General features: G+C 41.1%; 14 protein-coding genes, 2 long non-coding RNA genes and 1 other non-coding gene across 36 annotated transcripts in view; 8 read left to right on the top strand and 9 right to left on the bottom strand.

Moving 5' to 3' along the window:
- The window catches only part of LOC135493379 (dolichyl-phosphate beta-glucosyltransferase-like), a 4,323-nt gene extending 1,014 nt beyond the window's left edge, over positions 1 to 3,309 (bottom strand). The window contains exons 1-7 of the mRNA XM_064780696.1: positions 3,213 to 3,309; positions 2,778 to 2,952; positions 2,424 to 2,539; positions 2,131 to 2,223; positions 751 to 864; positions 424 to 483; positions 1 to 211 (exon numbers count right to left, since the gene is read on the bottom strand). The exon at positions 1 to 211 is cut by the window's left edge and continues 27 nt beyond it. Coding sequence (XP_064636766.1) covers positions 1 to 211; positions 424 to 483; positions 751 to 864; positions 2,131 to 2,223; positions 2,424 to 2,539; positions 2,778 to 2,952; positions 3,213 to 3,272 — 829 coding nt within the window. The 5' untranslated portion in view covers positions 3,273 to 3,309. The remainder of the gene's footprint in view (positions 212 to 423; positions 484 to 750; positions 865 to 2,130; positions 2,224 to 2,423; positions 2,540 to 2,777; positions 2,953 to 3,212) is intronic.
- A 109-nt stretch (positions 3,310 to 3,418) lies between these two features.
- LOC135493496 (exosome complex component RRP43-like) lies at positions 3,419 to 6,897 on the top strand. Its single transcript, XM_064780869.1, has 10 exons — positions 3,419 to 3,458; positions 3,832 to 3,868; positions 4,153 to 4,216; positions 4,439 to 4,512; positions 4,849 to 4,894; positions 5,246 to 5,351; positions 5,527 to 5,572; positions 5,755 to 5,972; positions 6,150 to 6,256; positions 6,436 to 6,897. The coding sequence occupies exons 1-10, from the start codon at positions 3,442 to 3,444 to the stop codon at positions 6,546 to 6,548; spliced, it is 828 nt and encodes a 275-aa protein (XP_064636939.1). The 5' UTR covers positions 3,419 to 3,441; the 3' UTR covers positions 6,549 to 6,897.
- A 149-nt stretch (positions 6,898 to 7,046) lies between these two features.
- On the bottom strand, positions 7,047 to 7,884 carry LOC135493855 (uncharacterized). The gene is made up of 2 exons (XR_010448305.1): positions 7,747 to 7,884; positions 7,047 to 7,463 (listed from the first exon to the last, which is right to left on the bottom strand). It is a non-coding gene; the product is annotated as an uncharacterized LOC135493855 (long non-coding RNA).
- Positions 7,885 to 8,190: 306 nt separating this feature from the next.
- Positions 8,191 to 20,813, bottom strand: LOC135494150 (apoptotic protease-activating factor 1-like). 2 transcript variants are annotated; one of them, XM_064781970.1, is made up of 16 exons: positions 20,737 to 20,813; positions 16,809 to 16,950; positions 15,408 to 16,442; positions 14,930 to 15,103; positions 14,379 to 14,627; positions 13,844 to 14,025; positions 13,527 to 13,653; positions 12,592 to 13,209; positions 12,212 to 12,340; positions 11,822 to 11,947; positions 11,521 to 11,640; positions 11,197 to 11,322; positions 10,821 to 10,952; positions 10,554 to 10,673; positions 10,115 to 10,243; positions 8,191 to 9,908 (listed from the first exon to the last, which is right to left on the bottom strand). In XM_064781970.1, the coding sequence occupies exons 2-16, from the start codon at positions 16,944 to 16,946 to the stop codon at positions 9,519 to 9,521; spliced, it is 3,795 nt and encodes a 1,264-aa protein (XP_064638040.1). In that variant the 5' UTR covers positions 16,947 to 16,950; positions 20,737 to 20,813; the 3' UTR covers positions 8,191 to 9,518. The 2 variants fall into 2 exon arrangements, with proteins under 2 accessions (XP_064638040.1, XP_064638039.1); XM_064781969.1 differs by lacking the exon at positions 20,737 to 20,813 and adding an exon at positions 18,347 to 18,452.
- LOC135494151 (transmembrane protein 272-like) lies at positions 18,687 to 25,853 on the top strand. Of its 2 annotated transcripts, XM_064781972.1 has the most exons (6): positions 18,687 to 18,703; positions 19,438 to 19,561; positions 21,521 to 21,631; positions 21,986 to 22,045; positions 22,869 to 23,072; positions 23,705 to 25,853. In XM_064781972.1, exons 1-6 carry the CDS (start codon positions 18,689 to 18,691, stop codon positions 23,887 to 23,889), a joined length of 699 nt encoding a protein of 232 aa, XP_064638042.1. In that variant the 5' UTR covers positions 18,687 to 18,688; the 3' UTR covers positions 23,890 to 25,853. The 2 variants fall into 2 exon arrangements, with proteins under 2 accessions (XP_064638042.1, XP_064638043.1); XM_064781973.1 differs by lacking the exons at positions 18,687 to 18,703; positions 19,438 to 19,561 and adding an exon at positions 20,909 to 21,286.
- A 1,631-nt stretch (positions 25,854 to 27,484) lies between these two features.
- Positions 27,485 to 38,422, bottom strand: LOC135493730 (glycine receptor subunit alpha-2-like). 2 transcript variants are annotated; one of them, XM_064781266.1, is made up of 10 exons: positions 38,147 to 38,422; positions 35,685 to 35,835; positions 34,182 to 34,249; positions 32,961 to 33,028; positions 32,427 to 32,653; positions 32,083 to 32,165; positions 30,327 to 30,461; positions 29,213 to 29,427; positions 28,711 to 28,875; positions 27,485 to 28,210 (listed from the first exon to the last, which is right to left on the bottom strand). In XM_064781266.1, the coding sequence occupies exons 2-10, from the start codon at positions 35,807 to 35,809 to the stop codon at positions 28,043 to 28,045; spliced, it is 1,254 nt and encodes a 417-aa protein (XP_064637336.1). In that variant the 5' UTR covers positions 35,810 to 35,835; positions 38,147 to 38,422; the 3' UTR covers positions 27,485 to 28,042. The 2 variants fall into 2 exon arrangements, with proteins under 2 accessions (XP_064637336.1, XP_064637334.1); XM_064781264.1 differs by lacking the exon at positions 27,485 to 28,210 and adding an exon at positions 28,234 to 28,530.
- Positions 38,423 to 40,379: 1,957 nt separating this feature from the next.
- LOC135493857 (uncharacterized) lies at positions 40,380 to 46,045 on the top strand. The gene is made up of 8 exons (XM_064781478.1): positions 40,380 to 40,444; positions 41,292 to 41,456; positions 41,691 to 41,925; positions 42,282 to 42,778; positions 43,074 to 43,211; positions 43,458 to 43,613; positions 44,020 to 44,097; positions 44,298 to 46,045. Exons 2-8 carry the CDS (start codon positions 41,295 to 41,297, stop codon positions 45,306 to 45,308), a joined length of 2,277 nt encoding a protein of 758 aa, XP_064637548.1. The 5' UTR covers positions 40,380 to 40,444; positions 41,292 to 41,294; the 3' UTR covers positions 45,309 to 46,045.
- Positions 46,046 to 47,376: 1,331 nt separating this feature from the next.
- LOC135493962 (uncharacterized) lies at positions 47,377 to 54,256 on the top strand. Of its 2 annotated transcripts, none has more exons than XM_064781658.1 (13): positions 47,377 to 47,466; positions 47,817 to 48,883; positions 49,116 to 49,222; positions 49,500 to 49,754; positions 49,900 to 50,049; positions 50,523 to 50,698; positions 50,824 to 50,918; positions 51,117 to 51,238; positions 51,443 to 51,753; positions 51,860 to 52,052; positions 52,193 to 52,312; positions 52,540 to 53,226; positions 53,400 to 54,256. In XM_064781658.1, the coding sequence occupies exons 2-13, from the start codon at positions 47,818 to 47,820 to the stop codon at positions 53,529 to 53,531; spliced, it is 3,414 nt and encodes a 1,137-aa protein (XP_064637728.1). In that variant the 5' UTR covers positions 47,377 to 47,466; position 47,817; the 3' UTR covers positions 53,532 to 54,256. The 2 variants fall into 2 exon arrangements, with proteins under 2 accessions (XP_064637728.1, XP_064637727.1); XM_064781657.1 differs by having other exon boundaries at positions 47,807 to 48,883.
- Positions 54,257 to 55,512: 1,256 nt separating this feature from the next.
- LOC135493361 (F-BAR and double SH3 domains protein 2-like) lies at positions 55,513 to 72,064 on the bottom strand. Of its 5 annotated transcripts, none has more exons than XM_064780667.1 (20): positions 71,995 to 72,064; positions 71,800 to 71,897; positions 71,306 to 71,351; positions 67,567 to 67,655; positions 66,762 to 67,061; positions 64,741 to 64,885; positions 64,337 to 64,473; positions 64,058 to 64,121; positions 63,716 to 63,844; positions 63,296 to 63,514; positions 63,009 to 63,155; positions 62,632 to 62,791; positions 62,322 to 62,446; positions 61,850 to 62,092; positions 61,315 to 61,660; positions 60,978 to 61,180; positions 60,523 to 60,685; positions 59,238 to 59,431; positions 58,642 to 58,781; positions 57,978 to 58,063 (listed from the first exon to the last, which is right to left on the bottom strand). In XM_064780667.1, the coding sequence occupies exons 1-19, from the start codon at positions 72,013 to 72,015 to the stop codon at positions 58,659 to 58,661; spliced, it is 2,952 nt and encodes a 983-aa protein (XP_064636737.1). In that variant the 5' UTR covers positions 72,016 to 72,064; the 3' UTR covers positions 57,978 to 58,063; positions 58,642 to 58,658. The 5 variants fall into 5 exon arrangements, with proteins under 5 accessions (XP_064636738.1, XP_064636737.1, XP_064636740.1 ...); XM_064780670.1 differs by lacking the exon at positions 66,762 to 67,061 and adding an exon at positions 66,203 to 66,214; XM_064780668.1 differs by lacking the exon at positions 58,642 to 58,781 and having other exon boundaries at positions 55,513 to 58,063.
- Positions 72,065 to 72,150: 86 nt separating this feature from the next.
- LOC135493397 (uncharacterized) lies at positions 72,151 to 85,692 on the top strand. 3 transcript variants are annotated; one of them, XR_010448226.1, is made up of 8 exons: positions 72,151 to 72,367; positions 78,581 to 78,635; positions 78,861 to 78,920; positions 79,645 to 80,331; positions 80,897 to 80,997; positions 81,412 to 81,536; positions 81,822 to 82,194; positions 83,787 to 85,692. It is a non-coding gene; the product is annotated as an uncharacterized LOC135493397 (long non-coding RNA). The 3 variants fall into 3 exon arrangements; XR_010448228.1 differs by lacking the exon at positions 72,151 to 72,367 and adding an exon at positions 73,249 to 73,403; XR_010448227.1 differs by lacking the exon at positions 72,151 to 72,367 and adding an exon at positions 78,033 to 78,342.
- Positions 85,693 to 89,890: 4,198 nt separating this feature from the next.
- Positions 89,891 to 92,204, bottom strand: LOC135493564 (steroid receptor RNA activator 1-like). The gene is made up of 5 exons (XM_064780972.1): positions 92,177 to 92,204; positions 91,883 to 92,029; positions 91,421 to 91,662; positions 91,170 to 91,278; positions 89,891 to 90,754 (listed from the first exon to the last, which is right to left on the bottom strand). Exons 1-5 carry the CDS (start codon positions 92,193 to 92,195, stop codon positions 90,273 to 90,275), a joined length of 999 nt encoding a protein of 332 aa, XP_064637042.1. The 5' UTR covers positions 92,196 to 92,204; the 3' UTR covers positions 89,891 to 90,272.
- A 219-nt stretch (positions 92,205 to 92,423) lies between these two features.
- LOC135493132 (stromal interaction molecule 1-like) lies at positions 92,424 to 113,423 on the top strand. Of its 7 annotated transcripts, none has more exons than XM_064780087.1 (15): positions 92,424 to 92,771; positions 94,501 to 94,625; positions 96,433 to 96,544; positions 96,779 to 96,890; positions 99,181 to 99,296; positions 99,727 to 99,901; positions 100,271 to 100,361; positions 100,488 to 100,574; positions 100,905 to 101,069; positions 103,073 to 103,173; positions 103,871 to 104,049; positions 107,342 to 107,467; positions 108,733 to 108,906; positions 110,011 to 110,197; positions 110,435 to 113,423. In XM_064780087.1, the coding sequence occupies exons 1-15, from the start codon at positions 92,609 to 92,611 to the stop codon at positions 110,829 to 110,831; spliced, it is 2,310 nt and encodes a 769-aa protein (XP_064636157.1). In that variant the 5' UTR covers positions 92,424 to 92,608; the 3' UTR covers positions 110,832 to 113,423. The 7 variants fall into 7 exon arrangements, with proteins under 7 accessions (XP_064636157.1, XP_064636156.1, XP_064636158.1 ...); XM_064780086.1 differs by lacking the exon at positions 103,073 to 103,173 and adding an exon at positions 101,820 to 101,920; XM_064780088.1 differs by lacking the exons at positions 103,073 to 103,173; positions 108,733 to 108,906 and adding exons at positions 101,820 to 101,920; positions 107,695 to 107,784.
- A 2,059-nt stretch (positions 113,424 to 115,482) lies between these two features.
- LOC135493264 (uncharacterized) lies at positions 115,483 to 118,778 on the bottom strand. Its single transcript, XM_064780405.1, has 4 exons — positions 118,568 to 118,778; positions 117,985 to 118,086; positions 117,753 to 117,865; positions 115,483 to 116,357 (listed from the first exon to the last, which is right to left on the bottom strand). Exons 1-4 carry the CDS (start codon positions 118,754 to 118,756, stop codon positions 116,231 to 116,233), a joined length of 531 nt encoding a protein of 176 aa, XP_064636475.1. The 5' UTR covers positions 118,757 to 118,778; the 3' UTR covers positions 115,483 to 116,230.
- A 110-nt stretch (positions 118,779 to 118,888) lies between these two features.
- Positions 118,889 to 118,960, top strand: Trnah-gug (transfer RNA histidin (anticodon GUG)). The gene has a single exon. It is a non-coding gene; the product is annotated as a tRNA-His (tRNA).
- Positions 118,961 to 119,443: 483 nt separating this feature from the next.
- On the bottom strand, positions 119,444 to 126,455 carry LOC135493878 (phosphatidylinositol 3,4,5-trisphosphate 3-phosphatase TPTE2-like). 3 transcript variants are annotated; one of them, XM_064781518.1, is made up of 13 exons: positions 126,414 to 126,455; positions 125,839 to 126,019; positions 124,821 to 125,035; positions 124,301 to 124,510; positions 123,967 to 124,080; positions 123,507 to 123,735; positions 123,170 to 123,230; positions 122,890 to 122,971; positions 122,526 to 122,676; positions 122,177 to 122,363; positions 121,745 to 121,938; positions 121,477 to 121,550; positions 119,444 to 121,070 (listed from the first exon to the last, which is right to left on the bottom strand). In XM_064781518.1, the coding sequence occupies exons 2-13, from the start codon at positions 125,977 to 125,979 to the stop codon at positions 120,947 to 120,949; spliced, it is 1,782 nt and encodes a 593-aa protein (XP_064637588.1). In that variant the 5' UTR covers positions 125,980 to 126,019; positions 126,414 to 126,455; the 3' UTR covers positions 119,444 to 120,946. The 3 variants fall into 3 exon arrangements, with proteins under 3 accessions (XP_064637588.1, XP_064637587.1, XP_064637589.1); XM_064781517.1 differs by having other exon boundaries at positions 126,297 to 126,450; XM_064781519.1 differs by lacking the exons at positions 125,839 to 126,019; positions 126,414 to 126,455 and adding an exon at positions 125,186 to 125,283.
- A 149-nt stretch (positions 126,456 to 126,604) lies between these two features.
- Positions 126,605 to 132,906, top strand: LOC135493882 (ankyrin repeat and LEM domain-containing protein 2-like). 2 transcript variants are annotated; one of them, XM_064781525.1, is made up of 9 exons: positions 126,605 to 127,115; positions 127,477 to 127,652; positions 127,912 to 128,091; positions 128,213 to 128,401; positions 129,774 to 130,208; positions 130,434 to 130,552; positions 130,775 to 131,908; positions 132,098 to 132,229; positions 132,446 to 132,906. In XM_064781525.1, exons 1-9 carry the CDS (start codon positions 126,716 to 126,718, stop codon positions 132,576 to 132,578), a joined length of 2,898 nt encoding a protein of 965 aa, XP_064637595.1. In that variant the 5' UTR covers positions 126,605 to 126,715; the 3' UTR covers positions 132,579 to 132,906. The 2 variants fall into 2 exon arrangements, with proteins under 2 accessions (XP_064637595.1, XP_064637594.1); XM_064781524.1 differs by having other exon boundaries at positions 127,906 to 128,091.
- An 836-nt stretch (positions 132,907 to 133,742) lies between these two features.
- LOC135493609 (replication factor C subunit 3-like) lies at positions 133,743 to 136,512 on the bottom strand. The gene is made up of 6 exons (XM_064781080.1): positions 136,348 to 136,512; positions 135,682 to 135,985; positions 135,406 to 135,587; positions 134,809 to 134,945; positions 134,303 to 134,471; positions 133,743 to 134,129 (listed from the first exon to the last, which is right to left on the bottom strand). Exons 1-6 carry the CDS (start codon positions 136,432 to 136,434, stop codon positions 133,941 to 133,943), a joined length of 1,068 nt encoding a protein of 355 aa, XP_064637150.1. The 5' UTR covers positions 136,435 to 136,512; the 3' UTR covers positions 133,743 to 133,940.
- Positions 136,513 to 137,809: the final 1,297 nt, after the last annotated feature.

Raw genomic sequence — 137,809 nt, 5'->3', positions numbered from 1 at the left:
CCTCACTGATTGGAATGTTGAAAGTCTGAGCGACATAGAGCAGATCGACATCAAACGCCCAGCGATTCACATGGAGATTGGTGAATAATAATCTTGCTGCCTCTCGTGTAAACATCTTGAATCCACACTGCGTATCTCGGATGCCTTTTACACAGAGGAACCAGACTAGGAAATGGAAGCCATGCATCATGAAGGTCCTAAATAAAGATCGCTGCAAAATAACATTGAACAGAGATGTAGAAATCAACAGGAATAATGCTAAACTATGACCTGTGAAGTATCTTGCCCATCAATTATCATGCCATCCTCCCAAAGTAAGTCACCATCTCATTGTTTGGTTATCCTCCAGTTTGGTATCTGTTCACTTAAACAACATGTTTTGAGAAGCACCAAACATAGTAGACAGCTTAACAATAAAATTACCTCAGCTATAGACTCTTGTTCTAGATGTGATCTTGATCCACAGACTACTGCCATACCATGCTGAAGACGAGACAAAATACTACATGTATTCATTATTATTTGTTAAAGTTGACAAACCTGCAAGTAGGAAAACATGACGCTCTAACTATTAGGCCACTGGTCTCCCTTATTCAACCATCAAGGCGGCGATTTTTCAATGATGATGTCATACGCACAATAGAAGACATGACATATACCATGTACATGAGTGACCTGACCAGTAGGTTGGTATAGAAACATGTTCAAAGCAGCCTGAGAATATTGGGTAATGTCCCTTATCTCACATACCTTTTGCGTGTTAATCTTTTCCAGATCTTTTTCTAGTTTGACCATATCACTGAATTTTGATGCACCGTCTGCGTCGGCGAATAACAGCTGATCACCACGAGCACTTAGCATTCCCTGCAAATTTATACAAAATCATGATCTCTTGGACATCAGCAGTTGTAATAGATTGATCTTTATACAAGTAATATCATTGCTCTGAACTAACTTTCAACAAAGAATTAATTCTTTTTGCTGATGATTCCAAAATGTGTAGGGAGATAGAGTCTGTAACCGACTGTCTGCTACTTCAGACCGACCTTGATAAATTGTACGCTTGGAGTAAACGGTGGGGCATGACATTTAGCCCAAGCAAATGCATGGTCATGAGTGTTACTAGGAAGTTAAATCCGACACACTTCTTTTACAATATCAATGGTTTTGCATTGTGTCGGGTTGATAAATTCAAGGATCTTGGTATTGTCTTTTCTTCGGACCTGTCATGGTCATCTCATGTCAATGGTATTGCAAGCAGTGCAAGTAGAATGTGGGGTATGATCAGGCGTGTATGCGGGCGTACTGCAGACGTTAATTTGAATATCATGTTGTATAAATCACTTGTGCGTAGTCGCCTTGAATATGGTACGGTGGTATTCGACACACATGTGCGACGTGATCTTGAAACTTTAGAGCGTGTCCAGCGGAGGGTGACTCGTCACATTTTAGGCCCTGATATGCCATATGTGGAGCGTCTGCGAGCGTTGTCTCTGCTGCCCCTGTCGTACCGTCGGGAAATCAAGGATCTAGTTTTTATGCACGATTCTTATTATAATGTCCTGGATTTTAATGCACGTTTTTATATAACCCCGGCTGTAAGGGGCGACGGTTTACGACTGGCGCAGCCGAGATTCCACTCGGAGACGTTCGGTGCCTCATACTGGGTGAGGACACCGAAGCTGTGGAACAGCCTCCCGGTCCAATTACATAATTTGAAAAAAATGCATTTTAAATCGTCCCTTAATGTTTATTATTTTGACAGGTTGGATCGTTTGGATGTCGACGACATGTGCACTTTCGTCACTTTCTGCCGTTGTGCAAACTGTCGGCCCACTTAGTGCGCATGTCGCCGGCACCCCGACGACACAACCCATATTATCTGGTGCCATATAATAGGTCTCGACCTACATGGTTACCAGTGTAATGCATGTACGTTTTATTTTGTTCATAATCCAATGTCTTGTCATGTTATATCAAATATTGTACATGTATTTTACACGAATAAATAAATTAAATTAAAAATTAAAGAAATATCATTGCCCACCCAGCGGAGATTTAGGGCTGGAACTGTGTTGCAAGAGAGGCACTAAAATTTAGAGACTTTTGCCAAGGTGAAAACGAACTCACCAATCTAACAGCCCCTCCCTTTCCTCGGTTCTTCACAAACGTAAGTACACGCACTTTATCAGACCCATATTTCTCAGAATATCCCAAGGCAACCTGGAAAGAGGAAAACGAAGAAGATTGTCACTTTTGTTTAGGATAAAACCTAAATAAAAATGATCCAAATGGAGGACAAGCTTTCCTACTGTATTTCAGAATGATCAAGACATTGGCCTTGTGGTACTTTCATTTTGCACTCATAGTTCAGGATCTGTCAGCGTCATTGACATCATGTTTTCACATCGCAAATAACTTACTCGTGATGTGTTATCTTTGCTACCATCATCGACCACTATTATTTCATATGTAAATGATGACTCTGATTTTTGGCGTCCCTCTAAGTATGCTAATGTTTCATCCATCATCACCGGTACTAAAAACATGGAAAAGACAATTATTGAAATCAATACAGCAACACTCAAGAAACATTATCCATCATCATCATTAATGGGAAATCACAATAACTACATCAAATATGCATCAGAATATTCCAAGTGTTCAGCAAACTCACATTAGTACATGTACTGTGGAGTCAGTCAAGCTCCCATCATCTCAAGCATTGACTGATCAAAACAATATTGACTTCAGCTGCAACTGGTTTCAATACTTACATCGCATTTCCTCATTATAGGACGGAACAATCACAGACAGCTGTACAGATGCGTCATCAAACAAACTTGCAAACTTTGATTGCTTTTTTGCCTTGGGGTCCTGGAAGTATTTCTCACTCTCATGTCGACTCAGATCTGGGTAAGCCTCGGATGTGACGTAAATGATGATGAGTGCCTGCAGTGAAAAGGGATTGTGACAATGTCGTTACTTTAATCTTGGTGTGACCTATCGCAGTTGCAACATCCCCAGTGGTGCAGGTCAGGTGCAACATTTTTCATACTTTTTACCTGACGCGTTACTACTTGTCAACCAGAGGCATGTCACACGTACTTTCTCCCCGCTGCCCGGTTCAAAGTAATCAAACACTCACGCCACACCCTTCCCAACAAAGCATTTCCCTGCTTCACTGACTAAGAGCAATAACCTAAACTCACCAAAATTATCAAAATGACAACAATTGCAACCAAAAACTGGAAAAGGGTGAGGAAATCCATCCTGGAGTCCTGCAACCCAGAAACCGGAAATATGTGGCGAAGGAGGCAATGCACATGTGCGTAGGACCGTTAATGTAAGACTCGGTCTCATTGGACAAAGATTACGCAATCGATCCTAAGCAACCAATGCTATCCCTTGTAACAACGTTGCCTAGGAGAAAGCGTCAAAATGGCGGCCGAATTCAAGTAGGTGACCATGTGCAATTACAAAATCACTGTTCACACAAAAAGTTAGAAAGATAATTACTTGGAATTCGCACACGTCATAGATCTATACTTAGTGCTTTCGTATGCGAAGTTTGGAGTAAATTGATCGAGGAATTAATATCTTATGTCCATATAGAGTCTTCACCATGACCATTGTTGTAAGATTGTTCACTTCACTTGGGAACTCACTTTTTTACGTGTAGGCCAGGCCTATGACGATAGGCTAAATCCAAGAAGATGTGGGTTCAGAGATTCTAGCCAGCTCGTCTTCCTACCAACATGCTCTTTCTGTTCGGCATGACATGAGTGTCCTTCTGACTCTGTGTAATTGGGTCCAATTTAAAATTTTCAGAGTTGCACAACCTCTTGAATACTACAGGAAGTTTTTAGTAAGTATGACTCAGCAGTGCTGTAGCAGCAATACTACAGTTACTTTTTAATCCTCGTGGGACATCAGACCACAATGTCAGATGACATGAATTGTGAAAATTTACCAACAAAGGCTTATTCATTTTCGGCATAATCATCCTCTATCAAACATTATGTATCCCCAACTCTTTAAACAGAGGATGAATTAATGGGGAAACCTAATTCAAAATTGCCAATGTCAGTGAAAACTGTTTTACAGCAAGTCCTCTACAACTGTTTGGTCACATGTTTTTCTATGTTTCAGGAACAGGATATACGACCTGATGGGAGGGATCTTGGAGAAATCCGACCCACCTTGCTGAATCTTGGTAGGTTTTCCATAATTTGAAAAAAAAAATCCATTTGAGGACAAGTATCCAAGCTCTTTCAAAAGTTACCTCTTGAATCTGCATCAGCGTTTCCATAAAATTTAACTACACAAATTACATGAAGTTTGTAACACAAGTAGTCGAGATGGACTCTGATGCTTTCGGATGGTTATTCTCTATGTGGAGACCATTTAGATCTCTGAGACATCTTAATTTTTCCAGGGTCTATCACTACAGCAAATGGTTCAGCACTGGTGAAACTCGGAAATACAAGTGTTGTATGTGGAATCAAAGCAGTAAGTAAGAGCATGACTTTATATGTTAAAAAGTATTTTGCAGGAGTAAGGTCAGGAATGCACTGGACCATGCTTTCAGACTATCAAAATTGCAATAACTTACAATGGTTTTGTCACTTGACAATATCGCACACATCCAGGGGGGTTGCCGTCTGCAGTATTTCAGAAAAATCTAACCATGAAATTTTGAATAAATCTTTGAAATTGACCAGGATTATGAATCACAGGAGGTTCCTCTGTATCTCTAGAAGTGCCCTTGTGCTGTTATTAACAAATTAATAAGAGATAACAAAAGTCGTTTTTCTTCAAGGTTCTAACTGAACTCATTAATTGTAGGAACTCGCATCACCAAAGCCTGAAGAACCTAACAAAGGGTTTATTGGTAAGGTTTTTATCCCCAGTAGATGTTATCTGTACTACCTACATCTTTCGCTTTGGACACTTTCCCAGACTCAAAACCTGCAATTCTGCTGGAAAATACCAAGCAGGCTGTTCAGCTAAAAAAAATATCAAGAATGTAGCTGTGTATTTGGCCTTAGCTCGTTGTGATTTGTCCAGTACTGTATCCTAAGCTGCAGTCCGCCAGTCAACTCAACTCAGATAATTTGTGCTAACACATTGCTGCCTTCTTGATAGTGCTTTTACCCAGCACAAAGTTTGCCCACTTGATGTCTTAGTGTTAGAAATCAATGATCTTTGTTCATCAAAATAACTTGAAGTTGTTGTATTTCAGTGCCAAATGTGGACCTTTCTCCATTGTGTTCATCAAGATTTCGACCGGGACCACCGAGTGAACAGGCTCAAGTTTGTAGTCAATTTGTCATGGATCTCATTGAAAAGTAAGTTGAAATGAAAATTAAACATTGGATAATGTCCTCCAGGTCTGAGAAAAAAACAGTTGCGAACCTGAAATGAACTGAAATTCACAGACTTCCTTCTTTTTCTTCTACGACTACGACTAATGATTGTTCTAAACTATCCTGATTACCAATTAAATGCTTTCCTTGCTTTCAGTTCAAAATGTTTATGTGCCGAGGACCTGTGCATACTTAAAGGAAAGGTAGGTGGATATGGTTTACTTTTCTTCACTCAGGAGCAGGGTTGGCATCTTGTAAGACATCTCATGCTTTGTTCTTTTGTCCTTTCTGTAGTATGACAAATTAAAAGGATCATTGTGCCACAGCATGTGTTGAAGACCATATGTTGGATGCCATCTCGAAATGTATCCTGTTTCAATTTCAGCTAGTCTGGGTGCTATACTGCGACCTGTTATGCTTGAACTATGATGGGAACATTTTGGATGCGTGTTTGATAGCACTGATGGCAGCGCTGAAAACGACAACACTTCCAGAGACAACAGTGGATGAAGAAACAGAAAAAGTACAAACATTTCCTGGGAAACGAAAACAGTTGTTGATCCACCATCATCCTATCTCTACAAGCTTTGCAGTATTTGATGAGTAAGTGTTTAATTTGTTGATTGTTATGTTCATCCAAAGATTCACACCACAAGTGTTAGCTGTAATGTATAAAACACAGTACCGGTAATGGAAATTACATGTGATTATTAGGTCGTAACATTGTTGTTCTTGTAGAAGAATACAAAATTCACAAATAATGTAATCCTTTTCTTTCAGTGAAATTATTTTCACTGACCCAACCGATGAAGAAGAATGCCTTGCAACTGGTGTAGTTACCATAGCAACAGTTGAAAATGGTGATGTCTGTGCTGTTCACAAACCAGGTATATTCAGTTCTATTGATTGGTTTTAACTTGCATGTAAAAAGACCTGCTGACTAGCTCTATCATACATTTGACATCAGAGCTGACATTGTCATTCGAGACATAGACTATCAAAGCTTTATCGAAGGTCCGCTTTCTGATTACATGATTCTCCACTCTCTCTCTGTGTTCTGTTCCAGGAGGTAGCATGATGAATGATGGAAAACTAAGCGATTGCATCGACCGGGCAAAGTTGCGCGGAAAGGAAGTGAGGAGGCTCATCGATGAGACAATTCATAGTGTGGAAAGATAGCTACTACATTGGGACCCATTCAGCCGCTTAAATAACTGTGTAAAGCGTTGCACAGAGACAATGTTCTGAGGACACTTACTTTCAAAATCTTTTTCAAGAACCACTACATTGTGTTCATCGTGGGAAAGTGTCAGACTCAAAGCGTACAGATAGTATGCAGGTACAGATAGTTGAGAGAAGTATTGGCGAATTTGTGTGTCTTAATCATCTGACCTACCTTGCTTCCGACTGCAGGCTCAGGAAAGCTACATGTGGGTTGCTTTCTGTTTAACAAAATCAGGAACATTATGCAAGGCAAATGTAGTTCTATGAAATGAATAAAAACAAATGTCATGACATTAAACAGGAATCCACATTGTCATCCACTTTTTTCTCTTCTCAATTCTTTTCCCTCTCACTGTTGGGATTTCATCAAATCAGGCCAAATCAAGCCTTTCACGATTTCAGGTCACCACAAGTACACAATTAATGCACAGAAGGACAATTTTAAGTCATCAGTAGTGTTTTTAAAAAGCACCTTTATTTACAACGCACTTCACACACAATTCAATCAAAAATATTCCAACCCATAGACCGACATTTTAAAGTTAGTCAATGTCAACAAAACTGTATTGTACTTCAGGACACATTTGATGGACACAAGTCCTGTCTCCTTAAGCGGAGTACATGTAAATCATTCTTCCTCAGTTCTTGGTCAGTTCCATTACATCATGATCACGGCAAGAAAACAGAAAACTTCAGCACCACCAACAGCAGATAACCGACGATCAAGATGAATTTGCCTTTTCTAACTGTTTCCTCTTTATCTCAATGTTTGCATCCAGTTTTACTTTGTCCATGACTTCTTGCGTCTTACGACTTTTCTCCCAGTTTTTCTGGCGAAGTTTTTCGATATCTTCACGGAAGTATGAATGCCTGGAAAAGAAATGTGTGTTTCTTTAAATTAACATAGTCATAAGGGTCCCTCTGGAAGATGGGTAGCCAGGACATGCATTGGATGCAACTTCATGACTTCTTGGTCTTAAAATAGAAACCCGGGACACAAACAAGGGCAAAGACAGGCAGATAGGGACAACCTCACAGTCACAGACTCAGTCAGTCAATACTTCATTCAGACTTTCACTTTCAGTTCATGACACTTATTCAGTTGTTGACAATTGTCGACTTGAGTCGACAGAACACAAAAAAAGTAGTCTACCTATTTCTGAACATAGCCACAAAGCTGGTCAATAAACCACCAAAAAGGATAGGCCATCTAACAAGCTGCCAAGTCGTATAACGCCTAGTTTGCAACATTTTATGGTGTGAACACTTCTCAGCTTCTCTACATCCGGGCTTTGAGATCAGACCAACACCGAAACTTTTAGAGACAGCAAAATCTATTGGTAGAGTTTTGAAGTGACGTCATTTGTGTAAACAAGTGCACGTGGTCCGATGTGCATGATGTAAACAAACCAGATAACCAGAAAACGAAGTAATCCAACCGGGGAATCGATAACCAACTGGAAGAGGGCGCATGATAACTGATTATTTTGAAGGAACACCCTATTAATCACACAGTGGTCTCCCTTGATGGCAATATATGTCTCTTGATCCTTTTTTCTCACCCAAGACAAAAAGAAGAAGAAGTCATAAGTTGTAAACAAAGAGTTTATTTCTTATCTGCCAGTTACAAAGAATTAAGGGATCATCTCAAAAACATGCTGAAGCCCAGTTTTATTTTGCTTTCACTTCCGAGTAGGGGGAGGAGACAGTAATGAATGACAGTTCAATTGTTGCCATCAAGGTATCTTTGAGATGCTCCCTTATCATGCTTTAAAACAGAATGGATTACCTCTCCTAGGCTGTATTATTGACTAAAAATCATGATTATCAACACTGTGAGAAAATACATTTTGCTAGCACTATAAAATACCCAAAAGGGTTAAATTTATCACAGCAAAAGCAATTTTCAAGAAGGCAAGGTGGTCGTATCTTGGAATAGCAGGGGTTCTGATGGAAGGAGGAACACTTGTTGAACCCAACCCACCGCTGAAACGAATGTACATGTAGCATTAGAATTCCACAAGCTTGCCTTATGATCAGTTTCTGATAACATAGAAAATCAGGCACATAGATTTATAGGTAATTTGAAATCAAAGAGGCATTCTGGATCTCCACAGGACTCCATTCACCACATACAGTGGTACCTCTCTCGATTAACAAAACATGTCATGGATAAATATCTTTAATATTTCCGATTAGAGCAGTCAGATTGGATGGAGTAGACCATTTGTGACCTGAATCAGTCTCCTTAAAAGAGAGTGCTTCCAGTTAAAGAGGTGTTCGCTGAGGAGCTAGGTTACACTGTAAACACTCATCATTTCTGAATTAGTCTTTAGTTACACCAACAACAACAATTTACAGCAATTGTTGCACTTATAAAGGAATGGACCTTTAAACTCAAACAGAGCCTCTTACTGAACTGGGATACCATAAAAAATACTCCAACACATGAAAACATTAAAAGTAATACATTATTAGCCAAATTAACCAGCAGGATTATTACATAACAGTCGTTACAACATGTATTTAATACTTCTACTCAAGAAATGATATCACCCTGAGGCTTCATTTATCTTTAACAATATTTTATCAGCATTTGTGTGCTGCCTCTAGAGACAGAGGTAGGGAATCTATTATCGCCCCCTGCATAGAACCTTAAGAGACATCTCATGTCTTCATATTTTCCATTGCTTGGTGGCATATCATCAAATGTCAGTGCCTTAGTTGGGCAGCGTATGATATAAACTCAGCTCCTTTGAGCCTTTACAATACTGTTTTCATTGACCACGACATTTCTGGAATTTAGACCTCAAACAGAATATGCCAGGTAAACATTAACATCAAGATACATGTACAGAATCAAATGATGTAGCTATTTGATGGAATGAGCTGAGGGTCATCCTATCCATCTCTGTGGTATTCTCCTTATATTTCCCTCATGATATACAAAGTACCAGCACTGTCGATTGTCACAAATGTCTTAAAGTCATCGGCCGCCCAAATCCTCTTCAGGAAACTTCCACGGATGTGCAGGGTCTGGAGGACACACCCCTCACAGTTCCACCATTTCACATTGTCGGACACCGACACTAACGTCTTGCTATCATCAGACCATTTGATGTCAGTCACCCATGCACTGTGCTTTACGAGTGTGCGCAATTTCTTCTCGCCTTCGCGGTCAGGATCCCAGATACGGATGTATCCCTCATCATCTCCAGATGCCAGGAGACCATTTTTAGCAAATCGGCAGCTGCGGATACAATCCCTGTGACCTTTCAGTGCATAGAGATGGGCACCTGTTTTCGCATCGAAGACCTGAAATATGGAGTAACACATAGTAAGTGCAGCGGAGCCCGGGGAGATAACTTGCATTCAATGCGGATGTAAGTTGCATTCTGGGGTGTAATCATTGGACTTGAGGGTCTGTGCCTATATTACGCCATCTTTTCAACAAGAGACAGACGAGAGCAACAGCACAGCTAATGTTATTTTGTATAATCATGAAATTCTCATATATTTACCTGAAGTGTCCTATCAACAGAGCATGACACGAACTTCGTCATGTCATAGGACACATCGCAAGACAGAGCCCAGTCTTCACCATGACCTTTACATGTCATCAGACAGTCGGCAGTTTTCACATCCCAAACCTGCGAAGGCAACAAATCCTTCAGTAGTACTGTGTGCATGTTGTTGTCAATATGTAGGTTTTATGATAGAAGCATAAGACCTTTGAGCTTAGTATCAGTGAGACAAAGACTTGTGTGTACACCCTACACTTTCGCAACAACAACAAAATCTTAGATGTTTGGATTAGAGGACTGTCTTGAAAAAAACAAGAAACACTCAACCTAGAAATTGATTCAAAACATTTCTAGAGTAGTTTGATCAGTTACAATAATACTCATGAAAAAACACCAAATGCTGTTCATGTAAATGAAAGTGAAATAAGGCACCTACCTTCATACTGCCATCATAGGACGATGAGAGAACTTTGGTATCTTGGTCAAAGAAAATGCACTTCTTCACCTCTTCTGTGTGCCCTTCACACACCTTACACTCACCATCATTGGACCAGAGCTGGAGAAAAAACAGTATAGAAGCCGATGAATTTCAAATTTAGGAAGTTTTTTTACTTGACGTGAAGTTGCTTTGTAGTTATTCTTTCACTTTCCTCATAAAAAAGGCAAGATATCTCCCCCCCCCCAAGAAAGTATTGACACTAACCCTGAGTGTTTTGTCGTCCGAGGCAGTCACCAAAACGTTATCGGTTTTGTTATATCGGCAGTAGCGTACAGCACCTGTGTGTCCAACTAGAGTCTTCACGGAGACCACTTCATCTCCATCAAGCTGGAGCACCTGCAGAACAAAGTGTACTATACGGAATAAGTCAAGAGGCTTCTACGACCATGGCTTGGCACTAATTCAGGATACTGATCACCTGAAATCATGTTTGGCCGGGGAGAATTGGGTCCACAAGCTTTTACGTTTCATTCCCATTCACGTTCCACTGGACAAGGTTTCTCTTGCCATTCCTAATTCAAAACCATCCTACTTGCATCTAGTACTATAGGAGAGTTTATAGGGTTCCTATCAAACATACCTTCAATGTTGAATCCTCACATCCATAGCAAACCTTAGTCCAATCATGTGATATGGCAACACCACGAATCCTACTCTTCTCCGGTTCTGATTGGTAGATGATATCAGCCTCCCGATTGCGTATGATCTGCAAGATAGAACAATGTCTTACTATATATTTCTCCTGAAATGACAAACCTATTTTGTGGGCATTCTGTCGCATTTGTTTTAAAAAGGGAGACTGCATGCCAAGGCAGAAGCCAGGTGCATCACTACAAGCCAGCCCACTATAAGAAACTGAACCCTTAACTAAGGTTTATAATAACAACTCTAGTCATTTCCTCACCCAAAATCTGTTGTGCAAATCAGGCGCAGCAATAATCAGAGAGTGCTCACTGAACAAGACATCGAAATCTCTCCTCAAGCCAATGTTGTTTTCTTTCTTGATGGTTTCAACATCCCAGATCTGCAATCAAAGAAGTACAGTACATCACAGTTACAAGGACACCCTCTTTAAAAAAGACTGATTTTGCTCACAAAATTTATCTAGAACTCCCTTGTGGTCGCAAGAGTTTCCAAGCCATAGACCAATCTCTTATGTGTCTTGCTCAAACTCAGGTAGTTTTGGTATCAGACAAAGGACTTACTGTGATTGTCTCATCATCAGCACTGGACACCAATTTTTTACTGTCTGGAGAAAATGAAACATGATGAATCCATCCAGTGTGGCCTCTCAGTTCACCAACGAGTTTCTCAGTGTGAGTGTCCCATACCTGGAAAAGGATGGAATCCATAAACTGTTGGTCGGAGGTACAGTGAACTGACACTTAGAGAGAAATAAAACAAGTGAAATGAGTACTTTGATACCAGTAGTGCTTTATACTGTTCAAATGTACAGTCTCAAAGAGCTTTACATTTCCCAGCCAGATCCAGACACTTTTCAGTTGAAACGAAGAAACGCCCATTCCACATTACTCTTGGACTTTTTCGGCCACATGCAGTTACCAAGAATTGATTTTTGATTATATTATGCTTACCATGACAGAATATGCTGAATCGCCAGCTGCCAAGAAATTACCATCAGGTGAATAGGCAATGTAGAGAATCATTGTACCCGGCTTCACAGTGAACTTCTTCTGGCAGGAACCACTCTTAAAGTCACAATACTGAAACAAACATATGACAAATGAAGGGCTGAGAAAACACAGGACACAAGCACAATTTTGAAAAATGAGTTGCTGCCAGTACCACATTCGTTAAATCGAAAACACCTTGAGCTAATCATCTATTGTCTTATCCCTCTACAACGGCGCAGTGCAGCAGCATTTCTTCATGAAATGAATGATTTTCTGAACTGAAGATGAACCTGAACTCCACCCCTATTGCTATTGGAAAGACTATTTTGCCTCAGACTTACGTGAATCTCATTGTCAACGCAGTAAGCCAATCGATGAGTCCCAGGCTGGAAGCAGCATGATAGCACCATCTCATGTTTTGTTGTAAGGTGGAGCTGGGAGCCTTCAAGCACATCCCAGACTATCACAGACTGATCTTGGGAACCTGTAGCCAAATACAAATCATCATCTGTAAAGGCACAGTCCGATATCCCCAGCTCATGCCCTTGAAAGTGATGCAACAATGGACGATCTTTGGCCGTCAGGTCCCAAATATAGGCAGACCCATCCAGGCACCCAGCTGCAACGAATCTACCACTGCGTGAGAACTGGCAAACCAAGACCTCAGCATCTGTTACAAACGTCTGTACGATGAGTGTTTCACGTATTTGTTCTGCATCTAGCGGTTTGTCGGCAAAAGCTGGATGCCATGTTGGTTTTCTGATGGATGGCGAGGGATTCCCTGGACTGCTCACTCCCTCTGTCGTCTGTAAGTTTTCCGGGACTGTCCACAGCTTGACGGTTTTATCAATACTGGAAGTGATCATGTATTTCGAGTCTTGGGATTGGTGAACATGGTTTATTCTCTCTTCATGTGCGTCTAGGCTCAGCAGTTCTTGTCCAGAAACGCTATCAAATATCTGCAAAAGACATGAAAATTTCAGGAGTGAATGATTTAGTGAATAATGTCATGACATGGCAACCAATTCACCCATGTCAGAAGCAAATAGGCAACACAGCCTTCAGATTAGCTCAGTTATAATAAGCATGCTAGGAATGCAGAATTCAGCACCATTGATTAGACGTTTCACAAGCATCAACACCACTTTTTTGCTTTTGGACATCTAAGGTGACAAGATCCTTGTGGAAGCACATGGAAACTGACTTCATATTCCCCCGTGATTTACATATTCTAGGTGAACAGCTGATAACAGTATTTCATTTGACAGGTCTTTACCTTGACAGTGGTATCATCGCTGCATGACAAAATCTTTTGCCCATCGGCAGAAAATTCGGCGCAGTAGACTGGACCTTGATGCAGCTTTGTCGTCAGGAATGTCACTGGTACAGAAGTGTCACGGTTGCTGAAGAAAAAGGATCCACGTGAGCAACATGACTGGGAAGCTGGTGACAAAATCTGCCTAAACTGCCAAAGACAGTGTCACTGGCACTTGGTCATCCCCAAATAGGCATTCAAAGGTAGGTATGCAACTAATATTAAAATAACAAAGCAAAGAGGAGAAGCCTTGAAGTGAAAATGCAAGACATACTCACCACCAATCAAAATACTTCACGTCTTTTCCTCGTCTCTTGAGCGCCATTTCCCGTGCCTGTTTGTAGATCTTCTTATCAGAAGGCTGACAGAGCGCCAGTTGGATGACATCCAAATTCTTTTCAGTGAACTTGTAAGCATTGCTGCTGAGGAAGTGCAGGAACATTTGGTGATCTCTCTCCCACTGTACATGAAACAAAGCAAAGTGATTTGAAATGAGATCAACGAAAGTAATCAGCTTATATCTTTGTGCAGATGACAGCATCACCGCAATGAGCTTCAATCAGTAAAGCCACTGAAGTGAACTAATACATAGCTATTGACATTGGCCCTATGTAAACTGCAGCTTGGATTATGATACTCTTTGATATGAAGACATTGGCAAGAAGAAGTGCAGAGGAGTGGTTAAACTTTAGGTGAAGTTTCTAAAAAAAGGGACATGACTAAATTCTCATTGAGAGCTTTTAGATTCTAAACTTTTCTGTTCCTTATATTGTTTTTAACTCAACCAGAGGTATCACAATTTCTAATACTAACCTCATCATTTTCCCCGATGATATTAGTCGAATATTTCACGAAATCCGTAATCAAATCAGCTGGTCCTGTGATCTTCAGCTTGCTCTCAATGAACGGTAGATCCAGGAAAACCTTTGCCATCATGTCGGTCATCCCGGCACGATGCATATGATAACCAATAAACCAGTGGATGTAGTTATCGTTTGGAAGCTTGGAGAAATCACCACCGCACTTGTCCTTGTAGCGCTCAATCAACTTTTCATGAAGTTTCTAAAAAAGAGCCATGATTTAGAACAAGAAACAAAATCAGGAAATACAGATTTGGGCTTTCCTTAGATGCCTCTCATGACCTTGTTATCAGCTCACATGGTCATCTTGGCCAAGCATTCTGCAGATAAAGCTAAAGTGGGCTCAATACTTTAATGCTTTTTCATGATCTTTAAGGTTACAAACATCTCAGGAGGGGTCCTGAGATGAATAAATAATATTTATGATACTTTCAAGAAAAAAACACTGGCAAGAAAATATTACATCAGTGTTGGTCAAGTAGTAAGTACCGGTACAACACATACCGGTAACTGATTTTTGCCACTTTCCTTGAGATAATCTAACTGCAGGTCATGAAGACTGTACATAAACGTCTTGTAAACGACGTTCCATTCCTTTTGAGCAAGTGATTTCTTGACCAACCGATCCATTGTGTCTTCAACAAACTCCTTGTCCTCATCCCACAGAACTTGTAACACCTGCAAATAATAACATTAACGCGGTCATATAATGTGATTATTGTAAACCCAGAAATATTTGCAGGCCTATATGTTTCCCATTTAGATAATCACGAAAATATACGGCTGCGAAAAGAATATTTAATTGAAATTACAGTTTGATGGTAGTCAAAATGCAATTTCACAAAACCTTTTCAATTGGTGGCATAATAGATATCATGATTGCTGCCGAAATTAAACTTTTTGGTATAATGACATAGATGACCAGTGGCATTACTCACTTAGCTCATTGCAGCTTCTGAGATTGCTACAGACAATGGCTTACCTCTGTAGGAACTTTGACATCGTCCACAAAGACAGCAAAGTCTTGGTAAAACTCTCTCAACTCTTCATCCAAGTTCTTGATACTGATGCTGACAGCCTCCGTTAGAGAGCTATATTCATAAGATGACGATTTCCTGAACCGGCTAACCTTTCGAGATTTCAACTTGTCCAAGTAGGATTCCCAACGGTCGGGATGCTCAGCTAACAAGGCACCAATCATGCTAATGGCTAACGGCGAGCCCTTGGTTTCATCATAAATCTTGACAGCCTGCTCAGGTAGTTCAACAACTGGGGTATCAGTCCATTTAGAGAAAACTTGAAGTGACTGCTCCTCGTTGAATCCCGAGCTCACCTCGACTTTGGTCACATGACCTGTCACTTTATCCATTACGGCTTGATCCCGCGTTGTGACTAAAACTCGACACTGGATATCGAACGCTTTTGTGACAAACGGAGTCCAAACGTCGTCCAGGATCAGTAATGCTCTTGGATGCTGATGAGAAAAAATCAAGCGCAATCTCGCCTTTGCTTCTTCGATATTTCTTGGGAGAGTGCTACTCTCAGAGTCCAACATCGTACACAAATTTTGCATCTTTATTAAAAGTTTCTGCGGATCTATTGCTCCAATAGATGTCCAGAAGACATTTCCTGGGAAACATTCTGATAAAACTTTTGCATCTCGGACAGATTCTGCTGCCAATACAGATTTCCCGCTTCCACCCATACCATGAATGCTGATCCATCCAGGCTCATCCTTTATCTTGTAAAAGGCCTCACGGATTTCTTCAATAAGTTTCGGACGGTCTTCGTAGACATTTGGACGTGGTGGTACAGCCCCATCGATCAAGATTGCACGGACTTCGTTTACACTAGGACGTCTTCGTCTCAGGCTGCGGTTATGCTTTGTCTTGCCAAGTTCTTCAACAAGGTGATCATATTGTGCTTCCCGGAGTGCATTGTGAAAAATGTCGAATGCATCAGAACCTTTGGTTGCAATGATGTCCAGAAGTTTGCCAGCTTGCTGCTGAGTTGATATCTGGAAAGAAGAAAGACCTTGAATTTTCCCTTTTTTTCTAAATCAATCTCTCATACACCACACTAGTACTTCTACACACTTTCAAACAAGATGTAAAAATGAGTGCAGCTACACTGGCTATTTTCAAAGAAGCAAATAATGAACATATGTCAGGGGTTGACACATGAAAGAACAAGAGACCCAAGGGCCTTATGCTCAGCTGTAGTCTTAGTAATTCAGCCAGATGGTGTCCTTCCAGGTATAAAATGTTGCACTTACACTGAATGGTGGGATAGTCATCACAGGCCCACTAGCAGTTGGCTATTTTTCAAACACAAGAAGCTAATACTGCAAACGCTCTAAATGCTGTGATTTTAAGTTACGAACCTCATGTTCAATGATCTGCTTTTCTTCATCTGATATGATGCCATCTCTAATCAGGTATTGAAATATGAACTTGACGTCCAAATCACTCATAATATTTGGCCGACATTGTTTTAACGCCGATCTAGCATTCTCATCCATTATACTGAAAAGAAAAGAAGTATCAAAGGTAACTTATCTGTAAGATCACTACCGGTATTCAGTTATATGAGTGTGTGGATCCCACTGGTTTGTAAAAGTTACATGACCATAAACATTGTGGTGTGTAGCACATGTATGCCTCAGAAATAGCATTTTGCCCCCCCCCCCCTCCAAGTCTTGTGGAAAAGTAGTGGAGCATGGATAAGTCATGTAAGTGGATAGAAATCATGTATTGCTTGTATGTTATCCCGACCCAAAGACAATATGTGGTTTATTGTTCCATGCAATTGCTATAACAAAACTACCTCAGTTACAGGCAGGGGTTGCCTGAAGTCAACACCTGACCTCACCTGTATACATACATTGTAGTACCAGAGTACAAAAACGTCTGACATGTCTGACCTAAATCTGAACTTGTGATACGAGGCCACAACTGCTTTGAAATGCATCTGACTGGACAAGCAAACAAAGACTTCTTCATGCATGATTTCCTATAAGCGATAAAAGTTTTAATTTGCTGTAATTGTTAATAGATAAAAATCTGACATGACCCTCATTTTGATGTAAGTTAAGTGTTGATGATTTAATGTAGAAATCTAGCACTGAAAACATGAAATTCTCTAAAGAAGAGGTCTTTTGTATGTCTTGGTCTGACCTAAATCTGAACTTTGATAAGAGGCAAACAAATTTTAGTTTCTTTTTGTAACAATTACAAGGATCAAGCACACAGGTCTTATGATACACATTATAACTTTATTGATAATTTGATTTCCCACAGAACAGGTCAACTTTATCGTGGTACAAAGTGCTATTTCCATGTCCTTATTATATTGCCAACTTCATATCATTATTGTGCGCATTATTGTCGTTATTCTCAATGAAATTTCAACATAATATGCATGACATCACGACACGGCAGAAAAAAGGGTGATATGTCTTCTGAAGTTACTATAGTATAATGTAAGAAGACATTAATTACGATTCTAGCCACATATCCTCACGATGATGATGATGGTATATTTTCTTGGTTATCACCTTCATTCTCGTTGACATTGGAAATACTGTCACAACCCAAATGGTGACGTCATGATAATATGCACAATGTCAACGTGGCAGTTTCGTTTTGACGTGTACTGTAGACTATAGGCCTACCGGTAGCAGCCACAGCCAGGCCTAATCCCAAGGCCACTACTCCCTGCCTCTAGCTATGTCTGCTCAAACTGCTGCTCTCTGCTATAGCCCGGGCCAGCCTGGGCTTATATCTCATCTGTCAAATTTTGTAAATTCACCACTTCGCTTCGGGATCGACTGGTGAAACCCGGCCATGCCGGACGAATATCTAGCACAAGCTCACAAAAGGTGGTCACTTCATCATAAATTTGATCATGCAAATAACTTACCTACACCTACAGACGGAAATATTTCAGAAAAAGTCAAGAGAGAAACAAAATTTCTGTGGCTTCCACTTCACTTCCTGGTTGGGGTTCCCGTTTTAAAATGACGTCAGGTTGGTGATACCCTATAAGATGCATGTAAAATTTCGACTTTAAAATGTTCCCGTTGAAACAAAATTTGTCCTTTCCAGCTACATTGTTCCTAAAATAGATAGCAAAAACGTCAATCTTACACATTTATTTTTCTCTAGTAAACAGTTTTAGAATAGGCTTTACTTGCAATGGTAGGAAATATAGAAATAAGTTCACCCACTAAATTTCGTTCCAACTTCTGAATTCCATAATAAAATGGCGTCGTATCGGGTATGAAAAATATTTGTTATTTTCTCAATTTTCCACGTTTAGAACAATATAATAGAAATGAAATATTTATTCAGTAAATTAACTCTGTTCCTTATTTAAATATTTATGAGTATGTTCCGTTGTCTTGGTCACATAATGCCAATTCAAGCTGTAAAAAACCAAGTTAGTTTCAATGTTTGCCACTGGCGACTCATCTGGCACTAGGCCTATACTACTACATACATGCATGCATGCTGTACATTTATTTAGGCCTAATGCATGCATGCATCATGTGATTGTGTAGGCCTACATCATCAGCAGGAGTTTAATGGTGGTATGCCTTGTGCCATGGACAGTTATGGTGCAGCACAGGACACTGAATCAAGGGTCAGTAAGACCCGTGCTTAAAATAATATTGTCTGTTGATGAAGTGTCAAAGTTGAGGTAGGCCTACCTAGGATTTAGAAGAATAGAAGGAGAAAGAATCCACACGCACCGTACGATGGTGGGGCAGTACTAACTACTATTTTATTGTCATGCGCAGTACAGATTCAATAATGGACAAACGAAGAAGTTTTTTAGGGGGCTAACCAATCATACGCATCCAAATTTCCCAAGCATTGGATTCGGACTGGAGGTTGAACTTCACTGTACCACCAAGCCTCAAAATCACGAAGCAAGACACGACTGGTGCCCCCATGCCCTCAAAGTCAAAGTGTCTTCCTTGACAAAGGCAAAATTCTTTTTCTTTTCAGACCGATGATCCAGAAAGGGGAGGACATACTGACAGCCCTCCACCGCCATATCATCCGGAGATTCCTAACTATGGTACCGATACAACAGTTCCTCCTTCTTATGAAAATATAGTTGATCCTACCGGTGAGTCACTAACTGGTCAGTTTGTAAAATATCAGTTCACTAATCACTTTATTAAATGGTGTTGCCCAGTGAAGAGAAGTTCATGAACAGCGAACCTTTATTGTGCAATTTGGTAGAGCAGTGGACCGGCAAGCCTAAGGTCATTGAGTCAAGGTAACTTTTTTAATGTTCTGTTCATGTGTCTTTCGCTCAGAAAATTACCTAGTTAAGTTATGGTTTTGAATTTGATAGGTGATGGTTCAAAATGAAGTTAGCATATTAAGGCAATATCTAGGCCTTTTGGCAAGAGAAGACACCAAAATGAAGGTGACAAATATTAGCCTGTGTAGCTATTTACTAAGAAAATTTCTGCAGGCAGTTGCTGGTCCTGTGGTAGAATTATGCATCTCAACATTAGGCCATAGGAATGATTAATCCTGTTTACCGTCCGAGTGATTTAAAAAGATGATGAGGCTTTTTTTCATTTTTCGTTATTCATTATCGGTTTACAGTCTGATTTACTGGTCAAAACACGCGATTCAGCAAGTTCCAGTAAATGGAAATCAGGTCGGTCATCAACATGAGGCATTGAAAAAATGTCATTATTATGATGAAGAGCCTACCCTGCCAAGTTTTTATTGTGTTTTTCAATCATTTAAGGTAAAGATGAACCACTGGAAAGATTATATAAATAAAAAAATGATGGCAACAATAAAATAAATAGATTTTTTAAAAAATAATGAAAATATTTCATGTTCGCACCCATGCGGGAGGTGGACGGTAAACAGGATTAATAATTCCCATGGCCTTAGTTACAACTTTTGTATTTACTCGTCAGCCTATTCTGCGCTTGATCTTTAGAAAATCTCGTTCATTTTACTGGTTTGTTTTTTATTTCATCAGCCTCCATTGTTTACGACTTAGGTGCAGTTTACCTTTAAAGACAGTGTTACAAACACCTGTGCATGATTGTTCACCTGCGATTTTGCGCTCAAATTTATACATCGGTTTACTGCCTCATGCCCGTGCCAGTAGACGTTAGAAACGTAGAATGTGGACTGTGCAATCATAAATTCCCAGTTTCACATCCATTATGGGAATAGTGCCGGCGGTTAATGAGTAGGGCATGAGTTTAGCTCTTGGAAGATCATGGCTGTTCTTCTTAGTGTTTTCTTTAGCAAAGCACTTAACCCTACCTGCTTCTTTCCACCCTGGACTGGCTGACAGGATATGATGGCAAAATTGAATGCAAGTCTTGAGGACATGTGATACTCCTCGGGGTGTTGACGTAGTTTTCTTTTGAAAACTCCAGGCACGTGATTGTCACTCTTAGTCTTAAATTTCCTTGTGACATATTTGGGTCAAGTGAGTCATCTTTATGGCTAAACATCTTGGTCATTATTTTGAGGAAATCTCATTTCGCTACATTTTGTAAATTCCTGGTATCAAGTGTGCATTATGAAATAAGTATTGTGAAACAAGGAATTCGTATGAATAGTCCTCCTGTTCTATCAAATTAAGTGTGATTACTGGAGGCAGCTGGTTGAATAGACAATAACCAGACAAGTTGTGGTAACTATTGGAAGCATTTTTAGGCGTTGGCATACCGTTGTTGAATAGTTGACTGAATCAGTTCCTGTGCCAAGTTGTTCTTCTAAGTTTTGGATTAAGTCGGTGATTGTGCAATGAATGGGGATCTTGAAGCGGCTCCTCCTACGGAGAGGACTCCTGTCACAGAGCAGCCAAGTAAGCCACATGTTGAATATTCTAAAGATTGTAACCCAGACTGTTTGGTTCTACCACATCTGACACTTGACTAATACACAGTACCAGTCATTCATAACTTCCTCTTGACAAATGCTCGCAGATTTCTGCCAAAGACATGAGAAATTGCAAGTGTCCGGTACTGTAGCATGAGCTAGGCAACCAAAGTTTTAGTTCTGAAATAATCGAAATGTTTTTCTCATCTTATCTCTTCAGATTCGCCGCCATCCTATGACTCCCTCTATGGCAAAGTCAAAGCAGCGAAGCGTGAATCAGGCGGGCATGTGGATTTCTTCAAGAAGTTTATGATAATTTTGTGTGGAACAAGTAAGTATCATGAATATATCAAACATTCGGGATGCAGCTTACAAAAATCACTATTGTCTTGGGTGACTTTGCATTATGTATGAATTGAATGAAAGGGTTTTTATCCCCCCCTCAACTAGATGAGTATATATGTGCTTTTTGGAAGGCTGTGAAAATGTACCAAACGACCATCTCTTTTAGTGATGGGTCTAGCTGTGCACATTGACCATTGTTTCAATGCATGGCATAACAAATCGTCCTTATCATTGCTGGGTTGCACTGGAAGAGATTCTGTCATGTGTCTTGTGAGGACAGAGTCACAACCAGAATGCATTCACTTTTAAAATTATTGATCATTCATTTTCTTCTCTTCAGTCGGCTGCACAGTATGTATTGGTCTGATAATGGCAATCCCTATATCTATGATAGCCATGGGTAAGTAACACAAAGATTAGTCTCCCGGGCCTGCACCTTGCATTCAAGTCAAGCATCAGCTTTTCCTTGGCCGATTAGCAAATCATCTCTTGATATCATGGTTGCTATTGCATTTTGATATCTTAGACTTAGAATGGAAAACTTGACGGCCTGTGCAATACGGTATATGTCACCAGTTTGCTTTCAAGCCCTATAATGCAATACAGCATATCACTTGCAGCAGGTGTTTTCTATGAAGTCTCTTAATCCACGAGTGTAGAATACAGTTTCAGCATTTGTCATTGATTGGTTTTATTCATGACAATTGATGTTGAGAAATCAAGAACATCATTTGATAAGGTACATTGTAGGCCTAGTTTGCTCGGCAGTGTCAGCTCAACACAAGTTTGCATTACAATATTGTTAATAGATTACTGAAGAACCTACAACTCTGCTTTGCATGTCCTATGAGCTAAACATAAATCATCATAGTATCAGCTTGAAGATAAATTGGCTCTGAAGCATTATTACCTGAGTACTTGCATTATATTGCTGAAGTGGCAAACTGGTGTGTCCACTGTACCATACATACGAGTTTGGCATATGCATCCTGGCACCAGTTTTTTTCAATATACTCTGCTCCCGATATTTCAGACGAGGTGAACAAGGTACAAGTAAAAAACCCTGTTCTCAGGATGGGCATTATGGTGGGAAGAGCATAATTTATTATAGCCATTACAGTATGAGAGTACAGTGCCAATGCCACTCTGTATTCTCATCTGGCCTGAATGGTGAAGTGAAGTACAGGATATGCACACCTTAGTTTCCACTTATCCTTTTCCAGGTTCTATTTATCTAAATGACTGCCGCATCGAGCGATTCATCCCAATCTACCTTATCGTCGGCGGCTGCTTCGGCATTCTTAAAAATATATCAAATATCGTTCAGAGGATTCGTAATCAGAAAGAAGAAAAAGAAGAGGAGAATGCCAAGACGAATCCATTTGATGGTATTGTCAGCTGTTTCTTATTAGCTTGGTTTATCGCTGGTGAGTAATGGTTTCAAACCCCTGAAGCAGGTTTTCGATTCCAAGGGTGATGATCAACTAGACATATCCACCTAATTAGGCCATATATTTGTTTTTTGATGTATTGGCTTTATTAATGTAAACTATAAGGGTTGGGTTAATTGTTAACCCGTGATCGGAACTTAGTCTTAAAGTCCAATTTTTTTCCAAGTGTTGTCAATAAGAAATCAAAGTCTGACATAGAACATTTTGAAGTTCAACTCACTTTTCTCTTAGCAATTCAAGCAGTGTTTAACACCTGCAGCGCCGAACCTACGTGGTCCAAATCCCCCCTCTTTGAGCTGGTTATCGGAGACTTCATGAAAGAACTACGCCATCGCCATCTTCAGGGCAAGGTAGTAACTTGCCTGAAGATCGCCATCTTCAGTTCCTCTCTTGCCCTGAAGATGGCGATGGCGTAGTTCTTTCATGAAGTCCATGAGACCTCGATAACCAGCTCAAAGAGGGGGGATTTGGGCCGCGAGGATCTACGTGGTTCGGCGCTGAAGGTGTTGAAATGTTTGTCGTTGTTGTGTTCATGAACCTACATACATGTACACATATATCGTTTTTAGTTTAGTCGCATCTAATCATCTGAATATGTTTATTTTCAGGTAACGTGTGGATCTACCGTGTTTATCACACAGTCAACTACAAAGACCCGTCGGACCCTAATTATTGCGATCCTGCACTCTACCTGTATGCATTCTGGATCACTACCGCCACCTATATTTTCCTTGCTGTAACATGTTGCTGCATTTGCTGTGCTGGTCTCATCACCATGTGCTTCGGAGACTAGATTTTTTAATCAGAAGTCTGTCGAGCTATGCATGCATCATGAATCTGGAGAATCAATTCCCCAGCTTGCCACGAATTAGGCTGGCCTTCCAACTTGCGATTCTGGGTAGGTTGGAGAACTGATTCTCTAGGGTGATTCTTCAAGAAGGTGGAGGGAGGCTGTCACTTATAATCCATTAAATGGAAGATGTATTGGTATGTGTGATAATAATTCAATGCGAGATATGAATAAAGACTAGTAAATACTTGTACAACTTCGTGTATGTTAACACCAGGCGGCTTTTATGTACAGAACTGAAGATTGAACTAGAAGCATTCACTAGTCGCAATTCATATCAACTCAGCTTCCCAGAACAATCGTGCCTTCATTTTAGTTTTTTGTTTGTCATTTTCAAGAACATGTATAATCACATCAGCAAACCAGTTCTTGTTACCGCCACTTCATTCAAATTTGCTTAAGGAAGATTTGAGCCAGTAGTGTGATCTTCAGCCTGTTCTGTCTTTTAAGCTCTCGGATCTTAGGACTGAAGGCGTTAAATGGGTTGTCTGTGTAGACTAAGTTATAGCTGCTGTTTGTATGAGCAGTGTACTTGGTTATGGTCTTTGTTTTGAAGGAAGGTTTCATCATTGTCAGTTCACAATGTACTTGTGTGTATTCTATCTACTGTGTTCTGGCACTCTTCATGTATACGCCACAAATTGAAAATATTCTAGTAAATAATGAAACTGCCACGCAGAGTGAGGTGCAACTTTTTGGAATTGTATAATGGTAATGGTTTGGTAAAACAGAAATATCAATCTATTCTATGAGTTCAGTATTTGAGGATTGTATGAAGTATATGTACATATAACCTGCTTTATCATAAAGCCACAGGTGCCTTAGGTATAATGGGTCGAGTTTGAACATTTTGGTTTGCACTGTGCGTAATGAATGTATTGTTAAAGGGAGACTATAGGCAGAAGTGAGGAGCCAGGTGTGCCTGATTCAGCTACACAAAGTCACCAAAAGGTGTCATCCATCTGATAGCACAACAAAACTATTCACAAATGTACAGGGAATACATTTAATGTCGAGTCAAACATGTTACCCCCGAACTGTGCATATTAGTCACTTGAGTATGACCAATTTGACACCCTTGCTACTGCCTGTAATCCCACTTTAAGAGGATAATAATGATGTGCTATTTATATTATTTAAGTCTAAGCTTTTCTGTGATTGCTTTAAGAGATATGAAAATGTACATTTTCCATTGATACAAGTTATGGGGACTCTTCTATTAGGACATAAATTGGCTTGAAGTGGTTCGGCTCACCACCACCAGGGGAGCCAGAATCTTACCCATTATACATCAAGCAAATGGCGTATATTACGTATTTTCGGAGCTTATAGTTATACATTACCTCTATGATAATGCCAAAAACATTCATGGTTAGTTGCTGGCATCACCTTCTGCCATTGGCCGCACCATCACCAGCCACCCTGATTTACAGACATAAAATTTCTTTAATTTATAAATCTTCTCTTGTGTGTAGACATATATTGGTGTCGTTTTCAAAACTTTATAATAGGTAAAGGTTGCTATGCGATATATTGGCATGTCCTCTCTGCCTGTTGCCAAGTTCAATGGGAGAACATGCACAGTACCTGCATTTTACTTGCACTAATAAGAAAGTCACTCACAAATGCAGAGGAATTAGACAAGAGTATGTTGCGGTCAATTATCAAGACTACAGTGTCAAGACTTGATACATACATTACTGTATACAACTTCCATCCTCTATATATGCATTGAGAGAGGACTAACCCTTGATGCCATCAGAATGCAAACCGCCCATGTAACTGATCCTCGCAATTGCTTGAGCATGATAACTGTATTAAGATTGTGTTAAATATACCTCATTCTACCATAGTATTCATATTTTATTGCATACATGTAATTATATTTTGAAAATTAAATGTAAATTATGAAATGTGAAATAAAGTAGTTCTTCTTTATGACCACCGTATGAATGGAATAAGGGTTCATCTAAAAATTGCTTGATGCCGATGCATCAAGCCATTTTGAGAAGACTCCTAAAAACTATGGACAGGTTGTGACTTTGTCCTTGGAGCATATTGCCAACTCTTCACCAAGGACAGCCCTTGCCAAGATTACTCTCTCCAACATGCCCCTATTGTGACGCGATGTCCCTTGAAGGTCACAAGGTCCTTTATATATCCTTGCCAGAATGTGCAGTCGACAAGTCCTCTGCCAACACTTCCTCCAACTTGATCTGATTGTGACTTTGTCCTTGTGATTATAATTGAGAGGGTCACACGTCCTGAATTCTGGCTTCACACAAGGCCTACCAGATCTCCCGTCTTCCTGTGGCAGTGGTCAAAAACATCGATTTTACCTCAAGCATAGATTTCGACCACTCCCAGTTTATTCCAGCCTTGTCAATGGTTGTGACTGTAGGGCTACTCCCATCTCATATATGACATGTGTCTTGATTAAACATCACCTTATACCATGTTGTGGCTGTACTCTTTCGCAGCTTGTTTTGAGTGCCGGCCTACTCCGTCTCAAATATGAGTGCGTCTTGGTTCCCCGTCTCTACAAGATTGATGTGTCATGTAATCTGTACAGGGTATACCTTGTCTCGACTAGATGTGACATGATCCAGGTTGTAAACAGCAAGACAATGTATTATAACAGTTAAAAATCACTTTATTACAAGGTTAAATTATAAACATCACGGGATGATACATACATTATTATGACTGTAAGTGTTATTCAAGTGTTATAACAGTACGGTTGCGACGGCGTTCCGCGCAAGAAAACGTAAAAGATAGTGAACATTGATTGAATTAGAAGAAAAAGCCAGCTCTTACGTTTATCTGATACACCTGATTCAAAATGACATTTATAAACATGAGAAAAAAGTGGTCGATTATAATATTCAAGGTCACTACATCATACATGTATATATGTTATGCGCTATCAGTGGATCTGCGCCATCGAGCGATCAGCGATGCGCTTTCCGCCCCTCGAGCACATCCCGCATGCAGACCCACGCATATGGTAGGCGGGAGGGGACATAAATCAGAATATATCGGCCGATTAATTACTTGCGCCGCAAAGGCATCCCGCGAATGATGCGCCGCAACAATGCCCCGCTAAAAACACGCCGCAAAAGAATGCGCCGTAAAAATCTCGCCGCGTGACCCAATTTAAACCAATCAGGAGCCAAGGACGGTTTGAATTTTGCGGCAGAGGTATTTTCGCGGGAAGAGTCTTCTGCACGATTTGCGGGGGACTTATGCAAATTTCGACACTTCAGCGGCGCACTTCTATAACCAATCAGAGACATCATAACTTCGTAAACCCGCCGCCAATAAGTTGGAAAGTAACGATGTCTCTGATTGGTTAAAGAAGTGCGCCGCTAAAGCGTCGAAATTTGCATAAGTCCCTCGCGCAAAATTCAAACCGTCCTTGGCTCCTGATTGGTTTAAATTGGGTCACGCGGCGAGATTTTTACGGCGCATTCTTTTGTGGCGTGTTTTTAGCGGGGCATTGTTGTGGCGCATCATTCGCGGGAGGCCTTTCCTCCCGCCTACCATACACGCACGGCCCTCATCACGCACTCCTGTCCAATCCCAGTATCCATCATACAATACAACCCATCGATAGATCGCGCTGAGCCATCGACCGATGCTTGCACAAACGACAGATCCATAGATGGCGCTGCGCGATCAATCGCTAGCGCAAATCGGTCGATAGCGCCTAACATATAGGCAGTTCGTCCAAACATCAGAAAATTGTTCATGAAAATCACCAATTATTATTGTGTAAATACATGTACGCACATTTACTAGGCATTTTAACAATGCCGTTTCATAATTGATATACCATTGCGAGCATGATAACAGCTGATAGGCCTATGTTCCTTGTAGATAGTTGAGGAAAGGGAGAAAGGGGCAAAAGCAAAACGTGGGAAATGGTGAACGCGCTCATTTCAAAGTGGCCAATTCACCACTCGGTACTTGAAACCACAACTGTAGAGCAGGTGGAGGCTGGCATGGGTTGGCGCAAGACAGCTTGGTGATATGTGTATTGGGCAAATGCCTGTTAATTTCCCGCATTATTCACTTAAATCAGAGTAGACTCCGCTTAGATCAAATCAAATACCAAAACTATCCAATACACGAGATTGAAAGCAATAAACATGCTGGGAAAACAATATCTAGCAACTTTGTCGACCATTCGGGCCATGTTGCGGCTATTTGGATCCAGATGGTTTGATGTTCCGTACGTATAGTCGTCCAAAAGTTTCTTAAACTGGAAGATAAAAGTATCAGAAATTTAAGAGCAGTAGTGCTTTCAATGCGTTTTTGATGGAAGTTATCCACATTTATTTTTTTAACGGCAGAGTAGATAGCGCAACGTAGGTCTAAACGTTAAGGTCAAGTCATCGGCCGGGGTCAAGGCCAATTCAGCAGCACTGTCAAATACAATGCAACGAATAGCCCAAATGTCACTGGGAAGATTTTTCGGCACATTTTGTCTAATCTGCGCGCGTGATTCCCAGACTGGTTTGTTTCCCCCTCTCCCTGGCCGTGTGTGGAGGTGTATGTGTATTCTTCCATCAATTTCTGGAACTAAACAAAAAAATGAAACGGCTCATGGCCAGAAGGATACATAGAGAAAATGCCCATTTATCATATTTGTGATTTTTTTTCGTGGTGTCTATTTGACATCAAATCGCGGGTCTGTGATCAACTAGTCTAAGATCAACTTTTAGTGGCATAAATTACCAAAAACACTTCAGAACTACTCACTGCGTCAGGAGGGAGGTCCCTGTTGGTTGTTTTTCGCATCTTGACACTCATCCTTCGTATCTCTACCCTTGCCATGGTATTCACAATAGCAAACTCGACCATTGCGCAGAAGACAAAAACCACGCAAATGGCCATCCAGGCATCTATGGCTTTAATGTAAGAAACCTAAAAACAAATTGCAAAGGAAAACAATTTACCTCGGAAAACAGAGCTCACCAGAAGTACAGCGCCATGTACAATTAGCACTGGTATATGACACAGGCAAAAGTGTACATCCAAGGGATCTCATATGACGCGGATGTATTACCGTTAATTATATTGTCATTTCTCAGCTTCCAGACAACGCGCGTCAATAGCGGAGGCTACGGATTACCGCTGGAAGTTCAGTATGGGACTTTAATCCTCAACGTTCCATCCATTTGCCATCCATGGATCTCAATCATGGCGGAGGACCGGTATCAATTTGTTTTTAATCTTCGACTTAGAAGTTTAAAACAATCACCTGAGGCAGAGTCATCCACAAACCGATGCTCTGTGTAGTCATGGTGAGGACTGTTAGCACACCCAAGGAGATTCTGGCCGGGACTGCATCAATGTTGATCCAGAACGACACCCACGAAACGCAGACGATGAGCAGACTGGGAAGATACGTCTGTACAACGTAGTATCCGTACTTTCTCTCGAGATAGAAGCTGGCTTTTAGGCACGTGAAGTTTCCTGCAACGAGACATTTCGAAATCAATTTAGACGGACATCCATCCTGTCGCATCGTCCAATCAGAAGCACCAAATTGTGAAGACTTCCTGCCGTTAGTCCAATCAAAAACGTTATATTCTGCATCACCGCTGCTAGAACGGGAACGAACCAATCACAAGGTGTTTTTCAGGGCGAATTATTGTTTGTAGATATTTTGTGCGATGTCACCGTGACCATGTTTGTTGAACGTGTGAACGGACTAATGAACTCCAACTTAGTAAGAAAACTACAAATGATTCTCGTCAGTAAATACGTAAACAGAACAATTTGTACTGATCATCATTCACTACAAGTAGCTTTTGTCAGCGGACAGTGTGAACAGCACTCCCAAAGATCTCAAGGGGTTTTACAGTAACAAATATCCTACACTCACATTTGTGAAGTTGTGACAGTTTTAGGAGCGAAGCATGCTTCTCTATTACTCCAATGGGATTAGGGTCAGCCTTCTGACAGATGGAAAAACGAACTGCATATTTGGCTATGACAGGAGACTGTGGGGACATTCATATACAGTGGTTGTTCAATAAATCAAAGGAACCTAGCTTGCAGTCATTGGGGTAGAAAAGCACTTATCTCTGAATTTTCACCAGTTATGTATTCTCCTTTTTATTGACAGTACTGTATCTTTCTTTCTTTCTCACGTGTAATATATTCTCATTTTTATTGACAGAACAGTATCTCTAACTTTCTCACCAGTGATGTCTTCTCCTTAACTTTTTATTGACAGAACAGTTTCTGTACCTTCCTACCAGTAATGGATTTTCCTTTTTATTGGCAGAACAGTATCTCTCTTATACCTTTCACACCAGTAATGTTTTCTCCTTTTTATTGGCAGAACTACATCTCTCTAACATTCTTACCAGTAATGTATTCGCCTTTACACTCGCTCTGTTTGTGGTCGACTAAAGTAAACTGAGGAAGTTCCATCCCAGTCTGCATCTGGAGTGGAGTGTCATTACGCCACCGGAAGATCATTTCGTCCGTCGTGTAACCATCTGGCAAGGGGTAAAAACAAAAATATGTCTGGTGTGCCTAAATACGGCATGCAACGATTTTTGAAAATCAATACATGTACATGTATATAATCTTAGAGTAAAGCTGGTTACTCTAAGATCTTATAATTCAGTGGCGACAGTGGTTTTTTGATATATATCTCCAGTACACTTGTCTAGTCTTCAACACACGCAAACCTCTCATCAACGAACATGAAAATGGATTATAAAGTGGTAGATAATCTTATATTTTTCTTCAATGAACGTATTAACTGATCCCCAGAGAGCCAATGATGGTTCAGTATACAAAATTGCTCATAAAACATATCGATTTTTTTCAAATTAGAACGACGCACACAAAAACTAAATTTATCTCTATGACAAGTAAGCAGAAACAGAACTGAGGCACACAAGGATGATACATGACAGTGTTAGCAATATCTGCCAGATTTCTTAACGGTTCTGAGTTCAACTTTTCTACAGGGTGGCTATCGAGCGTGATTACTCACGCCTGTTTTTCTGACGGGAACACAAAACAGTTCTCTGGCTTGACCACACACATCTGTCGGTCTAACGGGAACACGTGCAGTTCTCTGGCTTGACCACACACATCTGTCGGTCTAACGGGAACACGTGCAGCTCTCTGGCTTGACCACACACATCTGTCGGTCTAACGGGAACACGTGCAGCTCTCTGGCTTGACCACACACATCTGTCGGTCTAACGGGAACACATGCAGTTCTCTGGCTTGACCAATCATATCTGTCGGTCTAACGGGAACACGTGCAGTTCTCTGGCTTGACCAATCACATCTGTCGGTCTAACGGGAACACGTGCAGTTCTCTGGCTTGACCACACACATCTGTCGGTCTAACGGGAACACGTGCAGTTCTCTGGCTTGACCACACACATCTGTCGTTCTAACGGGAACACGTGCAGTTCTCTGGCTTGACCACACACATCTGTCGGTCTATCGGGAACACGTGCAGCTCTCTGGCTTGACCACACACATCTGTCGGTCTAACGGGAACACGTGCAGTTCTCTGGCTTGACCACACACATCTGTCGGTCTAACGGGAACACGTGCAGTTCTCTGGCTTGACCACACACATCTGTCGGTCTAACGGGAACACGTGCAGTTCTCTGGCTTGACCACACACATCTGTCGGTCTAACGGGAACACGTGCAGTTCTCTGGCTTGATCCCACACATCTGTCGGTCTATCGGGAACACGTGCAGTTCTCTGGCTTGATCCCACACATCTGTCGGTCAAACGGGAACACGTGCAGTTCTCTGGCTTGACCACACACATCTGTCGGTCTAACGGGATCACGTGCAGTTCTCTGGCTTGATCACACACATCTGTCGGTCTAACGGGATCACCTACAGTTCTCTAGCTTGACCACGCATATCTGTTTGTCTAACGAAAAAACCCAGCTCTCTAGCGTGCGTGACAGTACACAGGTGTCTAATGTGAACACCTACATCTCTCGCAACCTGACCACGCACACCTGTTTGTCTGAGAGGAACACTCACGGTTCGCTATATAGCTTGACCGTCTAACGAAAAAACCCAGCTCTCTGGCAGGCGTGACAGTACACAGGTGTCTAAAGTGAACACTTACAGCTTTCCAGCTTGACCGCGCACACCTGTTTGTCTAATGGGAACTTCTGCAGGTTCATTGGACATGTCAGTCGCAGTGAGATTCTGGAACGACGAAAAAGAGAAAACTACCATTCGTGTGTCTTTCTTGCGGCCGACACAATGACTTTATTTGCCAGTTGAAAATCGACGGAAAAATTAAAAAGGAAAACGTGTTATCAGCTTCCTTCATTCCTGGATTGCAGTACTGCTGTAAACACCTCTTACAAACTCCACCATGCGTTACCAAAAGTAGATATTTCTTGAACAGTTTTGCGTTTTCGAAGAAATTTCGTGAAAACAGTGCAGGATGGTGCCCTTTGTTACCTTTGGCTATATAGCACCGTACCATCACTGTGGATCCTCATTAACCTATTAGGAATGGTAAGGGAATGGAAGGATGCTGCTTTCTCGTTTTGGAAGAACAAATCTGGCACCCACATCCTCAGTATTAGACGACTGTCCAAGGTTATATAGCTCATGTTATACATGTGGTCAAATCGTAGTCTGGAGTCCTTCCAAGTCTGGCGAATATAGACCTGGATGGCGTAGTCCTGCATGGAATTAAAGGGAACACTGAGCCTGCTTCAAAACAGTAAAGGACGTTGTTTTCTCACAATTCACCCGGGCAACCATGCAGTCGCAAACTTCCAAAGCGGAAGTGACCGGAAGTCGCCCCAAAAACAGCCTTGTGATTACCTCAGTCATTTCTGAAGTGTGCAGATAGCAGTCTGACCGGAAATCTCCTAAAATTCTGCTTTTACAAAATCCTCGATACATGTACATGTACATCTTTTGTTTGGATTCTTCCATATAAATTTCAGGCTAAAGCAATCTATTTTTTGTCGAAACAAAGCTTACCATGCTTTCTACTATGACGGAGTCGAAGCTATTGATGAAAAGGTCGCATGTCACTACGGTAGGACTGTCTGGAAAAAAGCATTGTAAAGGACCTCAAATGTTGTTGTTCACCGTGTACAACTGAACGACGCTGCTATCTTTGAGCAACCAGCCTAACAATACCTAAAGAATAAACATGTATACACAGCGCATCTGCACTGGTGAGATTGTATGTTATTCCCACCAATATAAGAGATCTCCAAATGATGTTAATTAGTGCCAGTCACAGCAGCAGCGCATATCATCTCTATCACACTGTGTTCACTAAAGCCAGACCAATAAGTCATCTCGTGAGGGTTTCGAACCAGTTTTAGCCTAAAATAGGGACGTATGCCTATAACAATCGGATTTTTCAGCTTGCCGGCGAACATGTAGAAGTGGAAAATGTCACCATGTCTGACCCTACTGTAGCCTTATAGATTTATGGTGATGGTTAGAGGCAATGACTGTCAAGACATGTACACTGTACCTCTGAGATTAAAAGCGCATAAAAAATCCTCGGTTCCCCTGGTATTCTATCCTATAGGTCAATGACATTTGAAACTTCTACAGCTGTTTGGAAACATAAGCGCATGTCCGGGAATGAAGAGACCTTGGTCTTCGTTAATTTCAATAATCTTGATAATTCCTTTGGTTGTCGTTTATGTGACACACTAAAGAAAGCTTCGCAGAGTTTTGCCGCACGGGGATCTGTGGGTTTGAACTTCCATTACTTCAGAGGTGAGGTTTTTGTCCATTTGGTTGGGTGAAATAGTCATTGGGGGAAAAGAAGGAATATTAATGTACGCACTTTGCATTCGAACAAACTCTTTAAGTTAGTGATGACACACAGGAGACAACACAGACGGTAGAAGACAGGCCAGCATTGAATAATTAAGCAATCCTTGCCGCTCAGTTAATTGATGGGCTATTTGCTAACTCTGGTTAGCAAATTAAAGGAGTACGCCGTTTTTACTGGTGTTTCATGAAAATAGATATGCAGTACGCAATGGCGTAGTTGTTGTTATGCATGCACATTTGCTGGAACTCGGTATCAATCGAATTAATTTTGTCTATCTGTCTACATACTCCGGACGCAGTGGATCGGCCTCGTCCTGTCGCCCGGTACATAGAGGAAGTCTTCTAAATATTTGCTAGGTTTTCACCTCAGTTGTAACTCTTGTTTCGATGAAGTACACCCACCTTCACTGTCCATTGGTCTATGCGCTATTAGGGAGTCTCCGAGCTTGCCGAGCATGTGGTGATAAGACCTGTAAGGAGAACACGATTCGTTAAGTTATCAGTGTCGATCAGTATTGGCTAGCTTGACGAATTAGCCGGAGAGCGCTAGATTTTTGGCGATTTTCCAAGCCTTGCCATCCATCATGAGTGGCGCAATTATCACGGAATGTCTAAAATAAGAAAGCAGCAAATCTATTTCGACAATATGATTAAAAAATGTTGAAACCTGTAATGAAACCTTTCAGCATATAGAATTCATATCAGCTGCATGGTATAATAATTGCAATGCACACACGAATAACACTAAATTTTGATTTGCGATGAAAAATACTTTGCAATGTTTGTTACTGCAAATTGACGGTGTAATAAGTCTTTATTTAATAGCCATTATTCTGATAAAAAACTACATATTAATTATGAAACATTGCACATAAATGGGCCCAGTTATGCTATCAACGAACTAAGAAAGATTGATCATACAACAGTTTTTGACGAAACATTATGAATTCAAAAGAATAACTCCCGTCGAATTATCATGGATGTGGAGCAATAAAACCTATGGAGGTCGGAACGTGTGTTCTTCTGTTAGTGTTATAGCATCCCAAGGGAAGAATGATGTTAACACATAAATATTCGTAATTACTTGATTGCCAGTCGAAAAGAAACAAACAGGATTTTTCATCATCAGCAATCCGAAAATATGGGTATATGTCCAACTGTTTTCTGCGGAAATCCAAATATTGAGCGGAGGGCGGTCTTATTAGGGAAATTTCGCAAGTCCCCCGAAACGCTAACGCGAACGCCTATCTCATTGATTGACCACCTGATAACGAGGTCGAACAATGTGATAGGCGTTTACGTGGACGTTTCGGGGGCTTTGCGAAAACTCCCTATTATTGTAACCACGCGCATTACGCAGTTACCACGTGCCACATATACAAAAGCAACAAAAAGCGCTGTACCACATAAGAAGTTTCCTTCCCAATATCTTTGCTGCCAACTCAACGATTCTTTATAGCCATGATTCAGAACACGATTCATGTAACACTTGATAGAGACACATTGCTCCGACGGCACGTGACAGGTCCCCGCTATGCGATTTTCTTGATGACGGTCAATCTTACTTTGCTGCCATACAATACAGTGTTTTTTTGTAGCAGAAATTGCAAATCATCCACTCAAATTTCGTTATCATATTACTTACAGGGATGGCTCATGGTAACGGTTATAAAGTCCAAATATTTTTTTCACTAGTTTTTTTTCTGCTCAAAATGAAGAAACATAATCAGACCTAAAATTTTTTGGCTTTGAAAATTGTTCAGAATTTTGACACATTGCGAAAGCTATTCAAACGAACAACACCGACCTGTATGTTCGCGACATTTTAATTGTTAGCCTGTGGTTCTGATATATCGTGGTTAGATGAGAAATAATACAGACACTGTATAGACCAAACGCACTCACCTTCGGTCAGCCTCTGATTTGTATAGTTTCGGGGCATGGCTTGTAGCGAAAGGAACAAACCAAATGCATATGACAGCTAGCAGGAGCCATGGACAGAATGACGCACCAAGGTTGGTACAACCCATCTCGTTGTCTTCAGGTGCATTTAACCCTAGAAGACAGATAGAGATCAGGAGTGAATTAGCGGAACTGCGGGCATCTTATTCTTAACGGCTCAATATAGCATGCAGCACGCTATATATACGTATGGAGATGCAGTAGTGAACAATGGCAAGTTTTCCACACAAAATAAGAACCTTGTCGCGACATATATATCTGACATACAGCAGATGTATACATTCGCCCTCTAGCCCATGAAATTGGACTCCCGATGCAGTCTCTTTCGGATTGGAACTCCGAAGCACAGGACGAGGCCGTTGTGTAATTGAAATAGGCTCCGACCTCTCTTGTTGAGGGATGGGCTTTTTGATCGATCACTGAGTCCTCATACAAAAGGGAAATCAAGATGCGACCCTCAGAGAAGATCGCCAACATTGGCTCTATATATTGTGATGACTGATGAAGACAGTAGTTCTCAGGAGTGATGCCAAATATTGATTCAGAGTCACTGATGAATGTTACTCTAGAATCCAGATGGGGCGTTTTAAAATCCTGCGAGGAACAGACAGATTAGCCTGACAGATTAAACTCCGGTCGGGGGGTGGGGGGGGGGGGGGGGGGTACGAAAGAACCAGTTCGGAATTGCTGGTATCTCTGATGTGTGATCAGCGTTACATGTCTGCGGCTATACTATTAACTCGAATTAAGAACATCGGTAATAATCCACCGAAATCGGCTCCATCATGCAATAAACCGTTCGATATTGGATTCTTAACTCGTGTAATGGGATTTCCGGCTACACACGGTTATTTCCCACAAATCAAGAAGTTTATCGACGTCAAAGCAATCCAATACACGCTTAGCTATGAAGCTATAAGGTTACAATGACACTCTGTAATTCATGTTGATTTGTTTTGCAATCACTCTAGCGAATGCAACGCAATAATTTCCGAAGAATGAATAATGTTCTTCGTGAATAGAATGATTGGGGCAAAGTCGATAGAATCTGCGAATGTTCTTTTTATTCAGAAAACGTCAAAACAAATGATGTTGTATGGGAACAAATGAAGTTGCAGGAACAAATGAAGTTGCAGGAAAGCAGGAACAGAGGACGTTGTAGCGACAAACGAAGTCGCAGGCAAAAAGGAAATTGAACGAATGACGGTGTTTATATCGCAGACAAAGGTTGGAGAAATATCACTCACCGATTCACTACGAGAAAGATCTTATATCTTCCCAAAGAAATGTCGGTTTGTTTTATGTTCCGGCCTTCCGGAGAGCAATAGCGTGATAACGGGAATCACTATAATAGCCGTGGTAGATGAATATACATTTTATAGGATATCGTCTGCTTTGCTTGCAGGTTGCTTAATGACAACAGACATCAGCGCTATGGTGCCACCAGAGCAAATTCGCCATACGTTCAGACATTTGAAAATTGAACTCGAATATACGCACTGAATATAAATTTCAACAATGCCGTAAACTGTTGACAGATATATGATTACTTTCACCAAGTTCCAGCAAATTTGCATGCAAGATTACTGCCCTATATTGTGTACATGTAGTATTTTCCTTAGCCACCAGTAACACGAAAGGTGAAGATAGTATTAAGACATGCTATGGTGCTCAGCAACCCGAATTTTATTCTTCAAATTAATGAATCAAAGTTTTTCCACAAAAACCTTTGAAATCCTTATCCCACGGACCTGTGCATGAGGTCGTGATTACATTGCAAGTCGAAGGCCGCCGCTCCCGGCCTGATTATTTCCCCCAACATCACACTTCAAATTAAGATGTCCTAAAAGCATCTTCACAATATTCATGACGAAGCGTTCATGCACTTAGTTGATTGGGCGATGTCACTAACATGCCTTTTCGATCAATATTTTTCATACATTCAATTCCAACACTGATCGATGGTCCCACTTCGTACTGACATTCTGAGATTTGGGATGATCATGGTCCCTTCTATATCCCGCGGGGAGAACCCAGGATTGTATTTCTGGATGAACTGGCGGCGAACCGGCGTGGCTTTCAAGGAAATAAAATTCCTGGTTCTTCACCTCTTTTGGATGAGACTAAAAACCGAGGTTCCTTGTGTCTGGTGTATATGCCAAGCCAAAAACATGAGAAAAAAAACATGAGTAGTTTGCACTGGATTCTACATCTGGCCATTGACGGAGTCCCTGGACCAATAAACCCAATTGTCGTCGAACCGTATAGTTGCACTCAAAATTCTCATCACGCCATGGAGGAGGAATTATTAATCTCTTGACAATAACACCGCCAAGTGCAGAGCAAACGCTGAAGAAAAAGAAAAGGATTTGGTGGACCCTAAGTTAAATCTCCAACGGTCTTACCTCTTGATTTTGTTTCCTTAACTTCAATGAAACGTTATTCCCTATCGACGGACACAATCAGAATTTACAACTTTCTTATTCCCAATAGATTATAGCCATCAACGACAGAATCATCAATGCACAGAATGGGTGACAACAAACGGGTGCCGACTCTTAACCACTGCGATACGCAAAGAATCTCATGGATATAGCGCACCCGATCTTTAGCAACCTGTGAGTTTAGGGCTGCACATTATCGACTGAGGCGGGGTATATATTCGAAAACCCTGGATGGAGCAACACTGGATTGGTCATGGGTGTGACCCATTGTTCTCCACCGCCTGGATTATTCAACACTTTGCTACAAATAGTTATCACCTCATCCAATCAGTGCACCGACAGGCAAAATTTCTTCCCGGAATTTCTACAACAATGTTTGACAGCACCATGTCGATTTGAAGAGGAACTCAAGTTGATATCTTCCGAAAATCCATCCTTAGGAAATCAGGGGTCGAAATAGGCTATGAAATGTTTTCGCTTAAATTCAGCACCCCGCGGTTCCAAGAAGCACATTTCTACTTTCGAGGTTTCGAAATAGCAACCTGGGGTTCTAAGAACTACCATATAGCACCTCCCCAGAATCATTTCATAATCATCTGAAAGTGTATAAAGCGCAGCGTCAGTGCTTTGAGCACCTGGATTATAGGGGAATGCAATCACTAGTGCATAAACTTAGCACACTGTCAGTTTTTCCAGGGAATATTTGACAACAAATCACTCTCTGGTGTCACCCGAAGCAATTTTAGCCTCTGCTATTTCACCTTTATTTGCTTTCTTCTTTGCGTTCCTGCATGGTGGTCATGGAGATGATATGATGTGCAGTTGTACGGCGCCCCGCCAACGAGCAATTGTTGCTGGCCAGACCTGCGAGGAACCCGCTCGTTTGTGGGGGGTCATCGCTGGTGGCAGTGACCTGCTAGTAAAGAATTCCGGCCGTTTCAACCGCAGATGATCGCGGAGAGATTCTTTTGTCGCACATAGCAACGGCGGGACCCATGCAGGTAAAGCCGCGATTTAAATCGCCCGTTTGCACATCGCTTTATTATACGATCCACTGTTTTCCGTCTTGATAGTTATTGGTGAGAAAGAGCCGGGTATATCAGGAAGAGGAGAAAGGACGCCGGGCTGCCATCAAAAAGAGATGAAGGAAATGGATTACGGGTGGAACACTCCCAGGAGATTTGCTTTATTGAATTCTTAAATTAGCTGTGAAGTTTTACCTTTAAAAGTAACTTGAAAATGACTTTTAATTCCAAGCGCGGGTCTGTAGTAAAATTGGTTAAAGGTATGCTACCAGACGGAATGAAACGTTTGTTGATCACAACATTCATGAAAATGTTCGTGGCCTAAATTTCTGTTCAGCAAGCATTCTGCAAACATAGTTGCGTGTAGGTTAATAAACAAAAGGAAAGAAAAGTACAGTTTCCGCGTGTGAATATAATATTGGAAGCCTGGCGAAATGCCTCTATTGTCCAAACCATCCTGGTGAAACAGAGAGATGGTTTTATTGTTGGCCATTGTTTTCTTGCATGGAAACGTGGGATGACATACCATATCGCCATCATATAATATGAATTCTATAGGCAGTCTAAGCGCGGATGGATTTCCATAGCCGGCATTGCGGTACGTTAATCCTGAGTAAAACACGTTGTTTGCCTGTGGACATCGAATAGATTACATGGCTGTCATACAACCATATCGAAAATGTTTGACGTGGAAATCTATTCCTTGCATTCTGTTGAGAGATTTCATCATTATCATCCATGCGTGGTACATGTATGGCTGGCTTCCCATACTTTGTTGTGGATTTCCATATGGTACCTTTGGTATGGACTCCCTGTTAGTCATCAGATTATGTCGTTACTGAAATAAGAGTCTTCAATCTAGTACCAGAGTTACCAAATGTCCAAAAATAAACAATATAGGCCTACAGACAATGCAGTATTTTAATTACAAATTTATCATTGGAACTTTTAAAAAGAAAATGGCAAATAATGCGTCCTACAAATGTCATAACTGTCCAATAAGTACTTGAACACTTTCTTCGTTCCACTTCCTTGATCTGCATAGATGTCTTAGGTCAATCGTATTTCGATGTACGATATGTACTTTTTTACAAGTACATTGTATTGGTATTTCATGCTTCACTAATCATGAAATATGATGACCTGGATTATCAATATATTTTTATCTCCTGGTCGGTCACGTGTATAGGAAGCCATTTACAGTGATTCTTACTGCGTAGTTCTTCAAGGAAAGGTGAGTTAATTTCAGTAATTGTTTGTTTGTTTGTTTGTTGTTGTTTTTTTAATGTATTGTTTTATGATACAAAGCGATGGTGGATCTGGAGTAGGAATAGGCCTATCAACATTTACATAATTATTCGTAACTTCATACCTTGTATAAGAATCGAATAAGATGAAGAAGATGGAAATGGACATGTCGGTAGCCAGAAGCCTACACTTGCATCTTAGCTATCGAAGGTCCAATCATCGTATTGATGGACCGGACTTCACTGAAAAGTCAAGTCCGTTCCATCATTTGGAAATCTCATATATGCAGTGGAGGTCGTGTGGTAGTCCCGGAGTAACCTCTATCCGTATTTCCCATTTGTCAGTGCTCCCCTCACGGATAAGGCGACCACTAACCGAACAGCAACCATTGAGGCCTGATCTATTGTAAGGGGAAACACTCACACATTTAGAAGCACTCACGGATGGGAGTGTAACTGAGCTAAAGTAAGCAGGAACCCCTCATTTGAAAAGGATGGGCCAAACCCTTGATTGAGTAGGTAGTCAGTCAGATGTATCATGTGGTTGTTTTCAATATTTCAGAGTTTCAGTACAATAGAAAGCTAGCGAGACCATGGCTTTTCAGTAGGGGGAAACACAGAAAAACTTGTCAATCTCTCTTCAGCGTTCCTAAACAAAAGAGAAACACTAAAAAATGTTACACCGACAATTTTTGCAATCTGTTTGGCCTAAACTATGGTGCCTCAAACGCTATTCCATCCTGAGCTTCAGAGCCTTTAACTCGACACTTAATTACCTATAGCTCAGGAGCATTACAACTGGCCCTCGGTATTTGACGATCTATCTTGTTTTAGAGTATGGCGACTCGTAAACTACTGCCGCTTCCATTTGATGTAGTTTCTGATGGAACCGATGATTCTATCCCGTCAGAATGTATCATCATGACTAATTCGGCTGATTCGGGCATATGTCAAGACTATGAGCAGCCCGAGGACGAGGCAAACGCGTTATCAATTGTGGTAAGTTTGGGTGAACCTGTATCTGTCGAGTTGAAGAAAGGTCTCCCTGCATTCAAGGTTTAATCGATTTCATTGAAGGCCCGTAAGGACATGCAGTTAATGCCGGCGATGAAAATCATTATCTGCGAAATGTGAGATTGTTATACAGTAAAACCTGTCGTTTGATTTCCGCGTCGTCATAGGTCACAGTCTCCGTTGGACAGAATTATTATATTTGTTTGTCTTACCTTCCAGGAGACACAATGTCGTGGCAAAACAAACGGTAGAACGCTGTATGCGAACACTTCCGCAGATGAGCAGTCTGGTCGAATTGGGGGTGGGAAGTTTGTACTTGACAAGAAGGAGATGATGAAGATGGTGAACAAACTGGGTGATCTAATGGCGACTCAACAAAAGACCAAGTCGACAAGTCTCACAGCTAAAGTCTTCTGCAAAGCAAATTTTGCCATGGCCATTGTTGGAGAAGAAGGTAATGTAATGCTACATTCAATCGTCAGTAATGGCTCTTGAGCCTTCAGACTCCTACCCTCTATAGTTGTAGGGCAAGGGGTTACATCCGTAGCTTTCCTTCATCGAACTGAATATGTGGCAGAGCGTCTGCCATTTATGTTGCATTTTTATAATAATAAAATGTTACCGAGCCAGCCACCGCTGGAAATATACATGTAACAATTGGTATGATATCAGTTTGTCTGCTGTTTTCACAAAGAGTCGTGTAATTGACGAGGGTCTGTGGAGGGGGCAAGTGCCCCAACGGTCAGAAAAAAAGTGTTTCATGACTATAAAAGCCACATGCCTGATATGATGTTCCTTTTTTGATTACAGGCGGTCGTTTGTTTTTCTCCGATGGCTCACTGATGTTGGTTGTACCCCGAGGTGCCCTCGCGGAAGAAAAGGTCATCTACGTATACAAACCAATCAACTCGGAACAGCTTGGATTGACCGGCGATACCGGCAAGGTGATTTACTACGGTCCAACACTTCTTTGCGGAACAGAAGGCACAACTTTCCTACGCGACGTTAAGTTATCTTTTCAGCATTACGCGCAACGGGGTAGTGATCCTGTGTCCTTCAAGGTGCAGAAGAGCGACAATACCACATCACCTTGGAACGTCCTTGACGACAAGGATGTTACTATCCACAAGAGGACGGTTGATGTCATGCTGTCCAGTTTTAGCCTCCTTCAGTTTATCGTCGATGGTCAGATGGAGGCTCATGTTCCGATGAAGGCAATGGCATGTGTTTGCGGAGTTCGCCTGCTACCTGGGAGTGAGAAAGTTGCCCACGTGTACTTGGTGGAAAATGATTCTTGTGTAATTCAGGTCAGTTTTTACATAATAATAACATGATATACATACTGCCATTATCGGGGTCTCAGAAAAGGCGAGCGGGATATGGTCAATAGGCAACATAAATGGATCAGTTGGTGTCCCTTTCTGTTGGATAATTTCTTACATCCCTTGAAGATGTCTCATCCAAACACCATAGTTTAAAGGCCTGCTCCTAGAGTAACCAGACTAGCCTGCTATAGGAATCATTCTATCCCAAGGATCTTTGACTTCTTGAAGCATACGGATAGAAAACCCTGCGTCTATTTGGCACCATCTTCTGTTTAAGGCCACCAAGATTTACCTCAAGGACAAGGGATGCAAAGAGAAAGATATCGTTATTCTTCCTATTAAGATCGATCCACGGATTGATGTAACATTCACTGTTCTTACTTCAAACCTCCAACTGGATGGATGTTTGGAAAGGGTAAGACGGGGAAGAGATTTACTTTATGGCGTTTTTGCATCGTTTCTTGTGCATTAACAGGATTTGTACAAGACTCTTTAGAAAGTTTCGATACCCATGAATTAACCATCCTGAAAATGCATAAGCAGTATGTGTTGGATACCGTTATGGAAAAGAACTTAATTAAAATTATTCCATGATCTATCCTGATCATTGTTGATGACTTGTTCTTTCTTTTCCAAATTGTTTAATCCTTTTGACTTGCAGGCCACAGCCTCTATTAGGCCAAGCTCAAAACAGCTTGCAGACATCAGTCTTGACCTCAGTAGCAGTGCCACAACTCCAGCAAAGTGCATCAAAGTCTGCCAGGGGGCTGAGTCCATAGCATTCTATAACATACCAGATGAATCATTTGAGCACCATGTAAGTCATGATTCGAAAAGATCTGCATTACTGCCAAAGCCCCCCCCCCCTCATCACATGTACATGAGCTCCTATGTATGAGGGATAAAATATCAGGTCGACATCAATTTGGGTCAATTAAGGAAGCTGTGCCGTCCCGCTCCTGAACATTTTGTTGCTGTGTTAATTAAATCAATCCAATTAGAAGGATAAACTCTACAGTAAACAGCTTATACAGGACGGTGTATAGAGTCAATCATGTCCTTTTATGAAGCGTGTCGCGTCGTTGTAGTCTAAAGTGATGGTGAACCAACAAGTAGGATGAGGCCTCGGGGATATTAGTCATACTATTCTATAGATCCATTGACGCTCTGGTCACATTGGCAGATTTCCTGCCTGTAACTAATGCGTTCATGCTTCTTGACAGACAACATTGTTGACGACACCATACCAGGCTGATCAAGATTTCAGCTTTGAGATTCCACCACCGTTGTCGACTGAAGAGGTGAGGCACTCTGTTACAAGAAAGGGTGTATCATATATAATAATATGATAAAGAAGAACAAATGAAATATGAAATGACAAAAGTGAAGATTTATCTTCTTAATTGTTGGTCGAATGAAAATGACATTGGCTTCACAATTTTGATTGATTACGTACGGATTCTTTCTTCTGAAATAAAAAAACTTTGATAATCGGTTTCAGCTCCCCGAGGAAGCAAGAGGTCTGCGCAGCGGAGAATACTCGTTCGAGGTCTACGATGGCTCTCACAGAATGGATGAGGGTAATGACGGTACAGCTGGAGACGCTGGGGGAGAATCCAGACTCCAAGAAGCAACAACACCATCGCCTGGTTCTTGCCAAACTCAAAGAAGGGGTTCTGGGAGCACGGTGGGCAGCCCAGGTACACAAGAAGCAACGAGTTCTACACCGAGTCCAGTGGGCCCAGGCGGCCTATCACAAAGAAGGGGTTCTGGAAGCATGGTGGGCATCGAAGGCACCGAAGAGGTAAGAAGTCCTTCATCGCGTCCGCCAGATCAATTCCTTTTGCAAAGAAGGGGTTTAGGTAGCGTTATGGGCAACCCAGCAACCCAGAAAGCAACAAGTTATTTATGGAGTCCACTATTTGATAGGTTCTGGACTGGAACCAACGGGCCGAGCAGCTTAGAATTTAGAAGCATTAGCGAGTGCGAGGGCGCCGAAACCAAGCGAGCAGCTGGCCAACCCAGAATAGATGTGAAAGAACAGCCAATTAGTGAAATGTTGGGACGAAGTACCCGCAGAGCAAGAATTGCTGCCATACCTGAAACTTCTTCAATGCGCGGTACATTTATCGGCACTTGTGTTGAAAGACCCAGGAACAGCCGCAGGACATCCCTCCCCGAGGAACCCGCAAGAAACCTGCTCCCACCCATGAATGACCAGCCTCGAAAGGATTTGTCCGAAGAGGCCCGTGGTATAGACTTGTTCGGAGGCAGAGCAAGTACAAAGGCAGTTATTCCATCCATTCGTAGCGATGCGGTCGAGATAGGTTATACCCGTGGGCGTAGGGCATCCCTCCCAGTGTCTTTCCTACAATCAGTGAAAATTGACGGCGCCCAGGCCCTGCCACTGAGTAAGCCTACGCATCGAACCCGTAGAGCAAGTATAGATGTCGTTACCTCTTCAGTTCGTAATGAGATAATGGGAAAGGTACTGCTTAGTCCCCTGCACTAAAAGCATGAATTATATGAGAAGGTAAAACTACGTTTCCTGCACAAGAAAATATAATGAGGTGATGGGAATTGTTTGCTTGTACTACATGAGAATGTTAAAATTGTGAAATAGTTATATTTATTATGCTATGACACAATGGCAAGATATAATGTATATGGAATGGCCAAAGAATTGGAAGGTGGCAAAATTCCAAGCATCAGTACATGTCCAGAGTAATCGGGGCTAAAGACGGCATACATAAGTGTCCACCTCGCGTTCATCTTTGCAACTTGGGAGAGTGCAGGTTTTCGTTACATAAATTTGTTGTGCCATATTCGGAAAGAAAATATTGAATTTCTCAGAATAGTGTTATGTATTTATCAGGTGCATGATCACTCCGACAGTTTATAACCGTACCAGGGATATGTGCAATCTGACTCTAATGCGTTTGCGTCACCATTATCGAGCTCCACAAAGGGTGAGTGATTTAGCGATCCCAAAACATTGTGGGTCAAGATTGGATATGTGTAACGACTTAATTACTCTTTAGCATGCCGACTTATCGGCAGTGAATATCAGTCATAAAGCCACCTCCACCTCTGAAGGATGGATATACGCAGTGGCACAATGATGGTGGATCGGCATGACTCTTATCTCGTTTCCGAGTTCTTACTGTATGTGAACTAAATAGTCTATCGACTTGAATATACTGTATATGAGTAAACATATGTAAATTGTAAAGAATAAAAAGTGAAACGTTGAGAAATGTTTAAAAGTCTCATTTCAAATTTCTTGTCCCTGATTTTCAAGTTTGAAGACGAACAAATCCAGCTTGAAGTATTGCCCCTATGCAACGAACTAGAGTATAATGCCGGTGCTATAATCTTTTGATATGTTTTTCTACTTGGCTTGGTCTATTCAAACAGAAAATCAAATAGGTCATTATCACCATTGTCACCTATATATCGTGTAAAATGAGCCTAAATGTGAAACCCAGTAAAAAATTTAAGAAAATGACCCCATGAATAATCAAGGCGTTGAGTGTCATCTAGCCATTATACGGAGCATCTGCGCGTCTACTTTATTGCTACAGGTATAGGCTACTCTTGTCTAGATAACACCGCCAATTACAAATTGTTGATGTGAAAGTACCCTCGGGGGGAGAAGTACGTGGCTGTAATAGCTTTTCTACCAGAAAGGTGTGTTGGTCCTTTCCTCGGGGACAGAATTATATCATGGATCCATCATCCAACAAACAAAGGAAACTTATCTAAAGCTAACAATGAGTGGAATGTGATTATGAATATCATAAGATGTTGTTGTCATAACGAAAGGCTGGAAGGGTAAGTTACTCGATAGGCAGCGATAGATAGTAGGATTCTTTGTCTTCGAGCTCGGTGAATGTTGAAAGCATGGTTCGTAACAGAAACAGCAGGCGATGTTTCAAAATCCCAATTATCGGTGGATATTGCAGCAACACCAAACCAATGTATATCCCATGAAGAACTGAGAGTTGATATCCTATGTAGGCCTATAATAGTACGCTCTTAAAAGTGAGGGGTGTTCATCAGAGAAGTGGGTTTTTGAGCTTCGCTGAAATGCCTCCATAGTCCATATTAGTGTTGGCTAAACACTAAACGATTTTCAAAGCTCAAAAACTCTCATTTTTAAGGGTGCATACTAGTAAAGCAATTTTGTCATCACTGGGACGTACCGAACATTAACCCTTGATTTCCTCAGGATGGTGAAAGGAGGAGACTTCAGCAATAGGATTGACATAAGTAGACCTATATATTATAAGTCGCCATCTATTTTCATCACAACAGCAACTCTCAATTCATGATTGTGTTAACTAATTACTACATTCCGCACTGTTCAGAATTTGAGGTTTCAGACATGCAAATAAATGAGGTTTTGCCAATTGTCAGTGGAAATGGACTGCAGTTCATATTCAAAATTATTCCCGGGAAAATATTCCCGGGTCACCTGACTTACACGTGATTATTTCCCGCCACTAAGTGACGTCATGGTTAGCGTATACAAATAAGTAGAGTTCTCTATTTGTGTAGTTTTTCTGGAATGGTCCAAATCGCAATATTTTGATAAACATTTGAATATTTGTCATGAAAAATAATCGGAAACTCCACAATATCCAGATCACATAATCTTACAAAGAAAGGTAAATAAAACGTGGTAATCTGCTGTAGGTTTATGATAGGTTCGTTGTGATGACAACTGCATTTCGAAGACTCTTCTGGACTTAGCAAAGCTAGCAAGTCCGTTTTTCAGCTAATCAGGGTGTCTCAAAAACACAGGCATTTGACTTGTGAAGGAATATGAATCGAGGGACTATCTTTCCGTTTACGCCACCACCCGTCCCAGTATGGGTGGCGGTGTAAACAGAAAGAGAGTTCCTCGAATCATAGAGTCCTTCACAAGTCAAATGCCTGTGGTTGGCCTGGACCCTGGTGATATACTCATCGAGTCATAGACTATTTATTACTACTATCATTGCTCAGCCTTATTCAGAATGGAGCCCTCTGTCACTGTGGATAAGATTACTATGCAGCCAAGCAGCCGAAAGACAAAACCTGCACTGATGAGAAGAAGTTTAGCTGAAGAGTCCGCTCGTTCAGGTTCACGAGTCAAGACTGAGAGAGCTAGATCAGTGAGTGCAGATTCTGTGAAGACTCGTCCACTGACTGCAAATCAGCCCAGGTTGTCTGTTGGTGGTAGTAGCATTTATAGATCTCAGATGGCAGACATAATGGTGAATAAACCATTAGTAGGAACAGTGAAAGCTGAAAAAATCAAAGCGAGTTCAAAAGCAATTAGAGAGAGAGAGCAGGAAAATGGATCCAGAGTTCCAATGAAAGTTACAGTGACTAAAAAGACTGGGTCAGAACCAATGCAGAGGAAAGTGCAGAGAGAAAAACCTGTAAAACAGACATTTGTAGAAAATGCAGCATTAACTGATTTGGATCTAAATTTGGACTCATGTGCATCAGGATCGGAGTATAAATCTGACAATGCTGCCTACATGGTTGCAGGGCTCCAGTCCAAAAGACAAGGCTTGTCCAACTCCAACAGAAATGGCGCTGTTGGTCAGTGTGATCCTGATGTTGCAATATGGATCAATGGACTAAAATTTAAAAACCCAGAAAAGTATGTTAAGCTTTTTGGTGAGCAAGAAATCGACATGGAGTCTCTGAGATTGATCAGTGAAAAACATTTGAGGGCTATTGGCATCACTGCTGTTGGGCCTCTCAATAAACTTATGCAAGGTATTCGTGACTTGAGAGGAGACACATTTGAACGCTATCTTGAACAGTTTGACCTAAGCAGGGTGCAGCCATCGAAAGTGCAAGGTCATCGTCAAAATCAAAAGAAGGACATGGTTGATTCAAAGATCATGAATGGTAGAGCTGGTCAAGAAAAGGGTAATGCGCAGAGAGGTGATTTAAGGATTGTGTCGACTAGGAGCCAGTCTGGATCAGAAGAGAATGATGTATCGGTGAAGGGAGGGGGCTTAGACATGATTCCAGTCAAAGAACCAAAGAAAGCAAGAGTTGGGATGAAGACGAAGCAGTTTCAGCGTAAGTGTTTTTGAAATGCTGATTGTGCATTGAATGCTTCCGAGGACAACTGTGCCATAATAATTCTTTGTTAGTTTGTTAGTAGTGTTTGGAAGTATTTTAGTTTCAGTGACAATAAATAGCACCAGGGAAACCAGGAGGTGATCTCCTCCATGTTTATGGATATTCCAGGAAGTTGGGCTAGGACTAGGAGAACAGATGACCCATACTGAGCTACATCGCTTATTTCCAGCTAAAGAAACCATCAGTTCTGAACAGAAGAAGAAAGAAAAACTTCTGGAAGTGAGGAAAACCGCACGCGAGAGATTGGGGACTCATAAGAAAATTGAGCAAGAAAAGGTAGGTGTTGTTAAAGTGTTTGCTTCAGTAATTAGCGACTTATGGGCGCTTGATGATGGTATCATCCAGTATCATTTGAAAATACTAAGTGTTTACACCGACCTCTGAAAATTTATTGCATTCATTTACCATCAAGTTGTGAATAATCATGTAGTGTCTGATGCTGCAATTTTGGTGTTCTTTGCCATATAGTACCAAGGGTAGATTTGTATATCCCTGCTAGTACCAGTTCTACTGACATAGGGACATTATAATTAATTTATATTCTTCTTTGTAGCTTTTGAAGAAGAAAACCGGAGTTCCAATTCAAAATAGAGATTTCGAAGGCGACACCGCTGTTGGCCTATATGGACAAAATGTGTCATCAGCTGAGCCTACCCCCAGATTTGGAGATGAATCGAAAGCTGAATGTTCTACTGCCAATACTTTTAATGCATCCACTCCTGCAGAAAGTACCTCAAGAAACCCATGGGCCTCATCTGTTGGACTGCAGGCTGAGGAAGATGTACTTGTGAAGAGTACTGAAGCCCAGGTATGAAACTGGTCTTCTTTTTGTCTCTCCTTCTGAGGATGAGGATGATCATGATGGAATCCACTTCTTTAACTCCGTGTCTCAACTCCAGTCCTGGGGGCTTAACTATGAGTCTAAGGCTTACTCTATATATTTTGTGTTCCAGATGCGCGAGTTACAGCTTCAGGGTAGAGCCAATGAAGTTGTGACAAGAGACCTGATTGAGAAGCTGCAGGACCAGCTCAGGTCGATTCGTGTTCAGGTGGGAGATAAACCTGGTCGGGATGCTGGGGAATTGGTCAAGAGAGATTTCAAGGTATGAAACAGAATACCCTTGCCTTGTTCGTTTGCAACCCTGAGCAAGTAGCTTCACATCGATTGCACCGTCCTTCAAGTGGATATATAACTGATATCCTATACCGGGTAGACAGTAATTTGCAGTGGACTTAATAATCAGGTCGAATCCTGAGGCACTGCTAGGTTATGTTATACTAGTAACCCAGAAGTAGGAGGCAAAAACTTTCAATCTTTGGAGAAATCACCCCCAGGAGCAAAACGAATCTGTAGATGAGGTACCTCTGTAACCGCTACTTAACAATCCCAATAGACATAATGAGTGATCACAATGAAAATAGCTAGTTTTTGGACCTGTTTACATATGTCCAACGTGTAAAGGAATTGAAATCCTGGTGTACTCTCATGGAACTTGCCGTAAAAATGGGAGTTCGAGACTAATCCTACTCCTCCATTGCATAGTAACCTTACATCTGTCCTTCTAATATCCTTCAGGTTGTTGAGAAATCTAGAACTCCAGAGGACCCTCTAACTTCTGAAACTCCCCTGCCCTCTCTGTCAACCCGCACGTCACCCCCTCGGCCTAAATCCAGCCCCCTGAAGTCGATGACAAAACATGAACTGATCAGTGAAGTCAGGAAGCAGAAGCAAGAATACAACCAACAGATCAAGTAAGTTTATAAAGGGCGCTGTACCTAGTGTACTGTCATTGTCACTGACGATTTGGTGAGAGTTTGTGATGGCATTCTTGTACAAGGTACAACATTAACAGTGTTACATATTTCTCTTTGTTTAGAAACTTGGAATCAGAACTTGGACGGCTAATGAAAAGAGGCGATCCGGTGAAAAGTTGTGAATTACCAATCGCAGATGTGGTCTTCCGTGAAGAAGGTTAGTTGCTTCTAGTTCTCAGGTTGTGGTGGAATTGCCTCCTGTTTTGGTCTTTAATGCCTATGGCTAACTAAAGATCTCTCGAAGGGGGAGAATTACATTGAGTGTAAATGTCCAAGCTTGAACTATTGAAAGAGATTCTTCAAGATACAACTCCAAACATCATTATTTAGTCGAAAAGTCCTTGTATTCTTTCAGATTTGATTGGTGAGGGCGCATTTTCTAAAGTCTATCTCGGATCCTTCCAAGGAGTTGAGGTGGCGATAAAGAGATTGACGGTACCCCTTGATCGCCATGACAAGAACTACTTTGCTGCTGAGGTGAGCTTTGGTTGAGTTGACACTTTGTTTATCTTCCTGATGCTTTATAAATGATGCATTTTCATGCAGCAATTTGCACCATGTCACTGACTCCATTTCTGCAGGCATTTTAGGCTAATAATCATAGGAATGGTATCTTTGCTGAAGCAGAAATGCACGACAATACTTGCTGAAAGGCCTTTTCCATCTTGTTACTCCTTCTAGGTTAGCCTATTACGAGAGCTGCGTCACCCCCACGTCGTGCTACTGGTTGGAGTTTGTACCACCGCCACTCTCCCGCTGATGGTCCTTGAATACATGTCAGGAGGGAGCCTCTTCGCGGCCATCCATGATTCTGCTGCACCGCCCTTCGACCATGTTGCTTATCACAACATCGCCAAAGATATCGCCCTTGGGATGAACTACCTTCATCGCCATCGGCCTGCCATTCTACATCTTGATTTGAAATCGACGAATGTTCTGTTGAGTGTTCATCAGAGGGCGAAAATAGCGGATTTCGGATTCTCAAAATTGAGGTAACTTTCATAATTTTTATCACTCCAGTGACTGGTGGGCATCAAATTTGTTGAGTTTCTACTATTATGATAAATACGATACCTCATATCTGTTCTTCTTTCACAGACATGAAGCGGACATGGCAGCGAGTCGACAAGGGCGAGGCCAGACTATGCTGAGGGGCACACCAGCATGGATGGCCCCTGAGATGCTGTCCGGGGGTGAGGTCACCATCAAGGCAGATGTCTACAGTTTTGGGGTCATACTCTGGGAGATGTACACTCGGGAACATCCTTACCACGGTTGCTCAACTTTTCAGGTAAACATTTCAAAATTTCAGTAGATCTGTAAACTATACTTGGCAAGTGTAAGCATTGGCAGGTTGTTGACTGGTATTAAGACATGTTGCGTCCCCTCTATCCAAACTCTTCTTACTCTCATTCATGTCATTCATTTCAGGTGCTGGAATGCCTGCGCACCAACAAGCGTCCAGTTATTCCCTCCAATTGTCCTGCCACACTTTCAGCCTTGATATCAAGTTGTTGGAATCATAATCCGGCTAAACGACTACAGTTCAAGGTAAGTCAGAAGCTCTCTCAACAATTTCGGAGGGTTTGTGATGTAGTAAATTGTAATTCGTTAAACATATATGATATTCTCTTGAATTTCAAGTCTTTGCTATTCACTGTAGCTTTTGAGTTGTGGTCCTTATCCCATTGGAAGGAAACTTGACAGGAGGGTGGTCAGTTGTCATTCATGTATATCATCAAACTCATGACTTAACTGCGTTGTATATTTCTTTGTAGGACATCCTTGTCAAGTTAGAAGATCTTGCATTTCCACCAGAATGGAGAACCCTTTTTGATGCAGCCAACGTGCCTCAACTCGCTTTGGAGGACATTGACTCGGCCAGGGAAATTGTCGGATTCGTCAGCAAGACATTGGAGAGAGATTTAGAAAGTTGGCACTCAAGTCAAGATGGGAATGAAGTAGATTTTCCGGTGCCGCAGCTTGATTTGACGCTGATTGATTTGGAAGATGAGGAGGAAGATGAAACAACAGAGAGTGACCGTGTTTCATCAGAGCAGAGTCGAGTATCGCAGCGGGATAGGGTGTCGCTAGATTCTTGGGAATCTGAAGGTGTTACACCAAGGTCAGAACAGGATGAGAAGTCTGTGGATTCATGGGAGTCTGTGCCTGAGCCTCTCGAACCCTCGCAAGTTTCCAAGGGGGTGAATATTCCACTGCCACCACCCCTGCCAAGCTCCAGTCTTCCTGCTACATTGCCAAAAAGACCTGTGGAAAGCAAAAGTCCAAAAGTCACATTGAAGGGTCCACTCAAAGATGAAGTGCTGCCAAAAGTCCAGGCAGAGGATTTGATTGCCCAGCGGTGCCTGCTTCGATCAACGACCAACCAGCACCCAAGTCAGCTCAAGGATCTGAAGGATATACCAGCTGAAACACTCACTAGCATCGCAATGATTCTTAAACAGGTCAGTATTGTCAAATAAGCATCAATCTGGTTATTTTTTTAACATTTCAGAGAGCATGGTGGACAGTGTCACAACAGATACAGCCTATAGCAGATCTGCTGGCCGGTATAAGTGGTTTTGAGTGCCAAAGACCCTGGTTACTAATAAATTCTACTAATTTTGCTATCTTCCAGGCAGTGGAGAAACGTCGTCTAGCCTTGAAGGAAGGTAATGGTACTGATCGGTCGACTGAGGGCTTGGAGGGAGGTGCATGGTCCACTGCTGAGTCATCTCGCCCTGATACTTTCAGAATGGATGAAATATAGACTGGTTTTGAAAGAATTGTACCTCAGTGTTTTCAAATACATGAAACTTGAAGCTGAATGAATGGAACGATCCACTTGAAGATCACTTCATGAACTGGCACACAGGTACCAGTCCTGTGAACATGTTTTTAATGATAATCAAAATGATTAGTAATTGTTTTTTGTGCTGAGATTAATTCCAATGAGATTGGGAGGAGATTTCTGTTTGTAATTTATATATTTTTCATGTCAGTTTTATTGTTCTATACCTGTACATGTACTATTCTTGGTTCTTTGTATACCGATAGGGCTGCTTTAGGATAGATAGATTATACAGCAACCCTGCATATCAAAATTCATTCATGTTTTTAGAAGTACATGTGCCACCCTGTAAGTTACTACTGTACTGGTATTTCTACACATATTTATGTCACCTCACACAATAATTTACCAATGTAAGGAACAAATCCAGGGTCTTCGTTAAGGGATTATGTCAACTTGATTTCGAAGCTTAAAAGACAGACACTGTTTCTCTCTCCCTTGACCCCTCCCCTATGGAAAGACGAATAATGAAATCTTCTGGCATCAACATTTCATTTCGATTATACTTGGCTTATCAAGCTCCAAGTTTATATTCAAAAGCTCTTTCCGGGCATGCTGTATCTGTAGATGTACATGTAGGTACTTAGAGAAGGATCACATAATAAATCATACAAACCTGCAGGTCAGGTTATATATTTATCAAATATCGAGTTGTTGTTTACTTTGGGCACACCGGAACTGAGAATAATAGGCCTTATCAATTGAATACTGGCAAGGAGGCAAATATTTTTGGTGAGGGAGAGCCCAGTGCACAGTGAGATGGAAGCTTTGAACAAGGGAAAAGTGGTCCGACATCCTTTATTCTCGTCCTGAAGGATGGATATACACACACAACAACGATAGATCGGTATGTCCCGATATTGTCCTGTACTCTTGGTACATGAGCTGTCCCACTGATTAGGTGGGGCCTGTCTTAGTGCACAGTGGAAGCCATACCAAAGGCAGAAGAGTCCAAAGCTGTCCATTTGTGACAGACGGTAGCAGGTCATGAGTTGTCTTAATTGTCAGATTGGGCCTGTCTTTAAGAGCATATAGCAGGATAGAAGCTCTACAAAAGTCAGAAGGGTCCTGGCAATGCAGGGTTGGCGCGCCCGTTCGCATTTTCGCCACTTGCGAATGCTGCACGTGAGTGGCGAATGTAAAACAATGCCTGGCTAAAAATGTTGCGAATTCAATTTGAATTGCCATGATTTGGCGAGAGAGTGTTGTGCGAAAATTGGTCAAAGTCTATCAAAGATCCACTTCCACACCAAATGCGCCAAGGAACGATCGTTGGTCAGTAAAACCATGGAGGTATTATTAAGACTACCTCCATGGTAAAACTTTATCATATTTGCGGGCGGCCGCGCTAGGCCTATTACACGTGGTTGCTACCGTCTGCATTGTAGTTCTACCCGTTGCCGTAGTGATTTTGGTGACGCTGCTGGTCGCCTTACGCATACATTATCGGCTAGTTTCCCGCTCGCTTCGTTGCCATGGAGTCTCCGGTCACGGGTTCCTCGAATCGTTCGTTGATTTGCTAGTCTCAGTACTGGCGGGCTGCCATTCTCGCACATGTTACTGTGGGCTGGTTCGGCCCCAAGATGGACAAACGATCGGCAATGGCTAGAGCTGACTCAATATGGCTAAAAGTCGGGTGCATGGGCCTTTCTTCATGAAGTCACATCAAGTATCCAGTGTTTTTACTCTCTTCAAAATAGCATATGCAATAGGAATGTGCATTAAGGCAGCTCACAATGCCACTTCAACCTGGACATTGGTAGATTTCAATCACAGCAAACCTATAAGACCGGAAGCATCTTTTGGGAGTCACGACATTTGTAAGGGGTTTCCAAATGAAACCTTCCAGGAGAGGGTATTCTATCTTGTTGACAAAAGTAATACAAGTCTTGTATTCTTCATCTATTCGAGTTTTATTACACAATCATCTATTGCTCCACACAGCCTTACACTAGTGTACGTTATGATATCACACTCAATTCTCTTTGCTGTACAGGGTGCCTCAAAAACATGTCCTATTTATATATGATTCACAAAATTTACAATTAGAAAGTTCTCTTCCAGTCGAGACATACAAGAGGTAAATTTACCTTTCTCTGATCAGCATGACTAGCAGTAGTGATGCTAAACTTTGCTGAGTTATAAGGTTGGTCAATATATTTTACAAGGTTGATAGTTTTGGCCAAATGGGTCATCGAGTTATCCAGGGCATTGATGAGGCACCCTTTTTTATTTGACTAGAGAATATTCTGCCTATGATTATTAACGAACAACATCACCAGTGCAAAATTATAAATAACACTCATTACGGAGCCTGTACAGTGGACTCTAACTACACACAATTACTGTGTTGACAGGTTTAAGCCAGTCCTTTTACAGGTAAAATAGGCCTATTGTAGAGGCACTGCTCTACTGGCATGTGAAACCGTCAACACAGTATATACACAGGCATACACAAGAAATGCAATTTCTCTGGAATGGTTTCTCTGGAACTGGTTGAAATGTTATTACATGGAATTCTTGGAAATTGTTGTGGTTCAATGGTGTAGATTTGGTTTAGTCAAATACAGAATTTGTTATATGAGGAGTATCGAGGTGATGCTAGGCTGGCACTATTGATAGTTATGGAGACCCTCTTACAAGGTTGGTCCTTGCATGCCTCCCAAAATGTACACACAGCATCTACTTGACACATGCCTCCTATAACAAATCAGTGACAAATGTTCCATCCAACTATCATGATGAAGTACTAACTATATAATACAGACACAACTAGGCCCTATATGTACTTCTCACAAAACAACATTTAGGATAATATCGATATGACACTTAACGATATGCTGCATAGATCTATTTATAATTCACAAGTACATGTACAAGTGACTGACCATAGTTCAGTTCTGGAACTCCTATTCCGAAACAAAGGACTTATCTCTACCATCACACTGCTAAGGGATTCTGGCCTAAGTAATCAGGACATTTCTTGGTTATGCCAACTTTTACAGCCTGTTCTTATCAGGAGGGGATCTACAACTTGAAATGAAAAAAGAGGAGGCATCATTGATGCCAAGGAACTAGTAATGGGGGTGCCCACACTGAAGTCATTCAAAAACAGTGTAAAAACATACTTTTGCTGCAGAAAGAAGGGGCAGACGGTTGCAGGCTGTGCCCCACCTCAAGATCTGCCGTGCACTGCTTGTGGTACCCTTGCGCTCAGACAAGTTGTCATGTCCATCATCTGAGCTGTAACTAAGAAAGGCCATAATCCCTCGAATTCAAAGTAAAAATTTTCTGATGCAAAATTTCATGATTAACAAATAGTATAAATTGCACAAAACATTGTCTAATAAAACCCTAGACAAAGTCAATAAGTTTTATATTTGGCTATCACAAGTTTAAATCATTGAGCTATCCTCCTGATTCTTGTTACAGTGTGCAAGTAAAATATGGACTAGAAACATGGTGCGCCAAAATATGTAGACTACGTGAGGTGCCAACTTTACGGAAGTTCATGTTTTCTGAGTATAAGGTGAAATTGTTCAGGTGTTCTGCAAGATATTTACATTTTGGTATCAGCTGCTACATTTTAACAGCTTAGGACAAAGATTTGACAACAAGGGAACACGAAATTCAATTAATTCACAGTCACAGGCACCCTATTTATATTATTGCATAATCTGACAATGCTTAACAATATAATTTGCATATATGGAACATATTTTCTATGTTACATGATCATGGGACCATTTTACACAACGCTATGCGGCTCCTTAAATTCAATAATGTAGATTTGTCTACTTTTCCACCAAGAAACAACATGGTCACAATATACACCTGTTTAATCCCATACAGCCAATACTAAATACACCAGGCAGTGATACACTGCAAACTAGGGACAAGGTCATATGTATTAGACAACAGGCAATGTACACAGTGGTCAAATGCTACGTTCCAAACACTGAAAATCTACAGAGTCTTACAATTTTTGGGAAATGCAGTAGTTTCATCTACAGGGCATGTCCTCGAACGACAATTAACGACAATGATAATGGCAGCTGCCACTTCGCTGCACTCCCCAAACTTTGTCCAAATTCTTTCCACCAGAGTAAAAAGATTCACCATTCCTCCCATACTGCTCTTACATCAAGTGGTGAAATACACAACAGCACATGACAAAATGTAATGTACAACCAACATAACCTTCATCAGTCCTGGGAATTTTTATAAGTATACCCTGAGCAGTTTATGGCTGGATACATTAGATCACCAGGGTAATCCATCGAATTTGACCATGGGTCATGGTTTCTTGCATCCCTTGTTTCAAAATGGACTCGTCAATTAAGTCATTGTGTATGTTGACAGTGACTCTGTCATGTCTCCCACCAACTTTGCCAAAAGAAATCATCAGGCACATGAAGATTTTGTCCATATCCGCTGATCATCATGGCATACTGAAAGAGAGGACACTGATAAATGCTCATATGCGAGTGGCCCGGTATCATTTGAGATGTTTTAATAGAATTACCACACGTTTGACATGCATGACATGCTACTGATGAATTCAAATAGAATTACCAATTCATGATATTGCAATCTACACCAAAATAAAACTGTGAAACAAATAAATCTTTCAACTATACTGTCTATAGTCTACCAAGACCATGAACAACACATTTTATACTGAAATAAAAGCATCAATTACATGACACAATGACATGTCCACACAGCAGCAACAATGAGTTAGTAATCAACTACAACAACAGAAGTAAAACAAGTCCCCAACAGAATGATTCGGTAGTGCGTCCTGGTGGATTCAGTAGGCCACTTCTGCTCCTGAGATAAATAACTCTTATTTCGTCAACCAAAACAATGCCAAGGATCTTTTGGGGAAATAGGAGTGGCCAGGCATTCCGAAACAAGTCTACAAGACAAAGAAGTGAAAACTATTTTAACAGAGAAACGACACAAACACCTATAATCTACCACAAGACAACAGCATGAACCAACAGAAATATCACCTGCAACTTACCGGTGATAATAAACATGTTATGCTGTTGATTCATCACCACCAGGTGGCTCTGCGACCACAGGGGTAGTCTCACCTGATTTTTCTGCCCCCTCATCAACAGGGGGTGGTTCAGAGACCACCTCTTCCTCTGTACCAGGGGACTGGGAGGAAGCAAATCAAAAGGGCTTTTTTAAACATGTGATATTTTTTGAACAGTGAAGAGCATGAGCCCTTTTTTGGCTTTTGGACAGCTTATACCAGGGCGATTTGTGCTCTAGGAGGAAACCAGGTAACCCTGAGGTACTTCATGCTGTCAAAGAGAGTCGCCCTATCACATGAGAATACCAGGACTGAACGAGAATTGAATCTTGTGAACTCGGGAGGAAAGCCTTCATTTTCTCTCAGACACCCCCCTCTCAAATAGAGTATTGGCATCCCAATAGGCAGTGCTGACTTACACGAAGGTACGAAACTGACACTAATTGACAAATCATAAATTTCCCTCAGACAGTGCCAGAGATGGCGATGCTTGTCTGCCCTTAGAGGAGGGCACAAGACACATGTTGATATCTACAGTGGCATTTGAAAGAAATGATCTGGCCAAATTCAAAACTTACGGCTTTATTCCTATCTGGCATGGGACTACCAGGTGCAGCATCTGAAGCCGGCAGTGGATCCAAAACCCCTGCTTCATCACCTTGATTCATCAACAAATTATCAAGTGCATTCCCACCAGGTGGCTCCACCAAAGTGCCGTCTGCTGGATGGCCATTCTCGTTGGTCATGCCTGGTCCACCAACAGGGTCCAGATCTGGTCAGGGTTAGTAATTAGAGGAGAATTAGCGCTTGGGAATAGAGTTGGAGGCACCATCACCACATTAAATAGCAAAGTTGGGATACAGAGATGTGAAGAGGTGGGTAGGTGTCAAAATAGGAACCAGTGAGCGATGTTATCCCACTGTGCTTATGCAATAAATTATTCAAAAGTAATATTATAGTTGGATCGTGGCGCATGAACTCTTATTGAATAGTAAGGAGAGCTTCAACGATCAGACGAGCTACCACTATGCTGAGAAAAAAGCATGAAATGGATAGAAAGTTATGAATAACAGCTTTTAGAGCGCATCCGTCTGGTTTAGTGTGCATAAAGCGTGCTGAAAGCTGACGATTTACAGATCACACCCCTACAAAGCCTGAGTGAGGCCAGCCCACCAGATCAATTATTAAACTGATTCAACACAAATTCAGTTAACAAGTATGGGTGAAAGCTTGGCAGTACTTTGGTTCTCTAGATAAACTATACAAAAATAAACTTTCTACAAATATAAATATAGGACAGATCCATCAATATTTGAGAAGTATATACAAATTCAATGAACAAGTGTGGTTATGAGGTCATCATTCCCCAGGAGATTGTGAAAGGTTAGCAATGCAGGAGAGGACGGGCCGGGACCAAGCCAGCGTTTGTACAGAGTTACAGCAGGCAAGCTAGAGTTTACATGGTTATAGGAGCCAAGATACAGTTTATACAGGGTTATGGGAGCCAAGCTAGAGTTTATACAGGGATATGGGAGCCAAGCCAGGGTTTATACAGTGGTTTGTTTGTTCTGGGACCAGATTCGGAAGACAGGCTTGGACTGATTCAAACCTGAAAGTAGTAATGGCATTCTTTTATTTCATGATATTACCTGAAAATATCAAATCTGGCCAGGCTTGACATTTCGGGGAACCAATATTTGATCTACCACTAACAGGTTATGTGTCATCTGGGTTAGTTTGTTGATCCCACATTACGAAATCCCTGCAAACTGCTGTAAGATCTTCTGTGGGAACCCTTTACTTTCTTACAACTGGCTTCTAAATGTCAAAGTTTTTTGAGCAGACGCTGTTGGGAATACTTACCAACGAGAGTACCAGCACTGACATCTCTAGGCGGGGTTGGCAGTGTAACAGTCACTGGTGGAGGACTCACAGCCGAGGGTCCAGGAGGACCACCAGGGGCTTCAGACGCCACACTAGGGGGTGCAAAGCTGGGTGGACCAGGTCTAACTGGCGAGAGTGCATCCTGCAAGAAACAGACCATGGAGTAGGAAATTATATACAATAGGGTATCGGCATCCCAAGAGGTTAGGGCAAAGACATTTGTCAAATTATTGGGCAGATCTGCCAAGCTGTTTTTTTCAGGCACAGATCCTGTGTCACCATGGATCAAGCTGTGGTGGAGAGGATGACTGTGATATGGGTTAAATACACTGAAACAGCTTGATCGGTCTATGAATCGTCCATCGAGGATCCTAGCCTGACTGTACACATGGTCTAAACAGATGTTGCCAGCAGTACTCTGAACTTAAACTCACATTTGCCAGATCTTCCACAGTCATTTCTTCGACAACCATGGAAGGAAACACACCCTTCCTGCCACCAATTTCTCCTGCCCACCATCCATCATCCACTCCGTGTGGCTCACGATTGGTCACTTTAATCACCTGACCTTCTTGGAATGACAGCTCTTCTTCCATGTTTGCATCATAATCATAGAGAGCTTTTGCGTAAGTAGATTCTGAAAGTTCAAAATAGATGTTTTACTGTCTTGTATCCGATGGATACAAATGCTACAAATGAAAAAAAATTTAAATCCAAATATTTTTTTCACTTGTTTTTTTTTCTGCTCAAAATGAAAAAGTCTCTCCTTACCTTCGAAACTTTGAGGTCCCATAGTATTCTGTATTTCATAATCAGTCGATGAGTATGATGATGTTGCTTCAGCCTGCATCACAGAATGAGGTGGCGAGTTTGGCACTTGTTCTGCACTGTCTGAAAATCCCGACTGCTGGGAGGAATAACTTGTCTGACGATCTATACTGCCAGAGTTTCCCCAGGTTGCCGGAGCTGTCCCTGACGCCTGCGGTGTTGAGGAGACTAGTTGTGTAGCAGCACCATAGGCAGAGTAGTCCGGGTTGGGCGAAAATGACGTCTGGTCGTCTAGATAATTGATGTAGTTTTCCGGAATGAAACCCTCTTGACCGTTTCCATTTCGCCCCTGAAAAGTTGAAATAACATTTGCAGCAGAAATCTGAGAACATTTCATTTCTTTTTTGTCAAGACTTTGGCGAGCGACATACCAGTAAATCTCAGTATACAAGCTTGTGACAATGAAATATCATAATCAGGAAAATATTTTCAGAGCACATGGCACTTCCCATGAAATTCATGATTTGGGGGTGCTTACCTTAACCCATCCTTCACCATCTCCAATTCCAACGACCGATATCTCCTCATTCTGGGCCATAGTTAACTCATCACCGCTCGTGGCAGCAAAGTCATAGAGAGCCATTGCCTGGCATGGAAATCTCCTTGCACCAGTTAAAACCTGACCACTGGTGGCCGACTTTTCAAACGTATCATCGGTCATGTCATACTCCGCATCATTGTAACATGGTCCATTGTGGTAGCTGTTAGTGTCTTCACTGTGCTGAAAACCCCCAGAAAATGGCAAAATAAAGAGTCAGATTTTTGCCAGAGGAAGAGTTCATTGGGAACTACTCAAGTTTTTCATTTGGTGGGTTTAAAGAGCAAAGAGAAAACAGTGGTGATCCTCTCGGGAGGCGAACCCACAACCACCTTATTATCAGCCGGGTACTCTAACTTCGGTACCACTGATCTCCCTACCTTAATCTAGAGAGGGATGAGAAAGAACTTACCCCACCAGAACTTGATGTCCTCATAGAGAACTGGTCACTCGTACTCGTCCTGCTGACCTCATCATCCACGTCCACTGGTGACAGGGTGTCCATGTTGGCCTTGTTCAACCACTCCTCAGTATCAACTGAAAACACAAAAGCAAAACATTTACTTGAAATTGAAAACATCATGTTGAGGACTGAGCATCAACCAAGACAATATTAGCCTGCAGACAACACTGGGCGATTTGTAATGAAAGCGAGAGAAGAAATCACAAGCTGCAGCAGTCATATTAACTCTTGAGATCAAGGATCTTGCATTATTGCTTACTTCCAGCCTCTTTGAGTAAGTCCAGCCTAGCCTCAGCCTTCATTTTTGCTGTTTCCGATTTTCGAATATTCTCCCTACACTCTTCAATCCTGACTTCAGGGTCGACAGGTTTTTCTTTCGCATCTTTTTCACCGTCAGGGGATGAACTGTCCGAGGCACTCTGAATGGAAAATGTATCAAAAACGTAAGGGTAGACTTCAAAAGTTACAAGCTGTGCAAAACAGCGCTGACACCCCTGAAACAAAGGACCTCCTCACAGGACCAAGGTTCAAGAATCAATTTGGAGACACTGACCTATCGTCTCGTCGGTTTCCTGGCCAAAGACCAATGACTCTAGTACTCTAGTACTATTGCACAATTGCTTTTCAAGACATTACCTTTTTATCTCCATCTGTCAACAAAACCTTCAAGGTCTTTCCATATTCTCTGATGGCCTTGGTCTCTTTGGCTACTTTTGTGGCCCACTTCTTCGCCTCCTGTTCAAGTGAATTATCTCCCTTAGTATCAAAAGCGAGTTTGCGTACCTGCAAGGAAGTTTCAAGAAATGTTTTAAAAACTGTTAATGGGCTGAAGGTGACTTCTATTGCCAACTATGAGAAAAAAACGCTTCTTTCAATCAAGTTGCTGGCACGCTTTTGACATAAGACAGTATAACATGACTTACTGCATCATTTTCACAAGGTTCAAAGTGGTATTGCATCAATTCTGTAAAAGCGGGGTATTGCGTTAGGAAACACTGGAGGTTGTAATCTCGGCTGATTAAGCAGGAATCACAGAGAGCCTTGCTGAAACATTCCTGAGTTATCCCACAACATTCGAGTTCAGTTTTGCTGAGTTCTGTTAGGGACTGCTGGAGACGCTCAAACATTTCACCATCGAGGGCCTGGAAAATAGAAGCACCACAATGAAAATTGGATGCAAAAATCTCTACAGTTGGCTGGCAACCCTCTGCTTATTAACATGATACAAGGGCCTTATGAATATTTAAAAGAAAAGCGGAACAGGGTTCCTACTCAAAGGGCCGTAGCCTGAGGGCTGAAAAGGGCTGCCTATGCTTGACAAATGGAAAAAAGGAAAACATTACCTGCATGAGTTCGGGCATGTCGGTTTGGTAAAATCTGACCAGATGAGCATTGCAAGCTGCCAAAGACAATAGGTACTCGTTGCGGGAAATTGATGACTTTCCTTCGCAGGTGTCCTTCCTTGTATTCAGCTGAAGAGAGAGGAGAGTTATCAATTGTTGTGCTAAGGTGAGACTGAGGTACGTTTAACAATCACCATCATCATCATCATCCTGTTCAGCTCATAATACCCGTTCTAAATTTCATCGACTGTTTGTAAAACTGACTGTAAAACTGGCCAGTTTACATGCTGCCTTGAGCAATGTTTGGCAAGCCTATGGCGAACTCTGAACAGAAATCATTACCTTTGCACTTTTTTGCTGTAAACTTGCCAGTGATGAAAACAGTCCTGTGGATCTTCGCTTCACCCTAAAAAAGGAATGTTCAATAAAAATAGAAACATACAGCCAAATCCATCACCTACTCTCCCTACAACCAACAACCAACCAAATAAAAATAATAAGTAGGGGATCCCAATGTCCTGTTTTTAACAAGACCACCTCCCAAATCGCCCTAAGTTGCATCTGGTGTTCCAAAATCTGCATCTAACTAAGGATGTTCATTAATGACTCAAGTTTCCTTACTTCTCATCTGCATCGTCAGCTTTTTTTCTTGCATCATGAGCCAGTTTTTCCTCATCATTGTATATTTTCTGAAGTTTTGTCATCTCGCGTACCGATTGGTCAATCTCCTTCTGGATGGTGGCAAACTGCTCCAGGATCTACGGATGAGGAGAAAATAGGAGATAGAAATAAGGCCATTAGAAGATCTTACGTACCCACATCCATTGATGAAATCATATTGAGGCCTTTTGTGAAAGCGTTAACTAGACTAACTTGACTCAAACCCTGCTACTCCACAACAAGATATTTCCACTTCCTTCTGTCCTTGATCATGCTCTCAACTTGGGTCAAGAGGGTTAGCATGCGTGACTGCAAACAATCAGTCGGGTTGGGGGGGAGGAGGTTCCAAACCAACAAACATGTACCTTTTTCGAGTTTTGTTGTTTCTGTGTCTTGAGAACTTTAATGGGCTCTGACACCTGTTGCATATAAGTCTCCGCTGCCTGGAGGCGTGTCTGCGCGATGCGCTCTGTCACATCTAGAACGGTCCGCCATACTGATGTCGCAGTTCTGAAGAAGACAAGCATCAGTAGATTAGTATCTCAATCCTACTCTGATTGAAAACAGCCTGAATGGAGTAAAACATTTTTGATGTCTTTTTGAATCAAAAGTGTTTACCACCATGCACAGACTCCAAGAACCATGCATGGACTCTATATAAATGGTCAATAGCCCCATACTTCTCACAAAATATCAATGAGAATCCTGCCTCTGCTCTCAAAGCAAAAGCCTTTGCCAACATCCACTGAATCCAAGGACCTGTCATCATTGACCCTAGTTTCATCTCTCAACACCCCCATACCTTTTTACAGCATCCCTTAATGAGATGGTGCTTTTTCATCAAGCAGTGACATGACATCTCATAAGATCAAAGGAGGTTTTCAGCTTTGTGGCCGATCGCAAGGCTTCTAATGAGATATGATGGTAGGTTTCATATCCGTCTTTTATGATCAGGACACAGATACCAACAGTGCAAATTAACCCCTGCAGAATCATTTGGTTCCTTTTAATCTATCTGCGGTCACACAGAAAATAGTCGGGAAACCGCTTGTGGTTGTTGATTTCACTTGCTGATTAAATGCGGCAGGGTTCTTCAAACTATGGTATGGCAAAACAAGATGGCATGTCACACCAAGCAGAGGGTCTAGCTTGAGTTTTACCAAGAACTTGTCACTGATTATGACTTGCCTACACTGCCCTTGACATATCTCTTTCAACCTTTCATTCTAATCACCAAATGAAAATGACCTTTTTTCAAGAGTCATACCATTATCCAAGAGTATTTTTGCAGTATTCTGGACAGGAGTTGTTCTGTAGCACTTCTCACAATGGTATAGTCACCAGAATGAGCTGAGACAAGGACTACTACTGAGCATCTTCTGATTCAGAAGCATTCAATCTCGCTATCTCTGAAGTAAGTATTTGCATGTTACAATAGGCAGTTATCAGAAATGGCTCACATCAAACAGAAGTATACACTATTTATAACATGAAACAAATAAACAAAACATCTTCAAATAAAAGATGAGAATATCATAAGATGAAGAAGAATGATCAAACAAAAATCGATATGTTTTAACCTTTTCAAGGCCACACATGTCAGGCAGTTGAATTGCATATTTTAGTCTAGAAGCATTATTTTGACCAATTAAGGGCTCCAGTCACTAGGCCTTTATGTCCATGCATTACATGTGAGAGAGCGAGGCCAAGAGTCAAATTGACCGGCCCACTTGATAATTCATCAATTCTACAACGGCTAAAGGAACACAAGAGAAGCTGACATTCACAAAATTTATGATAACAACATTTATGATGCAATTGTCTTACCGTCCATGATATCTGATGGAAATAGAAGAAGATGTTTTAGTGAACAACTGGCATCGAGAGATAACAAGCTTGCTTATATTTTTGCCAACACCATGTCCATAAGAAACGCTGATTTCCCATCACAGCCACCCTGCGAAATCGTACATAGTTAATATGGTTATTGAAATTGCTAAAAAACAAATCTAGTTAGTTTGAATAGCAAAGCAACGGGTGACTATGCGAAAGCAATGAACAAGGGACTCACCTAAGAAAGACAATGACCACCTGGATGAGAAGGAAATTGGGATAACCATCACCATGTTTTGACAGTTAAAACTGAGAAACCTCAGACAATGACCACAGATCAAATTGGTATGAGAAGAGACATCAAGATCTACAACTTCCTAGGAATGACAACTTTCTTCAGAACAAAACCGCACCCATACTGAAAACCACTCCCTATACTACAAATCTGGCCATTTGGCCAAACTACAATATTCATGATATTTGAAAAGCTCCCACCAAGGAGGCCAAACCCGTAATAGGGAGTAACTTCTAGGATCTTTGTCAAGAATCTCACTTAAACTTTGGATCCTGTCCTTCAGAAGTTTTGCAGTGCATATCATGGTTATCCTGAGACACTGAGAACGAGCGACAGGCCACCTCATTTTTCTCAATATTACGATCAGGATTTTCTTTGACTCTCAGGCACTTATTATTTTCGTCATCCGCATCATCGAATTCATCGTCAAAGTCATCGTCAACATCGTCAGTGTCAACATCGACATCATCATCAATGACGCCATCAGTACTAGCACAATCTGAGCTGGGGCCACGGCTCAATGAAAAAGAGTGTGAGGCTGCCATATAAGCCTCCATGCTAGAAAAGACAATAATCACAAGGATTTTTTTGGCTGCATTAAAGAATCGACAAAAACCTTTCATTCATGGACAGATGTCAAGTCACATCCAATGTCTTAAGTGTCTTCAGTACTAATACAAACTACAGTGGAACCTCTGTTAGCGGACACCTCTCTATTAAGGACAACCCCTCTATTAAGGACACTAGTTTTGGTCCCAAATTGGTTGTTTCCATTCAATTTGACCTCTCTAATCAGGATACCTCTCTATTAAGGACAGCACTTGTCAGTCCCTAGGGTGTCCTTAATAGAGAGGTTCTACTTGTAGTTGCCAATGATCTGACAGAGTCTGCTACCAAGTGAATGAAGAAACACCAACAAATTTCAAAGTGTCAACAATTCTCAAAACCTATTGACATGGCCATCCTCTGGAACGCTTTCAGTCAGCACTGACTTTGTGATGGTGCCATGGCCGGTATTATTATTGTAAAATACCCAGTTTTTCGGGGGCAACTTGATACTTACTTGTGCTCTTTCCCATCGTCCGTAGGAACGTCTGGAAGCATGTAGAAGTCCTTCTTGGATAGATAGGAGTTGGCGAGCTTGAGGAGTGCCTGCAAAACATAAAAGTGCAGTTTTGATAGAGGTTGCCAGTGGGACCCAATTTATCTCTCATTAATTGAAGATTGCCTCACAAGAAAATGTCATCTCTCTACCTATAAATCTTGAGATAGTTTGTAAACACTGCCATCTAATCCAAATCGATACATCGAGTTGTCAAGAATAACTGAGGCAGAGCTTGTATACAAATAAGATTTATTGAGTCGGTGATCTGATGCTACAGACACGATAGAGATATGGAGAAAGAATGGGGTATTGGATGGGATCTAAGAATGGGGCATCATTGGATCTTGGCTAAGCCAGCCACCTGATAGGGTACGATAGAAATCTATTTCTGAGCACATTTATAGCCATACAATGCCGTCAAGTTGAAAATGGGATACCTGAGTGAATAAAACAGAGGCTTGACTTAATTCCCCTAGCTGATTTTCCTGAATCAACCCACAGGCCAATTACTTTCCCATTTAGCCCTATACTCATAAGGAAAAAGGAAATTCACACCAAATTAGAAAGAGCTGTAACTCTGTCAACATCTGCTACCAGGCCATGTGTTCTAGATGAACAGAGCAGTGATGGATGTGCAAATCAATAACTGATCATTGAGAGCTGATATATGAGGACGAGTACACTGGTAGTATGTGGGATGCGTGGTGTTGGTGGGTGGAGAAAAATGGCTTAGAAATGGCAAGGGCTCTTTGAGTACCAAGGGCTTTTGACCGGCAGGCAGGCAGGGAAGATTCCGGTTACCGTCTTGAGTGTTGAATGCCATCAAGTCATAGTAGATGACAAGTGAACTTCTGCTCACATGTCGTGCATGTTTAAACTTGTTTGGTTGTATCAATAAGTCCTTACTGGTGTGACCAGCATATATGTCCCAAAGTCATCTCAACATGATGGATAAATATTCTAACTATGACATATGCTTTTCTATCTTACAGTTATGGCCTGCATCCTAGTGGGTGATACGTGGGTGAAAATGTATTGTCCCACCATCCCATATGAATAAAACCCAATAAACACAATATAATCCACAGTCCCAACATGATTTAGGGGATTAGCACTGTCATTAGCTACTTCACGATGATAGATCAGGTCTCACAGCCCACCATTAGATCAGTGGACATGACCGTTGCTGTGGAGCTCATCATTTTCTCACCCTGTTTGACCCAATCAATATATACGCTACAAAGGAGTGGTAACAGAGTGAATCAGGATCAAGGAGCCAAGGAACAAGATTACAAAGGTGATGAATGATTGGAAGAGATGAGACTGGCAAGGTCGTGCAACACTGGTAGTTTGTTGGTGAGACAAAGTCCGGGTGGGAAAGTTGTGACCACTGGCCTGACGTCAGATTGGGACGGTCGTGAGCATTGATCTGGTATTAGATTCATTCAGTAACTTCTTTGCCAGATGCTTTCATGATGGCCCAGGCTGGCTCTGCATCCAGATCCACTTCTGGAGTGACTGTAGAATGCAGGCTTGACACTGATCTTTGTTTTCAAGGACATTGATAGTTTTCAACTACATCACAGCAACCTGTTTCATGTACGAGATGCAGAACCATACCGAACTGGTCCATTCGCACTGAAACAGGCCATACTATCGATTGATTGATTCGACAAGGAAAATATATTAGCAACGAAGCTGTTACCCTGGTCAATATTGAATCACATAAGCTGGTAGAGCTACATACATAGACACAGAGCTAGAATTGAAGCAATGCCATGTGAGCTGAGAGGGAATGAGATGTATGCCACTTGACATGCTTGAGCTGAGAGGGAATTAGCAGTAGTAAATGCAATGATTTCAGGGTAATGTAGCTCAGGCCTAGTTAGTAGTTGTTTCATGGAATGCAGCTCAGTTTGTTTAGCCACTGGTCAGATGGATATAGATGTGAGGGACTCAGTCCAAATCTGAGTCGTTCGTCTACAGCATTGGATAAATGTGCAGCAAATGAAATGCATCATGCATGTCTTTATAAAAAAGAAGATGAGACAAAAACTTAATGAGCACTATTCACGAAAATATGATTTCTAACAAAAATATGATAGATGTTGGAAAATGTAATTATCGAACAAAAAGTTCTAGTGCCGTAAGGCAAAAACATGATCATAGAGAACAGCAGTTAGTGAAATGTCAACCAATTTTCCAATACATCCCTCAGCTGACACTTAATTGACTATTGTCAATATTGAGAGCATTCTTGAATGGTATTTTTTTAAGCAATGTAACCTTCCCAGCAGTAAATTTATCATATTTTTGTTTCCAAAATGTCAAGAGTAACAGTTACAGCAGCAGGGATTCAACTGTAAGTCCTCTATGAGTAGAATAGAAAGTAACAACAAAAGAGGTAGCAAAATAGGTGTTATTTGAGATTCTGGAAGAGATATACTCAAATATCTCAAGTATGCTGTCACTAGACAACAAACATGACAAAGAATGGTTTCCACCCCAGTTACCTACCATCAGATCCGTGATTGTCTGCTAAGCACAGGTCGCTGAGTGGTGTGCTTCCAAAAGAAGACTTAATTCAAATGATGTTGAGAGAAACACCATGAATGTTAGAATTGGATGCAGGGTGTTCAAACTCCTCTCAGTTTGACAATGCTTATGGTTGGTCCTTGATTAAAAGCTGATATACAATGATCATTATAAAGAACATGAGTATGTCTGTTTCTAATAGAAATTCTATGTAACTGATTTCAATAATTGCAGTGTTGCCATTTGATATTACTTCAAAAGAATATAGCTCAAAGGGTTTAGATTTCAAACAGGAATGGAAATGACAGGCCCCAAATGTAAAGAGTGGCGAGGAATGAAAATGATAGATACATGCACATACTTCATCCATACAGCAAATGAAGTATTACTGGCAATCTGTCTTAGAAATATTATTTTTGGAAAAGGCTGTTTTCTAAATAACTGTAAGCTAACATCACATGCATTATGATTCATGAGTTCTTAACTATACATGAATGGTCAACACACTTATGATGGTGGAAAATTGCAATGCTCGCTGCAGGAACCTTCCACAATGACAGAATCCAAGTGCATACGCAGTAACATCAGTCCTGGCTGTACAGTGAGAGCCACGGGAACATGATCAAAACAGAGAAATCAATGATGGCGATCAATAACTAATATGGCAATAGTATGGATCATGACAAATCTAACGAAAACACGAGGAGTGACTGCAGTGTAACTGTTATGCCAGAAGCATTTTGGTGAGCAGGCATCATCAGGATGACGTAAGTTCCTCCGTCACTCACAGTGCGGCAACGGAATATATATTTTACGTAAAAAACTCATAATTTACTGAAAACATGCACTGCTGCTATATTGGACACCAATCACAAGACATGTAATAGTGATACAACATAACTTGAAAGAGCATTTCACAGTCAATCCCGAGTACATGTAGTAGTAAACGACTCGGGGCAGTTTCACCTTCCCCCTCTCCCGCTAACTTATTGGCCCTGAAACCTACCAGCAAGTCGCAAGTCAGAGGCCTGATCACATGGATCCATTTTTTACCTATTTGTGTAAATTAGGAGACTTTGGACATGATTCAAACAAAGCTGACGAAAAAGGCATAAAAATGACTAACCGGATCAGAATAACAAATAATTATCATAACACCAACCTGTGCATAGTCTTTCTCAATCTGTGACCGCTGTTTGGAAAAGTTCCTGAAATGAAGCAAACAGTGAGAAATTATGATGTTCATTGACTTTGTCAGTTTGTGCAACAAAAAATAAGTGACTTGCCCAACAAGGGCCCATCATCACATGATTATAGGGCATAGGCCTAAATCATATGTATTGTAAGGAAGAAAGACTATAATGTAATGAAGTCAAGCTTCCCGGGTAAAGCAGGGGATACTGTCACTTCTCCCGCCCTGAACAAAGGCCCGAGATGGCAGGAAGTGAACATTGAACCCGGCTTTGATTTTCTAAGGATGGAACTTGGATGGAAGTCAAGTGATTTGCCCAATAAGGCTAAGCTTAGGATACACAACATATCTAGTATCTACAAACGAGCTAGAATTCTTGGACAAATTAACATCCCATAACAACATGATGGCACATGTATTTTATTTATTCAACGCATCAATGCAGAGACATTTTAGGTGCTTACCGAACATCTTCCAACAGATCCGCATCGTGGTGATGTTTTTGTTGAAGTTTTGTCAGTTGTTCGTGATGAACATTTTTGACGTTTATCGTCGACTTACCCTGCATAAAAAGAAAACGGAACAAGTCAGAGACAAAAAAATTGGCAGTATTATAGATTATACATCAAAGATACATTGTGCAAATTTTCACAACGCACCTTTTTCGGAGGTGGCTGCATTCTGTGTGAATTTATCCGCAAAAATCACAAATGTCAAACCTATCCACCATGATGAATTTATGTTGACCTGCTAGTTATTATCCTCACTAAAAGGTGGCAGCATAGACAATGGACTTGCAACGTACCTAAAACGTAGTGGGGTCAACGTTGCCGTCTATAAATCAAAACCTGGTCGTGTAATTCATACTATGGCACAACCAGTCTGATTACTTTAGAGGGACTTGGTCTGCACAACTTGGTGTGTCACAACCAGTCTCATCGTTTTAGAGGGACTTGGACACATCTGTTAATAGGTTGATATTGGTGTAGCTGTCCTGAATAAATGGAGAAAGCAGCGTTTTCGTAGCCCTATGTGAGTATGTCTATTGCGCTACCATATCTGCCGAAGTTGTGAAGATTATTGCCTGTGTTGTGTTGTGTAGCACCTACACCGGAATCATCCTGGCACCAATTTTTTCAATGTACTCTATTATTTCTTTGGGTCTGACAGGTCTTCCCTAGACGTGTCATCCGAAGAAGGGGTCTGTCGTGTTACATGTCTCTACAAGATTGATGTGTCATGTAATCGAATTACTGTCGTTTCGCTACATTGCCAGTTCGCTACAAGTCGTTTCGCTACATGTGGCGGTCGTTTCGCTACATGGTAGGTCGTTTCGCTACATGGGTGGAGTCGTTTCGCTATGATGGGTATGGTCGTTTCGCTACATGGGAGGACGTTTCGCTACATGGGTGAGACGAGCGAGCCAACGCGAAGGCCTTGCAAAGGCCTCCAAATCTGCGTTGGAGTGCGTTTGAATGACCCCTGTCAATCAATAATAAGTACGTATACACGGATACAGACGGTTGAGCGAGCCAACGCGAAGGCCTTGCAAAGGCCTCCAAATTTGCGTTGAAGTGCGGTTGAATGACCCCTGTCAATCAATAATAAGTACGTAATTGAGCGAGCCAACGCGAATGGATGTCTATGAGGTTACTGGTCCATTCAAGTGCGAACAAACGACAAGAACCCCTTGCGCGCCATCAAACCGTATAAGTTTTTTTACCGGCAAACTGTGCTATAATAAATTTGTAGTCACCAACGGGAATTAAAGTAGGGTAAAATAGAGTAAAAATAATGACTACATCCATGTAGCGAAACGACTCCACCCATGTAGCGAAACGTCCTCCATGTAGCGAAACGACCATACCCATCATGTAGCGAAACGACCGCCACATGTAGCGAAACGACTTGTAGCGAACTGGCAATGTAGCGAAACAGCCTGATACCGTGACGTGTAGGCCTATGTACTGTTGTACACTCACTTCAGTAGTGTCACTCACTCAGTGCTCACACTGTCACCTGTGTCGGTGTGTGTGTTATGTGTGAATTAACAATCTCCCGATCTTCGGTCCGTACAATGTCGAAAATTACATACACTGATACAGTAGGCCTACACCCGTTGAATTTCTCACATATAGTCCCTCCAGGCCTACTACAATCCATGAGTTTGATCGTCCACACACTGATCCAGTGTAGCCTATATTAATAGGCCTAGGCCCTAGGGCTAGTCATAGTGCGCTGCTTGTAACATGGATGTTAAGCCTCCTTGTTAATGTTATGTTTCGATAGATAAAAGACAGTTTAAGGATGTCGTGCATGTGTGATATAGTTTTCACAACAGCAACAATGTTTTTGTGTCAAACAGATGCGTAAAGATATAGATTTTAATGATGAATGGCGCAGTCACGAGCGTCCAGTGTTGCCGTGATCAGGTGACAGCACGACTGATCACAGTGCCAATTCGCCTCGGGTCTCGTTAGGGAGTCTTCCCTGAATGTACGCGTATGTGCTAAAAGTCTGACTGGATTCGCTATAAATAGGACACCTCTGAGGCTCCGTTGTCATGAGTTACCAAATTTGATGAAAAGGGGCCGAGTTTCACTGTTGTTTCGAACGGCGCTCTGTTCACCAACATTGCGTATTTCATAATCATATAGATATTTGTTGGAAATTATTCCTAGCTAAGTCATGTTTAAGTTGAAATTAATTGTTTCTGAGCTCATGAAAATGTTGTCATTCCATCTTAAGGGTTCTTTCCTGAATTTACGCAATGATGACGTGCCCTCTTAATACTTTGGTCTGAGTGCTTGGTACTACGACGAGTCTATAATAGCATTCTCTACAGTATGAACTCTAAGGGTGTATTCAACTTCTCGTTCTCAAATCTGTATGTGATGAAATTCCTCGTCCATGAAACTACAGGACTTTTATGGGTTTTTGGCTCACCGTAGGGGAGTCTATACAACACCGCAGTGTCCGTCGTCCGTCGTCGTCCGTCGTCGTCCGTCGTCGTCGTATCCTGTTTCAAAAACAGTGGCACGTTTCTTAACCGCTAAGCCTATGAACTTGTAACTTTGTACACAGGACTCCCTTGGTCAGATGACCTGTGACACTAAATTTCGGTCCGATCTGATTCTTAATTTGGCCACCAGGGGGCCGAATGTAGATATCTAAAAAGTGTGATATCTCGCTTATTAATAACTTGTTTGGAATGAAATTTTTGTGGTAGGTACTCATAGCAAGGGTACATCATATATCATACGGGTTTTTAATTTGACCTACTTTTCAAGGTCACAGAGGTCAAATGGCGTAAATTGGCTGTTTCAGTGTAACTATGGCACGTTTTTCAACCTCCACAGCTATGAACTTGAAACTTAGTACATATAACCCCCTATACCAGATAACCTCTGGTGCTGAATTTCGGTCTGATCTGATTCTCAACTTGGCCACCAGGGGGCCGAATGTGGATACCTAAAAAGTGTGATAATTCGCTTATCAATAACTTGTTTTCAATAAAACTTTCGTGGTGGGTACTAATAGCAAGGATACATCATATATCGTACGGGTTTTTAATTTGACCTACTTTTCAAGGTTGCAGAGGTCAAATGGCATAAATTGGCTGTTTCAGTGTAACTATGGCACGTTTCTCAACCGCCACAGCTATGAACTTGAAACTTGGTACATATAACCCCCTATATCAGATAACGTCTTGTGCTGAATATCGGTCCGATCTGATTCTCAATTTGGCCACCAGGGGGTCGAATGTGGATATCTAAAAAGTGTGATATCTCGCTTGATGACTTGTTTTCGATAAAACTTTTGTGGTAGGTACTCATAGCAAGGATACATCATATATCATATGGGTTTTTAATTTGACCTACTTGTCAAGGTCACAGAGGTCACAACGCAGACACAGATATGGCCGAAATTGCATGTTTCGTGTTTTTCGTGTTGTGGCAATCCAAAGGTCGTGAGTTCAAACCCCGGTCAAGGACGGCCAAAAATATTTTTTTTATTTTATTATTTTTTTTATCTTTTCACTTTTGTCTTTTCTGACTTGTACCTTACATTTTCTTGATTTTTTATTTATTTGGTGCCATATCATTAGGTGGCTATCTTGTTTCTAAGACTCCACGTACATTTACACTAGGCCTTTCTGTACAAAATTGAAGTAAAAGCATTCGCTCGTCTTTATTCATATCACCCATTGTATAACATGTTTATAAAGAGTTTGGCAATTTTTGGCTCACCGTAGGGGAGTCTATACAATACCGCAGTGTCCGTCGTCCGTCGTCGTCGTCGTCGTCGTCGTCGTCGTCGTCGTCGTCCGTCGTATCCTAGTTCAAAAACAGTGGCACGTTTCTTAACCGCTAGGCCTATGAACTTAAAACTTTGTACACATGACCCCCTAGGTCAGATGACCCGTGACACTAAATTTCTCTCCGATCTGATTCTCTACTTGGCCACCAGGGGGCCAAATGTGGATATCTAAAAAGTGTGATATCTCGCTTATTAGTGACTTGTTTTCGATGAAACTTTTGTTGTAGGTACTCATAGCAAATATACATCTTATATCATACGGGTTTTTAATTTGACCTACTTTTCAAGGTCACAGAGGTCATATGGCGTAAATTGGCCGTTAGAGTGTAAACTATGGCACGTTTCTTAACCACTAAAGCTATGAACTTGAAACTTGGTACATATAACCCCCTATATCACATAGCCTCTGGTGCTGAATTTCAGTTTGATCTGATTCTCAACTTTGCCACCAGGGGGCCAAATGTGGATATCTAAAAAGTGTGATATCTCGCTTATAAGTGACTTGTTTTCGATAAAATTTTTATGGTAGGTACCCTTAGGAAGAATACATCACATATCTTACGGGTTTTCAATTTGACCTACTTTTCAAGGTCACAGAGGTCATATGGCGTAAATTGGCCGTTAGAGTGTAAACTATGGCACGTTTCTTAACCACTAAAGCTATGAACTTGAAACTTGGTACATATAACCCCCTATATCACATAGCCTCTGGTGCTGAATTTCAGTTTGATCTGATTCTCAACTTTGCCACCAGGGGGCCAAAAGTGGAAATCTAAAAAGTGTGATATCTCGCTTATAAGTGACTTGTTTTCGATAAAATTTTTATGGTAGGTACCCTTAGGAAGAATACATCACATATCTTACGGGTTTTCAATTTGACCTACTTTTCAAGGTCACAGAGGTCATATGGCGTAAATTGGCCTTAGAGTGTAAACTATGGCACGTTTCTTAACCAGTAAAGCTATGAACTTGAAACTTGGTGCATATAACCCCCTACATCAGATAACCTCTGATGCCAAATTTTGGCTCGATCTGATTCTTTATTCGGCCACCAGGGGGCCATAATGGAAAAAGTAAGAAGTGCAATATCTTGCTTATTTTTAGTGATTCGTTTTCAATAACATTTTTATGGTAGGTTCTCCTAGCAAGGATACATCACATATTATGGGCGGTTATTTCCGCATAAATAGAGGTTGTCTCAAATAGACATTTTATGTCGTGTTATGACTCGAATAGACGTTTGGTGGCGCTTTTCAAATAGACATACACTCAAATAGACGTTTGGTGGCGCTCGTATCTCAAATAAACATATATTGTCGTGTTTTCTGATTTGTGTGTATAACTCAAATAGACGTTTGGTGGCGCTTTTCAAATAGACATACACTCAAATAGACGTTTGGTGGCGCTCGTATCTCAAATAAACATATTGTCGTGTTTTCTGATTTTTGTGTATAACTCAAATAGACGTTTGGTGGCGCTTTTCAAATAGACATACACTCAAATAGACGTTTGGTGGCGCTCGTATCTCAAATAAACATATTGTCGTGTTTTCTGATTTGTGTGTATAACTCAAATAGACGTTTGGTGGCGCTTTTCAAATAGACATACACTCAAATAGACGTTTGGTGGCGCTTTATTTGAGATACGAGCGCCACCAAACGTCTATTTGAGTGTATGTCTATTTGAGATACGACACAATATGTTTATTTCAGGTACGTCTCCGTTAAAACGAGCGCCACCAAACGTCTATTCGAGTCATAACACGACATAAAATGTCTATTTGAGACAACCTCTATTTATGCGGAAATAACCGCCCATAACATATCATATGAGTTTTTGATCTGACCTGCTTTTCAAGGTCACAGAGGTCAAATGGCGTAAATTTGTCGTTTGATTGTAACTATGGCACGTTTCTTAACCACTAAAGCTTTGAACTTGAAATTTGATACACATGACTCCCTACGTCATGTAGCCTCGGACACCGAATTTCGATCTGATCTGGTACTCAACTCGGCCACCAGGAGGCCAAAACTAAAATAGGTAAAAAGTGCAATATCTCGTTTATTATTGACTTGTTTTTGATGATATTCTTATGGTACTTACTCCAAGCAACGATACATCACATGTCATACCGACTTTGGTTTGACCTATATACTATACATGTACAATGTTTCTTAATCTGGATGAATTACAAAGCACCAAATATCTATACGGTGAGCACAATGGCCCCTGGCCGTTTCATTTATTCTAAATTCACCAGAATTCGAAAAGTTGGTATCCACCAAGTTCACCATTATGACTTTTTTCTACCAGTTTTCATTGCAAGATCTGTTTTAGGAAAAACTAGCAACTCTACTATTAATACCCCATACGATTTCTATTAGACCCAATCCACAATAATCAAAAAGGTTATTTATTCATGGCTTATGGCCAATCTCATTACCAATCTGGCTTCACGGCCTATTAGTGTATTACATCTGACACCTTTGTTTGGTTATCTAAGGCAACAAGGAAAGTTTGCGTGTGTTACATAAAACCACTACCTGTCACATTTTATACCTTCCAATGCTTGGTTCAAGCATGCAGTGCAAGCAGAATATTCTTTCTGGCAGGGTGTGCACACTTTGACTCATTTCAACATTATGAAATAGCCAAATTACATGTGTTCAGCATCAATGTTCCAAAAGGTGGGTGTCACCTACTAAATCTTGACATTATATCGTTTTACAGGCAAAAGGGATTTTGGAAGAGAGCCCAACTTTCCTTTGATTATTTTTTTGTGGAAAATATGTATTTTTAGGAGTCATTGCATGAGAGAATCAGGCAAAATCTGGTACTTTCATTGGATCTGGCTGAAAGTTGCTTTTTTCATGACTTCTTGTAGAATTGATGATATTATGTATCTGTTTTAATTTGTCATTCCAGATGCTAAAAACCCTCTCCGCGATTGCAACTGAAGAATCTTGTATGATTTGCAAGGGTATGTATATCAGCACGACGATGGATCGGCATGATATGCCATGACCTAGCTCACATTTATTTCCATAATAAGGTCAACCTCTGCCAAAGGAAAGCAAATCATGTGAAAAATTGAGATTCAACCATAATTTTTCAGCATTTAGTATAATGACTGCTGAGTACTAATACAAATACAAGCAGAAATGCTGTAATTTTATTACACATTTGTGCCAATTTATTATTTCAGATGACACAACCTTGTCCGCAATTGCATTCGAAGATTCTTGTTTGATTTCCAAGAAGAAGGGTAGGTATAGTATCTGGTTATGACTCGTCTGCCTTGTCAATAGAGGTGCCACTGTCAAATCTGTGTTATTGTTGGTAAAATAAACTTGTAACTTGACTCCCACAGATCCTCAAGGCAGTGAAAATATTCCAGACTTATAATTGGCGAGTTATATGGAAAAAGGATGAAACAATTTATTTTGGCATGAAGAATACAAATTACGAAACACATTCTAACTGTTATCGCCATTGCAACTTTATTATGTGCACTCTCCTAACTAATCAAAGATATTAAAACTTTCAACATATCCATAATTTGAATTTCAAAATGAAAGATTTTTATACCAAGAAATGTTTATAAAATGCCGTAATAAATTCGGTACAAATTTTTCCATATCATGTTTTGGTCATGTAATTAAAAATGAATTGACAGTGACACTTCTCTCTCCAAATCAGGCGGGTTATTCAAAAGTTGTAACCATAGTAAGATGTTTTGTGTGTGTGTGTGTGTTTGAGACGGGATAGGAAAAGGGTGCGGGAGGTCATGTGGGGCGGGGGGGGAGAGACTATGGTGACTGTTGTGAGAGTTGGAAGTGTGTCTGATGACCGACTTGCTCATTTTGTAGCTATTGTTGTTATTCTAGTTGTTAGAGTAGTTATCCTAGTTATCTAGCTATTGTAGTTATCTAGCTATTATAGTTGTTATTCTTTTGTTTCCTGCTTATCATCTATTTGAACCTATTCAGCTTTCAGTTGTCCAGGCCAGGCCAGGTGACCAATGACGATGATAGATTGGGTTCGATTCAAGCTATACGCTTGGTGTATTTGGTTATCGTGACTGGCGACTTGAGTCTATCTCATCTCATGTCCAAAGCGCGGTGGCTGGGTCCCAGGCATGCTTGCCACTTTGTTCTGCGGTCCTCATCTAAGTTTCGACGGTGATGACATGGACTTAGGTTCAAAGTACGTGTTCCCTTTGAGTCATTGTGGTTGATTGATGGGGGCAATAGACGGTTGCGTGTCGCTAGTCATTCAATTGGTCCCCTTGTTTTAGAGTGTTGGCGGGATAAGTCTTACGACTGTTAACAATAGTAAGCAATAGCTGGCCAGCGATCCCCTACCTGATCTCGAGGGGGATGGAATGACTGGGGTTAAGACCTGTTGTTAACCTGCGGAATTTCGTCGGATGAAATGTCAGGCGTGTCCGTGTGGGACTTGTGCTGAACCTGTTTAGTACAAATGACGAAGACATTGGGCTCTTTGGATAACAACAGTGTTCTTCACCTCCTTGTGCCTCACAAAGCTAATAATATACACCCCCTGAAATCGACAAGACGGCGATGAAGAAGGAGAGCCGGCCTCCAACTCGTCAGCCGAGAAGACACTGGATGGACCCCAAGAAGATGTTGCTCCCAATGTTGGAGCCATACAGGGTAAGCATCACTTAGTCGTCAGTTATGTCTGGATTAAAAGAAGATGTCAAAATAACTCTGAAAAAAGTATCAATCTGTCGTACAATTTCAACTTTAAACGTATTGGGGTGCTACACTCAATTCTGTTCAATCTGTTTTGAAACCTCTTCAACCAATTTGGTTCAAGAATGCAATTGAATGTGCTTTGTTGAATTCGCATTGACTGATTCTCATTAAAACTTGTGGTGTGCGCGTTAATACATATCAAACAGTCCGTTGACAGGGGTCATGCACACAAGCTTGTGTTCTGTCTTGATTATCTACTAATTACAACAAAGGGCAGGGACACTCATCCGCGAAAGGCACGTTACTACAATACGTGGCAAGAGTTGCACTTTTCAAATCGAATTGCATGCGCATTAGGCCAAGTGTGGTGCAGCCGTTTCGAAACTGGTGTAGCCAATTCGTATTCCGGAGAGTGCTCTCTGGAAAACAGTTTTAAATCGGATTCAGTGTGAACGCAGCATGCAGTAGAAACACACAGAAGTTAGATAAACCCCTCAACAAAATATATGATTCTTTTTAGGCAGCCCGAGCCAACATTGTACAAGGGCCACAAGGACAAGGGACACAAGGACAAGGGACACAGGGACAAGGGACACAAAAGACGATGTTGCAGTCTACAGGGTGAAATTTTGATCTGAATCTTGACGACCAAATAATTAGGAGTTGATCAGAGAAAAATAATAAAAAAAGAAGTAGAACTTAATGGGTGTCATTGAAATTAATGTCAACTTATACATAGGAATCATCCCAAATAGACTGAAGCCAAAAGAAATTATTTCTTTTCTGTGAACCCTCTAACCCCTTATTAATATTATGACTAAAAACTGAAGACTCTGTCTTCATGTCTTCAACAAATGAAATTGGCCAGGATTCATGAAGATTACGCCTGCCAAAAAGTTTGCCGATCAACATTTTATTCCCAAGAAAACGCTGTCAACTGACAACCATCTCGCCCATATGAAAAGAAGAAAATCTTTTGGTTTCAATCTATTCATTTTGAGATAGGTCCTTGAATGTATTTTTCCTGTTATCTAGCCCTCTGCAGATTGAGATGATGGCTGTCGAGAAGATCCAACCACTCAACCACAGTCTACAATTCGTGCTATGGTAGATGTGACTCTCAACTATTTTGGATGACAAAGGAATCCAATGCGTATATGGTAAATATAAACAGATGACAAGACGGTAAATGGGTGAACACGCCATGGGCTGAGTTCGTTTCATCAAGTCGCAAAATGGTTGATTTTATCTTCAAACTGCACGAGCAACCTCAGTTTGGAATTGAATTGCTAATCAAGTGTCAAGTACTCTAGCGTTGTGGTCGTCAGTATTCTAAGCCTTTTAGAAAATTAACTGGTAAATTTGATAAAACTGAATGAAAGGCCCTACGGCACATGCATCAATCATGGTAGAATAATGGAGTAACCTTAAATTTTGTTTTCCAGTCGCTCACAGATACGGGCAGACGACGGAGATTCGAGTGGATTCAGTGGATCGAATGGTTGCGCTGAGGGATATCCATGTGCAGGAGTGATGAACCACAGTTCAGCAAACGATGCCTTGACAGACCAATTCAAGGAGAACCTTCGCTAAGATGAAGAAGGGAACGTGTTTACTGTGTGGATGGGAAGGACACTTAAATGGCCGTCATTCTAATAGACTATTATGACAATATTCTAATTGACTAGAATGACAATCTTAACTCGAAAGGGACTCTCTGGACTTACAGAAAGCTACGGACATCGAGCCCTGACATGATACCCTGCAGCCACCATGAGGACAGCCTATCTCATACCTACGGAAGGATGCCATCACACGGTAATATAAACAAATCAATTTCAGTTTTTCAAATGCCCTTAGGGGAACGAGTTTACAATCCCCGATCACACCCCAAAAAAAGGTCATCGGTTGACTAACCAAGCACCACTGTTCAATGGATTTATAGTTGAATGCGATCAAACTACGTCATTTCCGATCGGGGATTCTAAAGTTTAGCCCCCTTAGGCACCTATTCCATAGAGCTATACCCTATACTATACTATACGCGAACAATAGTTTCATGGTCATGCACCCTTTGTGAAGCCATTGTTCGCGTATAGTGTAGTATACCGTGTAGTTTTATGGAATAGGTGCCTAAGGTATAGCCATTGGCCTGATTTAGAGATCGTGAGCTCTCTGTTGAGGAACAATTTTCAAATGTTATTTTTGCGACACCAATTACAGTGCAATTTTCATCAAACTCGCGGTGATGATAGTTTGGACCAATCTCAATTAGTAAAACAATAAAATGTTGCAAAAAGAACTGGACGATAAAGAATGTTCTTGGTTGTAAACAGGATAATTTAGTTATGTACATGCAAAGTCAAAGGCTTTAATCACGTTGAAGGGGGACTATAAGCAGGAGGGGGGGGGGGGGGGGGTTAAATTGGCCATCTTCAGGTGACTAATATGCAAAGTAAGAGCACTGGGTCAGGTTATATTCAGCACTAAATGTATCCCTCATACAGCGTGAATAGTTTCGACATACTCTGAGAGGTGAGAGACCCCTATTGGTGACTTTGTGTTAAACTTATCTTGCCTACCTTGCGGCTGCCTTTTGATTCCTCTTTGGAAAGCTGCCCAGGCACTTATTTGTAATGAGCATGAATATCAACTGTTGCTGATAAACAATAGCTGAAGACTCGGTAGAAACCCTTTGGTAGTGATGGTCAGGGTCTGGTTGCAAGTATTAAATAAAAGTAAAAGTGTGTTGTTTTATTACATAAGCAGTATTATGACAACACCTTTTTGCACTCAATATAAAGAATGGTTAAAACTATCATCTGTGCAATTCTGATGAAAATCGCGTTGTTAGTATTCTAAAATACCTGGATTTAGAATGAACCGCACTTGTGTAAATGCACCATGTGCCAACAAAGCCTCGTTTTGAGTTCAGCGGTTATGGTTAGGCCGCTTGGGTTGGTGCAATGTCGGTATTGATTGACTAACCAAAACCACAAGGGTGGAGCTAAACCTCGGCTCAAAATAATGACTTGGAAAATGCTCCTTAACCAAACCGCCCTTTTGACAAAACTTCCCAAATTCTAGTCCTTTACCTCCCTCTGAAACTGCTGATTAAGGATAGAATTAGTCATTGTAATGAAATCAGGCATGTCGGGGAGGAACACAGATTTGTGTCTCTTGCTCATCCAAAGCAGCGCTCAGCGTGAGAGTCCTAAATGAAGGTTTAATAGAGAAGATGTTTTCGAAAAGTTCTTCGTCTGAAACCTATAGCACTTTTCTTAACCAGCATGAATTGTCTGCTACCACAAGATTATACGGTCAGCACAATGGCCCGGCCCCTTGACATTGAATTATCAACTTGAGCATGAATGAACAACCTTAATTTTATGTTGTCTTTTTCTTTTCAGCATGATGAGCCGTCCCACAGAAGGGAGAAGGATGTTGTTGACCCAGCACATCCCAACCATGCTCCCATCGCCGTCAAGTAACAGTATGACGGTTAGATTGTATTTTGTCACTGTAGGCTTTATCGTTTTATCAAAATATCTGATTGAAAGGTGATTTAATGAAAATTCAAATTTTTCTGATGGTGAGAAGGCAAATATTTACTCTGCTTATGACAAGCATAGATTGTTTTAATCTATGTTTGGTTATGATCATGACTTGTGCCATGGTTCAAAATCTTACACTTTTCAAAGAAGGGATTGAAATTATCATTATGGCTTGTTTATGGCTAACAAGGGAGCCAATGATAAGTCGCTCCAGAACCCAAACAAAATAATTTTCAAGCTAAGTTTTGTTCTTTAGATAAGAAGGAATAACAATTTGGGGGATGGGTTGTTTGTGGCTACCAGAGAAGCCAACAGCTGCCAGATGAGGACCCTGAAATTCTTTTCAGGCAAAAGTTATTTGTATGCTTAAAAATCACCGAATTCATCAGATATTTACTGGTATATCCATCACTTTTGACATGGGGTCCATGTGTTCTTGTTTCGCTGACCCCACGAAACAAGAAAACATGTGTCTGATGGAACTGTAGGCCTTTCATACTGTTTCTCAATCTCATCAGTACCACAGAATCAACTGACATGGCCTGGGCTCTGATGCCCGTGACCTTACATCACACTGGCTGGTTCAGTTGCTCAATACATGTACTATCATGCTCGAGACAAATGACCAACAGTGAATTGTTGAATTTGAATTTCCTCCTTGAAGAAATACCAAAACATCTTTCCAGTTGAACTAAAACAGTCAGATTTAAAACTCTCACTGTTTTATTCGAAATTTAAAGACTGATCCTTCCCTAGTGGTCACACTGTGAGCCGTTGTCAAAGCATGTCATTCGACAATGGTGGCATGCATGCATGTTTTGTTATGGCTTACCAGTGACCCCAAATTGTTGATGATGATGTTGTCCATGGGTACATCACCTTGGGCAATGAGTGATCACAATGGTTCCTTGATGACAATTTTTTACATGATACTGAATTGATTGAGAAAAGTGTAGCTTAAAAACGTCAACTTTTAGACGTTTTAAAACTTTTGTCCTGTATGAATGTATTTGTAAATCTTGCATGTAAATATTTTGTAAAATGTCTAATGAGATCTAGACTCCATGACTTGGCAAAAAGTATGGCAAAGCCAACTTTTAATCTTTGCCCTGTCGAGGTCACCTCTTTTGTCATGCAAACGACATGTCATAACTGCTCCCTTTGTTATGCTAAGTGGCAGCCAGCTCTGTCCAGTGGCCATGACAAATGTGGTTCCTTTGTTATTCAAATCATCAGCAGTGACCAAATCTATTGTAAGCTCACATGGCTCACCTGAAGGCATGAACAATAGGTTTTAATACAATAGCTATTCATGTATCATAAACATGATGAATGCATGGAGAGGTTTAGTGCTAACTCAAACCATTGTGGTGGAGTACATGTAGTTGAGTCTATTGTTTTTGATCTCAATTTAGCATTGTGTTGCAAGGACACTTATCAGTGTTTCTTTGTGACATCTTGTAAAGAAGTTGACCACGTCTTAAAGGGATAGAAAAACTATCATATCTCCCGGTCCTCTTCTTGTATTGGGCTTTCGGAGTGGTGCCAAAAAATAATGTACTACGATCATTGTATGAACTATAATATACAATGTATTAAGTCATTTCAAACATAAGCACCTGTCACCTGTGTGATGGAGATGGCGACTCCCTCCGACTGCGTAGGTTTTCTCCCGGTATGCGGGTTTCCTCCTACACTACATTCCAAATCGTCATCTGTTTTCTTTGTAATGTACAGCAATAAAGTTTTTTTGAAAGAGAAACATTTTTTTTCTTATTGACTTGCCTGTTGACACACCATCACTAATCGAAACTTTTCATCGGAGCCACTGTTGTGCTTACCAGATATTGACCTTAAAAATTGGTCAAATAAAAAATCCCCCCCCCCCCGAGGTCATCTTACCAAGTGGATTATGCATAAGGTTGCAACGACCAGAACCACTGTCTTGGACTACAAGCGCATACTGACCTTTGCACCCAAGGGGAAGTGTCCATTGATCATAATATTTGTTTGCATGGTAGTTCACTACCACTCGAGCTGTTTTCATGCTGGGTAAAAAACCAGTGGCATTCATTATAAGATAAGCCCCGAACCACAATCCTAGTCATGCTAAAAAAAGTCCCTTTGTTTTGATACAGATTATCGTGTTCCCCGAAATCTCATTCTGAGGAAATCGGGGGTTAATGTTCGCTTCTCAGCTTCAAACCCCCCAGGGACAATGTCAGATTGTCACAATCTGTTCAACACCAGCATGGGCTGTCCACAGGTGGCAACATTGTCCTTGCAGCATCGCTTGAACAGTTTGGGTCCACAAAGGACTACTCATTTTGTAGGGGGGTCGAGATTTCATGCATCCACATCAATTTTACCCTGGAGCATCATCAGACGTTGTGACATTGTCCCTCCCTGCGGCATCTACCACTAAGTCTTTGTGCAAATGCTCACATCATAAAAAAGGATCACAGAACTACCCCGAGTGATTATGATCTCCAGTCAAAGACCAACAACAGGATGCATCAGGACTCCACCCTACCGTTCTTTCTGCCCATGAGATGTAATTCTTTCAACTGGCAATGTAGCGAAACAGCCTGATACCCCTCACAAACTTTGGTCGATTTCGGAGAGAACATCTCATCTCATTTAGCCAATTGTTCAAGTGTTTCTTTCATCATGCCTACGACTCAGTTCGGGGGAGGGAGGCGAGGCAAGGCGAGTGCCACACTTGTTTACGGTACGTTCCTCTTGATTGATGATGGCTATATATTTTAAGGAATTACTGTCGTTTCGCTACATTGCCAGTTCGCTACAAGTCGTTTCGCTACATGTGGCGGTCGTTTCGCTACATGGTAGGTCGTTTCGCTACATGGGTGGAGTCGTTCCGCTACATGATGGGTATGGTCGTTTCGCTACATGGAGGACGTTTCGCTACATGGGTGGAGACGAGCGAGCCAACGCGAAGGCCTTGCAAAGGCCTCCAAATCTGCGTTGGAGTGCGTTTGAATGACCCCTATCTGTACAGCCTGGGTGAACCTTGTCTCGACTAGATGTGACATGATCCAGGTTGTCTTTTCTCCGCCTCAAGTTTTGTGTAGCTGTTTATCTGACTGAGGAGAGCAGAAGATCAAAGTCATCCTTAATTACATTAAGAGACTACCCTGGATCAGTCTTTAGGCCAGTTATACCTGTCAAGATAATTACTCCAAGGTTATACCAAGTTCTGGTCAATTCAAGCACCCCTCCCTGTAGCTCCCCTACCGTGGACCAACAGTACTAAATGAAACGTATAGACGACGTACCCATGGGAGGAATGCGGGCAGAAACAGACGGGTATATAAAGAACTTGACTGCATATGTATAGTAAGATAAGCCGCATGATTAAACCAGGTTCATACTTGCTTAGACATGATGAATGACGGATCTGCGGTAACTGGTTTGGGGTTCCAGTTTCAAATCGTCCCCCGCCCTAAAAACGGGCGATATTTTTGATTTTATTCAAAGTATACATGTAGTTCCAATTTCTTAGCTCAGATGGAGGCACATGGCAGTGACGACAACTTTGACGAATGTTTTATCATAACAGTTGAGTTACTGGCATCAGTATTAGTTTGCAGTCATGTCATCCATTATCATGCCATCCTGAGGAAATCATGGGTTAATGTTCGCCGTGAACATTATCGCTCGCAGCTCGTCAGTAGCATGTCCTACATAGCTACTAAGAGTAACCACTTTTTGATGAAGAAGTTAGGCATGTGCCACAGCAACATGTATGGGATCAATACCGAGGGATATAAATGGTATTACACAAACCTTTGGGCTGCGCCTAGCCTTAAAGGTGATACAGTGAATCAGGGGTACAGCTTGGAGAAATCATTTTGTCCGTGTGCTGCGCCTGGAAAAAAAGCAGGCTGAAAAACCCCACACGGATAAGACTTCACCATGGTGAGCATGGTTCACTCTCATTTACCATGGTGAACACTGAATTCACAAAGTATATAACCCAGGCAGAGTTGGTTTTTTACCCAGGCCGAGTTGGTCCGGGCCGAGGCCGAGTTGGTAAGCTGAGTTGGCGTTAGGCCGAGATGGCCCTGCACCGACAGGACAGCCTACGTAACCAACCCCTTCCAGCTGGTTATCTGGTCAGGTTGGGAAGGCATGACACAACCTTCAAAGGGTCCTTTAGCTGTACACGACAACATTACACTTGCGTTCTACATGGGTGATACAAGACAACTGATTTGGTTGTACCATGGTAATCATCTCACAAGGACGGACAATGGAGCAACCAACATCATCTGCCAGTCGGTTATCTGATCTCACGAGACTGGTTGTACCCGATATCTACCTGACAACTCTTTAAGTACAACTTGAGTACTACTTGGGACCACAGTCATCTTAGAAGACTGGTGAATCCTCCCAAAGTCCTTTCTCTCATGCAGAACGTGCCACCAAATATACATCAATATAGCCAGGTCAGGACCAGGCTTGGCCCAGGGTGGCTTATTGACCTTGGGCAGCCAGGTGTGGGCCAGGTCACATTTTTCCTAAGGTCGGAGACAAGGCCCACCCAGTAGAGATATGGTGCACTACGTTGGGAGAGTACACATCTAGGTCAGACAGAGTGCGCATAGTGAAGGGGCATGGCACATCCAGCAAAGACTTGGTGCACTCTCTGGCAACATGGCGAGCTATGAAGGGGAGAAGAGATATGGTGCGCTACTGTCTCATTGCATTTGCAAGAACGTCTTTAAAAAAAATGCATTGGGAATTCACCAGTTTGTTTGTATAAGAAATACATATACATGCCATAAAGCAGGTCAAGAAAGAAAAATGCGTCATATTTTGTATAACCTACGTGTTTAAGTTGCAGGCAGATTGTCGTACTTTAATTTTCGGCACCACACCATTGCTTGCTTTACTCAAGTACGAATATCGGGTATTTTTCATTTGTGGTAAATTGGAACTTTCAGGTTTGTTTCACTGGAGATGACTACCATTGCACCCTGGTGGAAGTCTCCGGAGAAACTTGACCCCCAGTCAGAGTACTGGTGTCAAAAAAAGATCTGGCGTACCATGAAAAACTCTGACTGGTCTTTTGGGGACCCTCACCTTTTGGCCAGCCCTGTGTGTGACCAGGCATGCCATCCCTGTTCCAGATTAACTGGTGTATGGCCCAACCCTGGTCCTGGGAATACAACATACTTTCTCTGGCCAGCCTCGGTCCTCATCTGGCATACAACCCCTCACCAATGTCTTGTATCTTTCCTCTCCCTGGCATGACAGGTCCCATCGCCTCATGAATACAAATATCAACGATGTCATAAAAACGACACTAAAGATCAGGAGAACGGTCTAATAACTAGCCGCAAGCATTATCCAGACAGACAAAAGAAAAAGTCACCAAGGAATTGTGAAATCATGTGGCATATTCACTCAAGACGGTCACAGTGTACCAAGTCTTTGGTGGATGTGCCATGCCCCTTCACTATGTGTACTCTGTTTAATCTAGATGTGTACTCTTCCAACGTTGTCCATCCGTCCATCCGGTCGTTCTTCCGTGTTTGCAACAGTAGCTAAGGTGGTAATTTTCATCTTCATTGGACTCTTGTGTGGTTTTTTTCCCTTATGTGGTTAACCACTCAAGGAAAACTATGCAATGTGCCAAGCTTGCCCTGAGGAGTTTTGGCAGCATCTGCAATCTCATCAGGTCTGGTTGTGCCAGCATCTCCTGTCTATCAGGTCTGGTTGTGACAGCATATGCTGTATTATCAGGTCTGGTTGTGGCAGCCTGTTATGGGAAGGTACAGTCCCAGTGTACCAAGTATTTGGTGGATGTGCCATGCCCCTTCACTATGTGTACTCTGTCTTATCTAGATGTGTACTCTTCCAACGTTGTCCATCCGTCAGCTTAAAAAACAGCATTCCACTTTTGGAACAAAAATAACAGGTCTTCTTCTTCTGCTTTATATAGATAATGAAAATTTATTCAAGTTGAAAACAGGACGTCCACGCATTTTCAAAAGCATATACAACATATCACAGAACAGACCTGAAGACCAGTTAATAAATTGAAGCTTGGCCAATAGTTAATATCATTCCACAAGATGGCATAGTTAACCAAAGTTAACCAAGCCCAAAGAAGGCACTTCAACATTCTTGAAATTGTCATCTAAGATACTGCATATCGCTATAAAGGTATGCCACCATTTTTTTGAATCCGTGAAATAAATTTGCAGTTTAACCATTATTACATAACATGACAGAAATATCCACTGATAGCAACAAAGAATCTTGCATTGCCAATATGTACCAACTGCTAAAGCATGTTAAAAAGACCACTCTCAATCAAAATCCTATGCCTGATTCTGTGCTTTCAGAAGTACTTCTTGAAACTCGGTCACATTCAGGCAGATCACTCTCCACTTTTTCAGAACATCTTTCCGAATCTGCTGAAATTTTGTCCTCCGGATTTTCAGTCATAGAGGAAACAGATTCAAGATTTGAGATTTCAACCTCAGAGTTCAAGGTCACATCCTCCATTTTTGAAACAGCAGTTTCAGGGTTTGAGATTAAAGTTGTAGGATTTTGGATTGAAGATTCAGCATTTGACTTTGAGTTAACAGACTCTGAGTTTGAATTGTTAGTAGCATCTCCGTTTACATCAACACATCCCACAGTTTCCTGTTCAACCACAGGTTTAGGAAGACTTCTGGTTTCGTATATCAGCTTTTTTATTCCAACCATCCACTGTCCGACTTCATTAGTATAATCCAGCATCAAACCAAGATGGATGGTGTGAGCCTCATCACAGTTTCTAGCTTCTAAAGCTGAAAAATAACAAGACAATCTTGATAAATTGCAAACATGTGGCACATATCAATCCTCACTATAGATTCATGCACTTGATTGGGAACAACGTTTACATGACGTAGTGTTGGCCGTCGTCACGTCACCATGCATTTTACATTACTGTAACGTGACGTGACGCGACGTTTTCGTAAACGTTGGTCCCAATCAAGTGCATGGATCTATAGTATGTATATGTAAATAAGTTAGATCAGTGTGGCAGCGTGTGTGTGTGTGTGGGAGGGGGGATATTTTGGAGGGCAGCTAGTGAAAGCCATTCAGCCCTCTCTATTCAGCTTGTTTACAATGTACTTAGGAATTACAGGAGGAATCTTTGAGATACTGGAGCAATCTCTGAAGCATTATTGCAACAACCACTGCAGTTTGATCATTTACCTTGTGCAAGAGCCATCATCTTTAATTTTACATGACTTGAAATTTTCCCATCTTTCCAAAACTCCTGGAATATGGTCAATCTTTTTTTTATATCCGCTTGCACTCTTGGCTGAAATATAACATTAATGAGAAGTGAAAGAGAGATGTGTATGGTGTACAAGTCAATAACCGCCGATTAGTTTACAAAAGGAGATAAAGGCGTATTGAAGGATGAGCTTTGTAACTTTTGCAAATATGTCAATGTAATTTACTTTTAACTGAATTTGAATCTCCTCCAATTTCTCCAAAACTGTTCCCAGCTTTTCTACTTCATCCCCAATATTGCTGTTTGCTGGCAGTTTTGGCGTGGAAATGCTGGTACTGTTGGATGCTGGCGAGAATACAGCAGGTTTTGGTGGGGCTGGTGATGACTGAGGCAGTCCAGGTGATGTGACTGTACCAGGAGTAGGAGCAGTGGGAGGTGTACTAGCATTGTTAGAGCCTGGTCCTGGTCCTGAAGAAGAAAAAAACCATTGGCTATGATTTCAACCTATAAAGATCCAACAAGCTGTTCATCTTGAGATTTCATGACGCAACAATCAACATTACCGCATTTCATGAGACAGAACCTAAAATGATTAATGAAATGTACAGCACTTGATTGATAAAATGTATTGACTTTTGGCCCCCACATTCTGGATGCCAGGCAGCACAAAGAAATTGGATATATTTACCAGGTGATTGATTCACAGTTCCACTTCCACTACTGCCAGCAGGATAGGCGACTCGCTTGTTCAATAAATTTTTCTTTGGAGTCCTGTTTTCAGCTGATGGGTTGTGTAAGATTACAGGTGGGTCATTCCAGCCCCTCTCATGGTTTCCTGCCAACGACAGATGGATGTTAGACTGAATTACTTTGCCCCACCCACCCTCACATTTCTGCCTGCCTATACGACACTCATGAAGGTTTTATTAGCGGTTTAGGCGAAAAAATGGGAGAAAATTGGTGAAATTTCTTGCCAACTCACCAGGTCTGGTTTCTGCCATTTTGGCCAAGTCACATGATCCGTCAGTTTTGGCCAATCAGAAAAGACCCAAGTTTTCTGGAAATACTTTTTAGACAATTATTATTGCAATTTTCTCATCAAATTTATTTCAGGCAGGAATGAAAAACTAAATTACTCTTAACCTACCTAAGGATTTGCATAGATACTGTGTAAATTTATGATTGGTTGCACCTGAGGTTTTTCAGGGGGAGGGCAGTCACTGCTAGAAGAGCTGTTAAGGAGACTGATCTATGTTGAAATCAACATGATGAAGGAATAAGTGACGATTGAACCGCCTATTATGAACTGATCACTGAATTCATGCATCAGTCATGAAGTTGTAGTGATGAGGCACATGTAGATATAAAGATTTTACCGATTTATAACACAGGAATCCTGTACACAGTGAATGAAATGGGGGCTCTCATCAGGACCTGCTGGCAAAGGCCAAGGGCCTCCATTCAATGTTTATTTCTGACAGCTTGTGTTTTTGTGCTTTATTCCTGTGCTGATGTTGGAAATAAGAACAGCGTTCCTCTTGGTAAAGCCAAAGGCAGCACGAGAGAAAAACTAAAGGGTAAGTTGAATCAATACAATGTTTGTCAACGGTGTGAGTTTATGTTCTGCACTAGGCCTAACGTCGGGTGAGTTAGTTTTCGACTGCTTCGTCTACAGTACATGTTACGTTGCGCAATATTGTATCACCACTTCTGCGTTGTATCACAATTCACGTCATGACCTTAATTTCCATTAAAAAGTGGGCGATACAACGCAGACCCTCTCACGCCGTGGCGATACAATATCGCACAACGTTAAGCAATGCTGCGCAGTCGTCGGGGCGCCGGTCCAATCAATGAGAAAAAGGGTTAATCCAATAAAATGCCTTGTGCTATCGCTCCTCAGCAGATGGACTTGCGATCAAAGATTTGATCAATAACCTATTGCATCTCCACCTGATATTTGCTGAATCGCAATCATAGATAAACTGTGGCTCAGTCAGGTCAATAGGAATCATCTCTAAGGTGTAGGCTATGCAAGAAATGTCAAAGAGCAGTGAGCAGCTGTAACCATGGACACAGTGGACAGATTTTTAACAAAAGAGTAGTTTCTGAATCTCCTGTTGCTGAACCTGTTTTAGAAATTGTATATTGAAAGATTTGCCACTTTCATACATACTTGACTTTATGGTTCTTCATTAGTCCACACCTGAATCTCTCCACTTCTTTCCTGTCTCTTGGTCTTTCAAATAGGAACGAGCACAAGAAAGTCTGGTTTTACAATATACATCAAAGACTTCAGTTTTGCCACAGTACTTTTAAATCTTTCGTCATGTATTTCTTATGCCACTTAATACCTGGTCTAGGTAGTAAATATTTTGAGAAAGGATTATGCAGGCATTGTGGCCTAGTCCAATTTTGATATTGATAAAAAATGATAATGCTTGAAAACTCCATACATAGTGTGTCTGCCAAGTATCATTGTTAATGTTACGTATGTATTCTCACACTGTGATAAATTGAGATATTTTAAAGTGTGATAGAAGGACTATAGGTTCAGCAAGTGTATTGTACCAGATCAACATGTACACCACCTGTTACATCTACTATGTGCATGTTGCACATCCAATTGTGGTGGACATTTGAAACCAAAGCCTCTGGAGTGGAAGTGGACATAGTAATGACATAAACGAGGTCGAATTAACCACTATGTTACACATTTTAAAGTGGTAGTTTGAAATATGAGTCCCTGTAAGGAACTGAAAACAGTGCAGTTCGTATTATAAGATGTATGTCACAAAATACATGTACTAGTATTAGTACTATAGATTCATGCACTTGATTGGGAACAACGTTTACATGACGTAGTGTTGGCCGTCGTCACGTCACCATGCATTTTACATTACTGTAAACGTGACGAGACGCGACGTTTTCATAAACGTTGGTCCCAATCAAGTGCATGGATCTATAGTATGGTGAATATTTATCGACAATAAATCTGTAGTCATCAACATTGCCAATTTACAAATGTACCATAAAGGCTAAAGTGTCTTGGTTATCATTAAAACGTCTCCGACATAATGTCATCATAGAGGCATTGGCGGGGACAATATCGATCAGATTGTACCTGTTGATGATGTATCGGCATTCTGGCTGAATGAAGTGTTGGGTGTGGTGTTATAAAGACGTTTGCAAGGTTGACAATGACTAAGTTCTAACCAGCATTTAGCTCCATCCTTGGTGGAGTAATTTGGTAAAACAGATCTTACTCAATAGTGAGAAGTATCATTGCTCTTGTTCTACTTTCAGAACCGTGTGCTGCTGGTGATAAAGTCTGTGATAAAGAGCGCGTCGAGTATGATTCAATCACTGCACTCCATCGCCAGATTGATGATGATCATAGTGGTGCTATCGATTTATCAGAGAGTGATGAGGTAAAAATATATCTTGTGTATGAGTCAATCCTTTAAAGAATTGGTCTGTTTTATCAGATGCTACTATTATCAAAATATCAGCCACTCAAATTTGTAATAAAAAAAAGCCATGAATGACTGCATTTGTTTTACCCTGACAGTCCTGAGACAGGGCCACCTGCTTGGCTACCAGTAGGAGCCATGAGGTTGGATATAAAAAATGTACAAGTAACATGATTGTATGTATGTGCAAGATGTTCAGATGTACATACCAATGCTCTTCAAGTTGTTTGTGTGATATGACAACCATTGTGACACATACATGTATCCAAGGATTAATATTAATAATGAGCCAATTAAAAAAATCTGTTCAGCTCAATTGGTTCGGATGGAATTACCTCAGAATGACCCGGGGCATATCTCAGTAATTGACACCTTCAATTCCATGTCTAATTTGTGAAATCAATTGATATACATGTACAAGGGAATTTGACCTGTCACTTTGACTGTTATAGTTCAATTCCATGTCTAATTTGGGAAATCAATTGATATACATGTACAAGGGAATTTGACCTGTCACTTTGACTGTTATAGTTCAATTCCATGTCTAATTTGGGAAATCAATTGATATACATGTACAAGGGAATTTGACCTGTCACTTTGACTGTTATAGAACTGCTCAAGGTGAGATATTATTACTGATCTTTACAGTATGTACTGAATACTGATAGGGCATATCATTTAGCAAGTAAATTCAGGTAGTTATATTTGCTCAGAAGTGGATTTGGTGTAGCCTACCCCTCTCTGTATTGCCATGACAAGTTGTGTTTTGATAGGCAACTATTCATTTCATAGGCCTGAACAGGTTATTTTGCATCTTGTACTGGTAGCTGACTCTTGCATTTTGTAAAAGACTAATGAATGTTGCATGTAGAAGATGTGAATTTTACTTCTGAAAGCAATTTGTTTTAACCTGGACCCAAGCGTAATGAAATTGTTCCATCGCCAGCGGCGCAGTAATAGGGATTAATAAAGATTGAATCTATGTCTACGACTTCTCGAAAGGTCAAATGTCAAATTTTATTGTCTGATTGTAGATTGCCAGCAAATGCAGATGGATTGTATTGCTAGAATTCTCTCTGGAATAATGGATTTGTGTCGGATGTTAGATGATTGTACAGTGTTTTGCCGGGTTCTTAGGGCACTTCCTAGATAAATCACTTATCAATACATTTGGTTCCCTACTTTTTCAAATCATCTTCAGACATTGTCCAATGTATTAGCAATAGATCATTTGTCATTATCATTATAGTCAACATCATAAAGTGCTTTGTGATGATTAAATATTGATTTTTGTGGTTAGGCCTAGAATTTTTAGGGGTGGATGTCGGTCAGTGGGTGATCTGGATCACATTGCAATATTGATGTAAATTACCCATGAAAAGTTGATATTAAATTGGTCCTAACACATAGGCCTACATCATAATGAGAAAGTCCTTCCATTTTCCAATGTATCATAACATTACAATGTACATAGTATCATGCAGCTTTACGAAGTATGGTTGCGTTTTACTGCATCCAAACCAAAAGGATTGAATAAACCAGCAGATCTATCTATCTGCTGATTTCATTCCTTGGTTGTCCATCAAATTTTGGTGCACAGTCGTCAGTAGACATGACTCCTTTGCCAAGGACAGGGCAATTTTTATACCAGTTAACCTGATTGGTCCCACCTGTAAAAAGGAAGAAAAATCCAATCTGTGCTGGTCACTTTTCGGATTCTCGTTTGGTAAAAATGTGTTCCATGGCATTTTTATATCTTTTTCAGTTTCTAAGGGAAGAGCTCCAATACACCGATGGATCTCGTCATACAACATTCCATGGAGACGATACACATGTCACAAGCGATGAACTCTGGAAGTTCTGGAAAAAGTCTGAAGGTAAGTTGTGGGATTACGATAACGTATTGTGTTTCCACAAAATTTTCTACCAAATCTTTGAAATTGCAACTCAAACAAAAAATCCAATTTCAAGCCTTAGTGTAGATACTTTCTTAAGGACCTAATTTCAATCTTCATGATCCGGACGAGTCATCGACATAGAGGCCATGCCCAGTGGTAACTGAGAATTGCTTCCCAAGAAGATGTCTTAAGTTAATCTCTGTCTTGTTTCAGTTCACAACTGGACGACGGATGACGCGTTGGATTGGCTGTTAGTCCACGTTGAACTCGCACAGTATGCTGAGGCTTTCAAACAGAATAATGTTGATGGTGCAGCATTACCAAGGTGAGATATTGGTGATCAATTCAAAAACAATTTGAGAGGTTTAAAAATAGATTTGCTTCAAGAAACCTTCAAAGGGATGTTATCAAAATACGAACACGGCATGTGTGTCTGCGTGAATCATACATTCACTACTCAATCACGGACAGGAATACTGAATGAGCACTGGTTGGGTTCAGGTTCATTTAACTTGGAAAAATAAACCATAATCTAGTGAAAAGAATTTCAATTGGTAGATGCGTACGAAACATGATAAATTGTGAACAAAATTAATCAAGTCCCATGCAAACCGATAAATACAAACATTTCTTCTGAATTCATATTTCAGATTTGCAGTTCTTAACATTCCAGGGTAGATGAAGACCCATATTCTGGTTTTGTGTCCCCATTGATAAAGACCCGTTCATTTCCTATTTTGTGTGCATGTACATTTTTGCATGAACTACTGGGTTTTCTCCCAACAACCACTCCAAAGTTTCTCTAAAAAGTGCCTGGCCTTGAATATGTCAATTGAAGATTTAAAACTAAAAGAGTTACATGTATAATTGCACTACATGTACTTCTTAGTTCTGCTGAAAGTGACACTGCCCCCATTTGATATTAAACTAATATTTAGCCTGTTATGGTTGTGTTGACCCTTTATTTTCTACCGACATTAATACCTTGCACTGTAGGACATGTATCTTTATGTTCTAAAGTTCCTGGTTAGTGGTCTAAACATGCAGTGTTCTCGCCAGGCCATTTAAACGGGGCGCTGGCGCCCCGTTTAAATTTGAGCAGTGAAAATGCGCCCCGTCTAAAATTAGCCCGCCCTGTTAAATTTGCAGCCGCCCTCTTTAAATTTACCCCCGCCATGCTTAAATCCCAGCCAATAGTTACACAAACACAGCCGTAAATATCGCAAATAACATTCCGCCGTCACTCAACGATCATTATCCCACCGCAACACGACTGCCAGCCATCTCAATTACCCGGTACAGCAGTAGGGCCTACTACCATTACTATCCACGTGTTCCGGCAGATGACGGTCGGCCAATAACAATCACCCGTAGCCTTGGCTTCGAGGTCAAGGGAGTGGACAAAAGCGCACCTGTACGATCGGCTAGCGGCAGAGCGGGGCGGTTGTTTTCAATTATGTCAAAAGAGTGCTTGCAGGTGTGCCGCAGGTGGATGATAATAGCTGTCGGCGTAAAATCAGCAGTCTCTTTCAATTGATAAACAGGGTACAACGGGATCAAACGAGAAGAAGGCCTCTACAAATTTTTTATAAAGTAAACCTTGTACATGTATAGAAGCGTCGATCATCATCATGTCATCATGAAGAAGCACAGGGCTTGCGCAGTTGGTTACTGCGCATCCGCGGGCTGCGGGATGCGCAGTTGGCTACTGCGCATCTATATTTGGCGCCGCTATCTGGTTACAAAATAGGCCTACCATGTGCTTTGACGATGTCAGGGTCCGGGGAGCAAGCGGGGAGGGCAAGGCCAAGGGGGATCAAAAACTTTTTTTGGAACCAGTGAATTTTTTATTCGTACAACTTCACTTTTTTATCGTATAAACTGTCTTCAGGTGGTTATTTTATGTTGAGTGCCCGTACAAACACAACTTTTTATCTCTCCGTATAATATAGTGTACCCGACCGTACAGCGGTGCACAAACATCGGAAAACGTACAAAATACGGTTGAAACGTACAAGTAAACAGCCCTGCGCATGTAACGGTTTGAATACTAGTATTTACGTGGATACCCCGCCATGCGTCCCTCCCGCCGACCGACGTGACGCCGCAAATTGCCGTGAAGCAAAATGTTTTGCCTACGATACTAACGCTGCAATGTCGTTTTATATCATCAGAATTAGGCCTGAAATTGCACCTCAGAGCATCTAGGTTTCAAAATTTTTGCCGGGGGAGGGCCCCCGGACCCCCCCACCAAAAATGGGCCACAGGCGCATATAGGAGCTGGCCTCCGGCCAGCTGTGCCCCATTTGATTGAAATCCTGGCGAGAACACTGACATGTGTGTACTGTATATTCAGTTGTTACTCAAGGCCAAATGATAATGATAATAACGACTTTAATTGTGATAGATTGCTGTTCAGTTCGTACAACTGCTTGAAATTACGGTTTCAAATCATGCATACATCGGTTGGGTGTGTGTTTAAAATAATGTCTATCTGTTGTCATCAAGTGAAAAACCCTCTGTTATTGCAAGCAACTGAGGACACAGAAGAAATTAGACTGGCTCTAGTTTAAATTGTTGTGGTGTTTATTGTAAAATCTTTTCATCTTTTCCAGAATTGCAGTAAACACTAACAGCTACATGACTACAGTTCTTGGCATCAGAAATCCCGTCCATAAACAAAAACTCACACTTAAAGCCATGGATGTTGTTTTATTTGGTCCCCCAAAAAGTAAGTACTGGAACTCCAGGGGTCACCTTTCTTAACCATAATGTATGAGAGTTTGAATGACTTCAAGTTGTGAAAACCAGATGGTCAGCTTGATGGGGGTGCTGTCACCTTGGAGGCCAGAAATGTGCTAATGTGGTGGTGTACGTTTTGGGGTACATGTACATCTATGCTATCACATTATTATATCATAGTTGGTTAGATAATTCACTCTGGGGTTCAGGCCACGATGCTGATAGTGATAAAAGAATAACATTTTCATCGCGTTCGGGAATGCTCAAGATTTTTTTCACTCTTATTATTCAATTTATCTTCAATGGTATGAACTGTGTGCAGGATTTTTTCTCCCACCATATCTGTGTTTGATCACCCTTTCTCAGGCACTTGTAATTCGGACGTGACACTGTGTGACTTATTTTTGTCCCTTTTATAGAGCCACACAGTTACATGAAGGATCTGATTCTAGTGACCTCACTCTTTGTCGCGATGGCAGGGTGCTGGTTTGCATACATCCAACACAAAAATGCTCAGTCCCATCTGAAGAAAATGATGTCAGATCTGGATGTATTACAGAAAGCAGAAGATTCATTATCAACTTTGCAGCACCAGTAAGTTTTATTGTCCTTCTCTGTGCACTATTTGATTTTGAAATGAACTACTGTCAACCCCATTATTTTCATGGCTCTGATTTTAAAGGAAATTGTACAGACATGTGACACTAACAGGTATAATTGTTTGTTCTTGTCATTGTTATTGAGCAGAGAGAAAAAGGTAGCAGCAACATTACATCATTGATTGAGCAGAGTTTGGGTCAATAAAAATGACTTTTTTTGTCAGTTTAATCAATCCAGGCATAATGTCAAGTATTCTGCTCGATCTTGAGGCCGAGGGGTTTTAATAATGGGTGCTTCAGTTGCTGCCAGAAGGGAATGTTGGTTTTGAAGTTAAAACTGACATGGTAATTTTTTTTCCTACAGACTCTCGAAAGCTCAGGAGGAACATAAGTCTGTGCGTGAGGAGAAGCTGAGCCTAGAGAAGAAGATGAAGAATGAGATTGAAGAAACAAAGGTTCGGGTAGTTTAAGTTGTTGAGTTTCCCGCTATCGTAGGACCCTTAGCTTCCCCATTTCATGGTGACAACGATGTAAAAAACCAAGAAGTTGGATTGCATTCTAAATCTTTATTCCACTTTCAGAGAGAAGCGTTTCGTCTGAAGGAACAGAGAGAGAGTACCGATGGTGAAATAGGACGTCTCAAACTAGCGGAGGAGGAAATTGACCACGTAAGTAGATTCTCACCCAAAAGCCATTCTGGCCATTTTTCAAAAGTTGTCATTACCTAGATTAGGCTAACACCGAGCTAAATGCTAATTGTAATGAAATGCAACACATTTTACAAGATACGTAGTTAAAATCTGTTCATCTGAGGGTGCATTGCACTTGTGAGAACTACATTTTACAAGATACGTAGTTAAAATCTGTTCATCTGAGGGTGCATTGCACTTGTGAGAACTACATTTTACAAGATACGTAGTTAAAATCTGTTCATCTGAGGGTGCATTGCACTTGTGAGAACTATAATTAGAAGTTTATTATTGTCTTAACGTTTTCAGTTACGAGGTCTGTTGCTGCAAGCAGAACGACAACTTGAGGACAACCAGTTTCTGCCATCGAGTGATCTCCAACAGTGGTTACAGCTCACCTATGAAATAGAGCTGAAACATTATGAGCAGAAGAAAGTTGCTGCTGAAAAACAGTTATTGACTGCAAAAGATGGGGTGGGTATTGAGAAGTCAAGTTATAAGAGCAAAGAGACTATTGTTTGATGTCAGAAAGACAACTTAAAAAACACTGGCAACCACACAGAGCCACTACTGCTGAAACTTCGCTTGCCACATTAAGTCTTGTTCAAATCAACCTAAAAGTACTAGATTTGTCGCATTTCCATGGCTCTACTTTATAGCTTTGCCTGACAACTAGGCTGAAGATATGTTCTCATTTCCTTGGGCAACTACATACATGTACTTATTCCAAATTCTACAATATTTTTGTCTTCAGTCTGCTTTATTTTCAATCTGGTGTTCTAATTAAATGCTGTTTACATGTACCTGATAGTTACACAGCTCCCGACATCCTAGACCCTGCTCACAGGGTGGATTACATGCAGACATCTTGGTTGACGTCGTCACACTTCACTACTGCCATTCTTGCACCGATGGCAAAGTGTACCAAGTTACTCAGTGACATAAATTGATGTCCAAAATCGGGACTTTTTTGCTGAAATGATGTGATTTGCATGACCTCTACTGGTGTAATTGCTTGTTTTCATGGTGATGTTGTCAGTGTCACTTGATGTTTACTAGATAAACCCAAACTGTTGGTCACATGGCTTGCATCTGCATGCATCTTTCTACCTTTTTCACTGGAAGATAGAGCAAGGAATACATATGCCGTTGCTGAGAGCAAGCATTGAAATTAAAAGCAAACTTTAGCACAAATCTTGGCAAATTCCAATTTGCTATTTTCAGTGTGAAAAGTTAAGGAAAAAGCGCAATGCGTTTCTTGGTTCGTTACGTTTAGCTCACAGTAATGGTATTGATGATATAGATCAACGTATATTACAAGCCAGGTAAGGCCAAGGTCAAATGTGATGGTGGGCGTGGTTCAGCCAGGCTGCAGTTTCAATTAGCCACTAGCTTCTTCCATAATGATAATGGGATTTATGAATGCCTGGGAGTCGATGTGTCTCGTTAATCACATTTCTGTATGTGGTCTTGTCATGAGCCTAATTCTTGGATTTCTCTAATGTTCTGAAAAGGACCATTCCATTCCTAATCCCAATAGGTATTGAAACTAAAGCTAGAAATAACATCACTGGAGTCCATGCTACAGTAGTGGACTGCCTTACAGTTATTTGCAAACTTCATGAAAATAAATCCCCCTGTGAAAAAAATGACAGTAGAGTATGCTATTTCACCATGAGTGTTGGGTTACCTGTGAGACGCAGCCTGACTGACCAATGCTACTGTCCATTATATAACCATTCATTACATGTTCTTCCTAACAAAGCTAATCCTGTGATGATATGACCTGTAAGGCGAGCTACTCTTAGCTTACTTTGTCATAGTATGCCAGTCCATGTGTGTCACCTGTCTGTCTCTAACCTAGCACACTGTTTCTTTGAAGAGAGAGGTTTAGGAATACATTGAGCAATATAACTCATATTGCCTGCCACGACTCGGATAAAAAAGGATTGAAATGTACATTTAACCTTTGATTGACAAGAATTTCCTGAGCCTCTCTCTATATCAAACTACTTGTAAGTGTAGTCCTGTAAATTACTAATCTGTGACGATTTCAGTTCATTTTCAGGTTCTTTGGTGAATTGAATCTGTTCCATGAATTATACCCTCATGCAGGATTGAGTGGCTCAGATAGCCGATAGAACAAGGCTCAGGTGACCTAGCCTAGGTTGGACTTCAGGAACTATGTACAGCTTACCTGGAGATAAAGTCAGTTCTGACACAAATGGCACCATTGGATCAAGCTCCATCTTGTGACAATTGCTCTGTCCTATAATTGACAACAAAAGTCGCCCCTGTCTGAAGAGCTAATTCATGGAACATCCTTTACTAATTCATGCAAATGATTCATTACTCAAGGCAGGGAGCAGGCTTTGTGCATCACACTAACCGTTTCATCAAAATGCACGTCTGCTCTATTGGTGGGATCGTGTTCATTTTCCTCCCTTCATCAACCAATCCATCCTGTACAATTTCAGTGGGATAAAATCAGGAAAAAACGTGGGACATTCTTGGCCCCATTCCGCATGGCTCATAGCGGTGCTTTTGACGACGTAGATAAACGTATTACTGAAGCCAGGTAGCTTATACTCTCCTATATGTAGTTTATGTGTCCCCTCCTTGGCCACGGTGGAGTAGAATTAGCAATTGCCTTCAAGGCTCGAAATATTTTTTCTCCTCTGTGTATATTATGCATCTGTGTGTGCTGAATAACTCTTGAAGATACAGCTTAAGATCACAGCAGCATGCTTTTGCTGGTCCCTCCCATATTATAACCTATTGTTCTATTTTAAAGGTTTCTGTGTTTTGCACAAATATCTTGTGTTGTGTTGTTATTGTGAATCAAAACCTGCATGTCGAAGTAAGTTTTCATACCTCTCCAGTTTTGGCCCTCTATTTTGCATGTTTATCAAAAGAAAAAACTGTTCATTCTGTCTTGCGTCATCCTTTATTGTGAACTCAATTTTTCATGTTCAGGTGATACTTTCTATTAATGACATGTATGATGCCAAGTGTACATAGGAACTTAATATATCAATCAACAGCGTTTTAACCAGAACAAATAGTACTAGGAGATGTGAATGCTGTCAGTTTAGTGCCAGCCTCTGGCCTTGTTAATTCACTTAAATTTCTGTGTCTTTGACAGGTCTTGGAAATGTCTGAAAACGTCTGTGGTAAAATGTTTTCCTGACTGCTCATTTTTTGGTTTTGTCTATTTTCATCTGTTGTTTTTCTCATATTATTACCCTTTTTGATGAAGATTTTTCCCCTTTTAGGGCAGCACTTGAGGAAGTCCGCTACGACTTACAAGAACGTCTTCACCGGTGGCGTCAAATAGAAGTTCTGTGTGCTTTTCCCATCACGAGCAACCCGGGCCTTGGTATCCTGGAGCCAGCCCTGCGTGACTCTTGTGCATCGCCCCCAGCCCCTTCCATATCCTGTGCTGGCAGTCAAGGTAAGGGTGTTACATTGAGTCCAGGTCTCTAGTGCTGGACGCTTGACCCGAAGTTCGAATGATGATAATGAGATATTCAAGTTAACGTAGAGGAGAACATAGTATTTTTCCTCTCCATATCGCTTTACTTCGTTTTTAGAAATGAAACTGAAATGATAGTGGTCATGCTTCCTTTGTATTGGACCTGGGCTATGCTGTTTTAAACCTATGCGGATATTGTGTAATCATGAGGAGAAAAAACTTGCAGAACTTTGTGCTGAACTGCTTCAAAGGCCAGGTCGGTCCATGAACTTGTGCTATACATGTTTATATTCTGCAACACAAGTGGCACCAGTGTTAATTCTATGCACCACACATGTGTTATAGTGTAGGTAACAGCTTCAAGACCAGACCTGGCCTCTATATGAACCAAACTTGTCTAAAATATAGTTTACTTTTTGGTTAAAATTCTGGTTTTACTAACATTTTGGCATTTGTATGCATTGTGTGAGTCAGAAGTTTGAGAAACTGTCTTCACTGTGATGTTATTACTGTAAACTGCCAATTTCACTTACATGAATTGATATTTTTTGGTGAAATCTGAACACCGACGAAAATTTGTCAGTTCACAGTATGGTAGACGTACAATGTTGTGCATCACATTCAGACATGTGAAACTGCCCTTTCTCATTTTCAGACTGCCTTCTGCTTTGTAGAAAAAACCTATAACGTACCGTGAATGTTACCAATAGTTTGATTGTGATGCAGCGATGTTGTGTTAACCCTTTTGCTGCAGAAGCCATTTTTCAGCCTGCTCCAGCCAGTGCTGAGCAGTGGGTAACAGTGCTTATTATCACTTGCTTTTTTCTAAATGAGCAACTGAAATTCAAAGTGTTGCCATCTATAGTAATTCGATCAATCTAAAGTTTTCTGTTCAGTGCAAATGGCATCTTTAGAGGCTGCGGCCAAATGTTGATGAAATGAAATTATAGGTATAACAACCTATGCGTGTCGCCTGCAGCAAAAGGGTAAATTGTGTGTGATAGGGATGTTTTGTGGTTGACTTGTAGGCGGTCAGTTTCTAGAGGTTCTAGTGACTTACTTGCATGCATGGATGTTAGGCTCTAGTTGGAAGTTACTATAGAGTCATTATGCTTCACCCAGTGAGTGTTTTGCGTATGTGTGATGTGGTATGTATCGTAGGACCATGATTTCACATTGCCCCCAGAGGCTGTATATAAACCACTCTGCCACTAGTCTGCCTTTTGGCCCATGTATAGACAGCCCAATTACATCAGTGTTCAATCCTCAATAACTTGCATAAGATGCTACCTCCATGGCAGTCTTATCTCATACCGTTCATCTTCATTACCTCAGGCTCTTTGCAATTCTTCGATGACGAGGAAGAGGATAAAAGCAGTTACCTCAGGCCGTCAGGCAGGTGCATCACTCCCTCGCGATCGTCACCATCTCCGATGATTATGCGTCGATCGGGTATACATAGATAATATGCTCTATTTGCATGTAATGTGTCAACAAAACCCATACTAATATGATCTTGACATTCCAGTCTTTTCTGGCTCTAGTATTTTTTCGTTCCCTGGTCAACCTCTAAGGTGTCAATTTGGTCTTTGGATCCATTCTCCCATTTCCATTGGAATATCTTCAAAAAGGAGAAATGCTTTTTTCTCGGTTGGTTGTTTATTTGTCCCACTAATGTAATGCATGAACCATGTTGTGCAGTGCATGCAGCCTTCTTAGACATACTTTCACAATTCAGGCCTACTAACCCAATTAAACTTTCACGTTGATATTTACTCCAGTAACTCACAAATGTACATGAACACATACCATACTTACACTTGGCAAATGATTTTGGTTATAAGAAGAATCCCTGATGTTTAAAGTGACCTGGCATCCTCACTCACTTACGCGACTAGGTGCATGATGGCATACATTGTATTGACACCAGACTGTGATTCTCTGTGTTGTATTCACTGGTTCATTGACTGTGTGTGTGGAAAATCAAACGTCGTTAATTGCACTAATTATCTTATTAAGTTGGCTGCTTTTGTTCAGCATTATGGAACTCTTAGTTTCCGTTTTATTTTAAGGTTGCTAAAAAAGTATTTTTGTATGTTATAATAAGATAATGCAACACTCTCTAGATGGCTTGTTTCTAAGTCCATTCACATCAAACCTGTCTCGGGGAATATTCAAAAACTCCACCTTACACTTACAGCTAAGCAGACAACACTTGTTGACCTCTGAAGCAGGTTGCATTCTAGATTTGACTTCTTTCTTGCCCTCTCATACCTCCTCCTTCTTCTTTATTAGGATCTCAAAACCAACTTGGCTACACTCCAACCGTTCGACAGTGTGCCAGTCTGTGGCGCGACAAGACATTACGAAAACGGATGCCTAGAAACCAATCTTTCGAGTCAAATCCTGGACAACGGACAAACTTGCAAATGCAAAAAAATCTATCGCGTACATCTTTAGAGAAACTCAATTTGTCTTCAGCATTTCCAAGGAATACTTCACTTTCTAAACTGGACTCGAATAACTCGTCGCATTCTTCCCCTCAGAAAACTTCTTTTTCACGGATGGATTCGAGCGGTAGTATGCTCAGCTCAGTTTATGATGACAATTTGACATTGCTGTAAATTCTTTCATAATTCCTTGATTAGGGCTACATCCACTCAAAGATGTGCAGAGGGATGGGTTTAGCTGTAATATTTTGGTTTTTCATTTGGGTTCTTCTACAGTTGCTGATTCTCCCTCAATGGATAGTTTTAGACCATGTTAAGAATATTTTAACCCACGTAATGTTTGTAATGAATTCAGGCTTAGTTTTCTGAGATCAGAAGACAGCTCTGTGAAAATTAAGTTGCCCAGCAGAGTCACCTCAAGAGAACCCGATAGTATGGTACTTGTATTACCGTGGATGCTCATCCGCACTAAGGGGGTTCCTAAGGGTTTCCGTTTGTAAATAAAGCCAGTAATATAACCAGTGTTGTAACATTTGGAGTGGATTCCAGTGGTATATACATGTAACAAAAGCCCAGTGACAAAGCTCATTTTGCTTGCATGGCCATCCGATTGTATATCTTGAAAATGTGTATCTAGCTCTGAAATAAACTCCCAATTATTTGTAAGACGTCTCGTTTGCTATGTGTATATGGATGGTCTTGGGAGTGCTGCTGCTGTTATGTGTGAAGTGTATGGTTGTGTCATGTTCTCTGCTTAACACTTCTTTGTTGGAATATCAGAAACCAAGTTGAAGTTTATTTCTATCATGCCATGCTTTCAGGTTCGGTACGAGGGAGCGCTTCTAATCTGCTGTCCATTGACGATGCCGATGACGAGATGTCACCACCATTCAAGGTCGCGCCGAGTGAACCAGCGAAACATGGACGGTTTTACACACTAGGATTAGGTGTGCTACAGTTTTATTTGAATCTGTCTATATTCTTTCTTCTCAATGATATATACAGAGAGGTGGGCCAATATGTTTTGCCGGTCATGGTTTTCGAAAGAATGTGAAATCTAATACCATATTCTTCACTTAAACATAGCAAATTGCCTATGAGAATTGTGGAGCAAGATTCCTTATGCCTTCGTGCTCTGTCAAGCCTTCATAATAAAAAGTTATTTCTCCTGTAGCACCAATTGTCCTTTCACAACTTGGCCGAAATCAGGGCCTTAAACCGAACAAGTCCTTTACACATCCAGGACATCATGCATCGTTTTCAGGTAAAACAACGAAGGCGGTGCCATAATGGGAGGATGTAAAAGATTCCGTTTCTCATTCGCTACCGGTAATCTAGAAGTGGAGAGCGCCAGTTTCTGTTTGAAAAACTCAAATTGGTATTTGTACATCAAACAGAATTTGAATTTGGTGATTCTCAAACTTTGTGAGAAGCTTAGTCGCCCTGCAACTTTGTGCAAAATGTGGTCACTCTCCATCTTTTTGAGAGAAACTGATCTTTTACTTTGCCCCTCCCATTCATTCTCTCCCGACTATTTGCATACCTGCAGAAGGTTTCTTGACGCAAGACATAGCCTCACAGAGACGCCCATCCTCTATCCATTCGAAAACAGGTTTGGAACAATATTCTTGAAGGAGTTTGGTGAACAGTCTGTGACACTTTTGGTGGACTGCAGTCATGGCCTTCCGACATAGCTGCAGTACAGTGTTTTATCCCAGCTCAATTCAGCCATTTTTGGTATTCCTGTGTGCATGTCTTACGTCGTCAAACGTTCATCATAATTCCATGCTCTGGTGGTAGGTCATGTAGGGTCTAGGTCACTAACTGTACAAATAATGTCTGTATATGATACCATTTCCAGTTTTCTGTGTTTGTGGTGCTCCAATTAAGAAAGTTGTGTTGACTCGATATGTTGAGAGAGAGTTGTTGGAAACAAAAGAAGAGAATCCAAGAAAATCTTGGTGTGATCAATAATTTTCAGAGATATGGGAGCGAATGTTTCCATCCTCTCTCAACATGATTTGATTTTCGGCCCAACCTGTAACATCATGTCATGAGACACCCATTCCTGGTTGTGGTTTATTGAAGTATTTCACAGCTCTTGGGAAAAGTTAGCTGGGAGACCACTGACACAGAACTTTTGGAATGTTTGCAAACCACATGTTTGTCCTGCTTCTGACACATTTGCTATGGTTTTTCTTTCCGAATCTAGCCGCCATGTACGCTACGAGCTATCGCATTAAAGCCAGGGCCCGAACAAAAGCGGCCCAGTCACGGCATATTGTTCCTAGTCAAACTTTAAATCCCACAAATGCCGCAATTAACAGCAGAGTCAGCCCTGTCAAAAATATACCAAGCAGATTTCCGACTAATCCATCTTCACCAGGTAAAGACGTATTCTATGCTTTGTCTTGCACCTTTGCATACATTTCGATTCCTAATCTTAACACCAGGGAAGGAGTTTTAAGCTAACTGGGTATTTAGTAGATGGAACGGTAAAAATGGTTGGGTAGTAAAGTTTATTAAAATGTAGAAACTAGCGTAAGGGAGGACGAAGGGAATCAAATGTCTATCAATTGTTTTCTTCCTATGTGTATATAACCTGCTGTAAATATTTTGTTTGTAAACTGCATGCGTAATCATTTCACTAAGTTATTTGCCTGTGTGGCATAAAGGATAGCTCTGATTTGGGAGAAAAGATAAGGTTGTCACTGGAGCGCCAGGCCAATGAGGGGCGTTGTATCGCTAATTGTGAATTATTGTACCAACAGTTATTCCACCAGGACAACTGGTTGATTTGTTCTACTAGCTGTTTATGTACACTTTCAGATGTGTTTCTTCAGCGTACGTTCACATGGATTTGGTTGCTTTAGTTCAGTGATGGCCGACGGAAGCATGCACTTCTCCTCCTAGTCTCATTAAAATCTATTTCTCAGTATCCTTGCTTTCTCTTATAGGAGTACTATTTGTGCCCGTTGCCTGCTTTCACCCTAGCTTAATTGTTTGCTTGGTATAGATGTATTTACTTGTGTATATTAGTGACATTTGCCTTGGCAAGGAAACAAGCAACTTTGTATAAATAGTTTAGATTGATTGGTAGAGGTGGAATACTTCCATCTTGAAGTTTATAAAATACTTTGACATTCCTAATTCCCTTTCATGCTGCATGAGTATAATTTGCTCAATGCACGCTGCCTGAATTCCTGCATGTGTTCCAAAGCCATTGCATGCTGCAATTGATTCCAGATTTCTGTCAAAGATCTATATCTTCCAGGCATAATTCACCACCAAGAACCTGCTTTGATACGTTTTATACTAACCCAACCGACCACCTCATGGTGGTCTCACCAAAACCTATGAGGTCAAACTGAGGCAAATGCATTTTTCATCATGTCAATGAAACATTGTAACCAAGGTGTTTTAGAATACTGCGAATACAGTCATGTTTCTGCAAGATGTTGCATACACTTTCCAATACTTCTCTTCTCAGGTTTACATTCCATGCATCTCGGTCAGTCAGATTTTGACCGACGGACGTTGACGTCTGCAAGGAGTTCAGACAACTTCCTGAGGATGACAGCAAGGCCAGACACGGAACACCATGCCGAGGATCGTGTTGGTACTGCTGGCTCTACCGCCTCAACACCTGATGGTCCTGTGAAGTTCTCTATCGATGGGTAAGCTTCGAGTGCCACATATTCGTTTCACAGGCGGCATTATTGCCAATGCATCATTGACCATGCTCTTAGAATTGAATGAAACTAATGCTCGAAGTTAATATCAGCATGCATCACTTTTTCTTGCCTGGTCGTTCAGCTGGTCCTCAAACTGAACATGGTCTAAAGGATTTGAAATACAGTCTGTTTGTCTTGAGTGTACATGGTTACTTAACTTGAATTTCTTCCAATTTACAGCCACGAAAATGGAATACATGAGCAACCAAGTACATCACCAAGTTCAAAGTATGTCAACCCAACAATTGGCCATTCAATAAGCATAGACTCAGCCTTAACAAAGAATGAACGTCACCTAGGGCGTCCATTAAGTTTACAGGCAACTCGTTCAGAATCATTAATCACTGAAGGATCAGCATCGCGGAGTAATACGTTGAATGGTTCTTTAGGAACATTGCGTAAACGGGTGGAGGGATCCGATCAACCACAGTCACTGACACCGCCATGTACACCAGTTGAAGAAAATAGTTCGGAGGAAGGAAGCTCATTGGATCTATCCGATGGGAAAAAAAAGGAGAAAAAGAGAAAGGGATTCTCGATGAAATTTCTCAAAAAGGACAAAACAAAGAAAACATAGTTTTATACTTAATGAATGATGCCTGAAGATTGAGATTCTGGGTTTTTTTGTATGTTGTTGCGTTTATTCAATAATCAGGTATTGTAGTTTAAAATTGCTCTTAAGTGATTTCTTCCATAGAGCCTGTTAAAAGAAATCCTCAGAGGGTGAGGGTTTCAGCATCATCCTAGATGTTGTGCCGCTTGAATGTGCTACAGTAGACCCCTGAAGATTTTCTTCTGTCAGCGGGGAAGTATTTATTCAGAATAATTGTAAATGAATCACGTTAGATGTACTTATTTCTTGTTGAGTGTGATAGAGTTAAACTTTCTGTGTGGGTATAAATGTTTGAAACCTCCATGATTTCCTTCGGCTGTTTGTTATTGATCCGAATAGGAACGCATCCACGGGTACCGGTACTTTCCTTCTGCTGATGCATATAGTGATGGTTCTTCTTCTTCAGCGTTCAACCTGCCTAAGTACTATAACCTCAGTCCTGTGGCGGAGATGAAGCAGCTTGTCGCCTGAAGGTCCGGCTGTGTTCCCCACAGCTTTTCTTCGACCTTCGTGTATATAGTGATGGTGAATCAGTGTTGCTTTGAAAAGTTGACCCCCTGTTGTAAATTTGAAGGTGGATGAATGTTATGCTGAATCTTGCCTGACATATCTGTGTGGTTTTTGTCTGGAAGGTATCGAATTCCATTCCTTATTGGTGCCTCATAGCTAACAGGGCCCAAGTTTGATCCAGGGGAGAACCAAGAATTGTATTTCTGGATGAACCTGTGTGGCTTGAAAGGTACTAAAATGAAAAACAAGCATTGGGAAAATACCGGAGGACTTGCACAATGTTCTCACAAATTAGTGATTGATAGTTGTCAGTGAGGGAGTTTGTTTGTTAACTTGGATGTAAATACATTTCTGTGTCATGTAAATGTCAATTCATGGAGAAATCACTTTGTTGAATGTACTTGGGTTGCACATTTGTGTACATCAATGTGTACTTAAGTTGATGTTTATTGTACATGTACCTGTATCACATTTACATGTATGTCCATTTCTGTTGATGTTTCTTGTACAAATGATACATATGTTGTAAACATGTAAATACTGTAAACAATTATAATGTAAAAAATTATTTACCATTTAAGATTTAGGGCCTACTGTCGGTCAAATAAGCATCATTTAGTTGGTTGGCAAAATGTCATACCCAAGTCTGTAGTTATTAGCTTCACCCCTTAGGCCCGGGGCCTATGAGGTTAGAGTTGGCCTGGAGCAAGTGACAGTTCGAACCATGTTGATCATGGCTTCTGCAGTGTTTATATGCTTTTGGTGTTGATTGATCCAAATATGTCCTGGCCACATTGCTGCCATCTTGAATAGTGTGTAGTCAGGAAGATGTGAGATGTAGGTTATGGAGTTCTATTCATCTACATGTTGTTGCCATAGTTTTAGGTTGGTTTGGCAATAGGTGAGCCGCTCTGACTTGTCGGATATAAAGGGGGAAGAGATCTGCTACTCCATTAATAGTGGTGTTTTTAAGATTTGGTGCCTTTAGGCCAATCTTTTTGCTTATAAATCAGTCAGGGTTGGCGCGCCCGTTCGCATTTTCGCCACTTGCGAATGCTGCACAAGTGGCGAATGTAAAACAATGTCTGGCTAAAAATGTTGCGAATTCAATTTGAATTGCCATGATTTGGCGAGAGAGTATTAGTGTTTTGCGAAAATTGGTCAAAGTCTATCAAAAAGATCCACTTCCACACCAAATGCACCAAGGAACGATCGTTAGTCGGACAAACTTTATCATATTTGCGGGCGGCCGCGATATCACACGTGGTTGCTATCGTCTGCATTGTAGTTCTACCCGTTGCCGCTACAGTGATGTTGGTAGCGCTGCTGGTTGCCTTACTCGTACATTATTAGTTCTACCCGTTGCCGCTACAGTGATTTTGGTGGCGCTGCTGGTCGCCTTACGAATGCATTATGGGCTATTTTCCCGCTTGCTTCGTTGCCATGGAGTCTCCGGTCACGGGTTCCTCGAATCGTTCGTTGATTTGCTGGTCTCAGTACTGGCGGGCTGCCATTCTCGCACATGTTACTGTGGGCTGGGTCGGCCCCAAGATGGACAAACGATCGGCCCCAAGATGGACAAACGATCGGCCCCAAGATGGACAAACGATCGGCAATGGCTAGAGCTGACTCAATATGGCTAAAAGTGACAGCCACTTGGCTAAAAAGTGGCTTGGAGAAAAAAATTCACAGAGCCAACCCTGAATCATTATTAGGACAAGTTTTTGAATGTGCATAATTATGATGGTAGGGCTGCAGAGAATGGGTTGTCTCAATGTATTTTACGGATGAACATCCATTCTTTGGATGAATTTCAGTCCTGCCCTGGGGGTGGGGGTGGGGGGAGAAATTGGGAAGTCATTCTTGACCTAAAACAACATGCAGTTTATGTGTAAAATGATTTTTACAGGTACCAGTAGGCCTACATACAGTGTACGGTTACGAGTGGAATCTTCCACAAGATCCTCCAGAACTACTTTCCTGCTTTAAAAAGCTCCATGTTGATTCTGGAAATATTTTGAACAAACGATCAATAAATTATAGTTGGTGAAGATTTGATGTCTCGGTTTCTTTTCTTTAAGTACGTGTATGATTTCTACCTCAGGAGAAGTCTCCCTTTGGTCTGTCCCTGTATACAAACTTCCATGGAAGATCAGTTCTTCCTGCTACATGTATTTGTAACACTGGACGTAACAATCAGAGCAGCACTTTCGGAGATGGTCAACAAGTTGTGACACCCATTGTTCCTGTGCAGTAGATGTTCAGGCAAACCATCCCTCCTGAGGACCCCTTTCTCATATCAATTAAGCTTGATTACCGCCTGTGGGATCCGTCCGAATGAGACAATAACTGCCTTGTCGGAGACGGATGTCTCTAGTAAGGATCCTTCTGGGAGGTGACTCCCTTTGTCAACAATCAATCCTTTGGATCTCTCTGAAAGAGGTCTTGAAATGCTATATCAATCGCTGACAACAGTCTACGAGATAATACAGCAGCATCAATCAAAGACAGATGCCTCAAGAAGGTTTCTCCCATGAGGAGTCTTTGCTGACTGACATGTCCGTCACAAATAGATGTCTCTTGGATGGAGGAGACTGTCTTTGTTGACTAACACATCAATCAGTATATGTTCAGGCAAACTATCCCTCCAAGGGACCCCTTTCTCATGTCAATCAAGCTGGATTACCGCCTGTGGGATCCGTCCGAAATGAGACGGACAACAATAACTGCCTTATCGGAGACGGATGTCTCTAGTAAGGATCCTTCTGGGAGGTGACTCCCTTTGTCAACAATCAATCCTTCGTATCTCACTGACAGAGGTCTTGATATGTCATATCAATCGGTGATACCAGTCTACGAGGTGATACCGCTGCATCAATCAAAGACAGATGCCTCAAGAAGGTTTCTCCCATGAGGAGTCTTTGCTGACTGACATGTCCGTCACAAACAGATGTCTCTTGGATGGAGGAGACTGTCTTTGTTGACTAACACATCAATCAGTATATGTTCAGGCAAAATATCCCTCCAAGGGACCCCTTTCTCATGTCAATCAAGCTGGATTACGCCTGTGGGATCCGTCCGAAAATGAGACGGACAACAATAACTGCCTTATCGGAGACGGATGTCTCTGAAGATCCTTCTGGGAGGTGACTCCCTTTGTCAACAATCAATCCTTCGGATCTCCCTGAAAGAGGTCTTGAAATGCTATATCAATCGCTGATAACAGTCTACGAGGTAATACAGCAGCATCAATCAAAGATGCCTCAAGAAGGTTTCTCCCATGAGGAGTCTTTGCTGACGACTGACATGTCCGTCACAAATAGATGTCTCTTGGACGGAGGAGACTGTCTTTGTTGATTAACACATCAATCAGTATATGTTCAGGCAAAATATCCCTCCCAGGGACCCCTTTCTCATGTCAATCAAGCTGGATTACCGCCTGTGGGATCCGTCCGTAATGAGACGGACAACAATAACTGCCTTATCGACTGTCTTTGTTGACTAACACATCAATCAATATACGACAGGCGTCTTTAGGACTTCTCAACCTGGATGAGGCTGTCCATCACAGTGTCTCTGTTGACTGCAATGTCCATCAGAGGATTCCCTGGAGAAGACTGTCTCCACTGCCATGTCCATAAAAGCAGATCTGTTTTTTTCTGTGGACACCCAGTTGACAGCTGCCTTTGTCAACCAGAGACAATGTCTTCAGTGAGGGTTTTCAGAGGCGACTGTCACTGCTTAAGGATATTCATCTCCATTTAAATATTTCTCATTGGTGCATTTGTTTGGGCTTTCAAAATGTCCCCCCCCCAACTATACTTCCTGTTGCTTCAACAATAGGTGTAGCCAAGCACAATATGACCACTTATAATTTCCACTTGTCCCAAATTTGTCTTTTGAGGACGAAGTCACAACCAAAATGCAGGGACAAGTTCACATCAACAGCAGAGGGAGGACAATCTCCCCAACTTTCAGGTAGACATTTCATACCAATACCTGTTGAATGGGTACTCCATTAAGAGATCCTGTCCCTTGAAGACTTCATACTTTCAAGTCTCCAAAAGACAATAGACGTAACAACACTGAAAAATAACAAGACCCATGTTTTTGACAGCTATTTATTGGATTAGCACACCTTACACCAACATTATTGTAATCAGGGTTTTTACAGAGGAGTATTGAAAGACTTGGTGTTGAGAGTCTAGCTAGCCAGCTACAAAGGGAAACCTCCAGTTTATGACAATGGACATCAATTCCAAAAACCTGCAAATTACCTAGCTATTCATGCTCATTACTGGCGCAGAAATTACACATTTTTATTCAGCACATCCAATGTAAGTTTGAACGTAGTGTCCTTGAGCATACACTTACTAGATACAGTATAACTGCACAGCAAATGTGTACAAGCCAATCAAAGTCTGATTAAGATTCAAGTGTGAACAATCGTAAACCAAGTACTCTTGATTTTTTACAGCATGGTGGATTTGAAGCACATGATATGACTTTTATATTTTTCATAAATAGCACATTTAATATTTACAAATGAAAATTAATCAGATTGTTACAATTACTATGGCAACCAGTGCCTTAAACACGGGTTATGTTACAATTGTGTACCAGTAGCAACATTTTTTAATGAGAGTACACCCATCGAAATGTGCTCCGTAATTTTCACCAGGATATTTATTTCAATTGCTATTTCAAGGAAAAGGAAGACTGGTTATTATACAATTCCAGCCAAGTTCAAGAAGGTTACCTGAATGAAATGGCTGACACACAAAGATACAGTCCAATTTCATGCAGAGGTGTCCCATGTACACAACTGACCAAAAAGTACTACAAAAAGATATCTAATCGGACACTTCATAGACCCAGCTATTCTGACTTGGCTCCCAGCTGGAGAGTTCTTCTGGCTTGAACCAAAGTGAAATCTCTTTTTTTGCAGACTCAATCGCATCGGAACCGTGGCATACGTTCCTGAAAGAAATAGAAAGTAAAATTTAAGACTGCTGGGCCCGGTTGTTCAAAAGCACAAAAGTCACGTCATCCTTAACGGTTGCGTTAAATATCCTTATGGACGTTATCTCTTTCAGTTAATCCCATTAGCATTTTCACGTTAAGACTTAACGGCGCCGTTAAAGCTAACGTGATTTCGAACAACCCAGCCCTGGACTTAGCCCAAGTTGCAAATGGCTCATTATGGACTAAATTGTACAAGTTGCAACTGTTACAGTTGCTGGCTGGTCTGATTATGAACTAAGCACTCTAACCACTATGCCACCAACTTTCTTACTCTTAGGTTCTCCAGTTTACATTTTTGCATTTCTTTCAAAGGTCTCAGAGAAACGAATTGGCCATTGTACACCTATCCCGACTTTGGAAGGGTTAAATATTGAATTGATTCTTTCGAAAACAAACAAAATATCCTAGATTGATGTTTTATTTTGAATAGTTAATTACAGCATATCATATGAAGGTCATATTGAACAGCAGAAGGTGATAGACCCATCAGTTGGAAATAGTTCTAACTCTTTCATTAAGGAGTAAATATGGAATATTGATTTTATTCACAGGAGGCGGCAGCTTTGTAATTTACACGAAGGATGGTCCAGAAAAGTGCAAAATGCCAATTCTGTTCACCTGGGTTCACCAGGATACAGTTACTGCTCCCGTGGCTTTTGGCATACTGGCAAAATGATAAGACCAGGTACAAATTTTTAATATTCTTGTCCCAAGATTTTCTCAAAATGGGAGATTGAGGAATTTCAAAAAAATTTATTATCGGTAATTATCAGAGCAGGGCATGAAACATTCCTTCAAGGAAACATTCCTCTCCCAAAATACAATGTACTCTTTAAGGGAAATAAAATTACTAAATTTTTGTTTACTGAATATATCACCATGGATCCCACACAGATAACAGGACTCGAGTGCTATCAGAGTGGACTGCGGACATTCAGCCTGATCTACAACATAGTGAATTGGTGACAGGATTTGATATGATATTGATAACTATTTTTATGCTCACTCAGGGCAAGCAGGGATGAGAAACATTTCTTTTTTTTAATAAGACCGCAGTGATGCAGATCAATAAAAGGTATTTTCGAAGCCAAAGAAATAGGAAAAAGGTATTGAACAAAACTAATTAATCCGGACATAATGAGACTCGATTCTGGAGATCAATAATTGTACCAGCAGTGTATACTGTACTTAAGATTTAGGGATGAGTTGAATAGCCAGCCACTGCCACTGAATACTCATAATGATATGACGAACTCCAATTTTGTTGACGTGACCTTAAGCCCCTACTACATTCTATGTACCATCCATTTTTCGTCAGATACTGATAGTACTAAGAATGGAGTTACTTACCTTCCAATATCGATGCAGTAATCACCACGTATCGTTCCTGGCAAAGATTTTGCGGGATCAGTTTCACCGAGGATCACTCGCCCTGTTCTCACGACACCTTTACCTTCCCAAACCTAAAACAGAAAAAATTATTCTCATTTGTTCTTTTAAAATTCAGGCATATTCCTATCCATAAAAAGCATCTCTGGCACAATGTTTTCCTTATGTGTTGAAGACATATACACAGACTCACCATTGGTACCACTGGTCCAGATGCCATGTAAGAAACCAACCCTTTGAAGAATGGTTTTTTGGAAAGGTCAGCATAGTGGTTTTCCAATAGTGCCCGGTCAGCCTGAAAAAGAAAGCAAAATATCACAAAATGACTTGCATTGTACATAAAGGTTTTGTTAGCATTAAATCAAGCTTGATGGTATATCAAGCTAGAATCAACAATATAATTGCAACCATGCAGCGCTCACACGTTGAGCAACTTAGGAGAAAGGTCCTCGCTTCCTAACAAAGGAAGACTCCACTTCAGGGAGAAGTGTACTGTAAGGGCCATACCTTTATCATGCATAGAGTATCATAGATGCCCATAGGCAATATTATCTGTATCACTCTGCTCTATAGGCCTAGGCCTATTTCATTGCAGATCTATCGCGCATGCATGTAGTATTGTATACATTCTACACTACAGATAGTCTTAAAACTTAAGACGATAAAAGAAAAAAATACTTCAAAGAAGCTGGCGTAAATCAGATTGTCTCGGCCAATATACGTCTATCTATGGTTCATTCGACTACACTACAGAGCATACACACAAAAATACACACCTTCATCATTTTCATTCCGACGAGCTTGAAACCTTTTTGTTCAAACCGTCCTATAATCTTATTGACCAAGCCGCGTTGTACAGCATCTGGCTTGATCATAATGAAGGTTTGTTCCTTAATGTCACTGGATGGTACGGACGACATACTGCTGGTAAAACTTGCAAAAATTGAGAGAAGTGTAGCAACCATGTGGCACTATCCGAAGCCGGTCTGTAAAGGAAGTCACGTGGACAAAAATGTGGATTGTCCCTCCGCGACCAATCAATGCAGCGCATTATTTAATAAACTTAAGAACGACCGAGCAACCCATCTGCCGCAATAGCCGTGATCGTATAGTGGTTAGTACATTGCGTTGTGGCCGCAATAACCCAGGTTCGAATCCTGGTCACGGCAACTGCAGAAATTTTTTGTTATTCCAATTCTTTTCTAAGTTCTTTTATTTTTTTCTCCTGACCTATTTTTCCACCACTCCCCTTTAAAAAAGTATTTCATAGTCTAACTAGGAGGCTGGGCTTGGCGCACCTTATGTTTACTTTCTCCAACGTCATCAAATAAAAGTGATGTGCCCACAAGGTCATTATCAAGGAAGAAGTGACCAACAGGCCTAAGGATCCGAGTGACGTTTACCGACTCAGCCCTTTTGTACCCCACGTAAAATCTATTTTCACCTCCAATGGAAATTATTCGCACCCGAGTGACCTTCCCTCATAATGTTTATCAGAAAGGGAGGGTCCTCTTTTGGCCTTCATTACTTATGCTGTGGTCCCTCATACTACTGGGTGAATACCTTTCATTTGTTTACTGTCAGAATGTCCATGTATATGTATATAGACCTGTTTGTTATTAACTCAGGCACAAGCAAAACTTCCACAACAGTTTATCAAAAGTATTTTTTTATTGCTGATAGAAAATATATACCATACAAGGACATGTATTTCAAGTCTTCGTACATTCATTTCATTAAAAAAGAATGGTTTAGGATACGTCATATTATCAAAAACATACAGGAGAGCCTTATACAGTATATTTATGCCTTACTGTATATACTTTTCATAGTAAAAGGCAAATATAAATCACTAAATATATGTGCCTGAAGTGATTGAAATTATGCAACAATATGATCTAAGTATGCTATAAATTGCTTTCAATATCTGTATAGATCACCAAGGAATGCATGCACCAAATTTACAAATGACTAAATAGTACAAAAAACTTTATGGTAAAAAAAGAATCTTGTCCAAAATAGATGTCCGAATGACGTCACCGCATGGCCTCTATCCTTTACCAATAAGAAACCAGTCTATCCCGTGAAATCTCATCACATGCTACGCAACTGTGCCTCAACAAAAATACAGTTTACATGTAGTCAAAATGCACCAAGGATTTTTGATATGCATAGAAATTTATGTTGAAGTATGATATCTCACTATTAATTGTAGGCTACTCAACTTAATCGAATAAAAACAACATTACCTTGCAGAATGATTTGCAAAACCTTGAATAATTGGTAAACACAAAGTTTAAATTGGTCTTCAAATATTCATTGGACGGAAAATGTTTTACTCTCACTTGTGGAAGGTGTGAAATAAGAATCTCATAAACTTTCTTCAAGAGCTCGTCTTCACCAGTCACATGTGAACTGCTGACATATCCAACACATATAGAACATTTCAATGATGTTAAAAATAGTTTTGATCCACATATTGTGTTGGAATCATTCTGAAACAACGGCGTTATTGTGAAAATGTAAATTTTTAGTAAATGACAGAGAAACACTTAACACGCCAAGTGCAGCGACACCTAGTTCCATGAAGAGCACCTGGTTAAATAATGTAGACCTTTAACATCTGAAGCTGGCCAACACAACTAAAGCAGTAAACACAGTAAATCGGTTTTGATTGTCTGAACCTAAACATTAAAATATTCAAAATTGATAAGCACCAAATATGATGGGTTTGTCTGTTAAGAGAAGCACTATTTGATAGAGGAGCCATAAACGTTCCTCCTCCAATAAAAGGTGGACTATTGGCTGAAGCCAGGTGGTCAAACTGGAAGTTTAATGTGGCTCTATGCAGAGTTAGGGGCCTGACTGTGTTTGATTAAGCCCTTCCTACTAAATCTTGCAAAATAGAGTGACCTAACACAATATCAGCAATCAAAATGCCTAGCCCACACCAGCCCACCTAATATCATCAGGTTAAGTGACGATAAACTACATTGTAGTAATATTGAATGGCCTGAAAGACCAGCGGCAATTGTCTTTACAAACTGCACAAAATGTCTATTCAACTTCTTAGACTATTGGCACCCTCTACAATTGAAGAAAAACTTGTCAGTTATATTGTTCCTTGAGGCTTGATTCCACCTCAGAAATATCATTCATATTTCAGCATTGTTTTCGTCAACTTCTGCGAATTCCAACTCCACAACAAAATTGTCTTTGAATACATTCCACATTTTCTTCTTGTGTGGGTTGTCCAGTTCATCTCTTCCGAGGCGCAACCTGAAACAAGATGATAGCGATCAGTTTTGGTTTTTTTGAGGGCACATTACAGCATTGTACCAGGGTGGGATCGATGTCCAAACTTTAGCCCCAATACAGCAGGGTTGCCCGACTTCTCAGCCAAACTGTCTACAGAATGGTGAGGTTCATTCCGGTTCAAGATCACCTCCTTGTGGAGTATACAGTCTAGCTGCCTCTCCGGGCTATCACTCAACATTCATGGCCATCTCTGCCAGCTAGGTACCCATGAACTCCAGAGAGAAGCAAGTAGGGTTGAATGCCTTGCTAAAGGACACAAACACCAAACAGCTGAACCCATGACCTCCTGATTATGAGCCTGGCACTCTAACCACTATGCCACTCATCAACATGTATGACACTGAAAGAGCAGGTACAAATAGCTTACTTGTTATTTTCAATGAAAGAGGTGTAGAACCAAAAAAAGAATGGAGATTTTTCATACGCTGTGGGCACTTTTTTCTGAAATGAAAGAAAAAATATTGGTCATGTGGTGAATATTATTGCTTCCAATGACCAGAAATATTACATTTGAATGATAAGGTAATATTTTAAAAACTGCAAACAAGGAATCTCACTGAAAGAAAAACTTTAACAGGGTACATAAGACAAAGTTGTTTGATTATCGCCAGACCCAATTATAGCATTTCACTCACCGATTTACTCATGAATTTAAATTTGACATCTCTGTACAGAACAGGAGAGTTCAAGATGTGTGCCACGACAGTATCAGCCTCCGGGTCATGTCTCACTTGGCAGTTCATGTTGTGCTGGAAGTCGCATTCAAATACGTTGGTACTGTCCATGTAGATGGTAAAGGTCAGGTCACTGCCATCACCATTCCCCACAGCTGAAATCAAAACATTTTTCATTGCTTAGGGTCATCGACAGCAGCCATGTTTTTGTGCAAATTTTGCTGAGTCATGAGGAATATGATTTCTTTCTCTTGCGTTGTTATTGCGTCTCTATTCTTTGTCTCAAGTAATGAGCATAGAATGTACAGGTACATGTACACATGTGGGGGCTAAATGTTGCTTTGGAGCATAAAACCTCCAAACCTACAATGCTGACACAGAAAATCCACTTACGGCTGATTCCTTCAATGCGGACCATCTTCAACTTGAGCTTCTTGTCAGGTGGAAGTTGATAGCCTAATTCCTTCTTGACTCGTTCAAAGTAACCAACATATCGACTCTGGCTAGGCGTCTCAACACCTTGGAACTTCTTGCCGACAGTCAGGTCTGTTCGTCTGTCACCGAAGTAACTCAGGCTGTCCTTTAAAAATGCAAAAACACGTTACAGGCTCAAATAAAATGCTTTCCAGTCAAAGAGTGACCGGGGTGAGAGTTACCAAATGACATGTAGTTCAAGGGTATCTAGCTTTGGCTCACTGTCTCGACACCTTGGAATCTTTAGATTCTTTGGTACGGTACTTACTTCTGCCTGTTCAAAAAGCCCTGAATCGACCAACCACGTACAGATCATGGTTCCAGTCCTGCCCTTTCCTCCTTTACAATGGACGGCTATAACGTTGCTATCATTGGCCCTCATCCACTCTCGCACACAATCTGCATACCGGATCATCTCACTTAAAAAGAAGGGCACATAAAATGGTAAGATATTGGTCTGAAATCACATCAAAGAGCACAAAGATTAAAAGATTGTCTTAGGAAAGATCCCAAACATGTACTCCCCCACCTCGATATAGTTTAGTCCAATTTATAGTTGGAACATAAATGAGTCCACTACAGGAAAATGAATGAGAGTTTAACTGATGAAAATGGACATCTCCTAGACCTACCTTAATTTCGGCACATTGTGGTCATCAATCAAGATTCTCTCAACTCGATAATGAAACAGAGATTCATCATAAGTTCGCTCACCTATAATAATAATCATCGGTTTACAACAGAACATGTACATGTAGCATCGCAACTGGTCTATTGTATACCAGAGATCCCCCATATATGTATTGGGCACTGTGATTACCATGTATAATGTAAGTGACGCTGCAGCAATAGAGACCAATAATGACAGGGAGAATATGTGAAGAGAATGGAAGAGTGATACCAAGTACTTACTGCAAAGGTTGAAGACCTTGTACTGATCCTTGTGTTTGAAATCTAAAAACTTGGCAACTTCCTGCAAAGTTCAAATGGTGCAATATTACAATCTGTGGAATATGCTGGACCTTTAATCATCATCATTTCAGAATCGTGTTCCTTTTGGAAGTTTGAGAGAGAAAAAGCCAAAGCTGTATATCTATCAATTCATACTGTCATCCTCCTTCGGCCCAATTTCTTTCATTGTCAATACGACAATATGCTTTGAATACAACACTGAGAACCTTGATTTGGAGAATGAGGTAAACATGACACTTGGATCTACCTCAGAATTAGTGTCATCTAATGAACTCACCCTGATAGGATTCCGATACATAGCCATCAGACCTCGCGATGGGAACGACATTGCAATGACCCTTTCTGTGATGTAGCACAGGTCAAGGTCAAATCCATCTTTCTGGTAGCGACGTTTGTTCTGTGACACCGCCTGCCTCGTAGCTTTCGCTAACTGTTTCTTCTCTGTGAAGATTTTCACGATTCTGATGATTCGTATGAGACGACCGGCTACTAAAAGTTTACTTGCACTGTTTGGAAAGAGAAAGGTTATGTCATAACAACTCTAATGTCGAGCGGATAAATCAGTGGCGCTGGGCATCTGAAGTCTCCTCCTTCACTTCTGACATACACGTTTTTTAATGAGCAAGGGCATATACCTAAACATTGCAATGTCTATATTCATGCAGTTCAAAATTAACATTGAGAAAATTTGCCTGAGCATGTCACTGAGAGAGAAGGACGCTAAAAAAGGTACTTACTAGGCATACTGAGATGACAACTCGATGCTGGCAAATATAACTGCCAGAAAAAAACTGATCAACACGATAGAGAAGTCAACGACCTCAATCCATTGATGGAAGAATAATTTAGGACTGAAAAATCAATGTTAACATGAATGACTAAATGCAACTCAGGCTAATGCATGCTGTCGACTTAAGATGTTCTTTAAAATTTATGAAGAGAACATTACATCTACTTAAGTTTTATACACCTGTTTGACTCAGACATGGAAATTGGAGTGACACCATCTGTCGTGAAAGAGTTAATCACACTTGATTGTAGCAATGATTTATTATTATTATTTTCACTTACCCCACAGCGAATATCCTCAGGCCCACCTCCAACACGAAGTATGACACAATAGCCAGTGATAACGACTGGAAGACAGCCTCCTTCTCAGGTGCCTTATCAACGTATGCTACATCCACGATGACTATGATGACGTCGGTAAGGATGAGGAGGATGGTGAAGATACGAAATGATAAATGGTGCACAAGGCGGCGCATCCAGAACTGATATGCTCTGAAATATACATGTAGAAACTGTTTAATGCCTTAAGCCTGTTAAAGGGAGACTGAAGGCAGAAACGAGAGGGTCCAATTTATCATCTTTGGGTCACTATAATGCACAGTTATGGACCTGGTTTGCACTCAATTCAGCATAACTTCCTAGCTTTGATGTCCTGTCAGATGGGAAAGACCATCTAAAACAGCCCCCTTAACCTGGTGTGCCTTGCTGTCCATAAACTGTTAACACTGAAGAAACCTCAGCTCAAATTTGTTGTGAGGCCAGGCCTGGGGTCTGTCACTCACACCACAAGACCTCAACTTACTCCAAAGTTGTTGTTGGTTCAGGGAACCTATCACCCCCAGGATCTTCAATATCAACATCTTTGTACAAGACAAAGTTACTCCCAGTCACTGACTCTGGTATCTCTAACAAGTCGGCTGGAGCATTGTTCTTCCCATTGATTCCTTGTTGTGGTTTGTCATCGTCTGCACAGATCGAGTCATTGAATATCAGCTGACCATCATCGGTTTTGTATTCCTAGAAATTAGAAGATAAACAACATTGTAGAATCAGACAAATTAAAGGAAATCATAAGCAAGTGAAGCAAAAGCTTCCATACCACACACATACCCAGTCTTGAAACCATCACAATCGCAAATGCAAGGTTCTTGACTTTGAAATGCCTACCATGTTGACATCCATTAGTCCCTCTGCAAGAATTATACTAGGTTAAATGGCTTTGAGTTTTATGCTTGTTGTATGTAGGAGGACCACATAACACATTGATTCCATTCGATAATGATTGAATGCCCCCAAAATGATAAGGATAAGATAATTGATATGGTACAGTTAAGTACAAACAGGGTTTCCACTTGGCTTTATAAGCTTCGGACAGGCGTCTCCGACAACTGAAGGGCTACGAAACACAGTGATCTCATCCACCTCACTGCCAAGTTGGGCAGGACTGATATCTGACAAGATTTCCCAAGATTGTGTTACAAAAAAGTAACTTTTTATATTAACTCGTGTGACAAAATTTGGTCACGGTGAAAAAGACAAATCCACTTGAACTTGACCTGATATACGCGTGTGTTTTAAACAAGAGGCCCATAAGCCTTAGTGCTCAGCTGAATAATCATTAAGAAAGTACATATTAACACAAAAACCAAAGATGATGACTAAAAATGAGAAGGATAGCTTCAAATGATCAAATGTCATTCTTTACAATACATACACCTGATAAATTTCAAACACAGTGGGCTTGTCCACTTGGAGTTGGAATACAAGATTTCTTTTTTAATCGATTGAGAAAGATTTTGTCTACCACTCAGTTTCTTCACCTGCTGGTCATCCGTATCAACATGGAGATTCAATTCTTGGAATGAGTGATCACGGATACGACTCCCACCATTCAAGTCTTCTTCCTCTACTTCATCCTCATCGTCGTTCTCAAACTGCTGATAACGCCCCACTTTACTCATGATACCATAAAAAGATCAAAATTTCGGTCTTGTTTCAGAACTGAAAAGAAATTCAAGATTGAACTTGAAGTGTTCAACCCATCATCATCGTCTTCATTGGTAAACGAAATCATGACAAATGCACGACATGGCAATATTATATCTTCTGACGTCCGGCCATGGACAGTGAACTAGGGTCCATGGTAAAAGGGAGGCACAGATGGACTGAATTTAAAGGGCAGGGACTGGCCAAGGGGAAGACTTTTTGGGGACATACTGTAGACAGTAGAAACTAGAAACGGCAAACGCAGTGAACTCTCTTCACAACCACGTTTTACCTTAAATATATCCTTTTATTTCCGTGTTTTTGGCATTATATGGATTCTGTATTTGTTGCTTTCGTACTTAAGTCACCTGAGAAAAAAATTGTCAGCAGAAGAATATCAAAAAGTTACTTTTTTCGCGCAAAAATACCAGAACCGCCCCCAATAACTTTACGATGTTCATTTGTTGAAAAGAATTAGTGAGAATGGCATTGTGGGAATGGGGATTCCCTGCTTTCAAATTTGCATATTGGGAGCAATCCCTACTATCCAATCACAGTCGATCTTCTAGAAATCCTGGGCGATGTTTCAAAATGGGGAAATACATCATGCACATGAAATGTTGGAGTGGCGCTGATTTTTGATTTTGCTTCCTCAAAACCTTCAAAATACCTGATTTTTCTACAGCTTTTCTCAATAAGCACAAATATTAGATGAAAAACTCAATGGAGGATGTTATGAATGAAATATCAAGACTGTCAGACAGTGAATTGCGACAGCATTTGATTGAACGTGGCGAATCTGTTGGCCCAATTTTGCACTCGCTCAGAAAATTATTTCTGAGGAAGCTTGCAAAACATATTTTGCGAGAACGAGGGATCAACCCTGATGATGATGACGATCCCAGTAACAAAGAATCTTCCTGTGATGGTGGCAACTGGGTTGGGTCGGTGGCAGTTCCCGGTGCCAGTCGGCCCAGTGGCATCAGTCATGTCGTTGATGATGACTGCTCAAAACCACGCAATAATAATGCCGCAGATGGACAAGACCCAGGGTCAGACACAGTCTATTTTAGTATCAGCTTACCTGCTGTTATGAGTGGAAATCTGTCGGGTAAATGAAATAAGAGTTGCTGACTGTCTGACAAGTTGTCAATAAAATTGGAAGGAAGATGTTTTAACTCGTCTAGTTTTTCAAGCTATACCAGTGCCGTGACGAATGTAGTAACTCGCATTTTGATTTTAAACACACCATCAGATTCAAGGACAAATAAATATTGTTAAACGTTTTGTGGTATTGTGCCAACATCATTAGGCAGGAAGTGTTGATATCTCGACCACCCAAGATCAGAATTAGGGTTCTGACTACATTGTAATTTCTTGGAGCAGAAATCTGATCAATGATGAAGTCAAAAACCATCCTGAGAAACCTTGTGTTATGAATTAGCCATTTATTTATTTAGTCATCATTATAGTTCCTTCAGGAGACGATCTGGTATTTAGAGACAAAGCCAATGCGCTGAAGTTGATGAAAGAATTCAAGGGGTCAAGATTCAAAGTCTTCAAAGACAAAGAAGATGCCTTAAGATTCTGTCATGTCCCAGCTGAGGAGATTTGCCCATCACCAAGGAGACCACTGCCTCAGGACCATGTAAGGAAAGTTGTGAACTGGGATTGGGGAATACTACTGAAGCCTGTTCACATATTTTGATTATTTTGCTTGGCTGCTGTTAGGTCGTGTAGCTGAATGGCTGAGCAAGTGAGGTTGCCTGGTCTCCAAATCAACCTCTGAGCTTCATGTGTTTGTGCTATCTAGTGGTCATGAAGTTATCCAAAACCCAAACTGAGGCGATTACAACTGAATGTACATTGTAAATTGAGTCATTTATTGTGTTTTGTTTCAGGAGCAGATTCCGCCTGCAAAGTCAGGGCTGACTGAGGAGAAATGCTCGTTCAAAGAACCATCAAGAGCAGAACGAATCAATCTGATGAAGTTGATAGAGGTGGGAGAAGCTGAGGAGGTCAAAAGAATACTATGGAACAACCCTCGCATTGTGATTAGCAATGGGGACACACCTGTTATTCTTCATGTAGGTATTGAATACAGAGCGTTTCACTTTCTTACCTTAGCTAGTATTTGCCTGTTACATATGTTCATGCTCCAGTATCTTGGAGTATAACACAGGTTTAACCTCATCTATTATCTTTCAGGAAGCATTCCGATACAATGCGCTGCACATTGCTGCAAAGTTCAACCAAGCTGCGATTTGTCAAATCTATATTGACACCATAGAGGATGAGGCATTCCTCAAATTGATGTTTCCAACTGATACTCATGAGACAACAACTAGCCGCATCAACTTTCTGCTGGATCTCTACCTTAACATGCCAGAGAAAGGGGTAGGTTTTTAGCTCACCTCTTAGCAGAGGTGAGCTTATCCCATACCGTGGCGTCCGTCGTCCGTCGTCGTCGTCGTCGTCGTCGTCGTCGTCGTCGTCGTCGTCCGTCGTCGTCCGTCGTCCGTTAGCAGGGCACGTTTCGTAACTGTTAGAGCTATTGAGTTGAAACTTGGTACACATGTACCCTTATGTAATGACACCTTGGAGACCAAGTTTCGGTCCGATTCGTTTCATGGTTTGGCCACCAGGGGGCCAAACGTTAAAAGTGAAAATATGCAATATCTCCCTTAATAGTAGTCGGGAAATTTTGAAAAAAATATGGTAGGTACTTCTAGCAAAGGTGCATCATATATCCTCCGGGTTTTTGATTTGACCTCCTTTTCAAGGTCACAGAGGTCAAATGGTGTAAATTGGCCGTTAGGATGTAACGATGGCACGTTTCTAAACTGCAATGACTATTCATACCAAATTTGGTACACATTTACCTCTTAGTCAGGTGATCTCAGGGACTGAAGTTTGGTCCAATATGATTCACCACTTGACCACCAGGGGGCAAAATCCAAAAACCTTAAAAATGTGATTATTCCTTAACTTCTTGCCCGATTGCCACCAATTTGATATCATGGGTACATCTAACCACCATACAGTATATGTCACACAGGTTTTTAATTTGACCTTCTTGTCAAGGTCACAGAGGTCAAATGGCGTAAATTCGCCGTCAGGCCGTAACTATGGCACGTTTCTTAACTGCAATGACTATTGATCACAAATTAAGTACACATGTACCCCTTGGTCAGGTGATCTCAGGTATCGAAGTTTGGTGCAATCTGATTTGCCGTTTGGCCTCCAGGGAGGGGGCCAAATCCTAAATTCTTCAAAATGCCATTATTCCTAGTAATGACTTGCCCGATTGGCACCAATTTTATATCATAGGTACATCTAATTCTAACAACCATTCGATGTGTCACCCGGGTCTTCTTTGATTTGACCTACTTTGCAAGGTCACAGAGGTCGAATGTACTGTAAATTGGCCATTTTGGGGAAATTGTAATTGCTTGGACCTACATCAAACCTAACACTACATGACACAATACAATGCTCTTTATCCATCTTTCCTCCACATGAGGTGAGCACAATGGCCCTGGCCATTTCATTATGGTTAGTTTAGATCTGGAATGATAAGGTCAATGATGACTTACCATTATAACAATGATCACAGTTGGCCCATCTCAGCCTAGCATAACTGAAAGAACAGGAAGAAGAAGGCATTTTACTTTGACAAATATTTGTATGGTGGATATTGCATTGTTATTTGATATTGTCCTTCATGTATATCTAATCTATTCCATCTTGTCTAATTTTCTATCTGCAGGTTTTTGACGGTGTCCTACACACTGCGAGCAAGTATGGCTCCTTGGCAACAATAAAGATCCTTGCTGCCCATCCCCAAACTGATCTCAACCTACGGAACAGGTATAACGAAACGGCCGCTGATGTGATCTGTCGACGAGCAAGGGTCACTTCTGCTCATCTCAAAGATGAAATCTTAGCGATATTGACAAGTAATGTGTATGTGCCACTACTGAGGACAGAAGACAACACAGAGGCACCGTACGTTGGGAAACCGTGGTCACCAGATGCGAGAGTGAAAGGAAACCAAGAGTTGTCTGTTGGTGATGTTTGGGATTCTGACACAGTCCCTCTGGGAGATTTCTCTCCTGCTGCTGGTCATTCCCCTCTGAGTCGGACACCCAAAGACGCTAAGCTGAAGGTTAAGGCCTATGCTGGTCCAATGTCTCCTACTCAGGTAATATAATCAAAAATCCGATTGAAACATGCCATCTGTGACAATTACTCTGATTACTATTGTAAAATTCCAGCTGATGTGAATGAAAAAGCAGTGCAAGTGAAACTGAGGTGTGTGAATCTCCTTTGAACCAAATCCTCATGCATGTATTTTGGTAGTCTTATTTGCCATTTGTGATGTGTTGTCGTTCGTTTTATCACTTTTTGCTTTTCTATCTCATTTCAGGCAGACAAGTTCTATAAGAAGTGGCAAAGTTGTCCTGTGCGGAGTCCACATCACGTGAAGCTGAAATACCATGAGCTGAAGAGGGGAGATATGGAAAAGGGCCTTGAGCGGCTTGGAAGGTAACACTGTGTTGCTTGTTTTGGTTGATGTAGACGAATTGATCTTTTCATTTACTGAAAACTTAACAGACTGTTCAGTGCAAAACTAAAAGTAAAAGCATTTATAATGAAATTTGTTTACTCATAATTTTACTTGTCGTCATTCATATCCTTCTGAAGCTCCTTGAAAAGTAACCGGAAGTGAAGTATCAAAGTGTACATGCAACGTTTATTCACTTTCAGGGACCTGGCACGAGATCTCCACGTTCCTTGGACAGAGCATTGGGACTTCCTAAACAGCTTCATTGACCTAGCATCCCCTGCTGGTCTGAAACATCTTGAAGACTTTCTCCGTGGGAGAGCACAAAAACAATGCCAACATTTGAATTTCGGTGGTGAAAACAATAACGTTGAAAAGATAACTGATGGGTCATTTTGTGTTACAACAGCTTCAGACTCTTGTGATAAGTGCTTGTGTTCAACCTTGGATTCATTTGATGAAAGCCTGGAGGAGAGGTTGAGCGGTGGACATTCACTGTGCATGAAATGCGGTGGGAGAATAGAATTTAAGAATGGTGCTGAAAATATAAGTAGTGATTTGTCACAAATTTCAGACAGTGCTCAGGACAGTTCTCTTGGAAGTCTCGTGGAACAGATGGGGAATTTAAAAATGAACTGTAGTTCTGAGGAAACTGGAGAGTCACATTCTAAGATGCCGATTTTTGGGTATCTTTCTAGGACAGTTGATGGTAATGGTGCCAATTCAGATGATCTGGACTCAGATGATGAGGAATTCTTCGAGTCTTCAGGTATTTTGGAAAACGAGGTTGACAAAATTTCAGAAAATGTGGCATCTATGTCTCAGATTTCAAAAGAATCAGACACATTGAAAAGTGATAGAGTGTGTGTGATTCCAATTTTGCAAGATACTGACAAATCTAGCCGCTGGTCTGTGATGGGGGTTCTAAGGAATGCATTTGCAGGACTTAAAATATTCTCGCCAAAGCAGAAAGGAATTAAGGCGGCAGAACAAAATTTAGAAACGAGTCCAGGGCTGGAAATTGAGGAGAATCCGAAAATTACGAGCCCAGATGATGATATTTTTGTTGATGCTGAGGATTCCATTGTTGCTGAGGATGAAATTTGTTCTGCAGCCAGGGTCCAGGTTGACTCGAGAGTTTCAGAGGATGAAATCTGTGCAGATTCTAGGGTCCATGTAGACTCCATGGCTGCTGAGGAAGAAATCTGTGCTGCTTCGAGTGACAAGGAATTGTGTAGTACCCCTAAGTGTGGCTACTCTGACTCGCCCCGATTTCATGAACAACAAATTGGTAGTATGCTATTCCCTGGGAGGTTACAAAGGATCTTCATTGACGGGTAAATATCATGACCTCCGTGAATTTCTTCTCAGGTTATTACTGTGCATTAGAAAGTCATGCATTGCCATTGGTTTGTGACAAGTTGGGTAGAGATTTGAGGGGTTTCCTTCAATACCATACCAGCAGTGGCAATAGGTAGTCACTGTTCTCTGCATTTCAAAATGATAATTAAGTATCCTTATTGCAGGAATCAACCTACTAAGCTTGACTTGGATGTGCTGAGGGCCGTGGAAGTAGTTGGCCTTGACCCTGACCTGTATCCTTTTACAGCCAAGTGGAAAGAGACGGTGACTCAGTTCTCAATGAATGAACAATCAAGGTGAGTCATCACTATGGTGTGACCAGACTTGGGGAGGGGAGGGTCTTAAACCAATAATTGTCAACTCCTTTACTCAGTGTTCCATTCTGGAGTTAGGAGTGGAACAAGAATTACATGTCACAGTGAATCTCAATTGATCTGTCTGTTCAAGCTACCTTACAAAACCTCACAGCATTGATCACTTCTTTATGCCCGTGCTGGTTTTCTTGTTTTCAGGTGGCCAAGTCCTGCTTCTGTGCGGAGGAAATCCCGTCTTCTAACACCTCTGGGTCAACCGAGAACAGTCTTCCAAACTACCCCTAAAACTGGCCACTCGGAAGATGAAGTCGTCTCGAGATTACAATTCTAGCTGTGCATTGTTTACAGACACTAGTATCCACTGATGATCTTTTTGCAGACGTACTATAGAATTGTGACAATTGTCCCTACTATTCATATCGATGCACAGAAGGTTATGAATACGTAAGTTACTACATATACCCTGTGAATGGCTATGAAATGATCTTTTGCATATTATTTTAGTCCCCACACTACTAAATCATGGGACATTTTGCCACTCCTTGTAAATTATGTCAGTACATGTTTATTTTATGGACACTTCATGTTAAATTATGTCGGCTAATTCGCCTTTTATATAGTTCATATGCAATCATGTACAAAATAAAATTGTTTCAGGACATATTTTTTCTGTCATTCCTTATTGATATCAACCTATCCTTGATTTAATTGGCTCAAGAAAGGGCCACTCTTGCTGACCAACTTATCCAAGGAGTATTCCTCTTCAAAAGAAGGATGAGCAGTTTTTGTGTGCTACTTCAGTTTCGGCTTCAATAGACCTCCCTCTCAGACTTCATGGAAATAGACCCCTCCCCACCTTGGACTCACTTTGGTGTTTGACGCTTTGTTATTCCCCATTACTTGACTTTGAGAGGGTCTTCTGCTTATTCTGGCACAAGGAACCTGATTTGGGTCCCATTCGAAACAATTATTGGTCAATTGTCTTGAGACAAAACAGCAGTGATCCTTCTCCAGAGACAAATACACCAGGTTATATCTGCTTGAACCACTTGACCATTGACCTGTCTTACAGAAAACTCATCCTACAGGTAAATCAATATGACAAGTCCATTTGCGAGGGTGGGGAGATGTGATATGGACTGCCAGGACCTGGCAGAGGAATAGAGCTCAGGTTTTGATCAAAACAGCAGGAATAGATCTTGTGCGAGGACAGCTCTCTTCTGCTAGGAGTGGCGATTGGTCCAGCACACTTTCAGATGTAGCCCAAACCCTTTTTTTTGGGGGGGGGGGGGGGGGGGTTCTGCGTCTTTGTTTATAACCTCATATACCTATACAAAAGGTCTAGATAAAGACCTTGGTTACAACTCCATTTCAATATTTGGTTTGCTGCAGTGTGAACGTAGGATCAATGTGTGTGCGCTGGTGGGTTCTTGGTGCCACATTGTCAAATTCTACAAAAATTATGAACAAGCAAATTCTTTTTTTCCATCACTTATACAGTTTATTTACAAAACAAGTTTTCATAGAGTTATATACACATGTGTGCAGGAGATCCACAAACATGGAATAACTGCAAAATTCAGAGGCTGACATTTTTTCTATTTGTATGCAGCACACAATACATAAAAACTTAGAAAGACCTCAAAATCCGTAACTGGTCACCAGGTTTCCATCTGAACACTCAAGTATCACATCAGAAAAAGTCGGCCAATTCCTCCTCTAAGAATCGTTTGTAGATGGACATGAATTTGGCCACGAATGCCTCCAAATGAAAGATCGCTTTCTGTCCCAGCTGAAGTCTGTGTTCATAAAATGCAGCTATCCGGGTCACATCTGCTTTTAGCTGGCCATCACAGTTTATTATCAATTCATTCAGGAGACCCTGCAAGAAAGAAATCGACAAATGCTAGTCACATGGCGGGAACAAGAATCATGTACAACAGCGGATCTCAAAATGCTCAAATAAGTGACCACCCCAGTTTGTCACCACCTGGTGAAGAGGTCCAGCTTTCCCCATTTCTCATAACAAATTTATTCCTAAAACAAAGGCCTCACCTTCATTATAACATCTGGAGGTATACAATGAGTTAGTAACTCGTACAGTCTCCCGCGAACCTCAAACAGGCGTTTTGGACTCTGTTCTTGAACAATCTGGATGGCAGTCTCGCGGAGGAAGACCTCCCAATCTGGCTCCGTCACCTCTTGGTCAGGACTGAATGGATATCTGCAATACAAGTCACAAGACAATTATACAGAATGGGTTGCGGACAGGACTGACAGGATTAGTATAACGCAACACCTGCAACTACTGCAGAGCAGCACAGATAAGATGGCTGTTGGAAACTACCATAAATAAGGTCTAAGGTTGACCTTATCAAGCACTCAGTTTCAGATTAGTTTCTGTTTCATTCATTTACAATCACAAGATGATACCATTGCCAAGTGACTATTTGATTATTGCCAGATTAATATATTGGTCAGAGAGCTCAGGCCTTGCCTTCACTTGTCAACATCACAACTTGGGTTTAATACCTCTGGGTTAGTGGGACTCAGTGACTTACTGCTGGACTTTACAGGCTTCGCACGTCAGAATAGCTCGACGGATGTTTCGATTGCTCTTGGTGGCAATCTTCTTTGCCAAATCCATAGGTAGGTTGAGACTTTCCTTCTTACAGATATTCTGAAGAATTTGGCAAATCTGAAACAGAACATTATTGAAAAGAGTTGCTGTTTTCATCGGTATTCACCTTGACAAAAGACTAGGCATTTCAAATCCATAGGAACAACACAAAATAACACTCCTTGCCCAGTATCCCCAAAAAGCTAGATGGCAAAGAGGAGTGAGCTCCCTACACATTAATCACAAATTATATATGCTTGTCTCTTTATATCCATTCAAAGAAAATTTCCACTAGTCAACTGATTGTAATATGACAAGGACTCCATACAACTCTTACCTCTTCTATTTTGGGAGCAGGGACACGAATGCCTAAGCAGCGACTACGGATAGCAGGAATAACTTTACTGGTTGAGTTACAGCAGTGAGCTCCCTACACATTAATCACAAATTATATATGCTTGTCTCTTTATATCCATTCAAAGAAAATTTCCACTAGTCAACTGATTGTAATATGACAAGGACTCCATACAACTCTTACCTCTTCTATTTTGGGAGCAGGGACACGAATGCCTAAGCAGCGACTACGGATAGCAGGAATAACTTTACTGGTTGAGTTACAGCATAAGATCAAGCGACAAGTAGCCATGTATTTTTCCATAGTTCGACGCAATGCGTGCTGCGCATCCTTGGTCAGGTGATCAACTTCTGTTAGTACCACAACTGAAAAGGATTAAAGATCAATGGTCAAGACAAACTAATCTAGCTGTCTTCATGATTCAGATTGTGACAATCTCTTCCTCACATCCATCCTTACCTTTGAACTCCCTCTGTGAAGATGAATCGAGTTGATTAGTCTGAGCCACCTGTTTGATGATTTCTTGGATAACCACTCGATCATTGTGACCAACATCACTCGGATTAACCTCAATGTGATAATTACTGGCGATGGTTGATATCTCTAACTTCTTTTTAGACGGATTGACAAAGCTTGCATGTTCGATACGCAATTTTTCAACGCCAGCACCATAGAGCTCTCGTAGGATGCACATGATTCTCGTTTTCTTGCCAGTGCCCGACGGACCATACACCAAAAGATGAGGAAAATCACCTCCATGGACCTGCAAGTGCAAATAAACAAAAAAGAAGAAATAGATATCTCTTCAATTTCACTTGTTTTAGTCGTTCCTCCATTTCAAGGGGGTCAGGGACTGCGGTAACCACTTAGGCCCCAAGTTATTTTGGTTTTTGAGGAGGACCTCCCCCACCAGACTAGACCAGCACGAGAGTAGATGCTGAAGCCTGCATGCTGTACTGCTCATTTGCATGCTACGCTCATGCATCGTACTCAAACTCTCAGAATCGTTTTTTCCTCTCACCGTGGGGCGGCTACAAATTGTGCACCCTTTGAGGTTAGGGTAGTGGCGAATTTAGGGGATCACAGGCTGGAATGAATAGATATTTGGCAAGGATAATTATTTACCAATTTCTTTAGTAGGGCAGCTTGATCTTTGTGATAATCTAGTTTTGCCAGATTATTAGGGCGATATTTGTCAACCCATAAACTCATTTTAGTGATGGTTGATAGATTTTGGGGCGAAATTGTCAAAAATTCGGCAACAAAAATTTATGTTTTCGCGGGAGCCGCTTGTTGGCTGATCATACTATTTGTTCCCCACTTCTGTGGCGAGGCCTCGTTTTGGGATTTGTCGTAAATACGTCACCGGGGCTGAAGTCTATTAATAGATGGGGATGACCACGGCATTGATTCGGCCTGGCTGTGACTTCCTCACCTCTCTCATCATGTTGTCAGCACGGTGGAGCAGCCAGGATTGATTCGGCCTGGCAGTGACTTCCTCATCTCTCTGATCATGTTGTCAACAAGGTGGAGCAGCCAGGACTGATTTGGCCTGGCTGTGACTGTCTCATCTCTCTCACCATATTAACATCTAGGCAGTGCAGCGAAGACTGATGCAGCCTGGCTGTGACTGTCTCATCACTCTAATCATGTTGTCAACACGGTGGAGCAGCCAGAACTGATTATTCGGCCTGGCTGTGACTGTCTCATCTCTCTCGCCATATTAACAACCAGGCAGTGCGGCGAAGATTGATGCGGCCTGGCTGTGAATGTTCTGATTTCATGTAATCCCTTGATGAAAATGATCAGTATATTCACCATGTGAAAATGAGACACAGTTTTCTGAAGCGTGGAGACAAGGTCCACCCTGTAGAAACATGGTGCACTACGTTGGGAGAGTACACATCTAGATCAGACAGAGTACGCATAGTGAAGGGGCATGGCATCCAGCAAAGACTTGGTACTCCCTGGCAACATGGCGAGCAATGAAGGGGAGTGCACATCAACTATGAAGAGATATTGTGCACTACTGTCATTTCTGCAGGTAACAATATAGAGCGACGGTAAAATACACAGGCCCGTTGCGGTGGAAAACAGAAATGTCCTCGTTTTTCACTTTCGCTCCGATATCTTTAAAAGGGTGACAAGTTCATGTACTACAGGGTGGCCCATGCAGAATTAATTACCCTCACACAATGGACACACACAATAGAACACACAATAGAATTATATTGTGCATGGGATCAAAACCTTTCTCGGCCACCCTGTAGAGTTTCGTGAGTTTCAGGTAGGCCAATGATTTTGACAGGACCTCAGTTGGCGCCATCTGAGCTAAAAAAGTGGAACTACGCGATTACTTAAAATTAAAAATTGTCTCATTGTGAGATGGAAATTATCCCCCTTGCATGTTAGGGGGGAACGGGGGACGAATTATTCCATGAACCCCAAACATGGTACTGCCGACCGTTGCCGGCCACAGCGTCTCTTTGTTCAGAACTTACTTACTGGGTAGGACCCTTATATGCAGTACAAATTCTCGCTGCATTACTCCTGTGTGGACGTTTCATGTGCGTACTATGTAGTATGG

The sequence above is a fragment of the Lineus longissimus genome, chromosome 9 (genome assembly GCF_910592395.1).
Source record: "Lineus longissimus chromosome 9, tnLinLong1.2, whole genome shotgun sequence".
In the NCBI taxonomy this organism is placed as follows: Eukaryota; Metazoa; Nemertea; class Pilidiophora; order Heteronemertea; family Lineidae; genus Lineus; species Lineus longissimus.
Note: the sequence above shows the minus strand (reverse complement) of the source record. Positions and strands in the feature narration are given on the sequence as shown.

What these genes read in the sequence shown, in the direction of transcription:
- LOC135493496 (XM_064780869.1), top strand. An exon ending in ACCCACCTTGCTGAATCTTG is followed by an intron (nt 4,217 to 4,438) that starts GTAGGTTTTCCA and finishes TAATTTTTCCAG; the next exon opens with GGTCTATCACTACAGCAAAT. An exon ending in GTCATGGATCTCATTGAAAA is followed by an intron (nt 5,352 to 5,526) that starts GTAAGTTGAAAT and finishes CCTTGCTTTCAG; the next exon opens with TTCAAAATGTTTATGTGCCG.
- LOC135494150 (XM_064781970.1), bottom strand. Translation starts at nt 16,946, where the DNA reads ATGGATGAGAATGCTAGATCGGCGTTAAAACAATGTCGGCCAAATATT. An exon ending in GCGATGATACCACTGTCAAG is followed by an intron (nt 13,210 to 13,526) that starts GTAAAGACCTGT and finishes TGTCTTTTGCAG; the next exon opens with ATATTTGATAGCGTTTCTGG. An exon ending in GCGTTGACAATGAGATTCAC is followed by an intron (nt 12,341 to 12,591) that starts GTAAGTCTGAGG and finishes TGTTTGTTTCAG; the next exon opens with TATTGTGACTTTAAGAGTGG.
- LOC135494151 (XM_064781972.1), top strand. An exon ending in AAATATAGTTGATCCTACCG is followed by an intron (nt 19,562 to 21,520) that starts GTGAGTCACTAA and finishes TTATCTCTTCAG; the next exon opens with ATTCGCCGCCATCCTATGAC. An exon ending in GATAATTTTGTGTGGAACAA is followed by an intron (nt 21,632 to 21,985) that starts GTAAGTATCATG and finishes TCTTCTCTTCAG; the next exon opens with TCGGCTGCACAGTATGTATT.
- LOC135493730 (XM_064781264.1), bottom strand. Translation starts at nt 35,809, where the DNA reads ATGGGTTGTACCAACCTTGGTGCGTCATTCTGTCCATGGCTCCTGCTA. An exon ending in TGTGGATGACTCTGCCTCAG is followed by an intron (nt 28,876 to 29,212) that starts GTGATTGTTTTA and finishes ATTTGTTTTTAG; the next exon opens with GTTTCTTACATTAAAGCCAT. An exon ending in GGGACCTCCCTCCTGACGCA is followed by an intron (nt 28,531 to 28,710) that starts GTGAGTAGTTCT and finishes TTTTTTGTTTAG; the next exon opens with TTCCAGAAATTGATGGAAGA.
- LOC135493857 (XM_064781478.1), top strand. Translation starts at nt 41,295, where the DNA reads ATGGCGACTCGTAAACTACTGCCGCTTCCATTTGATGTAGTTTCTGAT. An exon ending in ATGATTCTTGTGTAATTCAG is followed by an intron (nt 42,779 to 43,073) that starts GTCAGTTTTTAC and finishes CTTCTGTTTAAG; the next exon opens with GCCACCAAGATTTACCTCAA. An exon ending in TGGATGGATGTTTGGAAAGG is followed by an intron (nt 43,212 to 43,457) that starts GTAAGACGGGGA and finishes TTTGACTTGCAG; the next exon opens with GCCACAGCCTCTATTAGGCC.
- LOC135493962 (XM_064781658.1), top strand. Translation starts at nt 47,818, where the DNA reads ATGGAGCCCTCTGTCACTGTGGATAAGATTACTATGCAGCCAAGCAGC. An exon ending in TGTGGTCTTCCGTGAAGAAG is followed by an intron (nt 50,919 to 51,116) that starts GTTAGTTGCTTC and finishes GTATTCTTTCAG; the next exon opens with ATTTGATTGGTGAGGGCGCA. An exon ending in CTAAACGACTACAGTTCAAG is followed by an intron (nt 52,313 to 52,539) that starts GTAAGTCAGAAG and finishes ATTTCTTTGTAG; the next exon opens with GACATCCTTGTCAAGTTAGA.
- LOC135493361 (XM_064780667.1), bottom strand. Translation starts at nt 72,015, where the DNA reads ATGCAGCCACCTCCGAAAAAG. An exon ending in GACGATGGGAAAGAGCACAA is followed by an intron (nt 67,062 to 67,566) that starts GTAAGTATCAAG and finishes TGTCTTTTCTAG; the next exon opens with CATGGAGGCTTATATGGCAG. An exon ending in GGACAGGATCCAAAGTTTAA is followed by an intron (nt 64,886 to 66,761) that starts GTGAGATTCTTG and finishes TGTCTTCTTCAG; the next exon opens with AACTGCGACATCAGTATGGC.
- LOC135493564 (XM_064780972.1), bottom strand. An exon ending in AGATTCAAATTCAGTTAAAA is followed by an intron (nt 91,279 to 91,420) that starts GTAAATTACATT and finishes GTTATATTTCAG; the next exon opens with CCAAGAGTGCAAGCGGATAT. An exon ending in GATGATGGCTCTTGCACAAG is followed by an intron (nt 90,755 to 91,169) that starts GTAAATGATCAA and finishes GTTATTTTTCAG; the next exon opens with CTTTAGAAGCTAGAAACTGT.
- LOC135493132 (XM_064780087.1), top strand. Translation starts at nt 92,609, where the DNA reads ATGGGGGCTCTCATCAGGACCTGCTGGCAAAGGCCAAGGGCCTCCATT. An exon ending in TATTGACTGCAAAAGATGGG is followed by an intron (nt 101,070 to 103,072) that starts GTGGGTATTGAG and finishes GTACAATTTCAG; the next exon opens with TGGGATAAAATCAGGAAAAA. An exon ending in GACTAATCCATCTTCACCAG is followed by an intron (nt 108,907 to 110,010) that starts GTAAAGACGTAT and finishes TTCTCTTCTCAG; the next exon opens with GTTTACATTCCATGCATCTC.
- LOC135493264 (XM_064780405.1), bottom strand. Translation starts at nt 118,756, where the DNA reads ATGGTTGCTACACTTCTCTCAATTTTTGCAAGTTTTACCAGCAGTATG. An exon ending in TCGGAATGAAAATGATGAAG is followed by an intron (nt 118,087 to 118,567) that starts GTGTGTATTTTT and finishes TTTCTTTTTCAG; the next exon opens with GCTGACCGGGCACTATTGGA. An exon ending in TACTGCATCGATATTGGAAG is followed by an intron (nt 116,358 to 117,752) that starts GTAAGTAACTCC and finishes TATTTCTTTCAG; the next exon opens with GAACGTATGCCACGGTTCCG.
- LOC135493878 (XM_064781518.1), bottom strand. Translation starts at nt 125,979, where the DNA reads ATGAGTAAAGTGGGGCGTTATCAGCAGTTTGAGAACGACGATGAGGAT. An exon ending in GAACCAACAACAACTTTGGA is followed by an intron (nt 124,511 to 124,820) that starts GTAAGTTGAGGT and finishes TGTATATTTCAG; the next exon opens with AGCATATCAGTTCTGGATGC. An exon ending in TTGTCATCTCAGTATGCCTA is followed by an intron (nt 123,736 to 123,966) that starts GTAAGTACCTTT and finishes CTTTCCAAACAG; the next exon opens with TGCAAGTAAACTTTTAGTAG.
- LOC135493882 (XM_064781524.1), top strand. Translation starts at nt 126,716, where the DNA reads ATGAAAAACTCAATGGAGGATGTTATGAATGAAATATCAAGACTGTCA. An exon ending in TTAACATGCCAGAGAAAGGG is followed by an intron (nt 128,402 to 129,773) that starts GTAGGTTTTTAG and finishes TTCTATCTGCAG; the next exon opens with GTTTTTGACGGTGTCCTACA. An exon ending in GGCCTTGAGCGGCTTGGAAG is followed by an intron (nt 130,553 to 130,774) that starts GTAACACTGTGT and finishes ATTCACTTTCAG; the next exon opens with GGACCTGGCACGAGATCTCC.
- LOC135493609 (XM_064781080.1), bottom strand. Translation starts at nt 136,434, where the DNA reads ATGAGTTTATGGGTTGACAAATATCGCCCTAATAATCTGGCAAAACTA. An exon ending in TTCACAGAGGGAGTTCAAAG is followed by an intron (nt 135,588 to 135,681) that starts GTAAGGATGGAT and finishes AATCCTTTTCAG; the next exon opens with TTGTGGTACTAACAGAAGTT. An exon ending in GAAGCCTGTAAAGTCCAGCA is followed by an intron (nt 134,472 to 134,808) that starts GTAAGTCACTGA and finishes CTTGTATTGCAG; the next exon opens with ATATCCATTCAGTCCTGACC.